Below are 139058 nucleotides of genomic sequence, written 5' to 3'. Positions count from 1 at the left end.
AGTGTGGCAGGAGCTCCAGGTGCCCATCCCTTTATCCTTGGATAAAGGCTAAGCCCTGGGAGAGGTGACCCCAGGGACTGTGGTTGAGGACCAGCCAGTCAATGCGGGAGAACGCTTGTGGCCCCAGTGGCCCCTGGTTGATAATTGAAACAGGAATATGCCGATGGAGGCATGCAGCTTGGGAGTGGGTGATCAGGGCTGAGAGAGAGGCCTAGGAGATGACATGCTGGCCAGAGACAAAGGGAATGACGTTGAGACGAGGCCATAAAGTGCGTGGCTATGGACAGGTGTCTGATTGGCATAATGGTTTGGGTGAGGAGGTGGAGTAGATGGGAAAGCCTCCTGTTGAACTTGCAGCCATCGGCAAATTGAAATCAAATGGATCAACATTTCATCACCATGAAAACATTACTAGTTTTTGTTTGTTTGTGACAGTCTCGCTCTGGAATGCAGTGGTGTGATCTCAGCTCACTGCAACCTTGACCTTCCGGGCTCAAGTGATCATCCTGCCTCAGCCTCCGGAGTAGCTGGGACTGCAGGTGTGCACCACCATGCTTGGCTAATTTTTGTGTTTTGTAGAGACAAGATTTTGCTATGTAGCCCAGGCTGGTCTAGAACTCCTAGGCTCTAGTGATTCTCTCACCTCAGCCACCCCAAGTGCTGGGATTACAGGCATGAGCCACTGTGCCCAGCCATCATGAGGGTTTTGAGGTATGAAAGAAGAGAAAGAAGGAAAGAGAGAGAGAAAGAAAGAAAGAAAAAGAAAGAAAGAAGAGAAAGAAAAGAGAAAGGAAAGAAAGGAAGAAAGAAAGGAAAGAAAGAAAGAATCCAACGCAACCTGGCTTAAGCAAAGAAAATAATTTGCTGGCCCATGTTGCTTAAACAGCCGGACTTGGCTTTAGGCCCAGTGAGGTATCCCAGCTCAAACAGTAGCCATCAGGCCTCAGTCTCTCTCCATCTGCCAGTTCAGCTCTGTCTTTGGGGTGGCAAGGATCTCTCAATGTCCCATCCTCTCAGCAACCCCCCAAGAAGACAATTTCTCCCCACGGCTTCAAACAACGTCCCAGCACCAAGCTTCATCAGCCTGGCCCAGCTCATCTGTCTTTGAGGCCAGAGGAACGGAATGACTGGGCTGGCCTGAAGTGGGAAGTCAGCAGTCAGTTCTAGCCAGTTCCACTGGGATTAAGAATGGGGCACAGATGGCTGCCCACTGCCCAGCAGGACGGATGTAGGAAGGCAGAACAGTCGATGTCCATTACAGGTCATCCTGTCTGGGACATTGGGCCTGGCACAGGAACAGCTGGGCTCCTGGAAGACTTAGGAGCCAGTCACCCACTGGTGATTTTGGAATAGTCTCTCCTGCTCTGAAGCTCCAGGGGCAGGTTTGTGAGGGGTCAGAGGTGGAGTGTGGGTTGTTGATGAGGTCCTGCCCAGAGACCAGTGGACCTCACCTTTCCCATCTGGGGGCCCTGTTCCTTCAGTCTTGGACTCTGGCTCCCATGGCTGTAGGTTATGGTCCATGGGTCATGGAGTCATGGCATAGACAAGCTCTGTCCTTCGCTTCCTTCTTCTCTCCTGCATACATTCAAGGGATGAAGCCACATCACCCACCTCAAAAGCATCAGAGACCCTGGTCTTTTCCAGCAGCCTGAGAGGCCTGAGACTTCCCCAACTGGTTCTCTGAGCAGAGGAGCTCCTGGGAGCTGTTGGCCCCAGCCACTTCCCCTCTTCAGGCCATCTCTAAGGTTCAACCCTATCTGAAACCCTCCCTGGAAATGCCAGGGCTGAGCGTTCCAGAGATGGGGGTGGCGAGACTACCCTCCGGGCTAAAAGCAGCACACACCACGACATGGAAGACAGCACGCCTTTATTTCAGCCCCCTCCCAGGACCCAAATACCACGGCACATGGCCTGGTGTCCACGGTGCAAGGTCCAGAAGAGCCTGGGGAACACAGCCCAGCAATGCAGTGTCACAAATCCCTGCCAAGGAGCAGTTCACCCCACCTCGTCAAAGGTGGGTGCCTGGGGTCCACTGCAGATGGGACAGGGAGCAGGGCCCAGACCCTGAGGAGCAGCACAAAAAAAAAAAAAAAAAAAAAGGCGCCGGGTGAGCCCCGGGACACGCTGTAGAGTCTCTGCTGTGGAATTGAAGCAGCAGCTATGAGAGGTCCCTGCTTTGGCCATCACTGCTCTGCCAGCTACAGAGCCATCTCCAAGGCAAGGACAACCCCAAGTGTGGTCTCCTGGCGCAGGCCAGCTGGCAGAGGTAGTGTAAACACATCTGAAGGTGGGGGATGCCCAGTGACCAAGCCAGGCCCCGGTGCTCTCATGCACTGGGAGTTGCCCAGGCCCCAGGAACAGGGTGGGGAGGATTTGAGTCAGCAGAGCCCTGAGACTGGATAACTGACTGGGTCCAGGAAATAAGATTTCCAGAGAAATAGTGGAAACTGCAGAGGAAGGCAGAGACTCCTAGGCAGAAAGGGGACTGGGGGGGACACAAAGAGAGGAGAATAGAGCAGAGAGGGAGGCAGGAACAGAGAAAGGAGAGGCTGAGGCACAGAGAGGAGGCTGAGGCTTCATCTTTTCCCTTCTGTTCTCCCACTAGATCTGTGAACTCTGGGGCGGGGGTTCCCCAAGTTCTTTTAGCTGGGGAGGGGTCAGGGCTCTTCTATCACATCTGGTCACTTGAGCTCGAGGCCAGCCTGGGAAGGAGGCTGAGTGAAGCTGGGAAGGAACCGGCTCAGCTCTGCCCACTTCACTTCTACCTCAAACCGGGTCTGCCCTCTGGCTCATCCTCCTCTGCTTCCGGGAGGAGCCCTGCCCAAGCCTGTCCCAGCTAATCCCTCTGCACCTAATCCTGGACTCTTCCTTGAGGCCGCTGAAATCACACACCATTAACTACTCCAGGCCCTTGCATGCAGGGAGAGAGGGAAGGAAGGGGAAGGGCTGCAGGGTCGGGTACGGGAGGGAAGAGACAGGAGACTGAGAGCTCTGTCCACACAGTCAGGTCCAAGGCCAGAGATGTGAATCTGCGCTTCAATCCCTGGGACCTAAGCACAGAGAAAATCTTAAGGAAAATCTTCAAGAATGTAAATAACTTTTAAAAATGTGTGTGTGTGCATGTCCGGGTTTTGTTTTGTTTTTAATCTTTAATTCATCATATTTAAACTCAATTTAAAATGTTTTTAAAATTGCACTAAATTGCTCTCCGTAGCAACATCACCTTCGGTAACCAGAACTTACAAGTGCTGGAATCTCGATGTTTGATACATTTCCTTTACCTTTAGGAAGGAGGGGAACACCACTAAGCTTGTGGAAGTCATGAATCCATTAAAAAAAAAAGAGAGAGACAAAGTCCCCTCCAGGAGCCCCTATAATCCTAATCAGCAGGTCCTTAGGACCTGCTGAGGAGTCCTAAGCTCAATGTCTACAGGCACCAGGCAGGAATATAAAGGAATATTCAGAATCTTGGTGTCTTGGAGTCTGTGGGGAGTGGCGACATCTGGATAAAGGGGACTGTTGCTTTTTAGCTGCAGCAGAATGTGGTTAAGTGGTGACACAAGCACCATGCGGGGCTTCTGATTTCAAGAGAAGGGGGAAATCTGCTATACATTTTTAAAATGTGGAGCTGTTGATTTTTCAATGTTAGCTCAAAACAAAACACGCTATGGGCCAAACAAAAGAAATTTGGTGGCCAGTTTGTAGCCTGGCTTTATGAGATCTTAGAGATTCTAAGATTTAAAGATCTTAGGGTGACTTAGTTCTATGATTCAGAAACTTTAATGAGCGTGTCAATATTTTGTAGGAACTTGTTAAAATGCAGATCCGGACTCAGCAGGTCTGGGGTGGGGCCCTGAGATCCTTCATTTCTAACGAGCTCACAGGCAGTGCCGACCCTGGCCCACCAACCACACTTGGCGTAGTGAAGGTTTAGTTTCGGAATTCCCTCTCACTGTCGTATCCCTGGTCAATGATGTCTCCGGTTCTGCCTTCACACCTCCAGGGACTGGACACTCACTACCTCTGGTGGCAGCCTAGGTGGTTTCCTAGCCTGCTGCAAACTTCTTCCAGGGTCTGTAGCAACGGTGACAGACACCAAGAGTCAAATGTGCCAAGGCCCAGACTCTAGAAGGTCAGAGTTTCACAAAGGCAACTTCAACTGGGGACTTGCTGGGACAGGGCATTGATAATTGCTGCAAAGGTCAGGCGTGGTGTCTCACACCTGTAATCCCAGCACTTTGGGAGGCCAAGGTGGGCAGATCACTTGAGATCAGTTCAAGACCACCCTGGGCAAGATGGTGAAACCCCGTCTCTACTAAAATCACACACAAAAATTACCCGGGCATGGTGGCGGGTGCCCGTAATCCCAGCTACTCGGCAGGCTGAGGTAGGAGAATCACTTGAACCTGAGAAGGGGAGGTTGCAGTGAGTCGAGATTGTGTCACTGCACTGCACTCCAGCCTGGGTGACAAAGTGAGACTCAAAAAAAAAAATTCTAAGCAGAGAGGATGTTCTGTCCAACTGCTTGCTCAGCAGCTCCCAGTTAAACAGAGAATGCTGCTCTTCTTTGGATGTTCTGGTTAGTCAAGGTGTGGCACAATTTCCTTTCCTTAAAGCCTTGAAGCAAGCTTTTCTCAGCACTTGGGCAAGTTCCCTGATTATGCCCACAGGAGAAGCAGCCAGTTTCTGACTGGTGGGAGATGGAGATAGGAATGAAGCTTGAGGCTAAACAGGAGCCCTTGCCCCCTCAGGCCATGTGACAAACCCTGCTCTGGTGGAACAGAACTCCACTTCCTCTGGGGTCGGGGCATCAATCCCAGATCTTCCTTCCTGGGTCCCTGAGAGACAGTGGGAAGCGGAGAATCCCTGACCCTCACATCCCCTGCTGGACTCAGGGCTCCTGGGGCTGAGAGCCACAAGCCACCCAGCTGTCAGGTGCACAGGGGCCTTGGGAACCACTTAGGCCACCCCTCATTTTGCCACTGAGGGGATCACAGCAGAGAGTGCGTGACACTTTCCCGAGGTCACATGGCTGGTTTTGCAACCAGCTCTTGTAAAAGGCCCAAAATCCTTTGAGGCAGAGCTGGGCAGAGTCCACCAGCATTAGACAGACTTCCAGTCACCTATAGCAGCAACTTTCAGGAAAAGGACCTTCCAGAACAATCCTGAAGAAAAGAGGGGTATCTCAGAGCAGAGTCGAGGAAAGGGGTCATGGGGGTTCACCTAGGAAGGAGCGGGTCACGGGTCAGTTTCTTGCAGGAGGGGAGTGGGCACGGCTTCTGCTTTCACATTGTCCTCTGGTGACTGCTGCCCCCTGGAGTTGTCTCTTGTGCAGTGCACAGCCTGTGAGGCTTCTGGGGAAGCCAGGTTTATGCGCTGGGGATGAGATAGGGCCAGAGGAGGGGGCCTTCTTTGATTGCGGAGTTTCCTAAGCCTGGATTCCCAAACCACTCCAGATCTACTGAGCCAAAATTCCTGCAGCGGGTGCTTCCCTCCCAGGGGAAGCCCCGGGGGTTAGGAACCAGCCTGGGCTCTCTAAGTCAGAAAGGGATCGGGACACCTGGCTTGGGTAGGACGTTCTGCAGGCAGCAGAGGGGACGCGGCAGCTGGGGTGGGGGCTGAGGGGGCAGCACCTGTCCGGGGCCGGGCCTCACTTCTCAAGAGAACTGGCCCGGTCGCGCCTTCTCCAGCTTCCGTCGCCGCTCGGGTGGGATCTCCTGCAGGCTGATGCCGTGGTTGCTGGACCTGCAAGGAGGGGGCGGTGGACTCAGGGAAGGGGAATGGGGTGTGGGAGGGCAGGGCCCACGTCATCGCTGCCTCGCGCGGGGGTTCAGACACAGAGCAGGAAGCAGGGGTCCCTCGTCCCTCGCCCTGCTGCGGAGGCCGGCCCCTCACCCCGGTTGCAGGTCAGGCGGTTTGGGGATGGGCTTGTTGAAGCCGCGTCTGCCCACTAGCCAGAAAGTGTCCTCGGCGCCCTTGCCCTGGGGAGACATGGGAGAGGGAAGGACTTAGGCGGACTGGGGTGAGGGCTGGGGGATCTCGAGGTCTGCATGGAACTGGGAGACCAGGTCAGGAAGGGTGAACTGAGGTTTGCAGCCGCGGCCCGGGATGGGCGGTGCCTCAGGACAGGGCGGGGCCTCCGGGAGGGGGCGGGGCCCTGCCTCACCTTCAGCTCCGTGCGGCCTCGAAGCTCCACCTGGTAGCCCGAGTCCAGAGCACGGAGAATCCCCACGGTGCTCAAGTTCACGTGGATGCGGTAAGCTGTGGCGGTGGGGGACGCCATGAACTCGGGACTCACCTCCCGTGTCCCCCTCCCACCTCCCCGTCTTGTCCCCGTCACACTCACGCAGCCCGGTGGACTCCATGCGCGAGGCGGTGTTGACCGTGTCCCCAAACAGGCAGTACCGCGGCATGGTGAGGCCCACCACGCCTGCCACGCATGGACCTGTGGAGATGCTGGGCGTCGGCGGGGCTAGCAGGGCCGGCAGCTGGGCTGCACCTAGGTAGGGCCTTGGGGGATCTTCGCACCCATTATCTCCACCAGCTCCCCAAATAAGCCTTGTTAAGTGCATCCTCTTCAAGGTAAGCCCCACTCCCCGCTCCATGAGTTGCCTCCTCTACAGGAAATCTGGAGCCAGGCCCTAAAGAGGGAGATGGGCTGGAGCCTGCCTGGGAAGACCCGGGAGTTACCCGAGTGCAGGCCTATGCGGATGCGCACGGGAACCTCAGGCATATGGCGCATGCGGAAAGTGCCCACGGCACTGAGGATGTCCAGTGACATGTTGGCGATCTCTGCCGCGTGTCGCTGCCCATTCCGCTGGGGCAGCCCCGAGGCCACCATATAGGCGTCCCCTATTGTCTCCACCTGGGGGAAGAAGGAGTTGTGTGAATTTTCTTTTGAGCATTCCTCCCCCAGTACGCGAAGCGATTGCCTCTTGTCACCGGGCCCACCTGGGGTTAGTGCAGAACCAGGTTGCTAGTGGAAGGACTGAGCTGGGGACTGGAGGAATAAATAAGGGACAGGAGGTCTGGGAAAGAAGATTGATTGGGCAGGTAGGCTAGGGGCTGCGCAGGAAGGGCTGTGTTGGAGGCTGGTGAAGCTGAATTGAAGGTCAGGAGGGCTTGTCCCCTACACACTTCACCTTGTAGACATCGTGGGAACCAATGATGGCATCAAAGAGTGTGTAGAGATCGTTGAGCAGGTCCACAACCTCAATGGGCTCACTCATGGCAGAGATGGTAGTGAAGCCCACAATGTCACTGAAGTACAGTGTCACTTGTTCAAAGTACTCGGGCTCCACTGGTGTCCCCGTCTTCAAGGCCTCAGCCACGGACCTAGGGATGGCAGGCAGTGAGGTCACCTGGGGGCCTCTCTGCCTGGCTGGGCTCCAGCTGCCCTCCCAGCCCACCCCTTCCCACTGGCACCCACGGAGGCAGCATCTGTGTAAGCAGCCGGTCTGTCTTCTGCTTTTCCAGCTCCAGCTCCTCCGTGCGCTCCCGGATCAGATCCTCCAGGTTACTAGAGTACTGCTCCAGCATCCGAAGCATCGAGTCAATAATGTTGGTCTTCCGGCCCTTGTTGATGTTCTTGAACTAGCAGTAGAAGGAAGCTGGTAAAGCTGCTGAAGACCTGGGTTGCCATGCCCTCTTCATGCCCCCTCATGGGCCCTCTCATGGGGCTGTTCACTCTGAACCCCCTCCCCGCAACCATTCATCTACTATTCGTCAAGCACCCCTGGGGTGCTGGGCACTGTGTTTTCAGACATGATTAGGAGGCACGTGGGAAATGAGGGTTCCCAGAGGTCAGTTGTTCTCAGCTAGTAATTGACAGGGCACTGGAGCCAGCCTAGTCGTTGGACTCCCAGGCCAAGGGTCTTTCTGTCACAGCAGGCCAAGCACATACTTGGTTCTCAATCAGTGTTATTTGAATTGAATTGAATATTCCTCCCACCCAGACAGAACTCTATCTCCCACTCCAAAAGCCTCCACAGCCCCCATTCTAATTCTGCCCCCCACCAAACCCCGAGTCTTCAGGCTACTCCTTAGGAGGTAGCTTGGAAGGCCAGAGGTCCTGCCAGCCTGCCTGCCTGCACCTGTCTCAGGTTGCTGACAAGCATCTGGGATCCCAGAGGCCAGCCCAGTCCTTGCCCACTCCCAGCCCCTGACCAGGTCGAAGGTGTGGTCCATGGAGGGCCGAAGTTCCGGCTGCTCTGCCCAGCACTGCTTCATCAGGTGGATACACTCAACAGGTGCCTGGTCCATGGAGACCAAGGGCCGACACAGTGGAGGGGGGCTCCGCACCCTCTGCACCACTTCTGGAGGCATGAGGGGACAGTGAGGGGGAGTGCCCCAGAACACAAAAGCTGCCTCCGACCCTGGCCTGACTGTTGAAGACCAAGATGTGGGAGGGGGTGCCTGGCAGGGGTTTATTTACATCAGAGCTTCAGTGCGTGTGTGTGGAGGGAGAGTATAGTGTGGAAGGAGGTTGCTAGGAGGAACAAGAGGACCTCGAACTCTGGGGGTCAGTAAGAGGTCACATAGGCAAAGAAACTAACATATTGTATGTAAGACAAGTGAGGGATAGGTGATCAAGTAGTTTGCTCAGAGTCCTGTGGAGAAGGGATGCATCCACTCCCCCTCCCCTGCTCCTCCCAGGGACCCCTGAGAACAGAGAGGAGCCTGTTCTGTCAGTTGTGGAAGCAGTTTGGGTCCAGCATCAAGAAAGAGGTAGGTGTTGTGGTCTGGGACCTAATGAACCACCCTCCCCACCCTGGCCATGCACGGCTTTCTGCACCCAGACCTGCAGACGCCAGCTTTAAGGGGGCCTCGGTATAATTGAGTTTCATCACTGGGCTTTGCTTTAGAGGAAAGAGTGAGGCTGGCTCTGTTCTAACTGCAGGGTGCCCCTGTGGCCCGAACTCCACGCACAGGGCAGCCTTACCCTCGGGAGTGAGCTCCAGCATGGCGTAAGGGGCACTGCGGCACACTACTTCTTGCATGATGATGGCCAAGCTGAAGACGTCGCCGGCCAGCGTTCCCCGGCGCTCCAGGGCTGGGTCCCTAAGCAGCTCCGGGGCTGTCCACAGCTGGTCTGGGGATGGGGAAGGGGCTGAGGGGCCGCTCGGGAAAGACTCCCACCCTCACCAGAAAGCCCGGGTTGGCACCCAGACACCACCAACCCTGCAGCCTGAGACCAGTCTGAGACCCCGCAACCCGAGACCAGCCCTACAACTATCTCTAGGAGCCATCTCAGACAAAGCCTGGCCCTCACAAATAGGCCTTGCCCTTCAGACAAGGTGGTGCCCAGGGAAGGCTCCATCTCTTGGGCACGAGCCCCACCCTCAGGCAAACTTCCAATGAGAGCAAACCCGGCTGCAGGCAGCTCAGGCACAAATCCCGCCCCCAGCAGCCCCATCTCCGCAGTCACAGAGCCCACCCTCTCTGAGGCCACAAGATCTTTTCTGTAGCAGGACTTGTGTCTGGTGGATGTGGGATGGAGACAGTGCGAGGGCAGAGGTAGGGAGGAAGCGGGGGAGAAGCCCTTGAAATAATGGGGATCCCGGTGGATGCTCGCCTGCGCAGAGGACTCTCACCCTCCGCTCTGGGAGGCTCCGGTAGCACCTTCTGCGCTTCCAGCAGTCTCCCGTGGCCATGGTCAGTGATCTTGAGTACGAACCTGCCGTCCACTATGCAGTTCCGTGACTTCAGCCGCCCGTGAGCTACGCCTCGATGGTGCAGATACCTTATTCCCTTGGAACGGGTAGGGTAAGAGGCAGCCTCAGCCTGCTTAGTTCCCTTGTTCCCCATCCCTGCCCCCAGGACGTCACCCCACCACCCCCGACACACACCTTGATAAGGTCCAGCAGGAGGGAGGACTTGAACATCCAGTCCAGCTTTATTTCTCTCTGAGAGAGGAGGTCCTGGAGAGAGCCCCGCGTGCAGTGCTCTGAGACCACAGCCAGGTTGCCCTCCCAGAGGGCCGCAGGGCCTTCTGCTCCCCGAGCCAGGAAGAGCCCTAGGTAGAGGGCCACATTCTCATGCCGGAGCTCCTGGAGCTGAGAGGGGGAAAGTTGATTGGCATTTTCTGCCCGGGGCAATGTGGGGAAGGGGCCTGTTAATCAAGATCTGTTTTTGAGTATCCAGACTCAGAAGATGAGATTTTTACAAATGGTGGATGAAATGGTTGATAGGGTATGTAGGGGGGCTCTCTTCTACACATAGTTCTATTTTTGGAAAAAACAATATAGTCAAAGGCCACTGTTCGGATACTGAGTATGGTTTAGCTTAATGCTGTGAATGAAAAGACAACTTTGTATTGGTGATCAGGACCCAGGCAGGTTTGGATTTATTGATCATAAGCCTTTTTTTTTTTTAGACACGAGTTCTCACTCTGTTGCCCAGACTGGAGTGCAGTGGCACAATCATAAATCACTGCTACCTTTCATTCCTGGGTTCAAGTGATCTTCCTACCTCAGCCTCCTGAATAGCTGGGACTACAGGCTTGTGCCACCATGCCTAGATAACATTTAAAAATTTTTTTCTGTAGCGATGGGGGCCTTGCTATATTGCCCAGGCTGGTCTTGAACTCCTGGCTTCAAATGATCCTCCCACTTCAGCCTCCCAAAGTGCTGGGATTATAGGCCTGAGCCACCACACCTGGCCCCAGCCATAAAACTCTGAACTGCCTGGGTCTTAAGGGAAATAGCTCATGAAGGAGAAGCTCCTGGAACCACCAACCTCTCCTTCTGATTTAACAGCCTTTGCTGGGAGAGCCAGGGAGGAGCGGTGCCGCTTTCTTTCTTTTTTTTTGTTTATGTATTTTTTTTTTTTTTTTTGACAGATTCTTACTCTGTCACCCAGGCTGGATTGCAGTCGTGCAATCTCGGGTCACTGCAACCTCCGCATCCTGAGCTCAAGCGATTCTCCCGTCTCAGCCTCCTGAATAGCTGGAATTACAGGTGTGTGCCATCATGCCTGGCTAATTTTTGTATCTTTAGTAGAGATGGGGTTGTGCTATGTTGGCCAGTCTGGTCTTGAACTCCTGACCTCAGGTGGTCCACCCACCTCAGCCTCCCAAAGTGCTGAGATTACAGGTGTGAGCCACCGTGCCCGGCCTGAAGCTGCGCCACTTTCAAAGGACACCAGAAATGGCGTGTGCCTGCAACCTGGCCAGGGGCTGCTCTGCTTGGCGTTACATCATTGTGTCAGTCAGGTCTGAGACTCCCACCCTCCCTCAGTTAGAGAAGACAGGACTGACTGCTCTGCAGGACATTGCCCTCACAATCGGGGCATGCTAGAAAAAAAGGTGGCTTAGCTGGCTGACTGGTGCCCTTTCTAGCTTTTCCCTCCACATGCCCAATAAGGGGATACTTTTCTTTTCTTTCCTTTTTTTTTTTTTTTTTTTTTTTTGAGACAGAATCTTGCTCTGTTGCCTAGGCTGAAGTGCAGTGGTGGGATCTTGGCTCACTGCAAGCTCCGCCTCCCAGGTTCACACCATTCTCCTGCCTCAGCCTCCCACAGTAGCTGGGACTACAGGCGCCCGCCACCACACCTGGCTAATTTTTTTTGAATTTTTAGTAGAGACGGGGTTTCACCGTGTTAGCCAGGATGGTCTCGATCTCCAGACCTCGTGATCCACCCGCCTTGGCCTCCCAAAGTGCTGGGATTACAGGCGTGAGCCACCACGCCCAGACACTTTTCATTTTAAACACCTGGTGTTAAATGGTGATCAGGTTCGTTAATCCCCATACACATAGTCCACTTAAGTCACTGCATCTGTGACCTAGAGCTCCTGTAGAGGAATCAGGGAAGGAGGCCAGGCCCAGGCTGCATGGCGTGGAGATAAAGGGAGACATTAAGGTTGTAAGGACCAGAATAAGCCATTTACACCCTCCTTGCCAACTTTCCACTTCATTCAGAACGTCTACGGCTATTCTGCACGAGTGGCCTGACAGAACCGGAAACTCATTTTTTATTTTCTATTATTAGCTCAACAAACATTCGCTGGGTCTCTCTAATGTTCCAGACACTGTGTTGGGTGCTGTATTACAATGGAGGGGAGTGAGGAGGCCCTCACTCAGCTTACAGTCCAGTGAGAGAGGCAGAAACAAGCAGGCAGACAGATGAACATACAATTGCACATTGCAACAAGATCAAAGGAAAGAACTAGTGGTGTGGCAGAGAATAATGAAAGCCTCCTCCAGGGTGGAGGAAACACTTTTTTTTTTTTCTTAATTTTGACAGGGTCTTGCTCTGTCACCCAGGCTGGAGTGCAGTAGTATGATCACAGCCCACGGTAACCCCCAACTCCCAGGCTCAAACAATCCTCCCTCCTCACCCTCTGAAGAGTAGCTGGGACTACAGGCATGTGATGCCACACCCAGCTAATTTTTAAATTTTTGGAGAGATAGGGTTTCTTTATGTTGCCCAGGCTGGTCTTGAACTCCTGGCCTCAGGTGATCCTCCCTTACATCTGCCTCTCAAAGTGCCAGGTACATGTATGAGCCACCACACTCAGCCAGAGGGGACATTTAACTGAGACCTACCTCTGTACCCAGCTGCAAAGAGAAGGCAAGAAGGGAGAAAACAATGGCCACCTAGGCCCCATCACAGGCCCAAGTCTCACCTTGGAGAAGGCCGTCTTGGTTGCTGGGCGGATAGCTATGTGCTGATCCCCTGGGAATTTCTTCAGCCAAACCCTGTCTCCCTGTAGCAAAGAGGATGGGGGTAGGGAACTCAGTCTCTTAAAATCCCACGATGGGGAGCCCTAGAACCCCTCCCCCTCCATTTCCATTGGCTCACTGTCCCAGAATGCATCTTCCACGTGACAAAACGCATTGAAGCAAGGGGTTTGATGTATGCCCATCCACTTCACAGCCAGCTGGGAGAGGGCCCACCCCTGGATGACAGAGATTCAGAAGCCATGGATGGCTGTCCTCACCACTCCAGCTGTGCCCACCAATAGTCCTATTAAGTGCATTAATACAATCACAAGTGTCACCGACATCACAACCCTCATCACCATCCACTGCCATGGGAGAGCATGTTCTGGGAGTAAAAAATCTGGGTACATCAGGCTTTATTGAAAACTAACTGAACTATAGACAGCTCCCCTCCGGATGCTGGACCTCATCCTCAACTGTTGGCAAGGCTGGTTCATGGGCATGGGACCTGTGCAGTCACACAGGGCCTCGTGCTTTGAAGGGCTCGAGCTTGATTCAGTGACCTCCTGCCATCATCATGAATGAACGAGGAGCCCCTCATTTCTATCTTGCCCTGGATCTCGCTAATTATGCAGGTGGCCCTGTCTGTTTATAAGGGATTTGGACTAGAAGGGAATTTAGAAGGGAACTGGGGTTTAGAACTGACCCCTAAGGAGCATTTGGAAATAAATGTGGGGAAATTTTTAAACTGTCACAAAAACTAGGAGCTACATTTAGTGGACAGGGCCAGAGACAAGAAACACTAAACATTCTTCAAGGCACAGAGTAGTCCCATACAATTTAGGACAACCTGCCCCAAATGACAATAGTGCCTCCTCTGAGAATTGGCTGTGATGATCTCTAGGTGACATGATAGGAGCCTCTGCATTCCTTCCCATGACCTGAAGCCCAGGAGCTCTAAATTTCTACTCTCTTGATTTGCTCAGCACTCTCAGCTCTCTCTGAATCTGTTCTCATTATCTCCTCTCCACTTGACCACATTCAGATTTACCAGCCCCAAAGTTAATGTCCTAATACTTTTTTGTGACTTTCTTCTCCCCCTCTAGGGGTTGCTATTCCTGAGTCTGGTCTGGATTGGGTGGAAATGCTGAGGGGCAGGGCCAGAGGCTCTGACCAGGCCGGAGATGGTCTCAGTGGCCACACCAGGTTACATGCTGGTCCCAGCATGCTCCCTGGCAGCTCCAGCCTCCAGTCTCTGGGTCACTGTGATTAGCTTTTGAGGAGCCCTTACCCAGATAGTGGCTAGAGAAAAACCCTTGGGGAGGGAAGATTCCTAGGTGCTTCCCTTTGAGGGATCCATGACCTTTCCCTAGATCCTGTCTCGGCTCCCATCCCCCATCTCCTGGAGCCTGCAGGATTTGACATGACTGCATGTCCTCTTGAGAGTGCGCCTCCCCTCTGCCCAGGGCCTGAGCATTCTTCCCCCACTGTCTCTCTGTCTAGCTGGGGTCAGGCTCACCTCATAGACACCAACGTTGGGGCTGTCCAAGGGTTGGCTGGGGCCACTGCGAATGTCTGACATACTGCGGGCAGCCAGACTTGATCGGCTCCCCTGGGCCACCTAGCAGGTAGAGGTCAATGCAAGAGGTCAAAATATATTCTGGGGTCAGAGTCCTGGGTTGAGGTCAGGCTGAGTTTTGGGGATTTAAAGATGAGAGGCGAAGGAATCTCAATGAGGGAAGGTGATAATGACATTACTCCGTAAGGGCACGCTTTACAGTTTACAAAGCAACATTCATTTTCTTGTTGGAGCTTCACCTCCCCACCAGGAAAGTAGTCAGGACAGGTACTGTTACCCTCATTGCACAGATGAGGGTGCTGATCCCTAGACTTCAGACTTGGGACAGAGCTGGGGTAGAAATCAGGCTTCCCAGGTAGGGAGCTGGGGTCGGGACTCGCCCAGGGAAGGAACCAAATTTACAGAATGAAGACAACTGGCTCCTGCTTCTCTGCCTCCCCCACCTTTCGAGAGGTGCCCCCATGTGGGTGGAGAAATGTGATGTCGTTCACGGTCAGGATGATCTTGTTGGGGCCGGAGACCATTTGAATGTGAAGTAGCCGGTGCCTGGTGGAGAAAGAGGTCACCTCCACCAAGGGCACCGAGGTCCGTGAGAAGAGACCAGCAGGGGATGGGGTGGAGGGATAATGTTGGCTCAGGGGAGGGGTCCTGGAGGGCAGCCATCCCCAAACCAGACATCCCCTGGGACTCTACCAGCCCACCAGAACACCCTCACCCCAAGAAAAATCTCCTCTTCTACTCTTGAGTGAACCCAGCCTGCTGTTTTTGCTGCAGACTTCCATTTCTGGCACAAGCTCACTTCCTACTTACCTCCTTCCACTACTCACCTCACGTAATGGGCCAGGAAGGCCCCAGCCAGCCCCATCCCAACCACCAGGAGGAAGCCAAGAAAGACGAGGCCCGGCTCCAGTCCTGAAGGGACAGTGACAGGAGGTATACTGAGGAGCGATGCCAGGGGAGGCCTCTTCTCTAGGGAGGCATGGAGTCATGCCAAATGCTGGCCCCTCCAGGAAAGGGGGATGGGGGCCCAGAGAGGCTCTAGGGGGAGGTCATAGATTCCTCAAAGGGGAGAGTCTGGGAATGATAGAAAATTTTCAAGAGGGCTTTCTTTGGAGCTCAGCAAGAGAGGGGTCCTGTGCAAGCCGGGGGCTGGGAGAGGGCCTAGAAGGGCATCGAAGATGGATTACAGGATAGGAGTCCACTCTCTTTCATCACTTTGTGGATGGTCCATGGCGATTGTCTCAGTGGGGGCTGGGGTGCTCTCCCTCACCTCCACCGCAGATGTTGTTTGGATCGAACCAGCACGAGGGGTCAGGCCCGGGTGCTGATCCCCCACGCGGGAAGTGCATCCGGGTACCGGCGGAGAGGAAGGAGCCCCGGGCAGGATCCAGCATGTATGTGGCAAAAAGCCGGTCTCCCGCCGCGTCCGTGTCTAGCAGCACGAATGGGGGCTCCCCGTCTCCTCCTAGGTCCCCGCAGAAGCCAGGGACCTGCGCATCCCGGATGTGGCGGGCCACAGCTGCTCCGGACACCCATCTGCCACCCGCGGCAGCCCGCGCTTCTGCCACGCCCCTTGCCAGCAAAAAGACCGCGTCGTAGATGGTGCCAAAGAGTGGGGAGACCTGGAGAAGGAGAGTAGGGGCTCAGAGGTCGGGGTCACAGCCCACAGACAGACCAGAATTCCCTGGCTGCGCCAGTTCTTTCAATGCCTGTCAAGCCCAGGGTATCCACTGTTGCCACCTTCCAGTTAGTTGTTCCCAGGATCCCTCCCCATTGGCTATCTCTTCCTCCCTCCCCTATTGGCTGTCACACCTGCTCTCCCCACTAACTGGTTCCTCTTTTCAGGACTCAGCCTCCTCTCTGACCATTGGTTGATTCTAATTCTCCATCACCTGTAGATCCTCTTTTCTTCCTGTTCGTTGCCCAGCATATAGTTTTAATCTCATCACCTACCATTCACCTAAAAGCCTTCTCACCTATCTTTTGGTTGGCTTCTATTTTCTGTTTTTCCTTAAAAAGAAAAAAACTAAACTAAACTAAACAAAAACAAAACAAACAAAAAACCTTCTCCATTGTTACCACCCGATCTTATCAGGCCTCTCTAATATTCCCAGTCGCCATCTCTCAGAGAGCCAGGCACTGTGCAGAGCACTAAAGATGTATCACTGTACAAGACAGACCCTGTCTCAAGGAACCTTTCTTCTTGCCAAAGAGACAGGGGTGTTCAGGCAGTGCAATGAGTAAAAGTAGGGGAAACTGAGGGAGCTGCAGAGACAGGAATGGGTGTCCCCAACCTAGGCTGTGGACAGAGAAGGAGCTGTTAGAAGTGACCATCCTTCAGGGGATGAGTCAGAATTATCCAGGGGAGGCAGGGACAAGAGAGAGGAAACAGCACACTCAGAAGCTCAGAGGCAAAAGAGAAGGACACATTCAGAGAACCCAGAGTAGCTTGGTCTGGCTGAAGTTCATGGGAAGTGGAAGAGAGAGAAAGACAGGAGACCCGGTAAGCCATGTGGAGAGGACTGCATCTATCCAGGGCAACAGAAGCCACTGTGAGGCTTCGAACAGGGGCATGACAGGGTGAGATCTGTCAGATTTCTGAAGCTTGATCTGGAGAAAGGTGTTGGGCAGGTGAGTGTTGAAGCGGAGACCATCTGGGAGATTCTGTTTTGGGATTTGGGCTGGGGGTGCTGTGGCCTGACTTAGGGCAGTGACAGTAAAGATGGAGAAAGCGGATGAATTCAAACGATCTTTAGGAAGTAACAGTAACAGGGCTTGATGCCTGGAAGTGGGGGCGAAGAATTCAAGGAATCAAGGGTGACTCACACGCTCAGAGGCTTGGGCAGTTTGGGCAGTGGAGAGGACAGCTGTGGTACTTACTGAGAGCTGAAGGGCTTTTCTCTCTCTACTTTCTCAACCTCCCTCTCTCCACTGACTGACCCTCCCTCCATCCCATCTCACTATGATTCCTAACTTGTATTCTCTTCTGACTATTCCCATCACTGCACCCCTCCTCCCTCCATTGGCCACCTGCAATCCTCTTGGAAGAATCTAAGGGCATTGGTGGGAAATTGCAACCCCTACGACCCTTCTCTCATGCAGCTGCCTGTGAGTTGGGCCTTTGTGGTGGTTAATTCACTGCCCATTGACATCTAAATTCCCTTCTCATAGTGGTTTGTAGTCCTCCTCTGTGGCTGGAGTAAAGTTAGATGATCTGAACTGGGATTCCGGGGACTTGGGGATCCCCAGGTATTAGCTGGATGTTGGAAATACACTATGGATCTGTTTAGGATTGCCCCTGGATCCACCCAGGGAACTTTCTGCTTCTTGCAAGGTGTCTAGGCCCTTGAAAAGCTAAGACCACCAGATGAGGCCCCAGAGGAAATACCTCTGAACTAGGGATGAAGGTTGGATTGGCATCCTCCGTCCTTCCTGCTTTCAAGAACACCAAGTATTTATTTTAGACAGCTGGGAGTATGTGGTGGTGGAAACGGGTTTATTTTGAAGCCAATTGCAAAAGGTTTTGCAGTTTACAGTTCATTAGAGTTTACTGCTTGATGTTGGACTTGAGAGGTCTCATTGCCTACTCTCTGGAGGCAATCCTCCTACACTGAGAGACCCCCAGCGGAGCCAGAGCCTCTACATTACCCAGGAAACTCCAAACAGCTAGAGCGGCCAGTGGTTCTTTCTCCATTGGCTGCATCCTCCTCTCCCCGCTTTGGCTGTCCTCTCCCCTCTCCCTTGCCTTCTTCCCTCCTCCCGGGACCGTCTACCTGCTGCAGATTGAGGTCAGAGGGCAGCTCGCGGCGCTCTTGAGCCCTGCGCAGGCTGTCCAGCACGCTGCCTTCAGAGGGACAGTGGCGCGTGAGGGTGAGCACGGCATCATGGGCCCTGCGAAGCTGGGAGCTGTTGGCGAGTGCGGCCAAGGCCTCCGGGCCTGGGGACAAGGCGTAGTGGATCGTGTCGAAGGGCAGGAAGACCAGGGAGCCATCGGTCAGGCCCAGCTCCTCTGCGGCCTCCAGGAGGTAGCGCTGCTCCTCGCCACCCAGCAGCACCGAGTGCATCACCATGATCACTGCTGCGGACAGAGGCTTGGCTCGCGGCGCCGTCCGGCTGCCGGCAGGACCCGCCGACCTCGCACCCTGCAAGGGAGCCTACCTGTGACCCTGGGCCCGTCCCGAACCTTCCTCAGGGCCTCCCGGGCTCCAGACAGGTCCAAGGGCTCCATGGAAGTCACGGAGGCGACGGGCAGGCCCCGGGCCCTGAGTGCCGTGGATAGTGAGCGTCCCGCCTCCACCCACAGGTCCTGGGGAGCGGTGACCAGGGCCACGCGCGCCCAGCCGAATGCGCGAAGCAGGGCGTAGAGGGCATCCGCGGCGGGGGTCACGGCAGGGGCCGTGGTGCCCTCCGCCTGCGTCCAGGGGCAGCCCCAGGGCACCAGCGCGATCCCGGCTTCTTCGGCGAGCAGCTCGGCTGGCCGGCAGGCCGCAGGGTTCACCGGACCCACGAGGCCCGACACGCGGGCCAGCGCGGAGGACACGGCCCCCAGCGAGCCCGGCGTCCGGCACGGCTCGGGCAGCAGCGCGACCTCGAAGCGGGGACCGCCTGCCAGGCCGGGGTCGCGGTTCAGGCGGGCGGCGGCCAGGCGGGCGGCCAGGTCCGGGCGAGCCCGGGAGAAGATGGGGTCGCAAGCCCAGGGGCCCAGGACCCCCACCGTGAACACGGCGGAGAGGGCGGGGGGCTGCAGCAGGAGCAGGAGCAGCAGGAGCGGGAGCCGGGGCAGGGCCCGGGGGAGGCGGGGCAGGGACGGAGCCCACCGCGCGGGGCCGCAGAGCCCGGGGTCCGGAAGCCCACCCGCTCGGCGGGCGCAGGCGGTCATTGCCGGCTTCTGCGAACACAGACGGAGCAGGCTGAGCGACTGAGACCCCGGCCTCCCCTAGGGCTCTCCCCGTAACCCCGAGTTTCTCCAAGCCCGAGTAACCCATGGGATGATTCTGCTGCTACCGCCCCCTCCGGAGGCTGGGAAGACTAACTGGGGCCAAGGACACCGCCCCGAAGCCCCCTTCTGCCGCCCCCGCTTCCCGCTCCCACCCGGCCTGCCCCTCCCCCCGTCGGAGGCGTCAGGGGTCATCAGGGACTCGCCCGCGCCCTCAGAGCAACCCTATCCCAGCGGAGGGGCCTCTGACACTTACAGGGAAGTCCGGGGCTCGGGCCCACGGCCCCGGTGAGGGGTCACAGGGCCGGTCCCCCTTTTGACGCCCGCCCACTGGTCTTCCTTGCCAGCCCAGGCCAGGGCGGGGGCGTGGGTACAGCCAGCCAGAGCCCTTAATCTCCCCAAGCTGATTAGGGTCCTTAATTAGGCAGGGAGGGGCGGGCTATAGTGGAGGATGAGAGCCCCTACTGCGTCTTTCTGGGGTGGGATCCAGGTAGTCAGCCAGATCCTTTCCCCTCCATGCCTTCCAGCCCCCCACATCACCCTCATCACCATCACCCCTGCACAAAAGCAGACGCAGCTTCCCCTTTCAGCCGTCGGCCACACTGCCCTGCTCAGCCAGAAAGTAACAAGTGCCTGCCCATGGACAGCTGTGGGTAATCCGTCCTGGAGAAGAAACTCTGATCCCAGTCCCTTTCCTTACAATCTTCTGTTTCCAGTTCTGCCAGCTAAGTTCAAGCTCCATCCTTTGGCTGGCAAAGTCTATATCCCAGAGACCAAACCTACACCAAGCTGACACCTGCCTTTCTTCTTTCACTTCTCTTCTCTCTCTCACCACACTTGATTCCCTGACCTCTGCTTCTCCATGCCTAGAAAACCACCCCTTTGGCAGGACCTCAGGAAGTAATGAAAAGAGCTTTGGCCTCCGACAGACCTGGGTTCCAAGTCCCTCTTGCTGATTTTTGGACTTTGGGCAATTGCTTAATCTGATGGTTGTTGTGAAAATGAATATAATTGCCCAGATGGCAAGAATAGCTAACAATTTTAGAGAAGAGTATAATGGAAGATGCCCTATAAGATATACAAATTTATTATAAAGCAATAGCAATTATGTATTTATGTAAATATATAATATATAAAACATAGCAATTATATATCTACATAAATATATAATATATAAAACATAGAAATTATATATTTATATAATTATATAATATATAAAACAGCAATTATATATATTATAAAGCTATAGCAATTATATATTATATATTTATATAAATCCACATTATGTAGTGACAGCAATTATATATTTATATAAATATATATTATAAAGCTATGGCAATAAAGGCTTCATAGTTTTGGCACAAGGATAAACAAATGGACCAATGAAATAGAATATACAGTACTGAAACAAACACAGCAAATGTGTGAAGAAGTGGACATTTCTTACCAAATGAGAAAGAATGAACTTCAACAAATGGAGCTGATTAGCCATCTGGGGGGAAAATAGAATTCAATCCCTATCTCACACCACACACAAAATCTATTCCAGGTCAAAGACCTATATGTGAAAAATAAAACTTAAAAACTTTTAAATGAATCATTTTCAGACATGGTGGCAAAGATTGGATCAGGTAAGAATCATCAGTGGATTCTAAGGCTGGGGGAAATGTTGGATGAGGAGCAGGACTTTTGCAGGGTCTGAAAGTATCTCCCTCCAGATTGCCATGGGTTGGAAGGGAGGCGGTAATAAAATAAAAAGCAGTCATTGTACAGTAGAGAAATAGGGCAATACTTTAAGCAAGTGATCAAAATTAACCATGAGGGGCAGAGAGACATTCTGTGCCTCCAGATGTGATACCCTGAGAAGGATGTAATACTACATCTATGCAGTGCTGCACAATACATCTCTGCAATGTTCCAGCATTATTCCAAATCTAATCACAAGGAAACATAAGATAAACACTAAATGAGAAACGTTCTATTTAAAAAGGTGGGGAGGACTGCATTCTTCAAAAATGTCAATGTCATAGAAGGCAAACAGAGGTTGAGGAACTGTTTCAGATTAAAGGAACCTAAAAAGACATGACAATTACATGCAACACCTGCCCTTAGTTTGGATTCTGTATCATTGGACTTTTTAAAAGTGCTATAAGGTTATAGGGCTTGAGGCTGGGCGCCATGGCTCATGCCTATAATCCCAGCACTTTGGGAGGCCGAGGCAGGCGGATCACTTGAGTTCAGGAGTTTGAGACCAGCCTGGCCAACATGGTGAAGTCCCGTCTCTACTAGAAATACAAAAATTAGCCAGGTGTGGTGGAGTGCACCTGCATTCCCAGCTGCTCAGGAGGCTGAGGCAAGAGAATCACCTGAACCTGGGAAGCGGAGGTTGCAGTGAGCCAATATTGTGCCACTGCACTCCAGCCTAAGCAACAAAGTGAGACTCCATCTCAAAAAAAACAAAAAAAGAAAAGAAAAATGGTTATAGGGCTCATGGGGTTATAAAAATGCTATAAAGAACATCAACATTAACAAAAAATTGGCGGTTGACAAAGTTGGAATATCACAGGAGATTCAAAGCAGTGTAAAGTTATAGAGTTAATAACGGTAGTGTAGTTGTGTTAGACTATCCCTGTTCATAAGAAATACACACTGAAGTATTTAGTGGTAAAGCATCATGTATGTAACTGACCCTCAAGCGGTCAAGAAAAAATATATATTAGATATGATATATGGTATGTTGTACATATTATCCATTTCAAATGATAAACAAATGGGGTAAAATGCTAACAGTAGGTGAATCTGGGTAAAGAGCCTGTGAGTGTTCTTTGCATATTTTTTATTTTTGCAACATTTTTAAGTTTGAAATTATTTCCAAATAAAAAGTTAATTAAAAATTTTAGATTATAGAATTCAAAGAAAGTAGATCTGCTCTGAAGAAAGAACAAAGAAAAGAAAAAAATAAATAAGAAAATAGAAAAATTAAAAAAGAGCAGAAATTTTCAAGAGAAAAAAAGACATAGATTGAAAAGACATCTTTATCAATTCAGGGTAAGAATAGATTTATTAAACAAGACACATAGGCCAGGCACGGTGCCTCATGCCTGTAATCCCAGCACTTTGGGAGGCAGAGGCTGGCAGATCACATATATATATGGCAAAATATTAACATCTGTTAGTTTTTGGTGGTAAACAATCACTATATGTAGGGATTTTCTGTATGCTTGAAATGTTTTCTAATTTAAATTTTAAAAAGTTGTAAACAAAAAGTGTAGATGTCTGACCTGTAGCAGAGTTCCAAAATCCAGTAGGCATCAATATTCGTTTCTATAGTGCTGTGCTTCTTACCTTCCATAAGAGTTACCTCCCCACATCTCCTGTCTTCTGACTCAACATCTCTACATGAAATTGTGGAAACTCCAGCCAACTCTTTCATTTCACACATAATGAGAATGAGGTCCAGAGACCAATTTGGTTAAATCAACAATCTCCCAATTTTCCTCTAGGGTCCCTGGACTGATGGGTAATACAGATGAAGATGAAGGGGGGATTTTTTTCACCTTTTTTGTCATAAAATATACTTAACATAAAATTTACCACTTTAACTTTTTTTTTTGAGACAGAGTCTTGCTCAGCCGCCCAGGCTGGAGTGCAGTGGTGTCATCTTGGCTCACTGCAACCTCTGCCCCCCGGGTTCAAGCGATTCTCCTGCCTCAGCCTCCCGAGTAGCTGGGATTACAGGCACCCGTCACCATGCCCAGCTAATTTTTGTATTTTTAGTGGAGACGGGGTTTCACCTTGTTGGCCAGGATGGTCTCGATCTCTTGACCTTGTGATCCGCCTGCCTCAGCCTCCCAAAGTGCTGGGATTACAGGCATGAACCACCGCGCCCGGTCTCCCCATTTTAACATTTTTTAAGTGTACAATTCAGTGGCGTTAAGTACATTCATATTGTTGTGCAACCATCACCACTGTCCATCTCCAGAACTTTCGCATCTTACCCAATTGAAACTCTGTACCCATTAAATACTAGCTCCCCATTTCCCCTCCCTCCAGCCCCCAGAAACCACTGTTCTTTTTTTTATTATTATTTTTATTTTTTAGAGACCGGGTCTTGCACTGTTGCCCAAGCTGGAGTACAATGGCATGATCTCAGCTCACTACAGCCTCAACCTCCTGGGCTCAAGCAATCCTCCCACCTCAGCCTCCCAAGCAGCTGGGATCATAGGCGTGGGCCACTGTGCCTGGTTAATTTTTTGAAATTTGGCAGAGATGAGGGTCTCACTATGTTGCCCAGGCTGGTCTCCAACTCCTGGGCTCAAGTAATCCTCCCACCTCAGCCTCCCAATGTGCTGGGATTACAGGTGTGAGCCATTGCCCCCGGCCCATCATTCTTTCTGTGTCTATGAATTTGACTACTTTAGCTACCTCACATAAGTAGGATCATACAGTATTTGTCCTTTTGTGTCTGTTTATTTCACTTAGCACGATGTTTTCAAGGTTTATCCTATGCTGTAACGTATCAGAGGTTCATTCTTTTTTTTTTTTTTTTTGAGACAGAGTTTCGCTCTGTCACCCCAGGCTGCAGTGCAGTGGGGCAATCTCAGTTCACTGCAACCTCAGCCTCCTGGGTTCAAAGCAATTCTCGTGCCTCAGCCGCCCGAGTAGCTGGGATTACAGACGTGCATCACCATGCCTGGCTAATTTTTGTATTTTTAGTATAAACGGGGTTTCACCATCTTGGCCAGGCTGGTCTCAAACCCCTGACCTCAGGTGATCCTCTTGCCTTGGCCTCCCAAAGTGCTGGGATTACAGGTGTGAGCCACCAAGCCCCACCTCACTCCTTTTTAAGGTTAAATAATATTCCATTTTATGTACAGTATATACCACATTTTATTTATCCATTCATTCTTCAGTGGACACTTGGCTTGCTTCCACCTGTTGGTCTCTGAGTCCCTTCCTTCAGTTGTTTTGGGTATATACCTAGAAGTGGGATTGCTGGATCATACAATTCTTTTTTTAAATAAATATTTTATTTTATTTTATTTTTGTGGCAGGGTTTCACTCTGTCACCCAGGCTGGAAGGCAGTGGCTTGACCTCGGCTCACTGCAGCCTCCATCTTCCAGGTCCACGTGATTCTCCTGCCTCAGCCTCCCGAGTAGCTGGGACTACAGGCAGGCGCCACCACACCAGGCTAATTTTTGTATTTTTGGTAGAGACGGGGTTTCACCATGTTGGCCAGGCTGGTCTCGAACCCCTGACCTCAAGCAATCCACTCACCTTGGCCTCCCAAAGTGCTGAGATTGCAGGCGTGAGCCACCGCGCCTGGCCTGGATCATATAATTTTATGCTTGATTGTTTAAGGAACTGACACACTGTTTTCCACAGAGCCTGTACCATTTTATATTCAAGGAGCAGACTATTTTAAATCCATTCTAGTCCTCACGCCAAGGTTGCACAGCCAGCCTCCTGCCACCACACTGCTTCTCACTTCCAGTGGCCCACACCAGAGCTTGTTTGTTGCTTACTGCTAAATTTCGATTCCATCTGTAAGGTACTGAAACAAAACATGCCCTCTTACATAAAGGGCGGGGCCAAATCTTAAAGTAGCAGTTGGCTGGAGTTACCAGAGGACAGAATTATATTTAAATCCAACTCCTGTACTATAAATAGCCTCAGCTGCAGGTGGCGCTCCCTCTCTGGAAGGTCTTGGTTTCGCTCTGTCTAGAGGCAAAGGGTATAAAGCTCTTTCTTCTGAGATTTTTAGTACCTTCCCTGCCTCCCATAAGTCACGAAATTTGGAAGAGTTGACAGAAGGAATTAGAAGTTTCTGTTTGTGGAATCACTGCAGCAGCAGATAAGGAAAAACTATTCCTTGAAGCAAAACAACTTTTGAAACCAATTTGGCCTGAATCTCATAATAGGAAACAAGTCCTGGGGATCTGATCAAAAAAAAAAAAAAAAAAAACAGAAAAACTTCAAGTTAGAAACACTGAATCCAAACTAGAGTGTAAAAGTCAGGATTCCATTAAACTACAGTTTGTAATAGTTAAAGAATAGTGTGGAGGAAACAGAAATATATCATTTTTTCACTATTAAATGTTAAAACAGGGGTCGGGCACAGAGGCTTACATCTGTAATAATTAAAGTATACAAAAATGTGCAAGCAAAAATAAAAGACTTTTGAAGATAACCACTGTAAATAGCTTTTAAAAATGCATATATGAGAAAATAGATAACTTTTTTTTTTTTTTAAGGCACAGTCTCACTGTGTCACCAGGCTGTAGTGCAGTGGTGCGATCTTGGCTCACTGCAACCTCCACCTCCCGGGTTCAAGCAATTCTCCCGCCTCAGCCTCTCGAGTAGCTGGAACTACAGGTGTGCGCCACCACGCCCAGCTAATTTTTTTTGTATTTTTAGTAGAGACAGGGTTTCACCATGTTGGCCAGGATGGTCTCGATCTCTTGACCTTGTGATCCACCTGCCTCAGCCTCCTAAAGTGCTGGTATTACAGGTGTGAGCCACCACACCCAGCCAAAAATAGATAATTTTATGTACTATTTTACAATTTGCTTCCCTCCTTAAAATATTTTATATTTGTTTTATGAACATATAATACATTTACATCGTTCAAAAATAAAATAAACAAAAAAGAATATACAGTGAAAAGGCTCCCTACCACCCGTGTCCCCTGTCAGCCCACTTCCCCCAAAGGGAGAGCCACGGGTAGATTCTCATATGTTTTGTGGAGCTCCTTGCGCATATGCAAGCAATAAGAATCTATTTTCTTCTAGTCCCCTTTTTACATAAAAGGTAACACTGTTCTATACCTTGCTATTTTATTTTAACAATATCTTGGAGGTCTTGTTTCTTGTTTCATAGAGAGCTGATCATAGCTGCATAGATTCCATTGAGTCGCAGTACTGTAACCTGGTTAATCAGTTACTCTTTGCTATTGCTGCTCCGATGAATAACCTTGTACAAGCCTCATTTTGCATATATCCAAGTACATCTACAGGCAAATTGCCCGGGTAAATGCACTGTAATTTGGAGAGGTGTTGCCAAATTGTCCCCTCTAGGGATTACGCCAATTTACACTAGTACAAGCAATGACTTAGAGTGTCTTGTTGCCCACAGCCTGGATTCAGAGTGTGTTTTTAATTTCTCCAATTTGATATTTGAAAAAGAAAAATGGCATCCAAGGGAAAAAAAGTATCATGGTGTAGTTTAAATTTGTGTTTCTCTTCTGAGTGAGGCTGAACATATTTTCACGTTTACAGGCCTTTTGCATATATTTTTTGAGAACTGTCTGTTTATATCTTTTGCTCACTTTTCTATTGGGTTATTGGTCTTTTTCTTATAATTTTTTAGATCTCTTTCTATGTTAGGAGAATACACATTTGTGATATGATTTGAAAAAAAAAAATCCCAGCTGATGTGTCTACTCTTTGCTTATAATGTGAGTGTGTTTTTGCCAAGTACATTTTCAAATGCAGTCTTTTAAAATTTTTAAATGCTGTTTGGATTTTAAATCACTATCAGAAAAGCAAAGGCTACAAACACATTCTCCAATGTTTTCTTCATTCTTCAAGGACTTACAGTTTCATTTTTACATTTAAATCTGTGACCCCTTTGGAATTTATCCTGATGTGAGGAGTCAGGTGTGGATCCAATTTTATTTTCTTCTGCCTGGCTCCCAGCTGTCCCATTACCATTCACTGAATAATTCATTTCTCCTCATATCATCATAAAGAACAATCCTGAATGTATCTGCATGTATTTCTGGATTTTCTGTTCTGTTCCCTTGGTCAGTCTGTCTAATATGAACCACTACTATACTATTTTCATTACTGAAGTATTATAATATTTTTAATTAATATACAGGGCTACTCCCCATCCTCTCCCTCATTGCTCCTCCTTTCCAGAATTTTCCTGGTAATTCTTATGCATTAATTTTTTATATTGTCTTTTTAATCATCTTCCTAATTTTTAAAAAGTCATTGGCACTTTCTTTGTTATTGTGTTAAACTTATAAATTAATTTATGGAAAATTTACATTTTAGGATGTTGAGTCTTTCTGTGCAACACTACTATTTGTTGAAGCCTACTTTTGTACCCTTCTGTAGTGTTTTTACCTTTTCTTTAAGTGAGTTTGATGTATTTCTTGTTACTTTTTTCTTTTTTCATTGTATTTTTCTTTTCTTTTTTTTTCCTTTTTTTATTTCCAAATCCCCAAAACCTGTGAATTGTGTTAAGTTTATTAAGAAGCATTTTATCTTTTACATTGCTCTTGTAGGTCCTTTTCTTCTATTATATCTTCTAACTGGTTGTTGAGTATTAGTTTCTATTTTTCCCTTTATTACATGTCTTGGACGTTTTCTATGTTCTTAGATATAGATTTACTTCCTTTTATTCAATAATGTTTCGCCATTTGAATGTAAGGATCTTGAGATGGAAAGATTATCCTGGATTATCTGGGTGGGCCCTCAATGTAATCACAAGCGTCCTTATAAGAGGGAGATTCGACACACAAAGCAAAGCAACACTGAAGCAGGATGCTGCGGTGCTGGAGGACAGGTGCCAAAGGACGCAAGAAATGTGACTCCGGGAGCTGGAAATGGATGGGAAATGGATTCTCCAGAGACAGCAAGGCCCCGCCAACAACCGGATTTGGGCCCAGTGAAACTGAATTCGGACTTCTGACTTCCAGAACTGTAAGAGAATAAACGTGTGTTGTTTTAAGCCACTAAGTTTGTGGTAATCCGTTACAGCAGTCAGGGCAAATGGATACGCGGGTCTTTCTTCCCTTTTGTGTATGCTGCATGGTACACCTAAAAACGCAGACTCGGCTGGGCGGGGAGGCTCATGCCTATAATCCCAGCACTTGAGAGGCCGAGGCAGGCGGATCACGAGGTGAGGAGATCGAGACCATCCTGGCTAACACGGTGAAATCACGTCTCTACTAAAAATACAAACAATTAGCCGGGCGTGGTGGCACGTGTCTGTAGTCCCAGCTACTGGGGAGGCTGAGGCAGGAGAATCCCTTGAACCCAGGAAGCAGAGGTTGCAGTGAGCTGACATCGTGCCACTGCACTCCAGCCTGGGCAACAAGAGCAAAACTCCATCTCAAAACAAAGACAAAACAAACAAAAAAACACAGACTCGGGACTGATGGGAGAGTGGGAACCACAGACTATCAGGAAGGTTCTCTTCCCAAAGAGGGTAAATATGTCATCAAATGTATTTAATATAAAGTCCCCAATAATACAGTACATTTTAGGCTCAATTTCCGATTATGCATTCCCAGGATTTTGTGTATTTTGTTTCTTTCCTTAACAACTAGAACGCAGTCTGCCAGGTCCTTTAGCTTAAAGCCAGTGAACACCCTGTTGTAGGTAAATCTTTTCTATTTGTCTCAATTATATGAAGTCTTAATAGTTATGCTTTCAGTATTCCCATTTCTCATAATATAAATATTCCAAAAAAATGGTGAGAAGCCTTGCTCTACAGATGAGGATGTAACCACAATGGAAAGTGAGGCTGGCTGACAGGACCACTGTGTGATCCCTCCAAATATGTGTTTATCAGCATATGTTCAAAAACCTGAAGTCACCATGGAATGTAGCTATGAGATTTTAAAGTTGAATGTGGTAAAGTTAAGGAACCTGAAGAAGGTTCCACGATTAGGGATGACATCCAAGTAGCGGTGATATAGGAGGCAGGACTTGACTCCAGAGGTGGGGCTTGGACTCCAGACCAGATTGAAGACTAGCTGAAACAGGGAAGAGGTAAGAACACCACTCCATAAGACACGCCCACCAGTGCCATGTCAGTTTACCATTGCCATGGCAACACCCAGAAGTTACTACCCCTTTCCATGGCAGCAACTCAACAATCCAGAAGTTACCAACCTTTTTCTAGAAATTTTTGCATATCCACCCCTTGCCACCAGCTTGCCCTTGAATTCTTTCCTGGGTGAAGCCAAGAACCCTCCCTGGCTAAGCCTCAATTTTGGGGCTCACCTGCCCTGCATCAGTGAAACCAGTGACAGTCACAGAGGAAAGGCTACACCAAAGCTTGCATTGGCAAATTCTGGGTCTTTCCTGTTCATCCAGGTTTTCCATGGCTCCACACAGTGCTGGGCATGTAAGGTGCTCAGGGAGTGCTAGTGGAATGTTACGATGCCACATTCCAGGGAAGCTCTTGACCACCCCACAGAGCTGGGATGATCTCATTTTTAATCCAGAACAGGTACCCTGAGAACTGCAGAAAGTTCGTGAATCACCTGTGGAGACTCAGCTGCATCTGGACCCAACTTGGATGCAGAAATGCTAGACTTTGAGTTGATGCCATAATGGGAAGAGCCTCGTGTTTTCATGTGGTTGGAATGTGAATTGTGGTCGGAGGGCAGGCTGTAGCGTATTGTATTTTCTAAAGATGGCCATGACAAGCTGTGCATGGTGGCTCACACTTGTAATCCCAGCACTTTGGGAGGCCGAAGTGGGTGGATCATGAGGTCAGGAGATCGAGACAATCCTGGCCAACATGGTGAAATCCCATTTCTACTAAAATACAAAAAATTAGCCAGGCGTGGTGGCGTGCGCCTGTAGTCCCAGCTACAGTCCTTGTCATCTAGGTTAAACTGGCTATATACCCTCAGCCTGGTGTGAGCCAGGCCCTGCCAATCCATCACCTTGCCTGGTGACTGAGATGGGCTCGGGAGTGGACATCCGACCAAAGGCAGGCCAGTTAGTCAAGAGACTCAACTGTTGGCCGGGCGTGGTGGTTCATGCCTGTAATCCCAGCACTTTGGGAGGCTGAGGTGGGTGGATCACCTGAGGCCAGAAGTTCAAGACCAGCCTGGTCAACATGGTGAAACTCCGTCTCTACTAAAAATACAAAAAATCAGCCGGGCGTGGTGGCGGGCGCCTGTAGTCCCAGCTACTCGGGAGGCTGAGGCAGGAGAATCCCTTGAACCTGGGAGGCGGAGATTGCAGTGAGCCAAGATTGTGCCATTGCACTCCAGCCTGGACAACAGGAGTGAAACTCCGTCTCAAAAAATAAATAAATAAAAAGAGACTCAATTCTTGGATTTTTGTGGAAGCCATTAGGTAAGTGGGGTCTTTGCTGGTTGGATTTAAGTCTGGGAGGATGAAGGCCAGCACTGTTGCAGCCATGTTGCCACAATGATGGGAGGGCCTTTGGAAGGATAAAGCGGAGCACAGAAGAGAGCAAAGCCTGAGACCCACAGGGCGTCTATGCCTGAATCCAGCTGTGCCTGAAGGCAGCGCTGTAGCTCAGGTGTCCAGTTAGAAGAACCCATTCAACCTTTCTGCCTTAGCCTGGTTAGTATTGTGGTCCTACTGAACGTACCATTCAGGAGAATCATGTTTAAAAGTGGCACAAGACAAAGACATGAATCTGAATACCCTCAGACTGGGATTACAGGCATGTGACACCAAGCCCGGCTAATTTTTGTATTTTTAGTAGAGACGGGGTTTCGCCATGTTGGCCAGGCTGGTCTCCAACTCCTGACCTCAGGTGATCCACCCGCCTTGGCCTCCCAAAGTGCTGGGATTACAGGCGTGAGCCACCACGCCCGGCCTCATTTTAGCCATTTTTAAGTGTACAGTTTAGTGGCATTAAGTACAGCCAAATTTTTGTGTAACCATCACCACTACACCTGAAACTCTTCATCATCTCCAACAAAACCTCTGTGTCCATTAAACAATGACGTCCCCTCTATTCTACTTTCCCCTCTATGAATTTACCTATTCTAAGTACCTCGTATAGGTGGAATCATACAGGATTTGTCCTTCCGTATTTGGCTTATTTCACTCGGGGTAATGTTTTCAGGGTCCACCCACATTATAGCACGTGTAAGAATTTCATTCCTGTTAGAGGCTGAATAATACTCCATTGCATGGATGTACCACATTTTGGACACCAGGTTGTTTATTGTGAATGCAAGATTCTGGCATTAATGTTATTGAGGGTATTAATTTGAATATTTTAAGTACATTCTTGTACTTACAATTCGTGTACTCCATTCTTTAGCGGATTACCCTTCTTTATCCACCTTTTTCAGGAGGCGGATGGGCCTTACTTAGGGGTGATTGTCCGTTGGCTGTTCACCCTGGGTAGTGCAGCTGGAGGCTGACGCGCTTGGAGGCTGGTGTGGGCTCCCTGGTCGTCCGCATGGGTCATCTTTTGCTGCCTCCCCGCTCCTCTCCCGCCGACCCCCTCAGCTACCCCTTCTTGGTGCTAAGTGGATGCAGATGAGACAACGGGCACATTTCCCTGCAGGGACCGGAATAGCCGCCAGGGGGAGCCCCAAGGATAAAGCGCGAAGCGGCCAGGGCTCAGGTTGCGCAGGCACCGAGGGCACCTGGGCTCCTCCGCCACCTGCTCTGTGAAGGCCAGGGTGCGGCAGGGCCACTATCCCCGGAGTTTCTCTTCTTCTGGCCGCAGCGGGTGGACCGCAGAGTGGTCCGGGTGCAGCGGCGCCCGGGCAGCTGCGGCAGTGGCTGGGTTAGGGTGGCCGCTGGAGCGCCATGCGCGTTCCCTCTCCCGCTTCCGCACCCGCTTCTGCACCAGCCTCGGGCAGTCAGTCCCCCGGTGGTTTAGTGATGGAGGAAGCGAGGCGCGATTGGGCGGCGCTGGACATTCCTCAGCCCTGAAACCCTGATGCCTGGGGCGCGCTGCTCAGAGCTGGGGCTGGGCGGAGCTCTATTGGGGAGACCTTTCCATCTTCCTTTAGGGAGCCCCTCCTTTGCGCTGGGTGCTCAGCTCAGCACTGCGTGACTTTGCTCTCAACGAAAAACACATTTCCTCAAATTCCTCAGATTTTCAGTTATGTTAGTGACATTCTCTCCAGCTTTATCATTTGCTGGAACAGATTTTTTTTTTTTTTTTTTTTTCGAGACCGAGTTTCGCTCTTGTTGCCCAGGCTGGAGTGCAATAGCGCGATTTCGGCTCACTGCAACCTCCGCCATGCGCTACCATGCCCGGCTAATTTTTTTTTTTTTTTTTTTTTTTTCAGTAGAGACGAGATTTCACCATGTTGGTCAGGCTGGTCTCGAACTCATGACCTCAGGTGATCCAACCACCTCGGCCTCCCAAAGTGCTGGGATTACAGGCGTGAGCCACCACGCCAGGTCAGAACAGTTCATTTTTTTAAACTGTCATACAGTTACTTCTTTCTGATCATTTCCATGAGATGTGGGGAGAAAAGACAATTGTGGGGTACAATCCTTGAAACCAGAAATCAATGAAGTTATACTTGACCAGATTTTAACATTCTTCCGCATTATGGTTTTGTGTTTCCTCCTTTCTTCTTATCTCTTTTTTGATAATTACAAACATTGATTCCTGTCTGGGCACAGTGGTTCCTGCCTATAATCCCCAGCATTTTGGGAGGCCAAGGCGGGAGGATCATTGAACCCAGGAGGTCGAGACGGCAATGAGCCTGATCACACCACTGCACTCCAGCCTGAGCGATAGAGCGAGACCCTATCTCAAAAAGAAAAAGAAAAAAAAAAAAGAGTCCTAATGATCTAGCACATTCTACATTCACTGCATGATTCTGGGACATGTTTCGTTGGGGATTATAGTTCTGAATTACAAAGTATTACCGGAATGGGCTGTGATCAGGATTATAAATAGCAGCAATTACATGCTTTTTGAACTAGAAAAGATGTTCTAAATTGACCTAGATATATACAGACTATTGGGACACGTGGTGGATAAAAATTAAGGCCTAGTGGCCGGACTCTAAAAAAACACAATATTTTCCACCAGGGGGCGCTGTAGACTATGTCTGAAGGTATTCAGATTCATGTCTTTGTCTTGTGCCACTTTTAAACGTGATTCTCCTGAATGGTACGTTCAGTAGGACCACAATACTAACCAGGCTAAGGCAGAAAGGTTGAATGGGTTCTTGTAACTGGACACCTGAGCTACAGCGCTGCCTTCAGGCACAGCTGGATTCAGGCATAGACGCCCTGCAGGTCTCAGGCTTTGCTCTCTTCTGTGCTCCGCTTTATCCTTCCAAAGGCCCTCCCATCATTGTGGCAACATGGCTGCAACAGTGCTGGCCTTCATCCTCCCAGACTTAAATCCAACCAGCAAAGACCCCACTTACCTAATGGCTTCCACAAAAATCCAAGAATTGAGTCTCTTTTTATTTATTTATTTTTTGAGACGGAGTTTCACTCCTGTTGTCCAGGCTGGAGTGCAATGGCACGATCTTGGCTCACTGCAACCTCCGCCTCCCAGGTTCAAGGGATTCTCCTGCCTCAGCCTCCCGAGTAGCTGGGACTACAGGCGCCCGCCACCAAGCCCGGCTGATTTTTTGTATTTTTAGTAGAGACGGAGTTTCACCATGTTGACCAGGCTGGTCTTGAACTTCTGGCCTCAGGTGATCCACCCACCTCAGCCTCCCAAAGTGCTGGGATTACAGGCATGAGCCACCACGCCCGGCCAACAATTGAGTCTCTTGACCAACTGGCCTGCCTTTGGTCAGATGTCCACTTCCGAGTCCATCTCAGTCACCAGGCAAGGTGATGGATTGGCAGGGCCTGGCTCACACCAGGCTGAGGGTGTAGCCAGTTTAACCTAGATGACAAGAACTGAGGGGGACAGGGAGAGGTCTAGAGGCAAAATCAGGCTCTGCTGCTGGAAGTGGGTGAATGGGTGCTGGTGCTGCCCTCAGAAAACATACGGAGAAGGAGGCCAGGTGTGGAGGCTCACACCTGTAATCTCAGCACTTTGGGAGGCCGAGGTGGGCAGATCACCTGAGGTCGGGAGTTTGAGATCAGCCTGGACAACATGGTGAAACCCCATCTCTACTAAAAATACAAAATTAGCCGGGTGTGGTGCAGGCACCTGTAATCCCAGCTACCCAGGAGGCTGAGGCAGGAGAATTGCTTGAACCTGGGAGGCGGAGGTTGCAGTGAGCTGAGATCGTGCCATTGTACTCCAGCCTGAGTGACAGAGTGAGACTGTCTCAAAATAAAATAAACCATACAGAGAAGGAGAAGGTGACAACGTAAGGCAGATGGAATGCACCATCAGGAGGTGGGGGCGCGACAAGGGATGCAGAGCATAGACTGCGGGATCAGCTCCACACAGGAGAAGAGACCTCTTAGCTGGCCATTGTGCTGAGTAGGCAGCCTGAATTAGTGACTTCAGAGGGGAGGCAGCTCTGGGAGATGACACAGTGGGGGTTTGGTCCTGTGACATCATGGCTGAAGGAGGTAGAGGAGAAGCATGTGACACGAGGGGTTCGGGGCGCTCAGAAGCCAAGCTGATGGCTGGATCGATCATGGGGATGGTGAAGTCACCAGAATGAGAAGACTGGGAGCTGACGGAGAACAGGGTGTGCCCACTCCTCAGTGAATAATGGCGTTCACCAGGGATGGGGGTGGGGTGGAAGAGGTGAGTGGCATGGCCCTCAAGGAACCACTGGGAATGAGGAGGACACTGACCCCAAACCTCTCAACTCTGGGGTGTGTGGTGTCTGGGAGGAGCCTGTGAGCAGAGCCAGATCTTGAGTAAAGAAGGAGGTGGAGGGAAAATCCTGTGAATATGTTAAGAATGCAGGAGAAACTGAATTAAACAGGACAGATTAAGCAGATCTATTTATCTCTTCACCCTCCCAAAACCCCACTAAAATTACAATAAAGGGATAAAAAAGGCATAAACCCACAAGGACAAGAAGAACGGGGGAGGAAATGAGCACAGACAGGAGAACTCAGCATTCTGGAAAGCGGGGGGAGAGTGGAGAGTGATGACTGACTTGGCAGAGCAGAGGGAGCTCAAATCCAAGCGCTGGCGGGTGGGGGTGGACATCAAAAACCAGCAGAATCCTGGAAGCCTGAGGGATTGGAAATATCGGGTGTTTTGTCTATTTACTGGTAGAAAATAAAGTACCCCCCATGGCTTGAAGCAATGCCAGTTGTAACTTCATGATTCTGCGGACCCACTGGCTTCACCAGGCAGCCCTGCTCCATGTGATGCTGGCCGGGGTATCGGGCTGGTAGCTGGTGTTGCTATCCTCCAGCAAGTCGGTGAGGGCTGTGAGTTGAGGACCTCTGTACTTCTCTATGTAGCGATTCCATGGCTTGGGCTTCTCAGAGCATGGTAGCATAGAAATTAGCTTTGGTTAGTTAAATCCAGTTCTTCCTTAGGGCCATTTTCCCAATACATTTGATCATCAATATCATTATTATCACATGACCTGTTTATGTAAGATAGTTGAATCTTAGCAACAAGGTGAGTGTTAACGCTATATCACAATATGGCTGTAGATATAGCCTGAAAAATAATAGTCAAAAGATACTGGCATATTACTAGATTCTTAGTCATTAACAGGGAGTCCCATCCGTCTGGAGTAATCATAGCATATGACCAGAATGTCTCCCAGAGCAATGCCACTAGGGCTTGCAGACTTCCGTTTGGCTTTGTCAGGTTTCAAAAGCAGGAGTTATCTTGGCATCAGATGGCTTCACCCTTTCAGACGTCCTGTATAATTTCTTTTTTTTTTGAGATGGAGTTTTGATTCTCCTGCCTCAGCCTCCCGAGTAGCTGGGATTACAGGCACCCGCCACCATGCCCATCTAATTTTTGTATTTTCAGTAGAGACAGGGTTTCACTATGTTGTCCAGGCTGATCTGGAACTCCTGACCTCAGGTGATCCACCTGCCTTGGCCTTCCAAAGTGCTGGGATTACAGGCATGAGCCACCACGCCTGGCCCATCCTGTATAATTAAGCTAAGGGAAAATATAATCTCTTGCTCTGAGCCCCTCTCAAGGCATCAATGTAATATTGATGTAATATGTGATGTCCCCTCGTTGTAACCCATTCATTCATTTCTTTATACTCAGCTACCATTTCTCCTTCCCTTCAGTTATATCTAAACTTTCCACTTATTTATTTATTTATTTTTTGAGACATGGTCTCACTCTGTCACCCAGGCTGGAGTGCAGCGATACAATCACAGCTCACTGTAGCCTCAACTTCCCAGGCTCAAGCCATCCTCCTGCCTTTCAGCCTCTCAAGTAGATAGGACTATGGGTGCATGCCACCATATCCAGCTGGTTTTAAAAGTTTTTTTGTTGATGTTTTTGGTAGAGACAAGGTCTCAAGGTGGGGTCATCTATCTAGTGGGGGCCCTTCCTTGACTCCCTCATGTTGAGTGTAAACATGAAGGCATGTAAGCCAGCCTTTTATTCCTTTATCTCCCCTAATTTTGAACAGCAAATGTTTCAATTGTCTGTTCCAGTTCCTATCAAACCATGATTTGAGGTTTGAAATGTATTCCTTGGATGAAACACATTTCTCTGAGGATGAAAATGTGTTTCTTGGTCTGAAGAAATGTGACTCAACAGTCCAAATTGGTGCAGTATTTTCTGTTTCAATTCTTTCATAGTATTTTGAGCGTTTGCACCTACTGCTGGGAATGCAAAGCCTAGTCCCAGAGTGTCTGTTCCTTTTAGGAACCATTTGTAGCCCCCCAGGGCTGGCAGCATCAGTCCAATTTGCCAGCTATATGTGGGACCTTCTCCGTGGAGACCTTCATAGTTATCTGCAGTCTCTGTCTCTCTTGTTGACAGATAGTATGACTCTCATAGGCATTTTATGCCTGAGAGGGTGCAAGAGGAACATGTCTAGATCCAGCTTGTCTGCATGGCTATGGGTCCCCCGTGTCCATTCATTTAATGGAACCAGGTGGCCACCTCAAACAAGGATATTGCAGATTCCAATCTCCTTCCAGTCCTAGAAGGGGCTACTTCTGAGGATCATTGTCATGTCCGATTTTAATACATCCCTTAAATTCCCATGGTGGTTTCCATGGGCCCATGCCCCATATGAGGATCCCTTTGATAGTCCAGTCACCATTGTTCTACCGGATGCCATGGCCTGGCCATTGGCTATACTCATGAACTGGTAAAAACCCAAACAGGGGCCAGGCGTGGTGGCTCACCCAGCACTTTGGGGGCCGAGGTGGGCAGATCACCTGAGGTTGGGAGTTCGAGACCAGCCTGACCAACATGGAGAAACCCCGTCTCTACTAAAAATACAAAATTAGCCAGGTGTGGCGGTGCATGCCTCTAGTCCCAGCTCCTCGGGAGGCTGAGGCAGGAGAATCACTTGAACCTGGAGGCGGAGGTTGAGCTGAGATCACGCCACTGCACTCCAGCCTGGGTGACAGAGCGAGACTCCATCTCAAAACAAAAACAAAAACAACAAAAAAACACACACCAAACAGGGAGTCAAACAGCATGCACTTCAGCCCACACAGCTGATTTGTTTTTACCTTCTTTAATTAGAGTGGTGATCTTCCAAACAGGATGCTATCTGTTCACCTGGGAACTGCCATCCACAAATCAAGAAGCTCTTTGTTGGTCAATAGATAGCTGTTCCTAGGGCATTGCGTAAGTGACCCAAGTGGCTATAGCACCCAGCAGCATCTCAGGAGGTTCCAAAGTGGATTCTGAAACCGCCATTGCAAAATTGTAACTGAGGCCAGGTGCGGTGGCTCATGCCTGTAATCCCAGCACTTTAGGAGGGCCAAGGCAGACAGGTCATTTGAGGTCAGGAGTTTGAGACCAGCCTGACCAACATGGTGAAACCCCGTCTCTACTAAAAATACAAAAACATTAGCCGGGCATGGTGACGCATGCCAGCTACTCAGGAGGCTGAGGCAGGACAGTCGCTTGAACCCAGGAGGCAGAGGTTGCACTGAGCCAAGATCGCTCCACTGCACTCCAGCCTGGGTGATAGAGTGAGATTGAAAAAATATATATATATAACTGAGACAGTGAAAGAGATCTGACCTAACCAACTCCATCTTGCTTCTAACCTCCAACCTGTGCTTGTTCATTCCAGGGCAGAGGCCAAACTAACTCTGGAAGGAACTTATTTTTTAGTTCATAGTTTAAAACAAAGATGATAACAGCCCTTTCCCAAAATAAACCCCCTTCTTGCCTGGGGACTAGACTGCCTTTGTAAGACTAACAAATTAGCCAAAAGGTCAGAAATTATGGTTTAGGAGTAATTCAGCTGGTGGCTATAAGATTCTGACCCTCCCCAAATTGCTCCTGGGGATAACATCACCATTGTAAAACCTATGATCAGTGCTTGAGCTATCTCGGTAAACTAGCTCATCTAATCTTACGGTCCCCACCAAAGAACTGACTCAGCACAAGAGAACAGCTTGTACTCCCTACGATTTCATCCCCCATCCAACAAATCAGCATTCTTGACCCGCGGGCCCCACACCCACCAAATTATCCTTAAAAACTGATTCCCGAATGCTCGGGGAGACTGATTTGAGTAATAATAAAACTCCAGTCTCCCACACAGCCAGCTCTGCAAAAATTCCTCTTTCTCTATTACAATTCTCTTGTCTTGATAAATCAGCTCTGTCTAGGCAAGGGCAAGGTGAACCCGTTGGGCAGCTACAATTCTAGGGGTAAAGAGACTACCCGCTCATGAGTAATCCTCGCATCTCCCTGGTAGCATATTCCTGTGTACACCATTTCCATTTGTTATGGAGCTCTTCTGGGCACTTTCCGCTCCATTACAGTGTTTCTTCAATTTTGTTTATTTATTTTTTTAGAGGGAGTCTCGCTCTGTTGCCAGGCTGGAGTGCAATGGCGCCATCTTGGCTCACTGCAACCTCCGCCTCCCAGGTTCAAGTGATTCTCCTGCCTCAGCCTCCTGAGTAGCTGGGATTACAGGCGCCCGCCACTACAGCCTACTTATTTTTATTTTTATTTTTTTGTATTTTTAGTAGAGACACGGTTTCTCCATGTTGGCCAGGCTGGTCTCGAACTCCTGACCTCAAGTGATTCTGCCCACCTCGGCCTCCCAAAGTGCTGGGATTACAGGCGTGAGCCACCACGCCCGGCCGTGTGTCTCCAAAATTGCCCAAGACATTATGGCTCTGTCAGGTTTCAAGATTATTTTATGTCTTTAGTCATAGTGGCCATTTCAATTAATGTTCAATAGCAAGCTAGTTAATTGTCTCTCAAGTGGAAATTTTTTGGTTCAAAATCCCAGTGGTCATTGCTGGGTGGCGCTTTTGCTACAGCCCAAGTCTGCATTCCACACAGGGCTATTGTACAGAGACTCTGTCTACACCAACACGCCAGCTCCTGACAGGGCATTAATTAAAGTGTTAATCTGTCTGTGTCCATCAAGTATTCTACACTGTTTCAAATCCACAACCTCTGTGGGCTGAGGCCATTTTATTGGTCAAGCCACTTAGCACGATCAATCAATATTGGCAGAAGGGCAGATTTACATGCCTTCTGTTTTACTAGGCACTTTGTAGGACTAGCAAATTAGCCAAAAGATTAGAAATCATGGTTTAGGAGGCCACAAGATTCTGACCCTCCCCAAACTGCTCCTGGGAATAACATCACTATTGTAAAGCCTAAGATCAGTGCTTAAGATATTTTGCAGACCCTGCACTCAAAGGATCAGCTGGCACCACCTAGATCGATAAACTGGCTTATCTGATCCTATGGCCCCCACCCTGGAACTGACTCAGCATAAGACAGCTTCCACTTCCTATGATTTCATCTCTGACCCAACTAATCAGCACTCGTGACTCACTGGCTGCCCCCTACCCACCAAATTGTCCTTAAAAACTCTGATCCCCAAAGGCATGGAGACTGATATGAGTGAATAATAAAACTTGGGTCTCCCGCACAGCCCACTCTGAGTGAATTACTCTTTCTCTATTACAATTCCTGGTCTTGATAAATTGGCTGTGTCTAGGCAGCGGGCAAGGTGAACCCACTGGGCAGTTACAACATGGCTGACCTTCAGTGTCCAGCCCTTCTGGAGATCAGGCTGATACCTGGAGTCTCTAGTTCCTCCAGTGGCAGAACTAATACCACCACCTCCACCACAAGCCCCCATCCTAAATTACATTGTGAGACTGCTTCTTCATTATGGAGGTAGGCAAAATATTCATAAACAGAACAACAAAGAAAAGCATGAGCCATTTAGAAAAAAATCTGGTAAAATGTACTTTATCAAAATGAAAAACTTCTGTTCTTCAAAAGACACCATTAAGAAAATGCAAGCATGGTGGCTAGCAGCTATAATCCTAGCATTTTGAGAGACTGAGGAGGATCACTTGAGCCCAGGAGTTTGAGACTAGCCTGGCCAACATGGCAAAACCCCCATTTCTACCAAAAATACAAAAATTAGCTGGGTGTGGTAGCAGGAACCTGTAGTCTGAGGTGACAGAATCACCTAAACCTCGGAAGACTGAGGCTATAGTGAGCCATGATTGTGCCACTGCACCCCAGCCTGGGTAACAGAGTAAGAACCTGTCACAAAAAAAAAAAAAAAAAAAAAAAAAAAAGAAAAAGAAAATGAAAAGACAAGCCAGGAACAGGGAGAAAATATAAAATATTACTAATTTTTTTATTCTTTGAGACGAGGTCTCACTTTGTCACCCAGACTGGAGTGCAGTGGTGTGATCACAGCTCACTGCAGCCTTGAACTCCTGGTCTCAAGTTATCCTCCCATCTCAGCCTCTGGAGTAGCTGGGACTACAGCCACGCGCTGCCATGTCTGGGTAATTTTTTGGGGATTTTTAGTGGAGACGAGGTTTCACCATGTTTCCTAGGCTGGTCTTGAACTCCTCAGCTCAAGAAATCTGCCTGCCTGAGGCCTCCCAAAGTGCTGGGATTATAGACGTGAGCCACTGTGCCCCACCAGAAAATATTTTTATATGTATATTTAACAAAGGCTTGTATCCACAATATATAAAGAACTCTTACAACTCAATAATAAGGCAAACAGCCCAAATAAACAATTGGCAAAACATTTGAACAGACTGTTTCCTCACAAAAGAAGATATGAATGGTCAACAACCACACAAAAAAATGTTCAACATCATTAGTCAACAGGGAAATGCAAAATCAAACCACACGCAGATAATAACACTATACCTATCACAATAGCTAAAATTTAAAAGTCTGACAAAACCAAGTGTTAGAAAGGATATGGAGCAACTGGAATTCTCATACATTGCTTGTAGGAAAATAAAATGGCCCAACCAGTTTGGCAAACAGTTTGACAGCTTCTTTAAAAGTTAAACAGGCTATGGCTGGGTCATACCTATAATCTCAGCACTTTGGGAGGCCGAGGTGGGAGAATCACTGGAGGTCAGGAGTTAGAGACCAGCCTGGCCAACATGGTGAAACCCTGCCTCTACTAAAAATACAAAACTTGGCTGGGCATGGTGGCACACTCCTGTAATCCCAGCTACTTAGGAGGCTGAGGTAGGTGAATCACTTGAACCCGGGAGGCGGGGGTTGCAGTGAGCCGAGATTGTGCCACTGCACTCCAGCCTGGGTGACAAGGCGAGACTCCATCTCAAAAAAAAAAAAAATTAAACAGATTGGATGCGGTGGCTCACGCCTGTAATCCAGCCCTTTGGGAGGCCGAGGAGGGTGGATCACTTGAGCCTGGGAGGTTGAGACCAGCCATGGGCAACATGGTGAAACCCCATCTCTGCAAAGAATACAAAAATTAGCTAGTGTGGTGGCTTGTGCCTGTAGTCCCAGCTACTAGAGAGGCTGAGGTGGGAGGATCGCTTGAGCCGGAGTGGTCGAGGCTGCTGTTAGCTATGATTGCACCGCTGTACCCCAGCCTGAGCCACAGAGCGAGACCCTGTCTCAAAAAAACAACAAAAAAAGTTAAACATATTAGACATACAGCTACCATTAATTCAACAGTTTTACTCTTGGGTATTTATCCAAGAGAAAAGAAAATATATGTCCATACAAAGACGTCAAAGGACATAATAGCTTTCTCTGCACAAAGAATGTTCATAGCAGTTTTACTTGTAATAGATCAAACTGGAAACAATCCAATGTTTAAATACATGAATGGATAAATAAACTGTGGTGTATCTATATATACTGGACTGGAGTGCTACTTGGCAATAAAAAAGAATGAACTATTGATACATGTAACAACATTAACGAATCTCAGAATAATTATACTGAGTAATGGTGATAGGTTCATGGGCAGGTATATATGTCAAAATTTATCAAATGGTACACTTTGATTATGTGCAGTTTATTGTATGTCAATTATACCTCAACAAAGCTGTTGTTAAAAATGAATGAATTATTGATACATATAACAATATGGATTAATCTCAGAAACGTTATGCTGAGTGAAAGAAGCCAGACTCAAAAGACTGCTGTGTGATTTCATTTAGATAAAACCCTAGAAAAGACTAATCTTATCTAATCTCTAGTAACAAAAAACAGAAAGGTTGTCTGGAGCTGGGGATGGAGTAGAGGTGAAGATTGATTGGGGTAGAGCCCTGATTTTTTTGGAGCAATGGAAAAGTCCCATATCTTCATTGTGGTGATTGTTACTAAGGGGCATAAAATTTATCAAAACCCAGCCAGGCGAGGTGGCTCACCCCTGTAATCCCAGCACTTTGGGAGGCCGAGGTGGGCGGATCACAAGGTCAGGAGATCGAGACCATCCTGGCTAATACGGTGAAACCCTATCTCTACTAAAAATAAAAACAATTAGCCGGGCGTGGGGGCGGGCGCCTGTAGTCCCAGCTACTTGGGAGACTGAGGCAGGAGAATGGCATGAACCCGGGAGGCAGAGCTTGCAGTGAGCCAAGATCACGCCACTGCACTCCAGCCTAGGCGATAGTGTGAGACTCTATCTCAAAAAAAAAAAAAAAAATTATCAAAACCTGTAAAAATTTACACTTAAAATGGGTGCATCTTACAGTGGGTAAATTATACTTCAATAAAATGATTTTTTTTTTATAGTGATGGGGTTTTGCCATGTTGCCCAGGCTGGTCTTGAACTCCTGCACTCAAGCAATCTGCCTGCCTTGGCTTCCCAAAGTCCTGGGATTACAGGCATGAGTCACCACATCTGGCCAATAAAATGATTTTTAATAATTATCTACAAATACTGTTTCCCAGGTAGCTAGTGGAGAATGTGCCCTACCAAAACCAGAGATTAAACCAAGAAAGAAGAAGATGCGAATTTAAGAAACAGGCAATCCAATCCAGAAGCTAAAGGAATTTCTGCAATGATGGTGAAAAGAAATCCTAAAATAATATGTGTACAAAAGACCTAGACAACAGAAACTTTCAGATTGGAGCATGATGACAGAGAACTCCAGAAAACAGGTATTTTTTTTAAAGAGACAGGGATCTTGCTTTGTCGCTCAGGCTGGACTACAGTGGTGCCCAGGCTGGAGTGCAGTGGCACAATCATAGCTCACTGCAACCTCAAACTGCTGGGCTTAAGCTAACCTCCCACCTCAGCCTCCCAAGTAGCTGGGACTACAGGTGTGCACCACCACGCTTGGCTAATTTTTTTTTTTCTTTGAGACAGAGTCTCGCTCTGTCGCCCTGGCTGGAGTGCAGTGGCACGATCTTGGCTCACTGCAAGCTCCGCCTCCCGGGTTCACGCCATTCTCCTGCCTCAACCTCCCAAATAGCTGGGAGTTCAGGTGCCCACCACCATGCCCGACCAATTTTTTTGTATTTTTAGTAGACACGGGGTTTCACCATGTTAGCCAGGATGGTCTTGTTCTCCTAACCTTGTGATCCGCCCACCTCGGCCTCCCAAAGTGCTGGGATTACAGGCCTGAGCCACTGTGCCCAGCCCCACGCTTGGCTAATTTAAAAAATTTTTTGTAGAGACAAGGTCTTGCTATATTGCCCAGGCTGGCCTGGAACTTCTGGACTCAAGAGATCTTCCCAGGTAGCTGGGACTACAAGCATGTGCCACTTTGCCCAGCCAGAATACAATTTATTATTTGATGTGTTTTACCATGTGGAAAATTATAATGAGAGGTTGTAGGAGGATGTGGGAAAGAACTAATGATAGGTACATAGACAACCAAGCAAACTAAGCAAATTGCCTAGTAATTACTAAGCAATTACTAACTCCTAGAAACTAAAAATGATGAAAAACAAAAGAAACACAACCACAGAACACGTAACTACTGAATATGAAAACACGATAGTAGAAATGGTGTAAGCATGTAATATTGACTTACCTGAAAATTTAAACTGGGAGAAAAAGGAGAGGGAAATCTGTGTTGTGTACACGTGTGCTTGCTTGCATGTGTGTGTATAAGATATTGCCCGTGTCATGTTAGGAAGTCAACAGATCATTTTTAAAATGGACAAATAAAAAATAGCAGTTCTTGCATATTATTTAAAATTCAAAAAACAGGCGGGGCCTGATGGCTCACGCTTGTAATCCCATCACTTTGGGAGGCTGAAGCAGGTGTATCTCCTGAGGTCAGGAGTTCAAGACCAGCCTGACCAATGTGACCAAACCCTGTCTCTACTAAAAATACAAAAATTAGCTGGGAGTGCTGGTGCATGCCTGTAATCCCAACTACTTGGGAGGCTGAGGCAGGAGAGTCGCTTGAAGCCAGGAGGCGGAGGTTGCAGTGAGCCAAGATTGCGCCACTGCACTCCATCCTGGTGACAGGGCAAGACTCTGTCTCAAAAACAAAACACGAACAAACAAACAAACAAGAAAAGAAACAGCAAATACCAGAAGTAGCAACTAAAAGAGACTTCCCTGTGCAAGGTGGGCTGGTGCTGGAGGTTGTGGTGTGGTAGAGCTGCTGGCTTCACCTTGAACCTTTAAGTACAATTTGTGAATGCTTCACTTGGCTAAATATAGAATTAATGTTTTACTATATGTGGAGAACTTTGTTCGCCTTGGGCAGGATTCCAGAGGCCACAGCATAAAAGCTGGGAAGAGACGGGTGTAGTGGCGGGGAGCTTGGGGGCAAGTAGTATGAGGAGAGTGGGAGAGAGGAGCCTGAAATGAATGGGGCTTGCATCTGCTCTGAGCCCGCCGTGAGGTCAGCAATGAATCCTAATCAAGGGAAATGGAGAGGACCGTGGAGTCTGAGACTCAGAAAAACCCTCAAAGAACAGTAGGTTTTACACAGAGGAGGGGCTTTCTCACTCTTGAAATCCTCAATGAGACTCAGGCGTTGCCAGCCCACAGGGATGGCAGCTGAAAGAGAGGACAGACAGGCTCTCAAAGCAAATGCAAGACCTTAGAAAGAAGAGCAATCTATTAGTGTGAGGGGCAAAGGCCTTACCTTCCTCCTGCAGGAGTCCCTGGAGACTGTCGCCTGTGCCACAGTCCTGGAAATTTATTTTTATAACGATGGCACCAAGTCACTGAGAAAGTTAAATTACGTTCAGTGGACTCTGCTTTGGAAGGAAGGCTGTTAGAAATATTTTTATTAAGAGTGGTTTAATGGCCGGGCACGGTGGCTCACGCCTGTAATCCTAGCACTTTGGGAGGCCAAGGCAGGCAGATCACAAGATCAGGAGATCCAGACCATCCTAGCCAACATGGTGAAACCCCGCCTCTACTAAAATGCAAAAAATTAGCCGGGCGTGGTGGTGCACACCTGTAGCTCCAGCTTCTCGGGAGGCTGAGGCAGGGGAATCGTTTGAACCCGGGAGGCAGAGATTGCAGTGAGCTGAGATCGCGCCACTGCACTTCAGCCTGGTGACAGAGCGAGACTCTGTTTCAAAAAAAAAAAAAAAAAAAAAAAACAGGTTTAAATTATTTAAAATGCGTAGCCCTTGGTTACCTTGCCAGTCTTGCTTCTTCCCCTACTTCCCTGAGGAGTGCTCTCTTCCCCCTTTTCCCTCAGTGGATGAACTGTCTTCTCTGGCTCCATAGGCCTCCCCAGCCTTTCTGGGACTGGAAGGATCACCTCAGTGTTATGGGCCATTCAGTAATGACCACTCACTGGCCCCGCGAGTCCTAAATGACCAAGGTGCTGGAGCTAAATCTCATGCAGAACCTGTAACCCACACAGCTACAGGGTGATCAGCTGTCCAGAGGGCACGAGGCTTCTGGACGGCTATAATCACAAAAAGTAACCACTTCCCTCACCAAAACTGTGCTGCCTCTTCAGAAATAAAGACGTACTTCGGAAGAGCTACTTTTCTTAGAAATTGAGGAAATCTGGGATCCAGAGATTATTTTCACACTATTCACTATAAGTCCTTAGGCAAGGGAATTAATTCTCCACTCCCATCTTAGTTTCCCTCAACTATGTAAAAAATGAAAATACAGAACTGGATTTTTTTTTTTTTTTTTTTTTTTTGAGATACAGTCTTGCTCTGTCACCCAGGCTGGAGTGCATTGGTGCAATCTTGGCTCACTGCAACCTCTGCTTCCCAGGTTCAAGCAATTCTCATGCCTCAGCCTCCAGAGTAGCTGGGATTATAGGTGTGCACCACCACGCTTGGCTAATTTTTGTATTTCTTTTTAAATAGAGATGTGGTTTCACCATGTTAACCAAGCTGGTCTCGAACTCCTGACCTTAAGTGATCCATCTGCCTCAGCCTCCCAAAGTGCTGGGATTACTGGCGTGAGCCACCACTCTCAGCCAAAACTGGATAATTTTTAGGGTCACTTTCTTCTCTAATATTGCCAGGCTCTACTATCCCAAGCATGGATCCCTGAGTTCCTGCACATGTCTACCTTCCCAAAGGACAGGTGACAAGCTCCATTCTGCCCTTCTCTGTGGAGCATCTCTAAGTCTTGGGAATTCTTTTAAGGTGGGAAATAAACTTATAGGATTAAGAGTCACAACTATACAAAAAGGCATTGAAACTGGCCCAGCTGTCCCTTAGAACTGATGTTTATGGTTTCATTGAATAAACATAAAAATGATCCTCCCAGTCATAAAACTTGAGAAAGTTACATTTATCTTACCTGAGTTCCTTTCTTAGGAAACCAACCATCAGGCCTCCCAGATAGTATCAAGGAGCTGAACCTTACCAGATCATGGCATCTGGACAATGAGATGCCAGACTCCTCACCCATCATGGTTGCCTAACAGACCACCTGCTTCTTATTGACCAGCTTCCCTTCCTAACCCCTTTCTAATTCCTGTTTTCCCACACATGGTTACATTTCTTCCCTATTATATAAGTTCCTAATTTTAGCCAGCCAGGGAGATAGATTTGAGACTGATCTCCCATCTCCTTGGTGGCAGTGCCTGATTATAACCTTCTTCTCTGGCAATACTCGTTGTCTCAGTGATTGGCTTTCTGTGCAGTAAACTGATCCCCTGACATTTCAGCAACGGCATTACAGAGAAACCTCATTTCCACCCTTGCCTCCTTCACTTTTCCCCTCTCTCCTTCCGCCTGAGGTAACATTTTTACAGAGATGTATTCTGACCACTTTTTCTTCCCTAAGAGGCAGCATATGCTTTACTGTTCTGAAAAGTGCTTTCTTCACTTAGCAATAATAAATCAGGAACCTTTTCTACATAAGTTCATAGAAATCTTCCTCTTTCTTTCTTATAGCCAATGTTATATTTAGTCCATTATGTGGCTGGACCATAATTATTCAATAAGTCCCCATTACTAGACACTTGAATTGTTTCCACTCTTTTGCTATCGCAGTGTCTCAATTAATACCCTTGTGCTATGTCATTTCATTTTTATGCATGGATTAGTATTTCATGCACATATCTTATATTTGTGTCCCATAAGCTGGGTTAAAGGGTAAATGCAGAGTGTCTGTTCCCTTAAAGCTTCACCAGGCCGGGTGTGGTGGCTCACGCCTGTAATCCCAGCACTTTGGGAGGCCGAGGCAGGTGGATCACGAGGTCAGGAGATCGAGACCATCCTGGCTAACATGGTGAAACCCCGTCTCTACTAAAAATACAAAAAATTAGCCAGGCGTGGTGGTGGGCACCTATAGTCCCAGCTACTCGGGAGGCTGAGGCAGGAGAATGGCCTGAATCTGGGAGGCGGAGCTTGCAGTGAGCCCAGATCGTACCACTGCACTCCAGCCTGGGCAAGAGAGCGAGACTCCGTCTCAAAAAAAAAGGCTTCACCAACAGAGTACATTGTCCAACTTTAGGATTTGGGGATTTTTACCAATCTGTTTGGTAGAAAAAAATGGTGTCTCACTATAGTTTTAATTTGCATTTGTTTTATGAGAAAGGTTGAACTTCTTTTCATGAATTTAAAGACTTTTTATATTTTTGGTGTGTAAACTATCTCTTTATGTCCTTTGCTCTTTTTGTTTTGGATTGGTGGTGTGTGTAGTTTTCTTTTCTTTTTTTTTTTTAGATGGAGTTTTGCTCTTGTTGCCCAGGCTGGAGTAGAATGGTGCAATCTTGGCTCACCACAACCTCTGCTTCCTGGGTTCAAGCAATTCTCCTGCCTCAGCCTCCTGAGTAGCTGGGATTACAGGCACACGCCACCATGCCTGGCTAATTTTGTATTTTTAGTAGAGATGGGGTTTCTCCATGTTGGCCAGGCTGGTCTTGAACTCCTGACCTCAGGTGATCCTCCCACCTCGGCCTCCCAAAGTGCTGGGATTACAGACGTGAGCCACCGCGCCCAGCAGTGTGTGTGTGTTTTTTAAACTGCATTGGTGGCCTTTTTCTTCTCAATTTCTAGAAGCTCTTTGTAAATTACAGCGTTAGCCCTTGGTCTTTTGTTTGTTTGTTTGTTTGTTTGTTTGTTTGTTTTTGAGACACAGTCTCACTCTATCCCACAGGCTGGAGTGCAGTGGTGCAATCTTGGCTCACTGCAACCTTCGCCTCCTGGGTTCAAGTGATTCTCATGCCTCAGCCTCCCCTGAGCAGCTGAGATTACAGGCGTCTGCCACCACACTCAGCTAATTTTTGCATTTTTAGTAGAGACGGGGTTTCACCATGTTGGCCAGGCTGGTCTCGAACTGACCTCAGGTGATCTGCCTGGCTCGGCCTCCCAAAGTGCTGGGATTACAGGTGAGAGCCACCACACCCAGCCAGCCCTTGGTCTTTGATATGAGTTGCAAGTACTTATTCCAGCTCTTTTTATGTATTTTGCCTTTTATTTTATAACTTTATCTATCTATCTATCTATCTATCTATCTATCTATCTATCTATCGTCTATTTTGAGATGATGTCTCGCTCTGTTGCTCAGGCTGGATTGCAATGGCATGATCTCAGCTCACTGCAACCTCTGCCTCTCGAGTTCCAGCGATTCTCCTGCCTCAGCCTCCCCAGTAGCCGGGATTACAGGGAACACCACCACATCCAGCTATTTTTTTTTTTTTTTTTTTTTTTTTTTTAGTAGAGACAGGGTTTCTCCATGTTGGCCAGGCTGGTCTCAAACTCCTAACCTCGAGTGATCCGCCCACCTCAGCCTCCCGAATTGCTGGGATTAGAGGTATGAGCCACCGCACCTAGCCTTTATATATAAATTTAATGAAACATCTTATTTTGAGATAAATACAGATTCACATACAGTGGTTAAAAAAAAATATGGAGCCATCTCATATATCCTTAGCCCTGTGTCCCCAATGGTAACATATTACAAAACTGTAGTACAATATAGTTATAATTTTTTTTGCCATACAAAAGCTTTTTCTTGTTGTTTTTAACATAGTGGAATACACCAGTCTTTTTATGGCTTCTGGGTCTTGACTCTAAGACTCTCTTGCAATATTTGTGTCACTGCTAGAGGGATCGGTTACTTCCATGACTCTCTTAGACTTAGTTCCGCAGGGAAAAGGAGTTCCTGGAGAGTTGCCTCTTGGCCCCCACCATGACTTCTGCTCTCCCTACAGAGCCTACTGCCCCACCCTCTGGCCTTGGCCTGGGTAGTGCAGTTCCCGGCCACACAGACAATTCAACTTAGCTGGAGATGCTGGTGCTGGAGTCTCCTACTGAGTCTTGAAGGTTCTACACATGAGCCCTTCTGGCTGGTGAGTCACCACCGTCAGGTCGGGTACCTGGGTTGGTGGAGGTGGCAGTGCCATTTCTGGTGCCCTGTCTGTCCAGTGCCCCCTTGGCCTGGGGCAAACCTCTTGATGGTTGGTTCTTCAACTCCAGGAGCCTCTTCCTCTCGACAACTCTCCTGCCTTTTCTTCCCACTACAGATTCAGGGGCTTTGAAGTCAAACCCATCCCCAGGCTGCTATCGACTACCTGTCATTTCTACTGCTTAAGCCACAATTACAGGGCTTCCTACACTTGACCTGTAATTGAATTTCCTTGGGAACTCAATGACAAGATTGATTCAGCCTAATTGAGTCAATGATCAACTCTCCCTGCCTTTTATCTAGTCCTTGTTTCTGCCTGGGGCTGCCTGGGCTGAGGCTACGAGACTTTCACAGTTTTTGTTTAAAGAGTTAAAAGCCAGCTGATGCCTTTTTTATTTTTTCCCACCTATTTGCATTTTGACAACTGATACCTCTTAAACACCATTTATTTAAAAGATCCTGCAGAACATAGCCTTTCTTCACCTTTCCTCTGTCTAAGCCAGCTGAGGTCAGAGGAAATGCCTGTTTTTAAACTTGCGTGTGTTCTCCTCATATGAATGTTAAAATGCAATTCTAAGAAATAAAAAAGGCCAGGTATAGTGGTATGCACCTGTAATCCCAGCACTTTGGGAGCCTAATCCAGGAGGATTACTTTTTTGAGCCCAGGAGTTTGAGGCTGCAGTGAGCTGTGATGGTCCCTTTACACCCCAGCCTGGGTGCCACAGCGAGACCCTGTCTCCAAAGTAAAAATTTTAAAAAGGAAGCAATTAAAAAGTCCAGCCTCAAAAGCAGGTTTGGAAATGAATGAAAAGTCAGCTTTCGGGTGGTTCTGAAAAAATTTTTTTTTAATTTATTTTGAGACAAAGTCTCACTCTGTTGCCCAGACTGGAGTGCGGTGGCGTGATTTCAGCTCACTGCAACCTCAACCTCCCGGGTTCAAACAATTAGCATGCCTCTGCTTCCCAAGTAGCTGGGATTACAGGCGTATGCCACCATATCCGACTAATTTTTTTTTTGTATTTTTAGTAGAGACAGGGTTTTGCCATGTTGGCCAGGCTGATCTCAAACTCCTGACCTCAAGTGATCTGCTCGTCTTAGTCTCCCAAGGTGCTGGGATTACAAGCATGAGCCACTGCAACCCGCCATTTAAAAAAGTTTCTTGATATGACTCAATAATAAAAACGCAACCCAATTTTAAAATGAACAAAGGATCTGAATAGAAATTTTTCTAAAGAAGGTATAAAAACAGCCGGCCAGGCGCAGTGGCTCACACCTGTAATCCCAGCACTTTGGGAGGCCGAGGCAGGTGGATAACGAGGTCAGGAGATCGAGACCGTCCTGGCTAACACAGTGAAACCCTGTCTCTACTAAAAATACAAAAAATTAGCCGGGCGTGGTGGCACCGCCTGTAGTCCCAGCTACTCGGGAGGCTGAGGCAGGAGAATGGTGCGAACCTGGGAGGTGGAGATTGCAGTGAGCTGAGATCATGCCACTGCACTCCAGCCTGGGTGACAGAGCAAGACTCTGTCTCAGAAAAAAATAAAATAAAATAAAAATAAAAAAAAAATTTTAAAAAAGCCAATAAGCATATGAAAAGATGTTCAACATTATTAGCCATCAGGGAAATGCAAATTAAAACCACAATGAGATAACACATAACACCCACTAAGATGGCCATGATCATAAAGATAGATAATAGCAGGTGTTAGTGAGGTTGTGAGAAGCTGGAACACTCATATGCTGCTGGTGGGAATGCAAAATGGTGCAGCCACTTTACAAACAATCTGGCAGTTCCTCAAAAGGTTAAACATAGAGTTACCATGTGACCCAGCAATTCTACTCCAGGTTTATACACAAGAGAAATGAAAACACATGTCCACACAAAAACTTACATACAAATATTAATGGCAGCAGTATTCATAATAGCCAAAAAGTAGAAACAACCCAAATGTCCATCAACTGATGAATGGATAAACAAAATGTGGTCTATCCATACAATGGAATATTACTCAGCCATAAAAGGTAATGAAGTACTAATCCATGCTACAACACAGATGAACCTTTTTTTTGAGACAGAATTTTGCTCTTGTTGCTCTGGCTGCAGTGTAAGGGCATGATCTCCACTCACTGCAACCTCCGCCTCCCAGGTTCAAGCAATTCTCCTGCCTCAGCCTCCCAGGTAGCTGGGATTACAGGCGTGTGCCACCACACCTGGCTAGTTTTTGTATTTTTAGTAGAGATGGGGTTTCATCATGTTGGTCAGGCTGGTCTTGAACTCCTGACCTCAAGTGATCCATCTGCCTTGGCCTCTCAAAGTGCTGGGATTATAGGTGTGAGCCACCGCACCCGGCCCGGCACAGATGAACCTTGAAAGCATTATGTTAAGTGAAAGACGCCAGTCACAAAAGACTGCATATTGTATGATTCAATTTAGATGAAGTGTCCAGAATAGGCAAACCTGTAGAAAAAGAAAGTAGATTGTTGTGGTTGCTCAAGGCAGGGAAGGATGGGGAGGTGGCGGGTTGATGGCAAAATGGTGCAGGATTTCTTCTTGGGGTGATGAAAATGTTCTACAGTTGATTGTGGTGATGATGGTGCAACTCTATGAATATACTAAAAATCATTGAATTGTACACTTTTATTTGTATAGTATGTGACTTATATCTCGATCGGACTGTTAGAAGAATGGTTAGTGCCAGGAGGGGAACTTCTCTATGCAAAGCCTTTAAAAGGTGGGGAAAAAAGGTGAATAGCAGTATGGGCATCATCTGGGAACTCAGAAATGAAGAATCTCAGGGGTTTCTCAGTTTTTGTTTAAATAGTCAAGAACTGACTGAGGATGGTTTCCCAGATCCACTGAATCAGAATCTGCATTTGAACAAGATCCGCAGGCAATTTGTATTCACAGAGGCCTGCGAAGCACTGGACTAGACAACATTGTACACTGCAAATAAAAAACTATCCAGGCTGGGCGCGGTGGCTCACGCCTATAATCCCAGCACTTTGGGAGGTCAAGGCAGGTGGATCACCTGAGGTCAGGAGTTCAAGACCAGCATGGCCAACATGGTGAAACCCCGTCTCTACTAAAAATACAAAAATTAGCAGGGCATGGTGGTGGACACTTGTAATTCCAGCTACTCTGGAGGCTGAAGCAGGAGAATCGTTTGAACCCGGGAGGCGGAGGTTGCAGTGAGCTGAGATCTTGCCACTGCACTCCAGCCTGGGCGACAGAGCGAGACTCCGTCTCCAAAAAAAAAAGCCTGTAATCCCAGCACTTTGGGAGGCCAAGGGGAGAAGATCGCTTGAATTCAGGACTTCGAGACCAGCCTGGGCAATATACTGAGACCCCCAACTATACAAAAAATTGTAAAAATTAGCCGGGCATGGTGATGCACACCTGTTGTCCCGGCTATGGGGGAATTTGGGGGGAGCTGAGACAGAAGGATAGCTTGAGCCGGGAGGTTGAGGCTGGAGTGATCCATGAACTGCACTCCAGCCTGGGCAACAGAATGAGACTCTGTTTCAAGAAAAAAAGAAAAAATAATAAACAAGTAAATAAATAAAAACTATTGGGCCAGGCGCACTGGCTCACGCCTGTAATCCCAGCACTTTGGGAGGCAGAAGCAAGCAGATCACCTGAGGTCGGGAGTTCGAGACCACTGACCAACATGGAGAAACCCCATCTCCATCAATAATACAAAAATTAGCCTCGCGTGGTGGCGCATGCCTGTAATCCCAGCTACTCGGGAAGCTGAGGCAGGAGAATCGCTTGAACACAGGAGGTGGAGGTTGTGGTGAGCCGAGATCACATCATTGCACTCCAGCCTGGGCAACAAGAGGGAAACTCCATCTCAAAACAAAACAAAACAAACAAACAAAAAAACAACTATCCCTCGTTGGCCTGGTTCTGTCTCAAGTATTTTTGCAACTCATATAAGTGCAGCAGATAGTCTCCAAAGGTGGCTACTATTTGAGATAGGAAATATCAACACTTATGATGCTTCTGACACCAAAATGTGTGTGTGTGTGTGTGTGTGTGTGTGTGTTGGAGTGAGAGGTCCCCACACATCAAGCAGTTCTGCAGCAGACACTAGCTGGGTGTCAATAATTCAATTTAATTCTGACACTACCCATTTGAAGACAGCATCAGATCCCAGACTGTCCAGCGGAGTTGAGGCTTCAGATTGGCTGACACTGCAAATCCTGAGTGAGAATTATCAGGTAAGTCCAGCAACCCACAGAACCATGAGCAACAATCACATATTTTTGTTGAAGCCACGAAGTTTTGGGGTGGTTTGTTACATAGCAATACATAGAGCAATGTGTTATCCTGAGGCCAGTCACCTGACAACTGCCTGAAAGCAGAGGTAATGGTTAGCAAAAAATTCTGTAACCAAATCTAGTGCTGTATACCAGGAACTAGTGATTTGTTTTATTACCTAAATTTAAAACACCTTAATATGCCTCCCAGTTACCGGGTTCAAGACACCAGAAAAGAAAATGAGAGGCGGGGCCGGGTGCGGTGGCTCACGCCTGTAATCCCAGCACTTTGGGAGGCCGAGGCGGGTGGATCAAGAGGTCAGGATTTTGAGACCAGCCTGACCAACATAGTGAAACCCCGTCTCTACTAAAAATACAAAAAAATTTAACCGGGCATGGTGGCAGGCACTTATAGTCGCAGCTACTGGGGAGGCTGAGGCAGGAGAATGGTGTGAACCCGGGAGGCGGAGGTTGCAGTGAGCCAAGTCGTGCCACTGCACTCCAGCCTGGGCGACAGACTGAGACTCCGTCTCAAAGAAAAAAAAAAAAAAAGAAAAAGAAAATGAGGGGAGGAGAAGAACAATGGAAAAACGGGAACAGGCCAGGCCCAGTGGCTCACACCTGTAGTCCCAGCACTTTAAGAGGCCGAGGCAGGTGGATCACCTGAGGTCAGGAGTTAGAGACCACCCTGGCCAATATGGCAAAACCCCGTCTCTACTAAGCATACAAAAATTAGCCTGGCATGGTGGCGCATGCCTGTAATCCCAGCTACTCAGGAGGCTGAGGCAGGAGAATCGCTTGAACCCAGGAGGCAGAGGTTGCAGTGAGCCAAGATTGCACCACTGCACTCCAGTCTGGGCAACAGAGCAAGACTCTGTCTCAAAAAAGCAAAACAAAACAAAACAAAAACAGAAGAAGAAGAGTAGGAACAGCATAACAACATGAAAGCCCGAAAAATAAATACCTAAGCTTTCTTAAACAATACTTTACATCTACACTTACGTGATGTACCTCTATCATTAGTCATTGTGAACGACTGATGTTTATAAGTGACAGAAAAACAGAAATGAAAGACAATTCCAGATGACTTCAAATGTTATAATTAGATTACAAAAGAAATGCCTTTTTTTTTTTTCTTTTTTTTGAGACAGAGTCGAGTCTGTCTCTGTCGCTCAGGCTAGAGTGCCATGGCATGATCTTGGATCACTGCTACCTCTGCCTCCTGGGTTCAAGTGATTTTCCTGCCTCAGCCTCCCAAGTAGCTGGGATTACAGGTGTGTGCCACCACGCCCAGCTAATTTTTGTATTTTTAGTGGAGACAGGGCTTCACCATGTTGGCCAGGCTCGTCTTGAACTCCTGACATCAGGTGATCCAACCTGAGGAGGCCTCAGCCTCACAAAGTGCTAGGATTACAGGCATGAGAGACCATGCCTGGCCAAAATGCCTTATTTTAAACATTTAAGAAAAATAAAGTACATGTAATGTCAAAAAAAATTCCATTTATAAAAGCGATTAAAAAATCTTTAAAATACCTGAGAAAAGATTAACACAAAATGTTCAGGACTTATAAATTGTAAAATCATAAAGCTTTAAGAATAAAAACAGAAAGGGATGCGTGGAAAGAAAGAACAAAAATGAGAAATGCACTATTGTCAAGAGGAAAATTGTCCTAAATTAATTTGTATTCTATCTTGTTTCTTTGATGCCTTCATTTATTATCTCTAGTAATTTTGAGGTGCTTTTCATTTCATTTGCATAACATGATCATTTTATTTCTTCCTTTTCTTTATGCATATCTTTCTTTCTCTTCTCAAATAGCTTTGTCAGAATTTTTAGAGCTATGTTGAATAGCAGTAATAATATATCCTTGTCTTGTTCCTATTTTAAAGAGGAATAATTCATGTTCTCCATTAAGTGTAATTTTGACTTTTGGTTTTCAATAGAGCCTTTTTGTCATGTTAAAGAGGCAACCTTTTATTGCTTTTAGGGAGAGTTTCCATGAAGAATTCCCTTTGGCATTTGTGGAAATAATTATATGAATTTTTTCCAATAATATTATTGGTTATGTGGACAATTGAGCTTTAGTGGGGGATGTTTATAAGTGACAGAAAAACAAAAATGAAAGACCATTTCAAATAAGTTCAAAAACAGAACTGGTTAAAAAGTATATGTTCTTTTTTTCTTCTTCTTTTTTGAGACAGGGTCTTACTCTGTCACCCAGGCTGGAGTGCAATGGCATGATGTTAGCACTGACCTCAATCTCCCGAGCTCAAGCGATCTTCCCGCCTCAGTTTCCAGAGTAGCTGGGACTATTTTTAGTACAGACGAGGTCTGCTGTGTTGCCCAGGTATGGAACTCCCGAGCTCAATCGATTCTTGTGCCTCAGCCTCCCACAGTGCTGGAATTACAGGTGTGAGCTACCACACCTTTAAAATTCCTTTAAGGCCGGGCGCGGTGGCTCACGCCTGTAATCCCAGCACTTTGGGAGGCCGAGATGGGCGGATCACGAGGTCAGGAGATCGAGACCATCCTGGCTAACATGTTGAAGCCCCGTCTCTACTAAAAATACAAAAAATTAGCCGGGCCTGGTGGCGGGCGCCTATAGTCCCAGCTACTCGGGAGGCTGAGGCAGGAGAATGGCGTGAACCCGGGAGGCGGAGCTTGCAGTGAGCCGAGATCGCGCCACTGCACTCCAGCTTGGGCGACAGAGCGAGACTCCGTCTTGAAAAAAAAAAAAAAAAAATTCCTTTAAAAATTATACTTTATTAAAATTTATACTATATTCTGATTGCTAAAATTTTATTTAGGATGTTTGCATATCTGCTAACTTATGAGATTACCATGTAAACTATTTTTGATGCTGTTTCATTAGGTGTGATGATCAAAATCTGTTTCATCAAAGGAAATGAGACAATTTATTTAAAAGGTAATATAGGCCAGGTGTGGTGTCTCACGCCTGTAATCCCAGCACTTTGGGAGGCCAAGGCGGGCAGATCATGAGGTCAGGAGTTCGAGACCAGCCTGACCAACATGGTGAAACCCCGTCTCTACTAAAAATACAAAAATTAACCCGGTATGGTGGTGCATGCCTGTAATCCCAGCTACTCAGGAGGCTGAGTCAGGAGAATTGCTTGAACCCAGGAGGCGGTGGTTGCAGTCAGCCAAGATCGCGCTATTGCACTCCAGCCTGGGTGACAGAGTGAGACTCCATCTCAAAATAAATAAAATAAAATATAAACAGCAATAAAATTAAAAAAAATTTTTTTTAAACTCACTACGTTGCCCAGGCTGGTCTCAAACTCCTGGCCTCAAGCAAGCCTGCCTCAGCCTCCCGAAATGCTGTGATTACAGGTATGAGCTACCACGCACGCCCAGCCTTTAAAAAAAAAAAAAAATATATATATATATATATATATATATATATATATATATATATAAAATGCCAGGCACGGTGGTTCACACCTGTAATCCCAGCACTTTGGGAGGCTGAGGCAAATCACAAGGTCAGGAGTTCAAGACCAGCCTGGCCAACATGGTGAAACCCCAACTCTACTAAAAAAATACAAAAAATTATCCAGGCCCGGTGGCACGTGCCTGTAATCCCAGCTACTCGGGAGGCTGAGACACGAGAATCACTTGAACCCAGGAGGCAGAGGTTGCGGTGAGCACAGATCTCACCATTGTACTCCAGCTTGGGTAACAAGAGTGAAACTCCGTCTCAAGAAAACAACAACAATAAAAATATATATGTATATAATATATATAATAAATAAAAAATATGTAATACATTTGATATACATTGCTCTGTCACCCAGGCTAGAGTGCTGTGGTGCAATCATAGTTCACTGCAGCCTTGAACTCCTGGGCTCAAGCAATTCTCCTGCCTCAGCCTCCCCAGTACCTAGGACTTCAGGTGCACACTACCACACCTGGCAAAATTTTTTAAAGTCCAATTTCAATAGAAATAAAAGAAATAATAAATAAAACCATAAGGAGATACCAAAATTGACAACTTTTAAAATAATCCCAGTTCAGGATAAAAAAGGGATACATGGATGCTGGGAGTATAAATCAGTACAACCTTAACATTGTACATAAATACTCCAATCCCATGGAGCTTGGTGGAGGGGAGAGGATGATAGGGTACAAATGATATTTAGTTTATTCTTTCTTGCACTTTTAAAATTTTCTTTTCTTTTTCATTTCTTTTTTTTTTTTTTTGAGACAGAGTTTCACTCTTGTTGTCCAGGCTAGAGTGCAATGGCATGATCTCGGCTCACCGCAACCTCTGCCTCCCAGGTTCAAGCAATTCTCCTGCCTCAGCCTCCCGAGTAGCTGGGATTACAGGCACCTGCCACCACGCCTGGCTAATTTTGTATTTTTAGTAGAGACGGGGTTTCTCCATGTTGGTCAGGCTGGTCTCGAACTCCGGACCTCAGGTGATCCACCCACCTTGCCCTCCTAAAGTGCTGGGATTATAGGCGTTAGCTACCACTCCTGGACTAAATTTTCTACATATATAAAAATATATTACTTTCATAATAAAATATGCATATCCAAATTGAAACCACAGTGCGATACCACTGCACATCCACCAGAATGGCTAAGATGGGAAGCAACAACCATACTGAATGTTGGTGGGAATGGGGAGTAACTGGAACCCTCATGCATTACTGGGAGGTGTATAAATTGGTTCAACCACTTTGGAAAAGCAAAGCTAAATCTAGAGCCACCAGCAATTTCACTCCTAGGTATATACCCAACAGAAACAAGAGCACATGTCCATCAAAAAACCTATACAAGAAGGCCAGACGCAGTGGCTCACGCCTGTAATCCCAGCACTTTGGGAGGCTGAGGCAGAAGGGTCTCCTGAGCTCAGGAGTGTAAGGCTAGCCTAGGCAACATGGCGAAACCCCATCTCTACAAAAAATACAAAAACTAGCCGGGCATGGTGGTGTGCACCTGTAGTCCCAGCTACTTATGCGGCTGAGGAAAGAGAAGCGCTTGAGCCTGGGAGGTTGAAGCAATAGTGAGCCATGATCACACCACTGTACTCCGGCCTGGGTGACAGAACGAGACCCTATATTGAAAAAGAACAAAATAAAACAAACAAACAAACAAAAAAACTGCACAAGAATGTTCATTGAAGTTTTAGTTGTAATATCTTCAAACTAGAATGCCTATTTTTTAGAACTCAAATGTCTATTTCGTTTTTTTTGAGATGGAGTTTCACTCTTGTGGCCCAGGCTGGAGTGCAGTGGTGCGATCTTGACTCACTGCAACCTCCACCTCCCGGGTTCAAGCGACTCTCCTGCCTCAGCCTCCCGAGTAGTTGGGATTACAGGCGCCCACTGCCACATCCGGCTAATTTTTGCATTTTTAGTAGAGACAGGGTTTCACCATGTTGGCCAGGTTGATCTCAAACTCCTGACCTCAGGTGATCCTCCTGCCTTGGAAGGAAGGAAGGCAGGCAGGCAGTCCCTGCGTAGTGGCTCACGCCCATAATCCCAGCACTTGGGAGACTGAGGCAGGTGGATTACCTGAGGTCAGGAGTTCAAGACCAGCCTGGTCAACATGGTGAAACCCTGTCTCTACTAAAAATATACAAAAATTAGCCATGCATGGTGGCACATGCCTGTAGTCCCAGCTACTCGGGAGGCTGAAGCAGGAGAATTGCTTGAGCCTGGGAGACGGAGGTTGCAGTGAGCCAAGATCATGCCATTGCACTCCAGCCTGGGTGACAGAGTGAGACTCTGCCTCAGAAAGAAAAGAAAAGAAAATGCTTAATGTCCTGAAAAATGTTCATCTTCACAATATAAATATATATTTAATAAATAGTATAAGCTAAAGGTGCAAAACAGTATAAAGTGTGAGTCCAAAAATGTAGAAAAGTGTATAAGCGTAGGCAAAAAAAAAAAAAAAAAACTGTAAGAAGCAGACATACTACTGTATTGGTTTTGGCCCTGGAAATACAGGATATACATGGAAATGATTTCCACTAGTGTCCTCTTTTAGAAATTGAATTGAGACCTGGGTTGAGCTTACCTCAATGCTCTCTGAAACCTTAGGCTTTCTTTGTGACTTGTCTTCCGCAGCTTCAAGCAAACAAGCTCATACCGAGAAAATCATTATGAAGTATGATTGAAACGGTCCTACTGCAGTGGGTTGTCTAAGACTGGAATCCTCCTGCGGGAACTAGAGTACCTAAATTCTACCTAAAATATCAAGAAGACTCTAAAGTGATTGCTTGCGTCAGGGAGGAAAAATGTCTTCTCCACCCTCTTAGATGCTGTTCTTGGGGGGCTGTGAATTAAACTGACAAAAGACAGATTAACAAAAGAAAAGACAAAGTTTATTCACATACTAGGAACCCACAAAGAAAATGGCTTTATCCATAACTAAAGACGGGGATTTACAAGCCTACCTTAATAAGGGTAAGGGAGCAGGGAGGAAAAGGCTTCTACTGGAAGAACAAATGGGTTTATTTAGGAAAGACAAATGTATTTTTAGGAGAACAAAGCAGGAGACAAGATGGTTCGTCATCACATTTTTTTGTGGCCTTCTTCATCTTCATCTTCTTCACGGCCATGAAACTCCTCCAGAGAGGGGGCTAGTGGCAGTCTCGCTCCCAGAAGTTTCTGCTTTTAGTCAAATAAGGGAGTATTCAGACAAAGCCTCTTTCTGTTGATTCTCAAATGTCTTCAGCTCAAAATAATTGTTATGCTACTGTGGTATAATTTGGATCCCTTCCCTTGTATAGAAAGGTAATATTTTGAAATATTACTCACTTTTTCCCCCATTTTTCCTGTTAAAGCTTAACCCTTCCTCATTTACCTTTCCAAGTATTCTGAATTCACTGCCTCAGGGAAAATGTGGTACATCTGGAGGTATAAGAATAATTCCCTCTCTCTTTCTCTTTTTTTTTTTAGAGACAGGGTCTCATTCTGTCACTCAGGCTGGAGTGCAGTGGTGCAATCACGGCTCACTACAGTCTCTACCTCCCAGGCTGAAACGATCCTCCCACCCCTACCTCCCAGAGGTGTGCACCACCACACCTGGCTAATTTTTGTATTTTGTTTTTAAAATTGGGGTGGGGGGTTCACTGTGTTGCCCAAGCTGGTCTCGAACGCCTGTCTTGGCCTCCCAAAATGCTGAAATTACAGGCGCGAGCCATAGAGCCCAGGAAAAATTAAGTCTTCTGCTGGCTTTTAAACTTCCAAGGTCTAGGTCTGGTGGGACACAGGAAGGAGCCTGGCAAATAGGATGTGAGGGCTGGCTCTTGGCTCCCAAGACAGAAGACTGAGAGAAAGGGGGTGAATGTGTGTGGAATGCTCTCAACCCCACCCCCAGCATCGGCTGAACCTCAAGGTCGGGGCACAGAATCAGACACCGCTAAGTTTGGGGATCCTTGGGGTGGACCCCAAGATGGAAAAAGACCCCAAAGCAGAAACGGCAGAGTGGTGATGGGGCAGAGGCCTCCCAGGGTCGGCCTGGCCCAGCCTGGACAGAGCAACAAAGGTCTTGGGAGTCCCACGGGGTTTCCCTGAGCCCAGAGGACCACAGGAACAGCAGATGGAACTTCTGGGCCCCAGAGAAGGACATGGGGATTTCAAGGAGGATCACCTGCCCCGGAGAGGCCACTGGGATGAGAACACAGGAAAAACAGCAGCAATAGCCTGGAGCTCTGGATGGGATGAAGCACACGCAACCACAGCATGACGCTGGGGAGAGGCAGGGGCCCTGCGGACTGTGCTCAGATTTGGGAGGGTTCCATGAAGGTGAGCATAGATGTGTGTTTTATTTTGTTTTTTATTTTTATTTATCTTTTATTAAAGACATGCTATTTTGACAAATAGATTTGCTATTTATTTATTTATTTATTTTTGCGACGGAGTTTCGCTCTTGATGCCCAGGCTGGAGTGCAATGGTGTGATCTCAGCTCACTGCAACCTCTGCCTCCGGGGTTCAAGTGATTCTCCTGCCTCAGCCTCCCAAGTAGCTGGGATTACAGGCGTGCAACACCACGCCTAGCTAATTTTTGTATTTTTGGTAGAGACGGGGTTTCACCATGTTGGTCAGGCTGGTCTCAAACTCCTGACCTCAGGTGATCTGCCCACTTCAGCCTCCTAAAGTGCTGGGATTACAGGTGTGAGTCACCGCGCCTGGCCGGTTTTCATTTTAGAAAGATCACACCAAGTGGGAACTCTTGGAGAGAGCCAGGAAAGGACAGAGGGAGACCAAGAGTGAAGTGGTCACAATAACCCAGGAGAGAATAAGAGCGGGATGGGAGAAGTGAGGAGAAATTTCACACAGGAAGAATCAGCAGGTCATGGCGACAAACTGGATGTGAGTGGTGACAGAGACAGAGAAAGGGTCTTTGCTGAGATAGAGAAAGCAGAAAAATAGCAGGTTTAGGAAAGGAATCCAGTGAGTTCAGTTTGGGATACACTGATCTTTGTCTATGGGACAATCTAACCGTTAGCTATCAAGTAGGTAGTTCTCATAAACTAACAGTGCCCACAACCATTGCACAAGGCTGCCCAGGAACATTCCATAATAGCAAACACTCCATATTGCTCTTAAGTTGGTGTGCATGTATGTCTAGATATAGCAGAGATGAAGTAGGATGCTGGTTTTTCATACTGGCAACTGTTGATATTGAATGCTAGAACCACAAATACTTTTGTGAAGATGATTTAATAAATTTTCAAAAATTTAAATATTTCAGCTTTATTAGAATGATTTGGCTTAAATGTTTAATATTTATTAGTTATAACTTGCATTTTTCATCTTTCTTTTTTTTTTTGAGATGGAGTCTTGCTTTATTGCCCAGGCTGGAGTGCAGTGCCGCGATCTCAGCTCACTGCAACCTCTGCCTCCCAGGTTCAAGCGATTCTACTGTCTCAGCCTCCCAAGTGGCTGGGACTACAGGCACGTGCCACCACACCGGCTAATTTTTGTATTTTTTTTAGTAGAGAAGGGGTTTCACCATGTTGGCCAGGCGGGTCTTGAACTCCTGACCTCAAGTGATCCGCCCACCTTGGCCTCCCAAAGTGCTGGGATTACAGGCATGAGCCACCACACCCGGCCGTATTTTTTATCTTAATAGTTTAAAATATTTTCAGAAGATAAAGATTTTTAAAATACTAGAAGAAAAATCACTTCTAAAACATGACAATTTAAAATTAAAAGATTCTACATTTCCTTAATTTGCATATTTTGATGTAAATTTATTGAAAATTTGTATATTTTTATTTATTTTTGATTTTTCTTTTTGGGTTTTTGGAGTTTTTTTGAGACAGGGTCTTGCTCTGTCACCCAGGCTGGACTGCAGTTACATGAACACAGCTCACTGTAGCCTCAACCTCCTGAGATCAAGCCTCCTGAGTAACGGGGACTACAGGCGCATGTCACTACTCCTGACTAATTTTAAATTTTTTGTAGAGGCGGGGGTCTCACTTTGCTGTCCAGGAGGGTCTTGAACTACTGGACTCAGGTGATCCTCTTGACTCGGCCTCCCAAAGTGCTGGGATTACAAGCTTGAGCCACCATGCCTGGCCATGTACATTTCAAAAATAATTACCATAGCCGGCCACGGTGGCTCATGCCTGTAATCCCAGCACTTTGGGAGGCCGAGGCAGGCGGATCATGAGGTCAGGAGATTGAGACCATCCTGGCTAACACACTGAAACCCCATCTCTCCTAAAAATACAAAAAATTAGCCGGGCGTGGTGGTGGGCACCTGTAGTCCCAGCTACTCGGGAGGCTGAGGCAGGAGAATGGCCTGAACCCAGGAGGTGGAGCTTGCAGTGAGCTGAGATCGCACCACTGCACTCCAGCCTGGGTGACAGAGAGAGACTCTGTCTCAAAAAAAAAATTACCATTTAGTTTTTAATTCTGTAGGTCATTACCGTTACTAGAATATAAATCATGTGAAAATCTTGATTGTAACAATATAATTAGTGGTTTTGCTAATATGAAGGCAAGAAAAATTAGTTTTAGGAAATAAATACATAACAATTTATGAACTACGTGTGTCTTTATTGTATTACTCATTCAAACATCATCAACTCATCAACAGAGGGCCCAGAAATGAAGAAGAATAACAAAATTTTTCTTTGATGTTTTGATATTATACTTTTAAAAATATGTTATGAAGGTATATTTGTCAAAGTAGAAGGGGAGAACTTAAAAAATATTTTGTTAAATTGATTTATAACTTTCCAGACACTTACACTTTTTTTAAAAATAGAGACAGGGTCTTGCTATGTTGCCCAGGCTGGTCTTGAACTCCTGAGCTCAAGTGACTCTCCTACCTCAGCCTCCAAAGTGCTAGGATTACAGGTGCAAGTCACCACACCCGGCCAGACTTATACTCTTGACCTACCAAGGGCAGGCCTGGCTTCACGTGCCCTATACACTATTGGCCAGATGGAGAAGTCACTGTGCAGATAGCTTGTACATGGATATTTCCCAAGGTGAGCATTTCCAGAAGCCATTTGTGTGAACATGGGAGTTGCTCCCCGACTCGTACCTGAGATGGTCAAAGATTGTTCCATTCCCCTTTCCTGTCTTTGTTCCAGCATGGGTACATGGCTATGAACAAGGGGCTTCTGGGAAGCTTCCTCACACCTGAGAGAAAGCCATAGAAGGAGATTCTTTTTCTCCTCTGGACATTGCCAAGGCCACCGTGTTGTCCAGCTCCAGGAGTTACCATTCCATGGGCGCTTTTGTGTGTCTGTATGTACATGCACAGCCTGTGTAGCCATGGGCTTTGTTACATCTGGATAGAGCCCTGAAACGCCTGCAGCCAGTCTGAAGAGGAAGCCAGTGTTGAGGAGGGAAGGAAGACACGAAAAGAACCTGAGTTCCTGGCAGGGCGTGGCAGTTCAGCCTGTAATCCCAGCACTTTGGGAGGCCGAGGCGGGTGGCTCACGAGGTCAGGAGTTCCAGACCAGCCCGACCAAGATGGTGAAACCCCATCTCTACTAAAAATACAAAAATTAACCAGGCATGGTGGCGAGCACCTGTAATCCCAGCTACTTGGAAGGCTGAGGCAGGAGAATCACTTGAACATGGGCGGTGGAGGTTGCAGTGAGCCAAGATTATGCCACTACACTCCAACCTGGGCGACGAGGGAAACTCCGTCTCAAAAAAAGAACCTGAGTTCCTGACTTCATTGTGCCATTAACCTTACCACACACGGAGCCCACCCTGTTTCTGTGTCCTTCTTGCTAAAGACAATGTGAGTCAGGGTTTCAATTACATGTCACCAAAATCATCGTAACGCATACATCATCCAAAAAATGCCTTGCAGGACACTGACAAATCTATGCCCTGAAGGCAACCTGTCCAGGTCATATGCACACACAGGTTGCTCTGTAAGTTCATTTCAAGCAAATAAGGGCAAGGCATTCTAGCATGGGAAATGACACTGCAGGGTGTCCTCAGTGAGTATTATTTGTACTTTTACTACACATCTGGTGGAAGTGTAAACTGGTGTGATCTTTTTGAAAAACAATTTGGCATTATGTTTTAAGGATCTTAAAAATGTTCAGACTGTTTGAACCAGTAATTCCACTTCTAGAAAACAGAGACACCAAGGTGTACACATAAGAATATTCATTCATCATTATTTATAACAGCAAAGAATGGTAAATATTTATTTAGTCCAATGAATGGGGACTTGTCATATAAATTATGGTATACCTTGAGGACATAAAATTAAACAGCAGTTGAAAATTGTTTTAAAATAATATGTAATGAGATGAGATTAAGAGAAAAAAAGTTGATGAGAACTATATGTACAATGTAATTCCATTTATGTATGTGTGTGAGTGTAATTAAAAAAAGAAAATGATTCTCTGGGTGACAGAAATTCAGTTGATTTCTATTTTCTTATTTATAATTTTGCTTGTTTTCTAATCTTCTGTAATGAACAAGCTTTATAGGAGAAAATAAAGGTTTAAAATTCCAGTTAAGGCTGGGCGCTGTGGCTCCCGCCTGTAATCCCAGCACTTTGGAAGGCCAAGGCGGGCAGATCATGAGGTCAGGAGATCGAGACCATCCTGGCTAACACGGTGAAACCCCGTCTCAACTAAAAATACAAACAATTAGCTGGGCGTGGTGGTGGGCACCTGTAGTCCCAGCTACTCGGGAGACTGAGGCAGGAGAATGGCGTGAACCTGGGAGGCGGAGCTCACAGTGAGCCATGATCACGCTACTGCACTCCAGCCTGGGCGACAGAGCGAGACTCCGCAAAAAAAAGAACGAGATCATGTCTTCTGTGGGAACGCGGATGGAGCTGGAGGCCATTATCCTCAGCAAACTAAAGCAGGAACAGAAAACCAAATTCCACATATTCTCAATTATAAGTGGGAGCTAAATACTTATGAATACCAAGAGAGGAACAACAAACAGTGCTGCCTACTTGAGGCTGGAGGGTGGGAGGACGGAGCGGGGCAGAAAAGATAACTCTTGGGCACTGGGCTTAATACCTGGGTATTGAAATAAGCTGTACAACAAACCCTCAAGACATGAATTTACCTATGTAACAAACCTTCACATGTACTCCCGAACCTAAAATAAAAGTTAAAAAAAAAATACACACACACTTTAAGATGCTGCTAGTGAGAGAATTTGGAGATTTATAGAGAATGTGAGTTACAGAGCATTCCAGTTGCTTCTCGCTTGCCAGGCATCTTCCTCTTCTCCTTTCTGAGGCCTGCCTTCTCACTTTGCTGTCAGCAGCTCTCTTGGCTCTTGCCCAGCCCCAGCTCTCAGAGTATTTCCTGTAGGTCCACAGCAGCAACTTTCCACAGAGCTGGAATACTCCTTTGTTTTCTTACTATTTTCCCTTGTCAGCAACTCAGTACAATTTGACATACGCATTACATGAATTTGGATGTTTTGTTTTTCTGAGGGATTTTCTTTTTTCTTTTTTTGGTGGGAGGTGGGGGGGAGATGAGGTTTTGCCGTGTTGCCCAGGCTTGTGTTGAACTCGTGGCCTCAAGCTATCCTCCTGCCTCAGCCTCCCAAAGTGTTGGGATTACAGGCATGAGCCACTGGGCCCAGCTCGGTGCTGATTTTTCAGCTTTACATAAACAGTATATGTACATTTTCTTCTGCAATCTGCTTTTCCCACTCAATATGACTTGTGAAATTCATGCGTATGGGTTGCATGTAACTGTAGTTCATCCATTTGTACTGGTGTGTGATATTTTATTATATGAAACTACCATTGGCAACAGACATTCGATTGCTTGCAGGTTTTTGCTATGACATTCTTGTCTCCTGGTGAACACGTGGGCAAGAGTTTTTCTGGGGCACTTCCCTGGGGTGGATTTAGTGTGTCATAGGGATGTGTGCATCATCACATTTACTAAGTAATGATAAAATGTTTCCCGAAGTGGCCTACTTATCCTTTGCGGTTCTCTCACCAGCAGAGCCTAAGTTTAGTTTCTATTGCTCCACATCCTCAGTGACACTTGATACACTCGGACCTTATAAATGTTGCCTCGCTGATGATGTGAAGCGATAGATCACTTTGATTTCAGTGTGCACTGCCCTCCTTCCTAACGAGGCTGAGCCTCTTTACCAGTGTTTACCCCTCCAGGTGGAGCAGTCTGGCATTTCCATTGAACTCAGGTACCTTTCTCTTTGGCTTCCTTCTTTTTCTGACCATTTTCCCTCATGCTTTTCAGGAAGTAGTCTTGGCTCTTAGAGGTGTTTAACATGCCCAATACGCACATTAATTCTCTTGGCAAGAATCTTGCCCTTAACTTGTTTGTTTACAACAATGCCAACAGCATGCTGGGGGACACTGTAGACTCTTCCAGGTTAGCCATGGTGACACTTGTGGGGCATTCCTTTTTGAACAGTACCCATTCCCTTGATGTCTACAATATTGTCTTTTTTTTTTTTCTTGAGACAGGGTCTGTGTCACCCAGGCTGGAGTGCTGTGGTGCGATCTCTACTCACTGCAACTTCCACCTCCCAAGCTCAAGTGAACTTCCCACCTCAGCCTCCCGAGTAGCTGGGGCCACAGGTGTGTACCACCACACCGGGTTAATTTTTTTATTTTTGGTAGAGATGGGGTGGGTAGAGACAGGGTTTCGCCATGTTGCCCAGGCTGGTCTCGAACTCCTGGACTCAAGCAATCCGCCCACCTCAGCCTCCCAAAGTTCTGGGATTATAGGCTGAGCCACTGCGCCTGGCCTACAATACCGCCTTTCTTATAGATTCGCATGTAGGTGGCCAAAGGAACAGCTCCACGTTTTCTAAAAGGCCCGGAGAACATAGAGTGTGGCCCTCCTCTATCTATCCTTTTGTGTTTGTCATTTTGGTGAATTACTGGAAGATGACGCCTCCGGCTGATAAAAAGCAATTTCAATGTGTCACTTAAACTTTATGTTCCCACTTTTATTTTTGCCATATTTCTTTCTTGCCAGCCCATCAATGCATTTAAGATTTTTTAAAAATACATTTTATCTAACATTTTTTAGGTATTTCAGTAGGAAGGTCAGCCAGGTTATCTAGGTCCACTTCATACTAAAAATACAAGTTCAACTTCCTTTACTTTTTAGCAACCCACTAATGCATTAAAAAGTGTTTGCCGAACAAGGCAGGCAGCAAATAAAACAAAATTTTTAAAATGATTTTAAAAATTACTGTCATACCACTGGGATCTAGTTATGATTCAGCAGGAGTCGAGTTATCTATTCAACCATACTTTCAGAATCAGAATTTTCTATTATTTTTTAAATGATTACTGTATTTTCTCCTAGATATTTGTTCTGGATCCATTTTTTTTTATTGTTTCTTTCATAATTTACATATTTTCTCCCTTTTGTAAACTTGGAGATTTCCTCAAATTTTTCTTCTAGTTAATATGCATGATTTCTAGTAGAGTCAATTCTGCTTTTTGGTGTTTTTTAACCCCAAATTCTTGTTCTATGGCTGCATCTTTTTCACACTATCTTTCATTTTCCAATAATAATGCTGACTGGAATTGAAGTTCTTTCCTTTTTCCAGCATTAACTGTTTTGTAGGAGCTAATTAGCTCAATTGTGTAGCTTGGACTAACTTACATATGTCCAATGCGTCTTTTCATTATCTGCATATTCACTACTAATTATTGGCATGGGTTGTCTCGGCAATTATTAGTTTTCAATTTCTCTAAGGGAGGTCCTATCCTGTGTAGGGCAGACTGCTAGTTGTCTATCAAAATCCATTCTCTCCTTCCTCCTGAGTTCCTGCATAATAACAGTCATAGCTGCATACATGGCAGCCCAGCTAGGCTACGTTTCTAAGTCTCTTGCAGTCGGGTGTGAACATATGATCAAAGCCTTGCCAATGAAATATGAGCAAAACTGATACGTGGCATTTCCAGGTATGGGTCTTAAGACATTGGTCATAGCTCTTTCCCCTGCTTGCCAGCTGGGAGTCCTAAATGACAATGATCTTGCTTCAGCCACACAAATACCAACAGTGCTCTAGGGCAGGCGTCCCCAGCCCCTGGCCACCAATCAGTAGCGGTCTGTGGACTGTTTGGAATCGGACTGCAAAGCACGAGGTGAGCGGCAGTCGAGCGAGCAAAGCTTCATCTGTATTTACAGCCGCTCCCCATTGCTCACATGCATTACCACCTGACCTCCGCCTCCTGTCAGATCAGCGGCGGCCTTAGATTCTCATAGGAGTGTGAACCCTATTGTGAACTGCCCATGCGAGGGATCTGGGTTGCACGCTCCTTATGAGAATCTAATGCCTGATGATCTGTCACTGTCTCCCATCATCCCCAGATGGGACCATCTAGTCGCAGGAAAACAAGCTCAGGGCTCCCACTGATTCTACATTATGACGAGTTGTATAATTGCTTAATTACAATGTAATAATAATAGAAATAAAGTGCACAATAAATGTAATGTGCTTGAATCATCCCCAAACCATCCGCACCCCCCTCTGTGGAAAAATTGTCTTCCACAAAGCCCGTCCCTGCTTCCAAAAAGGTTGGGGACCACTGCTCTAGGGGACAGCAGAGCAATGAGATGGAAGGGATCTGAGACTCTAAGTGACCACATAGAGCAGGACTGACTCCACTGCTCTGGACCATAACCAGGGAAATGAACTTTGTCTAAAAGTCAGTCTATCACTGGGTTTGTTATTAGCCTTCACCCTAACAAACTCCACTTCCAGGACCTTCCCCACTCCTAACCACAACAGCTCTGAGAGTTCTTAGGAGACAAAGTCCCAGGTCAACCCCCCATCTACACCCTGTGAAACCTGAGCTTCAAGAAGGCTACACCCACTTTCTCTGCAAGTGAGTTTTTATGAACTCTTAAAATCTTTCATTCTCCCGCCCCCAGCATATTCCCACGATGATCCTGGGGGAAAAAAGTGGGGACTGCTTGACTGTGGGTTTTCTCTTCCTCCCCAGTCTCCTTGGTGGTCTTCAGATTTTAATGTGGATATAATATATACAGTTTTATTTTGTATTTATTTATTTTTTGAGATGGAGTCTTGCTCCGTCGCCCAGGCTGGAGTGCAGTGGCGCGATCTCAGCTCACTGCAACCTCCACCTCCCAGGTTCAAGGGATTCTCCTGCCTCAGCCTCCCGAGTAGCTTAGATTACAGGCATGTGCCACCACACCTGGCTAATTTTCTGTATTTTTAGTAGAGATGGGATCTTGCCATGTTGGCCAGGCTGGTCTCAAACTTCTGATCTCAGGTGATCCATCTGCCTCGGCCTCCCAAAGTGCTGGGATTACAGGCATGAGCCACCGAGCCCAGCCAATATATACAGTTTTAAAAATCAACGTTGTTTTACTCACCTCATAACATGGTTAAGTCAGCATGATGCCTTTTTCGGATTGCGTTTAAAGAGCTGTTTCAGGAACTATTCTCCAGGCTGTGCTTCACGTCAAGAAAAAGGTAGGGCATACTGACTGATGGTGGTAGGCGGGAGTCCAGGAGAATGAGGAGAATGAACTGGGTGTTCACTTCACCGGCTATTAAAAACAGTAGCAAACCATCACCTACCAATGATGATAGTGTGCCATGAATCTGAGAGTTTGGTCAAACCAATGTTACGTATTTAAGGTAAAAAATAGAAAAGCAAACATTTCCATACGTGGGTAAACAGACGGCTGGAAAAGCCCTCAAGCCTGGGGCTGCTCCTGCGCCAGTGCGCCTCCGGTTTCTCCGCTGGTGCATGCCAGAGAGAGGTCCTGTGCGGGGCTGAGGATCAAGCCATCCTGACGCAGCTGAGCAGGGCAACGCACATGTCTGGTCATTCATCTTCATCTTTTCTTCCTTTGCCCGTCCCCTGGGGACTAGAAAGTTACTTAGGTGGAAGTAAAATGCAAACATTAGTACGAAACACCCTATGAATGCACATCCTATCATGTCTATAACTCAGGGTCATATAGAAGGGCCCTGCCTTCTTCTCAGAATCTGGTAAACTCTGTCCCTCAAACACCCACCTCGTACCTGCCAACACCACTTTCAGAATTGTGCCTGCCATCACCACTACCCTGCACCGTGTGCCAGAGCTGAGAGCTGCGTGTGAGTCTCAAGGTAGGATATCCTCTTCCAGTTTGAGTTTGACTGAGTGCTTTTCAGTGTTTGTACCATGAATTCGGGGCCTTTTTAAATTTCATGTCTATGTTATTTTCTTCCCTAGTATTGTTTTTCTTTGTCCATTTTAGTGAGCATTTAAATGGAAGTTTTATAAACATGGTTTAATTTTCTTGCCAGCAGTCTATTTTTTTTCAATTTCAACTCTGTTTTTTTGTTTTTGTTTTTGTTTTTTTTCTTTTTTTTCCAGGCAGCCTTGCTCTGTCACCCAGTCTGGAGTGCAGTGGCACAATCTTGGCTCACTGCAACCTCTGCCTCCCAAGTTCAAGTGATTCTCCTTCCTCAGCCTCCCAAGTAGCTAGGATTACAGGTGCCCGCCACCATGCCTGGCTAATGTTTTGTATTTTTTAGTAGAGACAGTGTTTCACCAAGTTGGCCGGGCTGGTCTCAAACTCTTGGCCTCAAGTGATCTGCCTGCCTCGGCCTTCCAAAGTGCTGGGATTACAGTGTGAGTCACCGCACCCGGCCTCAATTTCAACTTTTATTTTAGATACAGGGCATGCATGTGCAGGCTTGTTACGTGGGTATATTGCACCTAGGTAGTGAGCATAGTACCATTAGGTAGTTTTTCAACCCGCGACCCCCTCCCCGCTCTGGGAGTCTGCAGTATCTGTTGTTCCCAAGTCTATGTTCACATGTGCTCAATGTTTACTCCCACTTAGGAGAACGTGTAGTACGAGGTTTTCTGTTCCTGCACAAATGTGCTTAAGATTATAGCCTTCGGCTCCATCCATGTTGCTACAAAGGACATTATTTCATTCTTTTTCATGGCTGTGTGGTATTCCATGGTATATGTGTACATTTTCTTTATCCAATCCATCTCTGATGGGCATCTAGGTTGATTCTATGTCTTTGCTGTTAAGAACAGTGTGGTAATGAACATATAAATGCATGTATCTTGTTGGAATAATGACCTCTTTTCCTTTGGGTATATATCCAGTGATGTGATCACTGGGTGAAATGGTAACTCTGTTTTAAGTTTTATGAGAAATCTCTAAACTGCTTTCCACAGTGGCTGAACTTAATTCCCAATGACAGCTATATAAGCATTCCCTTTTCTCTGCAGCCTTGCCAGCATGTTGTTTTTTGACTTTTTAATAATAGTCATTCTGATAGGTATGAGATGGTATCTCATTGTTGGGTTTTGCATTAAATTGATTTGCATTTCTCTGATGATTATTAACAAGCATTTTTTCAAATGTTTGTTGGCTGCTTGCATGTCTTCTTTTGAGAAGTGTCTGTTCATGTCCTCTGCCCATTTTTTAATGTAGGTATTTGTTTTTTGTTTGTTGATTTAAGTTCCTAATAGAGTCTGGATGTTAGACCTTTGTCAAATGCATAGTTTGAGAATATTTTCTCCCATTCCGTAGGTTGTCTGTTTACTCTGTCGACAGTCTCTTTTGCTGTGCAGAAACTCTTTAGTTTAATTAGGACCCAGCACTCTTGTCTTTTACATGTTTTAAAGCTGTAAGCATGAAGACTATAGCAACAATATGTCTGCTGGCTGGAGTAGAATCTGCCAATCTGAATCCTACAAATGCAACCTGAAAGAATTATTTTCCCTTAAGAGAGAAAACTTTCTCCCCAACAACCAAATTTTAACTCAAACTCTTTATACAATAATTTACTCTTATTAAAGTTTGGGTCTTTTCTGATTATTAAAGTAATATATACTTGTTTTAGAAAATTTGGAAAATACAGAAATGTATTAAAAAACTAAGAATCACCGATAATTCCACTACCACCCGGAGTTCATTGCTCTGCAGGTTTTAGCTTTGTCCACTGAATCTTAGCCGCTCCAACTTTCTAAATCTTGTCATTGACCGTCTTCCAAAGCATTCATGTCTTTTCCCACAGGAAATGACATATAAACACGTAATATATAAAAAAAGTACTCAAACCAAATGTGGTTTCTTTACAAAGTGATTTCCTACAAAACCTCTATTTTCCAAATTCCTATGAGCCAGAGACTCTGATACAGACTATTGAGCATTTATTAAAATAACAACAACGAGAGAACAAAGAAGAGGAGAGAGGGTAGGGGAGCTCATCTCCAGACTCCTCCCCGGCTCCTCATGCTACTTGGGGCAGGGTGCCCACTTTTCTTCCGTGCGGGAGGTTTTTCAATCTTGGGGGCTGTAGCAAGGCGGCGAGGGACAGCCTGGGAGGGAATCTGAGAGTTGAGGGAAGAGAGAGGAAGAAATCAGCGTCAGATCCTCTTAATTCCCCACTGCACTGAGGAAATGCACGTGGAGAGGCCAGATTAGTCTGCAGGGAGGAAACGCCATGCTACAGAACGCGGGGGTGGAATGGAGGGGCCAGCCAGGAGTGTGCAGAGGTGAAGGAACTGGTCAGTGAGAGCCCTTTTCTCCCCTGGTCCCTGCCTGACTTTCCCTCACCTCTTTCCGGGGGATCTCACCCAAGCGGGAGTCTGTGTTCCTTCTGGGGACATTATCCCCTCGGCCATCAGTCCTGCCACACAAATCAAAGGTATGAGGATGGGGATCTCCGTCCCCGCAGTTACCCAATACTGGATGGAAGAACCACTCCCCAATTCTGTCTCTTAAGAATAAGATCAAACTCGATAGACCCGGGCATCAACTGGGAGGAGACATTAGTGGAAGTAAATAATGAGTTACACTAGCTAGCCAAAATTCTAGGATTCTGAGTTTTGAGCTGAGGGGTAAAGAGGAAAAAAACGAAGGTAGAGAGACCTGGGGAAAATATTTTTTTGTTTAGAAGAAAAAAGCAAAAGAAAGGAAGAGAGAAAAGAAAGTTGTGGGGCAGTAAGAGAAGAAGATCTGTGGATCCACCTCTCATCCTTCACTTTCCTCCCCAGAAAAGGACAACGATTCAATTCAGTGTAAAACACACCCACTCCACTCCTCATAATCCAGCTTCCACCCTGCGAATCCTTCCTCCTTCCTCCCAGGCTTGTACCCGCTGTGTTCCAGCCTCTTCAGGTAGAGCAGGAGATCCTCAGCAGGCAGAGGCCCCCAGCCCCGAGCCTGGTAAAGTCGCAACAGTTGAGACACCTCCATCAGCTGCCTTGGGAATGTGAGCCCATCTCCACCTGACAGACATAGCAATAATCACAGGCGTCATCCTAGGGCCTGTCTCCCCAGCCCTCAGCCCATTTCCCCAGGAATTCAGAAGGACTGTAGGTACCTGTACTGGATCCACACTCAGGACTGTCCCTCCTTTTTTCCCTGGTAAACCAGAACATGCTCACCTCTCAGGACTGTCCCTCCTTTTTTCCCTGGTAAACCAGAACATGCTCACCTCTCAGGACTGTCCCTCCTTTTTTCCCTGGTAAACCAGAACATGCTCACCTCTCAGGACTGTCCCTCCTTTTTTCCCTGGTAAACCAGAACATGCTCACCTCTCAGGACTGTCCCTCCTTTTTTCCCTGGTAAACCAGAACATGCTCACCTCTCAGGACTGTCCCTCCTTTTTTCCCTGGTAAACCAGAACATGCTCACCTCTCTCTGCGGAACCACTGCTGGGACCACTGCCTTGTGAATGGGAGAGGGGAAGCTCATGGACCCGGAAAAGACTGGACGCCATGGCTAAGGGAACTTTGGTTTTGTGGACAGGCGGTGGAATACGTGGTACTTGAGGGGCTTCCTCCCAAGATGGGACCGTCAGAGGACCTAGCGAAAGGAAAGAAAGCCAAGAATCAGGAAATGGGGCAAAGAACCAAGGAAGTCCCACCACCCAGCATTTATAAGGCTTTATTGCCTTTGCCAGCTCCTAAAAATTCATCCTAGATAACCAACTCCGATCTTTCCTAGGCCCCAGCCCCAACCTTCTTCAGAGTTGGAACTCACCAGACTTAGGGGGCAACAGGTCGACAGAAGGGTTCTCATTGTTCTGGGGCACTGTCTCCAGCAACTGTGGGTGAATAAGATAGTCAAGTTCCCTAGGGACTGATAGAGAAAAAGGCCTAGGGATCTGAGAGAAGAAGCTGGGACAAAGAGTTAGTCATAAACAGGGAATGAGGCCAGAGTCCTGGATTCCCAGAGCAGAAAGAGGAAAGGAGAAAGGGAAGAAGAAAATGAGCTAGTCTGGATGGAATCTCTCTTACCTGGTGCAAAAAATTCTTGAGGCCTTCCAGCTGAGCAGGTGGCAGCCCTTGCTTTAGGAGGCCCTCCCCGTCAGGTCCAGGATCTTCCTCAGGGAATGGCCTTTCTGCCCTATGATCGGGATGGAAGGCCCCAAGTGCAGAGAAGGCCCCAGCTATAAAGTGAAACAGGTGTGGGTGGGTGCAAGTATGTTCAGGGGGGAAGGGGCTCCTCCACAAACCAACTCACCTAATACTCAGAAGAAAGGGGCCTATTAAATGTAAGAGGAACATCACAGCTAAGAGAAGATGAAGATGGAGGTTTAAAGTAGCTGGAGAGGGAAGGGTTGGAGGTGACTGGGAGATGGCACAGCTGAATTCTAAGACAGAAATATAGACAGAAGAAAGCTGTGGTACTCAAACTCTAAACAAATAAATACCCTCACAAACTCCCTGAAGAATGGAAATGAGTAACACACATGTTCTGACCTCTTCCCCAGAATATGCCCCATTCTTTTATTATTCTCACATAATTAAAAAATTTTTAATTGTGCTACAACTAATCTCTTTTTTTTTTTTTTTTTTTTTGAGACGGAGTCTTGCTCTGTCGCCCAGGCTGAAGTGCAGTGGTGTGATCTCGGCTCACTGCAAGCTCCACCTCCCGGGTTCTGGGTTCACACCATTCTCCTGCCTCAGCCTCCTGAGTAGCTAGGACTACAGGCACCTGCCAACATGCCTGGCTAATTTTTTGTATTTTTAGTAGAGATGGGGTTTCACTGTGTTAGCCAGGATGGTCTCGATCTCCTGACCTTGTGATCCGCCCGCCTTGGCTTCCCAAAGTACTGGGATTACAGGCGTGAGCTGTAATCCCAGCACTTTGTCTCTTTTTTTTTTTTAAGAGACAGAGTCTTGCTGTGTTGCCCAGGCTGGAGTACAATGGCACCTTCTTAGCTCACTGTAGCCCCAAACTCCTTGGCTTGAACAATCCTTCTGTCTCAGCCTCCCTGGGTAGCTGGAAATCTGGGTGTGTGCCACCACATCCAGCTAGTTTTTTATTTTGCGTAGAGATGAGGTCTCACTATATCGGTCAGACTGGTCTGGAACTCCTGGCATCAAGCCATCCTCCCACCTCAGCCTCCCAAAGTGCTAGGATTACAGGTGTGAGCCACCATGCCTGGCCCCATCCCTCATTTTTAATTCGACCTAGGTTGTCATGTTTGTACCACACAGAACACCCCCATCCACTCAAATCACAGCTGACATTAAACTACGGGTGGACACCACACCCACGGTCAGCCAATCCAATCAGATGGCCTCTTTAAACTAGACCTAAAAAACTGAGACACCGATGTCTCTATAAATGTCTAGAGGCTCAGCTAGAGTCAGTATCACAGCTGGTCAAACCCATGTGTAAACTGAAGTTATGAGGGGCGAGAACCTTGAATGCTGGTCTAGCAAGAAAAAAGAGCAGAGATGCAGGAGAGGTGGACCCAGGAGACTATGCAGGCCCACAGAAAAGGGTCAGCTAGCTGCCTCAGTTCCTGATAGTGCCCCGTTCCCAACTCCAGTTCTCATTAAGTCCAGCGATGTCACATTTCCACGAAATCTCAATCCCTTTATTTGGACCAATGTGAGCAGATTTCTGCTCCTTGCAACTTGTGATCACTAAAGGCATCTGGGAAACTAAATGCTCAAGTATCAGACAGAAAGCAAGGTACAAAAGAGGGAGCCAATTCATGCACAGAAGGGGAACCCCAGTGACTTCTGCCCCCAGTTACCTGTGGATGAAGTGAGGTCTGGTTTGGGCTCCAGGGGCTGGAAAGAATGCTGGCTCTGAAAAGAGGGGCCCAACAGGAGGCTAAGATCTGAGGAGGAACTGCAAAGAACAGGAGGTGCTCCAGGTAGCTCGTCCCTTGCTTCCCGGCTCTGCTGCAATACAGGCTTCAGGGCCACGGCCACAGGAGGCATAGTCCAGACCCTCCTCTCCTCCTTCTCCGGCTCCTGAGGCCCGGGGCTGGAGGGTCCAGCAGGAGGAGCCTGACCAGGAGACAGGCAGAAAGAAAGGTCAAAGCACAGTAGGTTTAAAGAGATAAGACATGGTACAAACACTTTAATAAGATTATAAATTTCTGGGTGCAGTGGCTCACACCTGTAATCCCAACACTTTGGGAGGACAGTTTGAGGCTGGGAGTTTGAACCAGGCTTGGCAACATAGAGAGATGCCATCGCTACAAAAAATTTAAAAATTAGCTGGGGGCAATGGCATGTGTGTGTAGTCCCAGCTACTCGGGAAGCTGAGGAGGGAGGATTGCTTGAGTGCTCTGGGCAACAGAGTGAGACCTTGTCTCAAATAAATAAATGATAAATATATAAATAAATCAAATTAAAATTAAAATATCCTAATTTTTTCTTCTTTTTCTTTTTTTGAGATGAGGTCTCACTATGTTGCCTAGGCTAGTCTTGAACTCCTGAGCTCAAGTGATCCTTCTGCTTTAGCCTCCCTGAGATTACAGACGCACCACCACACCTGCTAGAATTTCATAATTAAAAGAAGGAAGTGGGAAGTACCAACGTATGAAGGGCTAGGAAGTGAGACTCCCTACTCTACTCTGGGGCAGGACTTGGCAACAATTTTTTGCCCTTTCCCTCATAATTAATTCAGCTATCCCTCCACAAAACCAGTACCATGTATCATTTGTCCCCTCTTGGGACTGGGAGACTAGAGTTATGCCCAGTGGAATGGGGCCAGTTTGAGTGAGCTATGGCCATGGAGAAAGGATTTATTTTGCTGAGCAGTTATTATTTGTAAAGTCCACCAGTTTTTCTCCCCTGATGTAGGCCTTAGGAGCTGAACTTAGTACTTCCCTTGGGAGGGAGCTAGATTTCCAAAGAAGGAATCTAGAACACAGTTCTTGCTGGGCATGGTAGCTTATGCCTGGAATCCCAGCACTTTGGGAGTTAGAGGTGGGAGGATCACTTGAGACCGGAGTTCGAGGCTGCAGTGAGCTATGTTCGCACCAGTACGCTCCAGCCTGAGCAAGAGTGAGACCCTGTCTCAAAAATAAAAATAAAAATAAAAATAGAACACAACGGAGAAGCTTAGCTCAAGGGGTAAGGCGTACTGGAGGGTTGGGCGGCGGGAGAGTGGTGCTGAGCAGCTGGTTGGCCTCATCCCAGTGGGCCTGCAGCATGGCCTGCAGTCTTTCCACCAGCTCCACCCGCTGCTCCTCCAGCTGCTGGTTCCCACTCTGCAGTTCGCGCACTCGCGCTTGCTCCCGGGCCAGTCTGAAACAAAGAGAGAAGAAGTGACTCAGGGCCTTTAAGGAAGCAGATACTTGGGAGCTAAAAAGAGCCAGAAGGGAATGTTGGACATCTGACATTCTGAAAGGAGCTGGGGCCCATGTAAAGGATGACAGATCAATCAAGGGAGCAGCTCTTCACCGTTCCCAGTTTGGGCTCTACCCATGGGAAAGGGGCTGGGGCCTGAAAGGGGCACTCTGGGGACCAGGACCTGAGCTCGTAGTCCTCAGCCACCTGCTGTTGCCGCTCCTCTCGTTCTGCCATTTCCACCTTGAACTGAGCTAGCTGACTGGCCAGCTCCTGCTGGTGCTGTCCACTCAGGTCCTGCAGCTGCTTCCTACAGGGCACAGGTAGGAGAAGAGGCCTGAGACTGCAGACAGAAGAAGTGACCAACTGAGAAAAAGACATCATGTGTGCACGTGACAGTGATCCAGATAGCCAGTCAGCTAGCCTGGCCATGGCACAGGAAGCGGCAAGGACAAAGCTGGGGTCTTAGGATGGGTTCCTCAGAAGCAGAGACTTAAATAAATTTATTTCGGGAGCATTTCCAGAAAATCTCGGCAGCAGAATGGGGGTGAGGAGAAGTGAGGCCAGGCTGGGAGGAGGCTCAGTCTGACAGAGCAGCCCTGGAGACAGCGCAGGTCATACCTCAGCACTGTCCCAGCGAGGGAGCTGGACCATCTATCATTCTGCACCCATCAGTTCTTGGTTAAGGGCTACTCCCTATGGGATGAAAATTCCCAGGCACTTCTGGCTCTCCATGAACGCGTGAAGGCAGCCCTCCCGAGAGAGACTCAGGTCCCAGCTGATGGGAGTAAGTGCACCCTGGGAGTCACAGTGCTGGACCATGGCAAAGGGATTGAAGGGAACACGGGCCTGGCACTAACGATACGTGCTGTGGCTGAGAGAAGTGACACCTAGTGAGTCCCACGTACCTGTGATGTTCCCTGAGGGAGGCTGCTTGCCGTAGGCTGCTCTCCTGAGCCTGTGCCAGCCGCTCTGTCACCCGCTGCTCCAGCTGCACAGCCAGCTCCGACTCCAGCTGGATCCTCTGGCTTTCATACCGGGCCTGGGAGTGAAGGAAGGTGGGATAACGGCCCAAATCTGTTTGGGCTTAGAAGAGGATGGAGGATATAATGTAGACAAAATCCAGTACCAACTTTCCCCTCATATGAGATGAAGAACAAGAATTTTGCCTCAAGGAGTGAAAGAGGTTCCCTTTCCTTATTAAGATAGTCACACTTTAAACATACATCAAAGTGAAAATGACTATGGGTGAAAGACATAAATTTCTTAGCTAAAATAAATGTTCGATAGAGCAATCAAATCCATTCTATGTGTCTGAGATAACATACCCTGAGTAGAGTACCTGAAAGCCAGTAGACATTCAATAAATGGCAGTGCCTCTTCCTCCTTAAGCAGTCAACCTATAAGTGTCTCCATTTTCTCAGCCACAGTCCTTCAACTCACTAAAATCTGATTTCTACGTACAGTATTTTACTATAAAGAAAACTCAATCTCTTTTCTTTCTTTTTTTTTTTTGAGACGGAGTACCACTCTGTCACCCAGGCTGGAGTGCAGTGGTGCGATCTCGGCTCACTGCAACCTCTGCCTCCCGGGTTCAAGCAATTCTCCTGCCTCAGCCTCCCAAGTAGCTGCAACTACTACAGGTGCGTGCCACCAGGCCCGGCTAATTTTTTGTATTTTTAGTAGAGACGGGGTTTCGCCATATTGGCCAGGATGGTCTCAATCTCCTGACCTCGTGATCCACCCGCCTCGGCCTCCCAAAGTGCTGAGATTACAGGTGTGAGCCACTGCGCATGGCCCAAAGAACTCAATTTCTAAATCCAAATAGTGGTTATTTCTCAGCCCCTACTTCTGAGACAGTCTTGCTCTGTTGCTCAGCCTAAAGTGCAGTGGTGTGATCATGGCTCACTGCAGTCTCGACCTCCCAGACTCAAGCGATCCTCCCACCTCATCCTCCAGAGTAGCTGGGACTACAAGCTGGTGCCACCACACCCAGCTAATCTTTTTATTTTTTGTAGAGATGGGGGTCTCACTATGTTGCCCAGACTGGTCTCAAACTCTTGGACTCAAGCAATCCTCCCACTTCAGCCTCCCAAAGTGCTGGGATTACAGGCGTAAGCCACCACACGTGGCCCTTTCTGTCTTTTTTTTTAAGACTCGGTCTCACTCCTGTCACCCAGGCTGGAGTGCAGTGGTGCGATCACGGCTCACTGCAGCCTCTACTTCTAGGGATCAGTTGATCCTCCCACCTCAGCCTCCCGAGTAGCTGGGACTACAGGTGCATGCCACTATACCCGGCTAAGTTTTTGTATTTTTAGCAGAGTTTAGGTACTGCCATATTGCACCCAGGTTGGTCTTGAACTCCTGGGCTTAAGCAATCTGCCCGCTTCGGCCTCCCAAAGTGCTGGGATTCCAGGTGTGAGCCACCACACCCGGATGCTTTCTTAGTCTTTATCGTATGTGATCTCATTGTAACACCTGATGCCCTAGGTCAATTCTTTTTTTTTTTTTTTTTTTTTGAGATGGAGTCTCACTCTGTTACCCAGGCTGGAGCACACTGGTGCAATCTGGGCTCACTGCAACCTCCAACTCCTGGGTTCAAGCAATTCTCCTGCCTCAGCCTTCTTAGTAGCCAGGACTACAGGTGCGCACCACACACCTGGCTAATTTTTGTATTTTTAGTAGAGATGGGGTTTCACCATGTTGGCCAGGCTGGTCTCAAATTCCTGGGCTCAAGTGATCCACCCGCCTTGGCCTCCCACAGTGCTGGGATTACAGGCGTGAGCCACCACACCGGGCCAAAGGATTGTGGTTGTCAAATGCTGGCCTCACTGGTACCTCCTTAAGTTAACCATTTATAAGGAACATAGCCTCTCAGACTGGCTTGCACCTAGAAAATTCATCAATTTGTCCTTAACACACATTTTATACATAAAAACAGAGGCCCATAAAGGTCAAAATTCTAGCTAGAAGTAGACGTAAGTGCCTTAAGTCCTAATGCAATACTCTTTCCTCTTCAACGCTGTGTCTCCACCATGGGCCAGAACACAGCTGTCTCCATTCCTTTCCTCTATTCTGGAGATCGGCAAACTACAGCCCAATTCGGCCCTCCATTGCCTGTTTAGATAAGTTGTACTAGAACACAGCTGTGCCCATTTGTTTACGTACAGTTTATAGCTACTTCAGTGGTATAACAGCAGAGTTGGGTAGTTGCAACTGAGACCATACAACCCACAAAGCTAAAAATATTTACAGTCTGGCCCTTTACAGAAAAAGTTCACCAACTCCTGCTCTATTTCACGGCAAGAATCCGACTAGTTTGAATTTAAAATTCAGTGTGTTAGCTAGATGGAAAGTGTTTTTCAAAGTGTAATTATATCTGACAAACAATTTTTGAGTACAATTCTGTGCCAGGCCATGTGCTGTTATGGAAGTTTCATAAGTAAATTAAAAAATCATTGCCCTCCTGGGTCCCTGACCTACTCAGAGAGATTAATACAAGTTATTCAAGTAATGAGAATTACAAAGCATACTGTTATGATTGGAATCAAGTCTCTGACAAAAGCTTTCACCTGCTCTGTCAACCCACTAAGTGTGGTGTCATCTCTTAAAATAACATAAGGTATCTTTAATAGATTTAAATCTATTTAATCCTAAAAGTAACACTAGGTCAGTCTGACATATTGTGGGAAATGGTCACTCAGTGAGAAATGGCTCTGAGTTTAGGATAGAAAACTACCTATACTGCATAGAAACTGTTAATGGAATTAAACCCCAAACACCTGAACTGGGAGTGTCTGCCACAACTCCTGAGAGGTCCCTCTGCCTCAGATCTACTTCTCTCAGAACAAAACCTCAAGAACTCTCTGTCTTCTGACCTGCACCAAGCTCATTTCCAGCTGCAGGGCATCTCTCTCTCTCCGAGCTGTATCCAGCTCTCCTTCCAGCCGCCGCACCTCAGACTGCACCAATGCCAACTGGTGCTGGGCCTCCCAGGTGGCCTGGGCTTCCCTCTGGCTCTTCTCCTATGAAAGACAAATCAAATATATATACATACCTCATTTCTTATCTCCTGGTTACCTCCATTCCCCAGTTCATCCTCCCAAACCCTAAAATCCAAGCTTCCCCCAGCTCCTCCCATTTGTCTTATTTCCCCATCCCTGTTGAATTTCAGTCTTTGACCTTTCATGTGTTCATTACCCCCAGCCCTTCCTGCTGGCCCTATACTGTCAACCTTGTCTCCCACACATGGCTCTCTACTCTCCATTCCTGCCTAGATATATCCCCCATATTCTAACATTCCATCCCATTCAATTATTTTGCCCTTCATCTACTCCCTAGTTCCTCAGCTCTTCCAACCGCCACTTTTACCTTCTCCCTTTCCAACTGAGCCTGGCTCTCCTCCTGCAGCGCCTGGTAGTGTTCCTTAAGCTGGTGCTCTTGCTGGGCCCAGGTCTGCCGTTCTTCTTCTAGGGCAGCCCGAAGAGTCTCCAACTCTTGATGCTCACTCAGTTGCCCAGCCCGGGCTGTATCCCGCTCTTCCTGCAGGGCACAGCACCGCTGCTGTTCTGCCTCCAAGCTCAGGGTCAGAGCTTGCCTTTCCTCCTCCTACAGCCGCAGAAGAAAACCAGGCTCCTTAGTAGGCTCTTCAGAGACCAGCGATCTGCCCTCTGACCCTCATACAAGGTGCCTGCTGAGAATTATGCTCATTAAAAACACAATAATTAGGCCGGGTGCGGTGGCTCACACCTGTAATCCCAGCATTTTGGGAGGCCAAGGCAGGCAGATTACCTAAGGTCAGGAGTTTGAGACCAGCCTGGTCCAACATGGCGAAACCCCATCTCTACCAAAGGTACAAAAATTAGCCAGGCGTGGTGGTGGGTGCCTGTAATTCCAGCTACTTGGGAGGCAAAGGCAGGAGAATCGCTCTAACCTGGGAGGTAGAGGTTGCAGTGAGCTGGGATCACAAAACTGCACTCCAGCCTAGGCAACAGAGCAAGACTCCATCTCAAATAAAACCAAAAAAAACCCCACAATAGTTGACAGGCGCAGTGGCTCATGCCTGTAATCCCAGCACTTTGGGAGGCTGAGGCAGGCAGGTCATCTGAGGTCAGGAGTTTGGGACCAGCCTGGCCAACATGGTGAAACCATGTCTCCATTAAAAATATAAAAATTAGCTGGGCATGGTGGTGCACACCTGTATTCCCAGCTACTTGGGAGGCTGAGGCAGGAGAATTGCTTGAACCTGGGAGGCGAAGGTTGCAGTAAGCCAAGATTGTGCCACTAAACTCTAGCCTGGGCAACAGAGCGAGACTCCATCTCAAAACAAACAAACAAAACACAATAGTTGACAAGCTCATAGGATTATAATATAGTAGATAAGAGTTCCTGTTCCAGAGCCAGGTAGACCTGGGTTCAAGTCTCAGGTTTGAATCCTGGTTCTGGAATTTACTATGTGTTCTTAGGCATACATCCTTATCTGTAAACTGGAGATCATAACAGGGTGTGCCTTCTGAGCATTAAAGTAAAAAGCATATGTAAGGCTAATTTAGCACAGCATCAGGCACATAGTAAGTACTCAATACACAATAGTTACCACCATCATCGTCAAAAGAAATTCCACTAAGACTGGAATATCCAGCCTACAATCGTGAACCATCACCCATCATCAGGACTGTCAGATATAGCCTGTTAAGACTACAAGTACCAGCATGCATATAGCAAGCATGCGTTATGCGTGCATCAAGTTCCAATCCCGGCTACTAATTCATATGGCTAATCACCTTATCATTTCAGCTCTAAGAGACTTGAGTGAAGTGGCTGGGTATGGTGGCTTATGCCTGTAATCTCAGCACTTTGGGAAGCCAAGGCGGGCAGATCACTTGAGGTCAGGAGTTTGAGACCAGCGTGGTGAAACCCCATCTCTACCAAAAAAATACAAAAATTAGCTAGGCGTGGTGGCATACGCCTGTAGTCCCAGCTACTTGGGAGGCTAAGGTGGGAGAATCACTTGAATCCAGGGGGCAGAGGCTGCAGTGAGCTGAGACTGCACCACTGCACTCCAGCCTGGACAACAGAGTGAGACCCTGTCTCAAAAAAAAAAAAAAAAAAAGAAAAGAAAAGAAACTTGAGTTAGTTAGTCAATTCCATACCTTTTTTGGCCATGCCCTACACCAGAGGTCCCAAACCAGACTGAAAAAAATCACCCAGGAAATTTCTGAAAAGATTTGAGTTCCACCATATATCTACTGAATCAAAACCTCTGCAGGTGAGTCCCAGAAATCTTATATTTTATTTTATTTTTTATTTTTATTTTTTGAGATGGAGTCTCACTCTGTCGCCCAGGCTGGAGTGCAGTGGCGTGATCTCAGCTCACTGCAACCTCTGCCTGCTGGGTTCAAGCAATTCTCCTGCCTCAGCCTCCCAAGTAGCTGGGACTACAGGCATACACCACCATGCCCAGCTAGTTTTTTGATTTTTAGTAGAGACGGGGTTTTACCATGCTGGCCAGGCTGGTCTCAAACTCCTGACCTCATGATCCGCCTGCTTTGGCCTCCCAAAGTGCTGGGATTACAGGGGTGAGCCACCGTGCCCAGCCTATATTTTAAAATAATTCCTCAGATGACACTAATGTTCTAATGAGGATACAATTTGCAGAGTTTCTCAAACCGACTTGGTAGCAGAGCCTTTTTTTAATAGAATATCTAGCTGAATTACTGTTCTGAGGAGCACACTTTGGGAAACAGTGCTCTGGTGTAACTCAAATTATAATCTCCCACAATCCACCAATAGCTCACAGCTCTCTAGAAGTAATTAACAGCTTCCAGTGGAATTAACCCAGTCCAGTCTTCTCACCAGTGTCTCTCTTTCCCGTTGCTGCAGTCTGGCACTTTCCTGCTCACGATTCAGGGCCTCCATGGCCTCAGAAAGGCTTTGTTCCAGGCGGGTTACTGTCTTCCAGGAAGAGAGGAATACAGGGCAGAGGAACTGTGGGAAATCTGTGTGTGCTATATTTTATAAAGCATTGACAATGTAAACTTGAAACTTCACAGTTAAGTAAATGACTAAGGGGCCAGACAGAAGACTACATGGTGTGGGAAAAATTAAGAAGACATTGATGATGCAAGTTGGACAGCAGAAACGGTTAAAGGAGAAGAAAGGAGGGATGAGAAGAAATGTCAGGACAGCTACTACAAGACTGAGGTCAATCTGTTGGAAACCCTAATTCCAGAGCTATTTCTGCCCCTTTCCATCTGGAGATCTGTGACTCAGCTTCTAATGCCATATGCTCCAGGGCGCTCACCTCCTGCTGCTTGCTTCTGGCGAGCTCTGCTGCCTGGCGTTCCTCTTGAAGTCCCCTGAGAACCTCTGTCCGCTCAGCCTCATGCCGGTTCCAGCCCTCCACCACACGGGCGAGGGTCTTAGGTAGGGCAAGTAAGATGAAATTTCAAAATAACTTTTTTGCCTCTTTCTACCCACAGAGGCGGGGTCAACAGCCATCTTCTCCCAACAGTCAGCAAACCAACCCCTTGCCCAGCTCTCAGCATGCACCAAGAAACATTGGTTGGCCACTCACTTATTTATTATTCCTTAATGCTCTTCGTGGAGAGACCCACCCACATTTTGCTACCCTGGTACCTTGTCCAGTTGTTCAATCATGGTATCTTTCTTGCGGTCGGCAGCCACAGCCACGGCTAATTGTTGCTGCAGCTCTAACACTCGGGTCTGCAGGCTCTGAATATGGCGCTCACAATGCTGGGGAAAAGGGTGAGGAGTCTGGGTGTTGCCCATCTTTGGTATGACCACAGCACCAAACTTTCCAGCTCCTCTAGTGGAGGAGTGGGCTGGAGCCAAGAAGCCTGGGTCCTAAGAACAGAATAGGTCTGGAGAGGGAGAATCAGGAAAATTCTGAAGCAAGCACCTTGAGGCTCAAGATCTCCAACATGTTTCTGTACCTTTTCAGGAGATAAGTGCTTAGATTCCAGGCTCCTCCTTTTCCTGGATCTCCTGAGTAAAAATCCTATAAACCTTTTGGCAGAGGTGCAGCAGCCCACACAGCAAAATGTGCAAAGTTACTCCTACCTTCAGAAGCTCATTGGACACAATGAGTAAACACAGCAAGGATAAAGGGGAAAGCCTTTCATTCATGCCAAGAGGTTTAACATGGAGAAAGAGAGGCTTCCAAAAATGGCAACCAGTGATTTTGACTTTTCCTCTGCTTTGTCTATTTCTCTGTCCCCTTCAGACATTAAGGCAGAGGCTCACAGAGATAAAGCTCAGTATATCACCAGTAGCTGTAAATCCTGTGCACAATCTAGCAGAGTTTGTGTCCATTCAACAAACACAGAGTGTTTCTGTGTTATGTATATTCTAGACCTTAGGCAGCCAGTACTAAGACAAACAAGATACGGACCCTCAAATTTTAGAGAGGAGAAAAAAACAAGATATATCAGAACGATAAGCTACATGAAGGAAATAAGAAGGCAATTTGACTGACTACTTGGAATGGAGGTGGTGCCATATTAGATGGAATGGTCAAAAAAGCCCTCCTCAGAAAAATACTTAAGTCCCAGCTTTCAGGCTCTTAACTCTCAGCCCTTTTGTTTTTTGTTTTTTGTTTTTTGAGATGGAGTCTTGCTCTGTCGCCCAGGCTGGAGTGCAGTGGCGCGATCTCGGCTCACTGCAAGCTCCGCTTCCCAGGTTCACACCATTCTCCTGCCTCAGCCTCCCGAGTAGCTGGGACTACAGGTGCCCACCACCATGCCCGGCTAATTTTTTCTATTTTTAGTAGAGACGGGTTTCACCATGTTAGCCAGGATGGTCTCGATCTCCTGACCTCGTGATCCGCCTGCCTCGGCCTCCTAAAGTGCTGTGATTACAGGCGTGAGCCACCGCGCCTGGCCCCCTCAGCCCTTTTCAACACTTGGGTCCCCTCTTTCTAATCTTTGCTGCTTTCGAAAGGAAGCCTTTGCATCTTACCTTGCGGCGGGTATGCTCTGAATCCAATGCATCTCTCAGCCCCTGACAATCTGGGGGATTGAGTGGAGGCCCTGGCCGAAGGCTGGTGTAGCGGGGAAACAGCTCCTCCAGGGCTTGGGCTGAGCTAGACGGAGACAAGTCTTGCAGGGGCCGGGTGCTGAGCAAATCAGGTAGAGAATGTTAGAGCTGGGAAGGCTTTTGGAATCCACTTGTCCAACTGTGATATTCTACAAATGAGGAAACTGAGACCCAGAGAGGGCAAGAGACTTGTCCAAAGTCGTAAAGCTATATAACCATAGTGCTATAAATAACACACAGGTCTGTGATTCACTTAAAGGTTTCAGCAGAAACAAGCTAACTCTTTAGAGGGGAAGAATGACTGGAGGTTAAGAGAAAACCGGGTACTAGGCAGCAGATACCTGTGTTTCTGAAGGAGCAAAGCGGGCAGGAGACAGTAGAAAAAGATGAAAACTGAAAGGCAAGTGATAAGCCTCTTGGGTTCTTAAGAGGTACAAAAGCAATAAAGGGAGAAATAAGGAACAAAACGCTTGGATTTCCAAGAAAGCAAACAAGCTAGGAGAACCCCAAGGAGAACTCACTTGAGCAAGGTGGCTGTGCTATCACTGTCAAAGGAGTCCTCTTCCCGTCTCTCTGAGCCAGCGCCAGGAATGAGAGGATCCCCTGCAGGCAGCCAGAGGGACCCCAAAGCCAGATTCAGGTAATGACAAAAACAGGGGCCACTTGAAGAAGAGAAAAGGCCTTCCTTTCCAGTTCCCTCACTCCTTCACCCCCTCTCCCAAAGAACGGGAGACTTTTCTTCTGAAATCTCTTGCTCAGAGGTTTTCCTACCTGCTTCCTCTGTCCACTTTCTCCCACCCTTTACATCTAGGTTCTCCTTCATAGTTCTAGGGAAGGGGCTTACTCACGATAGGCTGTATCACGTGAGGTTTGGAGCATGGTCTGGAGCTGACCCCGAACACTTTCCATCTCAAAGATATGCTTAGAACCATCCTAGAAAAAAGCCACATGGAAATCAGATGCAATTTGCGTTATCTGTCTCCTACCTATTCCCAGGGTAGAATTTTCACTCCAGCACTTTGGAAAACAAGAAAAAACAGACGGATCCAATGAGGGATGTCCTAAACTTGAATCAGAAATTCAAATACTACAAAAGCCAGAAAGAGAGTGTAAATAAAATAATTGAGGAGGTATAAGACAAGAGTTGTGGAGATTCTTGCCAATTCAAGAACAAATGTAAGGACTGTATGGCTTATGGCTATCATTTTCAAACTCTGGAAGACCTAACCAGTCTGCAAATTGACTCTGACACCTTTTCTATAAAATACTAATAACTATCTTCTCTGTAACATGTTGTAGTTGACTAAACTATGTCTTAATGATGTACATGCCAAAGTTGGAATCATACTATCAAAATAGTGTTGAGCTGGAAGGATCTGAGCTGCTATCCTAAGTCCCTAGTTCCCTCTTGGGATCAAGAAACCTCACCCATTCCCAGTGCACGGGAAATAGCTCACCAACCTATCCCATAGGTTTGCTCTATCTACTCGGAGCAGAGATGTCTCTCACAAAAAACACTAGGAAGTTTCATAATTTTCAAATTATGGTGTCCCAGGTCACTCCCTCCCTCATAAGCATGACTGCCTATGCAGTTAAAAGGAATATGAAATCCAACAGGAAGAGTTCAAATCTCATCAAAGCTTTTTATTTTTACCAACCCCAATCCCAAGACTCTCTGGTGTCTAGTGCCACAGTGGTCTCCAAGACACACTTCCCTCACCTTTTTCTTCAAGTTGTTTTCCAATCCGACTGACAAGCTTCGACTCAATTCTTGGGCTAAGCCTTCTAACCCTTCTTGAGGCGGGGAGGTGGTGGGTAAATACAGCTGGGCTCGGGCTGTGGCCTCTGCCTGCCGGCTGAGGCGCAAAGAAGCATAGAGCTGGGAAGTCACTTCAGACGACACTTGGTTGAGCCCAGGGGGTTCTGATGAATCACTCAGGAGATCCTCCGCCCCGAGGGGTGAACTGGGGCTGTCAGCTGATGTTGCCATGAATACAGGGAAGAGAGAACCGGAGACAGCAAAGAGCTGGGAGGTTCTGCTTTAGCGAAGTCCAGGAGGAAAAGTTCACGGAGAAAGATTTGGGAGAAGGGAGGAAGACTCCACGCCAAGGATCCTTGGTGAATTAAGGGTATCGAGGCTTTCTGGTTAGAGGAAAGGTTTCCACCAGTTCCAGGGGCCATGGGAGTGGGCGAAAGCATCCCTTTCCCCAGCTCCTAGGAACAGTGTTAAGAGGGTGCAGCGCAGAGCGGGTGCGGACAAAAGACCTACTGTGGGACAACAGCGCTGCTGAAGCTCCTCTTCCCAACTACGAGTGCTGGAAGCTGCAGATCAACTCCGGCACAGGCTGTCCCCGGTCAACTGAGCTCTTAAGTTCTCACACGCAAAACGTCCCAACGGAAACGGACCCAAATCCACTAGGATCCCAATTTCTGTCCCCCTGCCCTACTAGTCCCTCAATTGGCTCCAGTCTCAAGAGAGGGAGGAACCTCACGCTCCCCCACCCCTTCACCCGTTCTACCCAGGGTCAGCTCCCTTGTACTTTCCCTTCGACCCCTCCTGGAAAGAAAGCCATGGCGAGCTTCCTTGCTCCCTAGAATCTCTCCCTCCCGACCACCCCAAAAGAAACCTTGTGAACCCTCAGTCACGCCCTAAGTTGTCCCTAAAAAGCACGCCGCCCTCAAGCCTAGCCCGAGATCCTCTGCCCCGACGACCACCTGGTTCCGCCTACTGTCCACCCTTCCAGTCCTCAGTCCCCAGTTTGCCAAAGAGGGGGGCAAGCCATTGGCCTTCTCCCCCGAGATCCCCCTCTCACGCCTGCCTCTACGCTCAAAACCGTTGGCAGCCTCCCGCCCACTGTCCACGGCTCCGCCCCTCTCGCCTCGATGACGTCACCCGCCCGCGAGACCACGCTCGCAGACACACCACTTCTGTATCCCGAGCACCTGGACGCGCGTGCGCGGCTCCGGTGGCCACAGATTGGCTGAGGGAAGGAGGCGGAGTCTGACGAGCGGCATTGGAGCGGAGTTAATGCCCAGCCGCGGGCGGGTGAGAACCCCCTAAGGGGAGGAGCTCCGTGGAAACCGGAAGTAGCTCTAGACTTGCACTCGGAGCAGTTCCGGTGAGTCCGGGGGTGGGATCCCCACCTGGTTGGGAGGCTGTGGGTCCGGGAACCCGAGCCCACGGAGTGGGGGCGGTCCCGGAGCGAGGCTCACACTCCCTGCCCTGCAGATGACTGTCCACAACCTGTACCTGTTTGATCGGAATGGAGTGTGTCTGCACTACAGCGAATGGCACCGCAAGAAGCAAGCAGGGATTCCCAAGGAGGAGGTGACGAGAGGGCCCCGGTGCAGCCTGGGCGACCTCTCATCTCCAAACACCTATAGTCCCAACCCAGCCCCTCCTCTCCAAACCCTTGCTCGTTCCCAACCCCCACCCCGTCTCCTTCATCAACCGAGAGCTAACTCTGCCCCTCTCCCTCCAGGAGTATAAGCTGATGTACGGGATGCTCTTCTCTATCCGCTCGTTTGTCAGCAAGATGTCCCCGCTAGACATGTACGCCGAGTCAGAAAAGATGTTGGGAGGAGGGCTAGCTTTGGGAATTTGGGGATGGGGGAAACTTTCTGAAGTGGAAGGAGCATTGGGTTCCAGAGGGGGAAAGGGTACTTAAGAGAGGCTGAGTCCGGAGCGAGAGTGCTGGAGCTGGCAGGAGTGGGGGTGGGGAGGGTCTGAAAGTAGAGAGGTTGGTGGGGGCTAAATTGAGGGGTGAGGATGGGTGATGTCTTTACTCAACCAGGCTTCTACAAAGGATATGTTTAGCTGAAGAGGGAGTCGACCTTTGAGGGGATCAAAAGTATCTCTTTGGGAGAGATTCTGCTCCCGTTCTTTAACACCCTCCTCATCTCTGCAGGAAGGATGGCTTCCTGGCCTTCCAAACTAGCCGTTACAAACTCCATTACTACGAGACGCCCACTGGGATCAAAGTTGTCATGAATACTGACTTGGGCGTGGGACCCATCCGAGATGTGCTACACCACATCTACAGTGCGGTCAGTGCCAGCCCCGGGGACCCATCCCCCAGAGCTCTTCAGAACCCCAAGACTCCCTCATCCCCTGCCCCAATCCTACTATATGTTTGCTAAACTCAAGAGTTTTCTCAGGGGCCCTTAGGTTCTTAACTCCCACCACCACTTTCTCCTCAGAGAAGGCTTGCCTTCCAGCCCTTGTTCCTTGTGCATTCACACACCCCTGAGGTTATACAAGATTTGGGGCTAAAAACCAGAAGTATCCAAAGCCTGACTCTAACATCTTCCCTTTCCATAGCTGTATGTGGAACTGGTGGTGAAGAATCCCCTGTGCCCACTGGGCCAAACTGTGCAAAGTGAGCTCTTTCGCTCCCGACTGGACTCCTATGTTCGCTCTCTGCCCTTCTTCTCCGCCCGGGCTGGCTGAAGCAACCTACCTCAAGTCTCAGGAGAATTCATGTCTGCCTGGGGCCCTTCCGAACCTGTGCCAACTAAGGGCCCCCACTGTAAGCCCCCGCACCCCCACCCCCTGCCCAGAGCAACAGCCTAAAGGCCTGCCCTGATGCTCTCCTCCTACCAGAATGAAGCCCACAGAGTCCCTCCGCCTCCACACCAGGCGCTCTCTCCAGTTTTATCCCCTGCCTAATGCTGCAAGAAGCACAGAATAAACTTTTTGTCACTCTCTGCGGCCTGAGCGTGTTAGTTTGAGGGCCCTCTCAGTCCTGCCCCACGCATGAAGGTGGAAAGTAGGGCAGCCACACCCCCTGGAGGGCCACGAAGTGGCTTTGCGGATGGGTTTCTCAACCGTGGGAATATTGATGCTTTGAGCTGGATAATTCTTTGAGCTGGACCGTCCTGTGCTTTGTAGAATTTTAGCAGCATCCCTGGCCAGCACCCACTAGATGCTGATAGCACAGGCATGAAATCAAAAATATCTCCAAACCTTGCCAAAAGTCGGGGAGACACACTCCCTCCCGACTGAGAATCACTGGGCCGGGGGAAGCCTGACAGCCCTCGGGTCCCAGAGGGTGCAGGAGCCATCCTCCCCAATTCCGCTCAGAAAATATTCAAGCTGCAGAGCCTTCAGCAGGCGGGGCTTATGCAGATGAGCGGCAGGTTTGGCTGGGAGGGGGGCGGCTCTATGCAGATGAGGAGGCGGTGCCTGCATGCTGATGAGCTGGGCCCGCTGCCGACGCGGCTGGGAGCCCAGCGGGTCCCGCAGCGGTTCGCGCTGAAGTGGCATCTCTCTCCCGCCCCGCTTCCCCCTGGGTCCTTATCCTCCGAGACCTTTACCTCATCCTCGACCTTTACCCTCATCCATTTCCCCCTCCTACTCCTTGCACCTGTGTCCCCCGTAACTGAATATCTCCACTCCTGGCGCCCCCTGCGTTTCTTCCCTCCCGCCGCAAACCTCGCGACCTCCAGCAGCCCGCCCCCGCGGGCCCGATCCTGCCTGGCGGCTCCCCCCGCAGCCTCCTCAGCCTTCCCGCTCTGCCGGGGTTCGCCCCACTACGCCCCCGGTCGTCCGCCCTCGGGCTTCCCTGCTCCCCCCTCCCGCCCCCTCGGAGCCCCCTCCCCCGCCCCGGCCAGCCGGCATGCAAGTGTCTATCGCGTGTACCGAGCAGAACCTTCGCAGCCGGAGCAGTGAGGACCGTCTGTGTGGACCCCGGCCGGGCCCCGGGGGCGGTAATGGCGGGCCGGCCGGCGGGGGGCACGGGAATCCTCCGGGGGGTGGAGGGTCTGGCCCCAAGGCCCGAGCTGCACTGGTTCCCCGACCCCCAGCGCCCGCTGGGGCCCTCCGAGAGAGCACCGGCCGAGGCACTGGCATGAAATACAGGTATGGGGGTGGCCGGGCAGCCCACCCCTTCCGCTTTCCTTTCGGGAGCCCTGAGGCTTCTTGAGATGGCCGCCAAGACCCCTTCAAACTTCACTAAGTAGGTCCCCCTTCTTTCCATCTCTTCTTCCTGTCTCTGGCACTCCCTCACTTTGTTCCTCTCTTGGTTTCTGTCGATACCCCTGACTATGAGAGAATCAAGTTTACCAAGGTTGACTGGGTCCTGTCACACCCAGGGGATGCCCCTGAGCTTCCCTCCTTACCCCTGGGAAGGTCAGGGATGCACGGATCTCCAGGCTATGCCTCCTCCAGTGGAGTGTCCTTGGGTCCGTGTCCTGGGGAGTGGAGGGAGGGAATCGGCTTCTCACTCTGGCCTGCTCGGGGTGCCTGACCCAGATACTGCCCCTGCCTGCCCCAAAGGCTAGGTCTCCTGCGACCTTTCTTGGGTGCAAGGGGAGTGGGGCCTGTGGGAAGGATGGACCACATTTTTCATCTCCATGCTGAGGGACAGGGTCTGGGTAGACTGAAATGTAACTGACTTTATCTCAGAGGACTGCCAGACCAGAGGCTCAGAACTTGAAGTAGGGGGTAGAGGAGGGGCTCCTGCTTGGGAGTGACATGAGGTCACTGATCTGAGCTGCTTTGTCACCTGAGGAATCTGATCCCCTCTATATGGTGGCCCTGATTGGAAAGCTGAGCCGACACCTGGGTTGGGGGCTTTGGGAGGATGAGGGGGCTCACTGGTTCAGAGATAGTCTTCACAAGTCAATAGGAACAGAGGGAGTAGAGAGGGAGAACTAGGCTTTTCTGTCTTACTCTCCCCCCTCCCCCCAGGTCCTCAATCTGCCTTTCCTCCAGGCCCATCTGCCTAGCCTAGCCAGGGACCCCTGCCTGTCTGAATGCCTGAACTTGACTTGGTTTACCTCTTCCAACCTGGCATCTACCATTTGGCACAGCACTCTGCCTGAGGGCCTGGTCTCACAAACTCACCACAATCAAACAAAATTCCTCCCAGCCCCTCACTGCACACAACCCACAGATGACTCAAACACAGACAAGACCCCAGAAGAAGGACAAACCAGACTGCACGTCTTCAATGTGATAAGAGAGAGTGGAGACTCTGGACAGTGGCTCCAGAGGAACAGTCACATATGGTTCACTTGTCCTTTTGAGAAAATTCCTAGGACCTCTGCTCTGGAGATAGCACTTGCCCAATCTTATAGGCCCACTGGGTCTAGTTTCTTTGGACTGAGACACCTGAGGGCTTCTCAGTCTGGAGGAGAGGAGCTGGGGGCTGATAATCTAAGTCCATAATGGAGGCTCCACCCCTTCCCGCTGCTTCTGTATCTTGCAGGAACCTAGGGAAGTCTGGTCTTCGGGTATCCTGTCTTGGCCTAGGTGAGTCAGAATAGGGATTAAGGAAAGGGGGGCATTCTTTCATGGTCTGCCCCCTGCAGTTCTCATGTGCCTGGCTTCTCTCTTGCAGGTACCTGGGTCACATTTGGTTCTCAGATCTCAGATGAGGTATAAGTTATCGGACTTAGAATCAGGGTGGTGGGGGTGAGGGAACCTGAAAAAAGGGAAGTGAACCTGGATAGGGGTTTGGACAACAAGCACAGGGAATGAAGGACCTAAGGCTGGAGGATGGGGAGAGGGGAGAGACTAGAGAACCCAGGGCTGAGATGTGATGGGTTAGAGTACAGTGAGGGAGGTAACTGAGGAGCAGTAGTTGATCTTTACCTCTTTCACCTCCCTAGACAGCAGAGGATGTGCTGACTGTAGCCTATGAGCATGGTGTAAACCTGTTTGACACCGCCGAAGTGTACGCAGCAGGAAAGTAAGGACTGGGGTGAAAGAGCTAAGCTCCATTTGGAAGGCTGAGAGGACCCCAGGGATTATCTTCTCGTTTTCCCTCTAAAGAACCCTGGGACTTCTGAGAACGTGAAGTTCCAACCCTTTGACGGAGGGACCCTAAAGCGTTGTAGGAGTTACAGTCCCAACATTAGTCCCTCTCTGGCTTAGAAGTCAATGGGCATACTGTGCAGTTACATTAAATAAAGCCAACAAATACATCTGAGGCATTAGTTATGTGCAGCTACATGAGGATTACAGAGATGAATTTTCAAACACATCATGCTGTATCACACATTGATGGAGTCACACTAGGAGCAGGGAAAACCTAGGATGACCTACCTTGCCTCTTCCCCATCTAGCAAACACTTCTGCTCATCTTCAAGACTTGACCCAAGTGTCCGCTCTGTCAAGAATTTTGCCCAACTCCCCGGAGTTGGTCACCCCCTCCCCCACCATGAGCTCCGAAAGCACTGTGGACTGCCTTCTGACACGCAATTCGTGGTTTATGCAGCTATATTAGCTGCTCAAGTCAGAGGCCTCCTTCCATGGAACTTGTTTGCTCTTCCCCAAGTACCCACACAGAGCCTAGCACAGAGCAGGTGCTGCTTCTGGGAAGAATCAACATGTCTGCGAAAGTGCACACAGTCTAAGTGGTTAAAGGAACAAAAAAGGGCAATAGGAAAGATTAAACAATGGTAAAACATTTCAGTAACAGTCCACCATGACAACTTAAGACTTGTCATAAGTGAGCTCATAATTTTATGCTAAATTATGTAGCCAATTCTATGGAAGCTGACAAGAAGCCTGGACCATAGATTGTGGCACTCAGAGAACACATTATGGATGAGGCAGAATTTGAGCTGAGCTTTGGAGGAAGGGTGAGATTTTGCAGAGGCTCAAAGAAGGGGGAGGGCAACCCAGATAGTTGAAGCCAGACAAGGCAGTGTCCTTCCTGGCTCCACCATAGTTGGCCCCTCTCCCTTCATCCTATTCTATCTTTTTGGCACCCACAGCAGGGCTTGGTACACAGCTAATGCACAACAGTTATTTGTTGAATACGTGATGGAAACCATACAACGACACCCCTAGTTCCAACAGACCTCTTATTTTGTCCAGGATGGGGCTGTGAGCTGAAATGGACTCCTGGTTTATATCCTACTTTGCAAGAGAGGAAAAGGTGGGGAGGAGAGGAAGGAATTGATTGGCCTAGGAGGGATCAGTGGCTCTGCCTTATGTTTCTTTTAGGGCTGAAAGAACCCTAGGCAACATCCTTAAGAGCAAAGGTTGGAGGTGAGACTGTTTTGGGGGGTTGCTGGGGACGTGATCACCCAAAAATCCTTTTCTTACTGGTTCTCCTATTTCTATTCTTCCAGGAGATCAAGCTATGTCATCACTACCAAGATTTTTTGGGGAGGACAGTAAGTGGCTGCCCCACTGCGATTGTGGAGAAGGCCTACAAAGAATGTGTGAAGGTGTATGGGGTGGGGGTGGGGACAGCCATCCTGCACCAGGTCCGCACCGTGCCTGTGAAGACTCGTGCAATCCCATTTCCTTATTGCTCCAAGCCAGCCCTGGTCCCCTATCTTTGTCACATCTCATCTTTGACTTACCTTTTCCTACAGGGCAGAAACCGAGCGAGGTTTAAGCCGAAAGCACATCATTGAGGGTGAGAGTTAGGGGCTGGGAACCCAAAGTGAGGGGATATGGAAGCCAGAGGAGTAGGGAACAACATTCTCTGAACTTCTGGAGGCTTTGAATAGGGATTGAGGTGGCCATGGCAAGGGGGCAAGGTCTGAATTCTTTTTTTTTTTTTTTTTTGAGACGTAGTTTCACTCTTGTTGTCCAGGCTGGAGTGTAATGGCACGATCTCCGCTCACTGCAACCTCCTCCTCCCGGGTTCAAGGGATTCTCCTACCTCAGTGTCTTGAGTAACTGGGATTACAGGCGCACGCCACCACGCCTGGCTAATTTTTTGTATTTTTAGTAGAAACAGGGTTTCACCACGTTAGCCAGGCTGGTCTCAAACTCCTGACCTCAGGTGATCCGCCCACCTCAGCCTCCCAAAGTGCTGGGATTACAGGCATGAGCCACCGCACCTGGTGGCCTGAATTCTTAGTACACTGAAGCTGAGGTGCTTATCTTCTTCTCCCTACCCCACCTCCAGGCTTGCGAGGATCCCTGGAACGCCTCCAGCTGGGATACGTGGACATTGTCTTTGCCAATCGCTCAGACCCCAACTGTCCTATGGAGGGTAAAAGCAGCACCCCCAAACCTTACAGTCCTTCAAAACTGAGTACTTCCTCACTGGGTGCGGTGGCTCATTCCTGTAATCCCAAGACGTTGGGAGGCAAAGGCAGGAGGATCACTTGGGGCCTGGAGTTCGAGAACAGCCTGGGCAACATAGCAAGACCCCGTCTCTACAAAAAATGTTTTAAAATTAGCTGGCTGTGGTGGTGTGTGCCTTGTACTCCCAGCTATTCAGAAGGCTGAGGCAGGAGGATCATTCAAGCCCAGGAGTTTGAGGCCACAGTGAGCTATGATTGCACCACTACACTACATCCTGAGTGACAGAGTGAGACCCTGTCTCAAAAAATCTAAAATACAAAAATTGAGCACTTCCTCAAACCCTCAGCAGGAAGCCAGCCCCTGCTCAGAAGGCCTCCAAAACTCCACAGCGGGGGCTGAGACTCCAGGATGTGGACAGGAAGGGAGGCAAAAAATAAATATTAACTTTCATGACTCCACAGAGTTGCCTGGGGCCTTGGTGGGGCAGGTGGAGGTCTGCAAATCTGGAGTCTTAGATTCCAGGGGTCTGACAGTAAGGCTTTCCCTCTCCTGTGTACCTAGAGATTGTGCGAGCCATGACTTATGTCATCAACCAGGGCCTGGCCCTATACTGGGGGACATCCCAATGGGGGGCTGCAGAAATCATGGTGAGTGTGTGACCCCACCTTGCCCCTGTCCCACAACTGATTCCCACTTTTCACGTGGTTACTCCAAAGTCCACTGCACTGGGGGAGAAGGCAGAGAAGAAAACGGAAGTAGTGCTCTGACCACTTTCTTTTCCCCAACCCCAACCCAGGAGGCCTACTCCATGGCCAGACAGTTCAATCTGATTCCTCCAGTGTGTGAACAAGCGGAGCACCATCTGTTTCAGAGGGAGAAGGTGGAGATGCAGCTGCCAGAGCTCTACCACAAGATTGGTTTGCAGCCCTCATCCCTGCCTTTACCTTAGCCTCATCCATGGCTAGGTCCTTTTCCTGACACCCAGTGTTCTTCCCTTAGGAGTTGGATCAGTCACTTGGTACCCTCTAGCCTGTGGTCTCATTACTAGCAAGTATGATGGGCGAGTCCCAGATACCTGCAGGGCCTCCATCAAGGTGAGATCTGGGGGCTCTCGATGGCAGGACTGGGCTGTATGGGCTGCTTTGGGGCGAGTTACGGGGGGCTGCTATGTGAGTGTGGTGGTGGTGGTGGTGATGGCGGGGTCTTCTGCTGATTCTTCTTGGCCTCCAGGGCTACCAGTGGCTCAAGGACAAAGTGCAGAGTGAAGATGGCAAGAAGCAACAAGCCAAAGTCATGGACCTTCTTCCTGTCGCTCACCAGCTGGGCTGCACCGTGGCCCAGCTTGCTATTGGTGAGACATTGCACCCTGCAGGGGCCCTGTCTCCTCCTGACATGTTCCCAAGCCCATCCTAAAACTGGTTTGTCCCTAGGGAGGACGCTTGTCTTCAGAGACGCTTCTGAAATCTATGTGGTCACTGTTCCCCATCAGTTCTCTTTTTTCCTCCTCTGGCCCCAGCGTGGTGTCTCCGTAGTGAGGGTGTCAGCTCTGTCTTGCTGGGGGTGTCGAGTGCGGAGCAGTTGATAGAACACCTGGGCGCGCTACAGGTGAGCCGGGGACTCAGAGGCAGAGCCTCTCTGTCCCCCTCCCCAGGAGTCAAAGCCACGCTATGCAACTCAGGATGGCTCTATAAGGTCACACACTACAAAGTCCTCACTTGCAGGTGAGAGGTCCCAGGGCCGGAAAGCGAGGCACTGGCACAGCTGCGGCTCTTGCCTTGCCACTTGACCCCACTGTGGTGCTTCCCTGGGTACTGGAACCCCATGCCCTTTCTCAGTGACCCAGCATGGGCTGCCGTCGCCACCATCCCACTCTCCTCCAGGTGCTGAGCCAGCTGACCCCGCAGACGGTGATGGAAATAGACGGGCTCCTGGGAAACAAGCCACATTCCAAGAAGTAGTCTGTCGCGGGCGCAGGGACCCAACCCGGTGTCGCTGCACCCACCCGAGACCTGATCCCCGCAGCCGCCTCTCCCGCTCCGGATTCCTTCACGCAGCTGCCGGAGCCAGACTAGCCCCGCCCACCAACGAGTCCCGGCTTCGAGTAGTGATACGCATGAACAAAGCCATATCCTTTTGCAGTGGGGTCGAGAGAGAAATTAGTACGCCCGCCCCCCTGCTGCGTCTTTCTAGGCCCTTCTTGCAAATCCCAGGCATGAGCTACTCGCCGTCGGCTCTCTGCCACTTGGTCTCGCCCCCTACTCTCCTCCCCTTATTCCCGAGGCCCAGAAAAGAAAACAAAAACAAAAACCCAGCACATAGAGAGGAAACATGCAGAGTACCTCAAAAGGGGCCCTTGAAATGTCATCAAAGGGTAATAACTTAGTGAATGAGTTGTGATGTCATCTGGAACATAGGAAATGGGACTCTTAGGGTATTCGGTACGAAGGAAGCCAGGCTGGTCCTGGCAGGAAGTAAATGATAATCTTTGGGAAACCAGGACCCTGCCTCCCAGCCCAGAGGTGGAGGAGGGCGGTCAGGGTGGGGCCTACAGTGGCACAGCACTGACAAAGGTAGAGGGAAATTTAATAGCACATCTACACTGCAGTCTGGTGAAAGTGGCCGGGGTGGCCCTTGGAAAACAATTGGGCTGTTCTTGGCAGGAATTAGTGACAGCCTTTCCGTCACGGGCAGGGACAAGGGGCTGACATAAAACGTCTGGGTATAGACTACTGAGCCTTGAGCAGGGCCTCCTACCTGGCAGTGGGGAACTGCAGTCTTCCTCCTGGCAACAACCCGAAAGCAATAATGATGGCCTCTTCTCTGTAAGACTTCCCAGGGAACTGTAAATAAACCTCAGCTTGATCTTCACAGTGTCTAAAGTTGCAGGGGCTTGGGAGGTTAGGGTCACAGTCTCACCTGTCTGGCCCTCTCGCCCCCTGACATTAGAAATCTCCTAGCATTAGCTTTCTCTCCATTGCTCATTCACCTTGGCGACCCAGGCATCGGGCTCCTAGTCACTGTTCTCATCAAGGACCAAGACACCAGATACCCCAGGCCCCAGTTTTCTTCCTTCAGCTACCACATTCCTTAGAACCCAGAAATCTGGCTTCGTAATTTTGTTCCTCCTCTTTCTATGAAAGACTTAGCTATCTGCCCTTATTTGTTTGTATTTAAAGTAATATTAGCCATACTTGTTCCTTGTACTTCTCATTTCTCTCTCGCCGGATACCCACACATATGCCAAGGAACTTGGGGCTGAGTGGGAGATGCTGTTCTGAGGTTGAGGCTTTGTGATTTGGTGGAGAGGTAAAGTGAAGAATGGTCTGAGGTTGAGGGAATACAGAGAGAAGGAAAGATGTTATCATTTTACTGGGACAGAATTGGGTGGAAAGTTACAACCTTAAAGATCACAAGGTAGAGGAGGATGAGCTCTGCCTTCCTTAAAACAACCTGCCCATCTCCCTTCTACCCATCTTCATCCCGCCTTGATCCAAAAGCTGGGCGAGCAGAGTAAAACCAATTTCCAAAAGAGAAAAGTCAGCAGCATGCCATTTACTGGATTAGCAGCCAACTGCATCAACTAATACTTATATCCACCCCATCATCTCCCACTCATTTTGCAAGACTGTGGAGGAAACAAGGAAGTAAAATATATGACTAAACTATGATTAGTTATTCTGTAACATATGAGAATTTATCAATCCCAAATAGGATTCTCCTTAAATAGTTATCTTAGAGGGTTATGCACTTATTTTAATGAACCCTGTCCCATTGCTCAAAATATTAAAAACAAACAAACAAACACCACTCCTCCTAGAATTACCTTCAGAGACAGTTTGGAAACGCCTTGATTAAAAAAAAAAAAAAAAAACCACCTTCCTTTATTGTCACAACTCCTTTGTATATAGACATTTGCCATATTTATCACCCACCTCATTCATTAATTTAGCAAGTATTTGTCTATTGAGTCCTATTATGGTGTGGCACAGGGATACAAGGGTGAACAAAACCAGACTCAGAAACTTCATATATCTTGCTGAGGAGAGAGACAATCACAGAACCACCAAATAAAAACAAACTTCTTGTCCAAAGTCCAGAGGAAAGCACATGGTATTACTGAGTCTATAGTGGTTATTTGACGTGGTGAGGTTACGCTGACAGCTGAAGCATGAATAGGTGTTAATAAGGGTTAAGCAAGAGGGTTAAGAGCATATGCTAAGGCCTGTGGCAGAAAAGAACATACGAGCCAAAAGTACCCAAAGCCAGAGTGTCTAGAGAGGAACGGAACAGAAAGTGAGACATGGGTAATGGCCGGGTGCAGTGGCTCACGCCTGTAATCCCAGTACTTTGGGAGGCTGAGGCTGGTGGATCACTTGAGGTCAGGAGTTTGAGATCAGCCTGGCCAACATGGTGAAAACCTATCTCTACTAAAAATACAAAAAAAAAAAAATTAGCTGGGCATGGTGACACCCACCTGTAGTCCCAGCTACTCAGAAGGCTGAGGCAGGAGAATCGCTTGAGCCTGGGAGGCAGAGGTTGCAGTGAGTTGAGATTGCGCCACTGCACTCCAGCCTGGGCGACGGAGCAAGACTCTGTCTGGAAGGAAGGAAGGAAGGAGTAAGTTCAGAACACACAGGGACTTGCAGGGCACCTTAGAATGTTATATTTATCTAGGCCGGGTGCAGTGGCTCACACCTGTAATCCAAGCACTTTGGGAGGCCAAGGCATGTGGATCACTTGAGCCCAGGGGTTCAAGACCAGCCTGGACAACATGGGGAGACCCCATCTCTATAAAAATACAAGAATTACCTGGGCATGGTAGCTCATACCTGTGTAGTCCCAGCTACGCGGAGCCTGAGGTGGGTAGGTGGCTTGAGTCTGGGAGATCAAGGCTGTAGTGAGCCAAGATTATGCCACTACACTCCAGCCTAATGGTCACAGCAAGCTCCTGTCTCAAAAAATATTATATTTATCATACTGGGGAAAAAAACAGTAGGAAGCCCTCTATATCAGTTATCTATTGATACACAACAAATCACCACCAAAGTTAATGGCCTTAGATAACTTTTTATTTATTTTTATTTTATTTTATTTGAGATGGAGTCTCACTCCGTCACTCAGGCTGGAGTACAGTTGCGTGATCTCAGCTCACTGCAACCTTCACCTCCCGGGTTCAAGCTATTCTCCTGCCTCACCCTCCTGAGTAGCTGAGACTACAGGCGAATGCCACCATGCCCAGCTAATTTTTTGTATTTTTGGTAGAGACAGGGTTTCACCATCTTGGCCAGGCTGGTCTTGAACTCCTGATCTGGTGATCCACCCACCTCGGCCTCCCAAAGTGCTGGGATTACAGGCGTGAGCCACCACATCCAGCCACTATTGATTTATTTATTTATTTAGAGATGGAGTCTCGCTCTGTCGCCAGACTGGAGTGCAGTGGCGCGATCTCAGCTCACTGCAACCTCTGCCTCCTGGGTTCAAGCAATTCTCCCACCTCAGCCTCCCCAGTAGCTGGGATTACAGATACGTGCCACCACGCCCAGCTAATTTTTGTATTTTTAGTAGAGACGGGATTTCACCTTATTGTCCAGGAGGGTCTTGATCTCCTGATCTCGTGATCTGCCTGCCTCCGCCTCCCAAAGTGCTGGGATTACAGGCATAAGCCACCGCGCCCAGCCACTTTTTATTTATTTTTAAGAGGCGGGGGTCTCACTCTGTCACCCAGGCTGGAGTGCACTGACATGATCACGGCTCAGTGCAGCTTCGAACTCCTGAGGCTCAAGTGATCCTCCCACCTCAGCCTACTGAGTAGCTGGGACGATGTGCACCACTGAGCCTGGCTTTTTTCTTTTTTCTTTTCTTTTTTTTTTTTTTGTAATGATGGGGTCTCACCACAATTCCCAGGCTGATCTCAAATTCCCGAGCTCAAGTTATCCTTCCATCTTGGCCTCCCAAAGTGCTAGGATTACAGGTGTGAGCCACCACACTCAGTAGAAATAACTTTTAAAAACTTTTTTTTTTCACGATTCTGTGGGCTTGCTGGGAGTTCCTTTGCTGTTTTCACCTAGGCTCACTCACGTGGCTGCACTCAAATGGCAGGTCAGCTGAGCAGGAAAATGTAAAATGGCCTCACCAGCATGTCTGGTTGTTGGCTGGTGCTCCTCGGTGTGGCCTCATCCTCATATGGTGGTCTCAGGGAGTATTCCAAGGGGACAAAGGCAGAAGCTACAAGGCCTCTGAAGGACTAGGTTCCAGAACCCACACATCACTTCTGCCACATCTATTGGTCAAAACTAGTTACAAGACCAGCCCAGATTCAAGGGATAGAGAAAGAGACCCCAATTCTTGACGTGAGATGCAGCGAAGTCACATTGCAAAGGAATTTGGGGCCATCATTAATCTACCACCAGATTAAAAGGTTTTTTTTTTTTTTTGAGATAAGAGTCTCACCCTGTCGCCCAGGCTGGAGTACACGGGCGCGATCTCAGCTCACTGCAACCTCTGCCTCCTGGGTTCAAGCAATTCTCCCACCTCAGCCTCCTGAGTAGCTGGGACTACAGGTGCACGCCGCCATGCCCGGCTAATTTTTTGTATTTTAGGAGAGACAGGGTTTCCCTGTGTTGCCCAGGCTGGTCGTGAACTCCTAAGCTCAGGCAATCTGCCCGTCTCGGCCTCCCAAAGTGCTGGGATTATAGGTGTGAGCCACCACACTTGGCCCATCATGTATTTATTAACAATAGATACCTACCAGTCCCCCCTCCCTTTTTTTTTTTTTTTTTTTTGAGACCAAGTCTCACTCTGTTGCCCAGACTGGAGTGCAGTGGCATGATCTTGGCTCACTGCAACCTCCACCTCCCAGGTTCAAGCAAGTCTCGTGCCTCAGCCTCCCGAATAGCTGGGACTACAGGTGTGAGCCACCATCCCCGGTGAATTTTTGTATTTTTAGTAGAGATGGGGTTTCACCATTTGGCCAGGCTGGTCTTGAACTCCTGACCTCAAGTGATCCACCCACCTCGGCCTCCCAAAATGCTGGAATTACAGGCAAGAGCCACCATGCCTGGCCCTACCAGTCCCTTTTTAAGACCAAAAAGTTTTGAATTGTGACAGCATCACTGTAATAAGTAGACAGCTTCTCCCATGATCACAGACAATACCATTCAGAAGTTCTGAAATGTTTGCTTAAAAATGATGGTATACCTCCTCAAAAGAGATTACCCTCTAGGTTTTAACAATTTAGGTTAAAAAACCAGCTCTGCATTGCCTGTGATAGCTGGTAAATGCCATGGGTGTGGAGAAGCTCATCTTGCACATATTGGTCAAGAGGGATGGGAGTTGAAAATGTTGGGTACTGGCCAGGCGCGGTGGCTCACGCCTGTAATCCCAGCACTTTGGGAGGCTGAGGCGGGCAGATCACCAGGTCAGGAGATCGAGACCATCCTGGCTAACACAGTGAAACCCCGTCTCTACTAAAAATACAAAAAATTAGCTGGGCGTGGTGGTGGGCGCCTGTAGTCCCAACTACTTGGGAGGCTGAGGCAGGAGAATGGCATGAACCCAGGAGGTGGAGCTTGCAGTGAGCCGAGATGGTACCACTGCACTCCAGCCTGGGCAACAGAGCGAGACTCCGTCTCAAAAAAAAAAAAAGAAAAAAAAGAAAATGTTGGGTACTCAGAAGTTAAGGTGAATTCAGTATAGGCTGGGGGCACAGGATAAGAATAGTAGCTAATATAGTACTTACCTGGTGTTTCACTGTGTACTGGACACCATTTGAAGCACCTTACACATATAAGTTCGTTCAGTCCTCATTATTATTATCCACATTTTTAAAACTAGGAAACCAAGGCCCGGAGAAATTAAGCAACTTGCTCAAAGTGTCACAACTAGTAAGAGGTGGAAGCTAGGATCTGAACTCAAGCCAGCTGGCTCTAGACTGTGTTATCACCCTCCACAACAGAACCTGGGCTGCAGGTCCAGGAGAGGAGGGTGAGGAGACAGCTGTGTGTAGGTGTGGCACCATGAAGGGAATGTGGGTTGTGAGTACCATGTCCTGTTTACCAGTGGGAGAAGTCAGAACCCTGAGTCAGAACTTATGCTGGGGAGCTTTGCTGGGGCCATCACGATGTGTGGGTGTCCAGGCCTCCGGAAGGAAAGGATTCCCAGCATTCCTAAAGCCACGGTCCTGGAATCTAGGTCCCTCCTTAGGCTGAGATACCAGCTGAGAGTTAAAGCAGTTTGGGGAGAATGAAGCTTAGGAAGCCAGCCTTACAAACAACACAGAGAGGTCATCTATAATGAGAATTGAGGGCAAAATCGATTCAAAGGCCCAGGGACCACTAAAGGTTGGGCAGTGTTTGGAAACTGTTTGGGTGGGATTGTGAAACTCCCTGCGAGCAACTAAATAGGCCGAGGGGGCTTTAGAGACTTGTGCCAATGACTGAGGGCTCAGGCGCAGGGAGGGACCCGGGGATTTGCACATGGTAGAATTAAGGAGCGCTGGCGTTGCGTTGGGGGAAGAAGAAAAGCCCCACCCCGCTCCCCCGAGAGTAGGGAGGAATGGGTGCTTTGGCCTCAGGGCTCCGGTCCTGGCACCGCCTGGGCCGCCTCCCCGACTCCATCATCGCTGTCATTCCCGGCCTCAAGCTTCCACCGCCCCCACACGTGCCGCCACAGGGAGCGGCCCGATCGAGGCGTGACGCTTCGAAGGGTGGGGCCGCACTTATTCCCCTATTTAAAGGGGAAAGAGGCCGCGGCGCCGGCCCCAGAAGAGTCTGCTCGTTCTGTTCACGGAGCCGGCCGCGTTAGCGACGTCCTCGAGTCCGCAGCGGGCACGATGCAGCTCTTGGTGAGGGTACCCTCTCTTCCGGAGCGGGGCGAGCTGGACTGCAACATCTGCTACCGTCCTTTCAACCTCGGGGGCCGCGCGCCCCGCCGCCTGCCCGGAACGGCGCGCGCCCGCTGCGGCCACACGCTCTGCACCGCCTGCCTCCGCGAGCTGGCGGCGCGCGGGGACGGCGGCGGGGCGGCCGCGCGCGTGGTGCGCCTGCGCCGCGTGGTCACGTGCCCCTTCTGCCGCGCGCACTCGCAGCTCCCTCACGGCGGCGTCACGGAGATGGCTCTTGACTCGGACTTGTGGTCGCGATTGGAGGAAAAAGCGCGGGCCAAGTGCGAACGAGATGAGGCTGGGAACCCGGCCAAGGAAAGCAGCGACGCTGACGGAGAGGCGGAGGAGGAAGGGGAGAGCGAGAAGGGGGCGGGGCCTAGGAGTGCTGGGTGGCGCGCGCTCCGGCGGCTCTGGGACAGGGTCCTGGCGCCTGCGCGGCGCTGGAGGCGTCCGCTGCCTAGCAACGGTGAGGGGCTGCCCGGGGAGGATGCAGGGGAGAGAGCGCCGAGAAATACCGAGGTTCGTTGGCTTGCTCCTGCTGCCACTAACCCTTCTTCTTTCCCCCAGTGCTCTACTGTCCGGAGATCAAGGACATTGCCCACCTGACCCGTTGCACGTTGTAACCGAGGAACTCGGAAGCTACAGCCAAAGGAAGGTGGGAGCTGCAGCCTCGCGGGGGCTGATGTCAAGACTACTCTCTCTGAGATCCCAGGATTGGCATGTGATGAGAGAGATGAGCCAAAGGCAGGAGGGAACGCCCTGGGAGGTGTTGATGCAGAGTTGGGGAGGCTCCTAGACGAACTCGCCCCCATCTACTGACTGTGCCAGTCTTACATTTTCAGGATGGAGTGGCCAAGGGATGATATAAACAAAGCCTACGTTACCGTGGGAAGAAGACAGACTGTTTTCTTAGCTGGGACTTTGGCTTTTGTCCAGGGTGGCTCTGGTGTGTGGGAGCAACAGGTCCCATTTTAGCAATTCTTTGTCAATGGTTTGAATTTTTTTTTTTTAAGATGGAACGGGAGAGAAGAGGCTAATTTTCGCGTCATGTTAATCTCCCTTCTCTGGCATGTAAGGGTGCTGGTATGCCTGCTGTCTCCCCACTCCCAGTTCTGTGTTCCAAAAATTGAGATGGCTCCCTGCCTGTGACTGTGATTAGGAGCCTTGCTTCATTTCAGAATCTCCCTTCAACCTGCTAGGGCAGGTATCAGAAATTCCAAAGGGCATTTATGTGAGGCACCTAATTAGAGCGTATCAAAGTAGGAAGGGAGAGCCATTTGAAAGGCATCATATTTCAAGCTTTTGCTATTATCTGTGTTATCTTTACAGTCACGAGAACACACTGGCGATACTGAAAAGATACTTATACAATTTTAAGTGTCTTTAAAATTTGTGTCCCATAATGGGACATCACCTATTGTATATATGCCATGTATTCTATTTTAGAATCCTGTAACTATCTTATGACCATATAGTCATATTCAAGGACCAGCAGTGTTGGTATACTGTCAACGGAAGTGCACAATCTCACTCCAGACTTCCTGAATCAGACTCTGGCAGGGTTTTTTGTTTTTTTTTGTTTTGAGCCAGAGTCTCACTGTCGCCCAGGCTGGAGTGCAGTGGCGTGATCTCGGCTCACTGAAGCCTCCGCCTCCCAGGTTCAAGCGATTCTCCTGCCTCACCCTCCGGAGTAGCTGGGATTACAGGCGCCTGCCACCACACCTGGCTAATTTTTGTATTTTTAGTAGAGATGGGGTTTCCCCTTGTTGGTCAGGCTGGTCTCAAACTCCTGACCTCAGGTGATGCGCCCACCTCGGCCTCCAAAATGCTGGGATTATAGGAGTGAGCCACCGCGCCGGGCCAGACTCTGGATTTTAACAATCCCAGGTGATTTGTGTGCCTGTGAAAATTTAAGTACCATTGGTCTAGATCCTACACTCTTTAGAATATCACCATCTGTAGGTAGAATATTTAAAGCATAATAGGTATGACTGATAGATTATTTTATCCAAAGTTGTTTTTTTTTTTTGAGATGGAGTCTTGCTCTGTCACCCAGACTGGAGTGCAGTGGCGTGATCTCAGCTCACTGCAAGCTCTGCCTCCTGGGTTCACGCCATTCTCCTGCCTCAGCCTCCCAAGTAGCTGGGACTACAGGCACCCGCCACCACGCCTGGCTAATTTTTTTGTTATTTTTAGTAGAGATGGGGTTTCACCGTGTTAGCCAGGATGGTCTTGATCTCGTGACCTCATGATCCACCTGCCTCGGCCTCCCAAAGTGTTGGGATTACAGGCGTGAGCCACCACGCCCGGCCCCAAAATTCTAAAGTAACATTCTATTGCTAAAGAAATCCTAACCTATTATGTCACATTTTCCTGTTAGTTACAAATGTGAACTTATTAAGTATTAACCTCAATTTTTTAGAGGCCTCCAATCTTTTTAAAATATATTTTTGATTGACAAATCATAGTTATGCACTTATGGGGTATAAACCTCAATTTTTGTAACCCTATTTTGGCATTTTCATGTCCTTACATCTCAGCTTAAATGCTCCCTCTTTTGGGAGGCCTTTTTCTGCCTTCAACATAGTAGAGCCTTTTCCTCCACCCGTCTGTAACATAATGCCGTTTTATTTTTACTGCTTTTATTTTCATGCTTTGTGGGTGTCCCCACAGGAGTGTAAGCCCCATGGGAGCAAGGGCTGACCTGTGACTGTTTTATCTCCAGGGCCAACAGCAGTGTTACCGTATAGTATGTACTCAATAAATATTTGTTGGCTTTATCTCTTACGTTTTAATATAATAGCCTTGTGAACTAAGTGTCTGGCCTCTTTCAATCTCTGAGAGGCTCTGTTTAGTGAACAATAAACATCAAGGAAGTGCCTAGCAGTTCAAATCTTTGGTAAGCTAGACAGATCTGACCCTCAACGCCTTAAAAAAAAAAAAGTGTGCCTTTGCTTCATACTGGAGCTGAACCTGTGGAGCTGTAGTGACCTCTACTGACTCTTAGGGGAACTAAGCAACTTGAAGGTGGAAAGGATGATCAAAAGGATGGCTGGAAGGCAGTTTTGAATCTTGCTAGGCGCTCCTCCCACTACATTTCTGTCCAGTAAGTCCCACTCTCTCTGAAGTCAACCTGAGGCCACGTAGGTATCTGCTGCTCACCCTCCTTCTCTACAGAGCCCATGACATAGTTGGGGCTGGAAGAACCTCAGTTTTAGTGAATAATCCAAGAGATAAAAATGAGGAAAAGGAAAAAGTTGTTAAGATTTTTTAAAAAAGAAAAGGCAGAAAGCAACCTTTCTTATCCCTCCCCCCAAAAACTGCCCCCCCATAAAAAATAACAGAGCACACAGAAAGGAAAGTATAATTTATATGTACAACCAATAAACCTGATACAGAAGAGGGGATCAGGACAGACCAGGAGTGGGTGTGAAGAGAGACTGGGAAAGGGGCAGCAAGAAAGTGAAGGGGCAGCAAAGAGGAAGTGGGGGGTTCGCCATGCAAACTGCCACTCTCCCCGGCCCCTCCTGGGAGGGGGGATGTGCCCACATTTCCCTAGCCTGCCCTCCACTATTTTGCTCTGGTCCCAACGACAAGGTAGCTCCCAAGACCCTGACTAGGTCCCCTGCCTGACTTACACAAATTTAGTCTGTATCCAGGCCTTGAGGAGGGAGGGCAGTAGAAGTCTTCCAGGAACCTGAGCCCCAGAGCTGGGCTTCCTCCACATCTGGCCCATTGTATTCTCTCCCACCCTTCTAAGGTTACCTGGGTCCCTAGAACAGGTTGGGGAGCTCCTCTTTGGCTTGAGGGAGTATCACCCAACCATGACTCTTTTTGTAGGGGGTGGTCCTTGGTCCCTAGGGAGGGGGGAACATTCCCAACACAAGATGCCGGTACACAGGAGGTAACTGAGCCAGTGAACGGCGCCTTTATTCTGAGGCTGAACAGCAATTGACTTCCTCCCTCATAACTGCTCCACCCTCCACGTGGGGAGAGGTAGGGGACAGTAACATGCAGCCACCCCTCCTCATCCCTTCCTCCCTCCCAGGGCTCATTTTCATCCCTCTCTAAAAGTCCCCCTCCTCTCTTCAAAGCTCTCTTCCCCACAAAAGTTCCTAAAGGCCAGGCAAGGCTGATTCTCCACTTCTGCATGAGATGGAGCTGATTCTGCAGGGAAACGGCTGGGGAGGCTCCACCTCTTTCCTCCCCACAACCATTTACTGGGAAGTTGTGTATACTTGGCAGTGGGGGAGGAAGGTACTTGGAAGACCCTGCCAGCCATCTCCCACCCAGACCTCTTCTCACCAGCAGAGTCTTCAAGGCTTGGTGGGAAAGGTGCGCGGGAGTGGAGAAAGACAAAGGGCCCTTCTTGAAGAGAGGAGCTGCAGAGAGGGGCAAAGGGGTTCCTAGCCCAGTGATGGCCCAAGGGGTGGGGAAGGTGGAGGGCTGGCAGCAGGCCCCAGTGCTTGAGCTGGGGGTCGGCCTCGGGTACGGGGCCTGGGTGAAGGGCAGGCCTGGGATCCAGTCAGTCGTCTATACAGATCACCTCCCCGGCTCGGGGCTCCTTCCGATCCAGCCCGTCTGACACCAGTGCCCCCACCATTTCCTTCTCCTTCTTCACCAGCACTGGAGGGCCGTTGGTGGCGGCTGTTTGGGAAAGGGGTAAGGAAACATCAATCTCCACAACACTCCCAAACGTCACTTCATGACAATGGTGAATTCTCACTTCTAGGTCACCTCCTGCCACTTCCCGTTGCCCCAGGTAAGGGAGGGAAGACCAGGGCAAACCCCTTTCCCTGAGATTCCACTTTGTGCTACATGATTGAACACATGTTCCCACTCTCTACCCCCTCGGGTTTCATATTCACTTTCCCTTGAAGGAACCCGGAGGGAGGTGGCTCGGGTAGAAAACACCAAGCCAGATCTACTAAAACTCTGGTTTTTGATAAAGGGGATTGAAGAAGGATTATGAAAGGGATGGGTGGGGGGACAGCCTAGAACAACTCCATCCCATAAAACACCGGATACCACCAAGGAAATGAGAGGGACTAGAGCAGTTAAAGGGCAGCTGAGCAGAAATAAAGTTTGGCAAAGGAGGAGTGTGAGTAGCAGGGGGTAGGAAAACACCAGCTGACCTGTGATGAAGGACCCTGCAGGCATCTGGCTGTAATTGGCGCCTGCGGCGGCCAGGGCCCCTACGGGTGCGGCGCTGAAGGCTGCCCCGTACCCCGGAGGTGTAGCGTAAGGACCCGGGGGGAAGGCCTGGAACAGAGAGTAAGCAGAAGTTGGAGTTAGTTCATAGTCTGTGAGAGGAAAGAAGCTGTAGGGGAGACATGATGAGCCACACTCCACAACTACTAAGGGTAGGATACACAGGCAGGGAGACTCACTCAAGGGTGATGACTGTGTTCTAGCAAGTTGTTTTTCCATATTGTATAGGATTCTGATGAAAGTGTTTGTATGTGTGCAGGAGGAACACAAACAGGGAAAACTGGAGCTAGGGGGAAAGAGGGTTACCGGTGTGGGGTGAGGCTCCGTGCCCTTGCTGGCCAGCCGGCTGAGGATGCTGCGCTCGGACATCTGAAGGCGGGCTGCGATGGGGGGTATTCGGGACAGTGTGGCTGGCAGGCGGGTCACGTCCGCCTTCATGTCGCTCAGCAACTCCTCCAGCTGGTTCAGAACTGGGGCCCGGGCCAGAGAGAGAGAAGGGCAAGAGAAAGACAGGGAAATACAGAGATGGAGCCAGGAAAAGAGAGGCATCAGATGGACAGATACAGGCGGAAAAAGAGCAAGAAAGGAGAACACAGATGTCAAAGAATCAGAGATCAAGAAAGTAAAAGTAGTAGACAGAAAACAAGCAACTCAGGGGAAAAGAAAAAGTGTCAGGAAAAGAGACAGAGAGACCAGATTACCACAGAAGACAGATGGAGAGAAAGAAGAAAGAAAAAGGGAGCATGGAGGAAAGGAAGATGGGGGGACATTGGAAGACATGGGGGCGGGGAGTTGTCAGAACATCTCATACTGGAAGAGCAAGGTTTGGGGTTGGGGATGATGGGGAGGAAATAGTCAGGAGGCATGGGAGGTGGTAAGTGTCAAAGCTTTAAGGAATCAAGGTTTTAATATGTAAGGGGAGAGGGAGGTTAGGAGGTCAGTATTACAGATTCAAGGAATTAGAACAGGGATCAAAGGGGCCAGGAGTCAGTGACTACATCAGGCAGGGTTAGATGGTTAGAGGGCTTTGGGATATAATCTCTATCATTGGCAAGGTGAGAAGGGGTAGGAGGAAAGGTCGAAGGTCAAAGGGAAGTTTCATGGGGTAGGGTCAGAGGGTCGGATGGGTGGTAGTTTCTGCCTCGTGGGTGAAACAGATGTGAAGGAATGTGATTTGTTTGATCACAGCCAGGGATCTGTATGGTGCATTCACAGTCCAAGGCCCCTAACTGGATGATGTTAGTAGTATGGCAGGCATGCAGTTCCACTGCCAGTGAAGAGGCCCCACTGCCAGTGAAGAGGCCCCACTGTGTGGAGGGGACACAGGGGCTGGGGCAGTTCCCTCTATTGGGCACGGATGTGAATGCTGTCAGACATGGATGAGGGTTGGCTTGCACAAGTCCTAGAGGCTAAAATCCAAGGGGGTGCCAGGTCGGTAGCGGGGGTGGTTAGAGGTCAGAGGGGGGTGGTTCAGCGGGTAGAGGGGTCAGAGGGGTGGGAAGATTTTGAGGGGTGCGGGGTGAAGACTTACGCAGCGTTGTGGGCCCTCCCCCGCGCGGGGCCGCCGCGGCCCTTACCCTTGTGCAGGACGGCGTTGGCCGGCTTGTTCCCCGCCAGCGACTCCTTGGAGAGGTGCTGGTGGCTCTCGGCCAGGCACTCGGCCTCGGCGAAGCGGGCGTGGAGGGCCATGGCGGGGTGCGCCGGCTCCTGCGACAGGTTCAGGTAGGCCGCCCGCCGCAGCTGCTCCTCAATCACCAGCGCCTGCTCCAGGAGCTGAGGGCACAGAGTTGGGAGGTGAAGGTAGGGCTCTGCCAGCAGTGGATGAGGCGGGGGCCGGATATAGCAGGAGAGCCACCCTGCCCTCACTGCTGGCCCAGAGCACTCCTAGCTCCAAACCGACTGCGAACCTAGCATCAACCCTGATCCAGACCACACTCCCAAGCACAAGGTTACACTTTGGTCTTGGCCCCAAGTATCACCTCAGCCCTGAAGGTGTTAACCTTCCCTAGGTTCTAACTAGATCTGGTCTCACTTCTGACCCAAGCCCGTCTATAACCCGTTCCTTTCCTCCCTCATTCCCACCTTGAACCTCCGGGCCAGGAACTTATTTTTCATCTCCAGAAAGTTCCCCTTATTGGCTTCAGTTTTAAATGGCTCGTTGATAATGGCAAATTGAGCATCATTCTGGATGTCCTGCCACCGTGCATAGCCATGGCTACCAATGAAGGAAAGGGAACCATCAAGGAATTTAACAGGAATGAGCTTGGCTTTGAACACTTCTTCCTTTTGGCTTGACTCCCCAAAGTGTGGCACTACTAGCCCTGTCCCTGGGTGTGAAATCATCATCCTTTTTTTTTTGCCAGCTTGAGAGAACCTTTTCCTTCTTGCATGTGTATCAAAGGATACAGGACAATCCCAGCCAGAAGCCAATAGTCATGTCTTCTGTGCCAGATCTCATTGAGTTTCCCCGAGGAAATAGCTGCCCGTTCCTCATTCTGCCACAGTGTGTGAAGCTCTGCAAAGAAGGCAGCAGACAGAAGAGGCAACAGGGTTTTGCAGACTGCACTCAGTCGAACAGACAGGTAGAGATGGAGAAACTGAATAATGAAAGGGAACTAAGGGCTCCTGAAGAGGAATGGGTAAAGGTTAGGTTTGGAACAAACTCAGTTCTAACCAGGTTCAAGTTAGAATTAAGAATAAAGGTGGGATTAGAGCTAGCTTTGGAGTTAAGAGGGATACTTAAGAAAGATTTAGAGCAAGGATCGGAGTCAGCATGCAACATACTTCATTGGAAGTTACTTGGAATTAAAGGTAGCAGGAAGCCTCAGGCAAAACGAGAAACCCCATGAGGATGAGCAGATCCCCTTGAGAAGCAGAAAGCAGCGAGAGTCTCCCCAACCTGTGAAGCCACCATCTGCGATATTGAACATGAACCGGGGCTTCTCTGTCTTTTCCTCTCGTCGCCCATTGGACCGTGGCTCATCTCGAGGCCCTGGTCGAAGCTCCCGGTCACCTTTTGCATCTTCTGCTAGGACAGACAGGGCAAAGCTCACACCTCAGGACACCCTCCTCCCACGTCCCAAGACTACTATCTGTACTGTACTGTACTGGCCTTTCAAACAGCTACCCGCCCAGGACCCAAGCATTCGGTTCCCCAGACTCCACCTCCCCTGATGCCCTCCGGGACGCAGGTGTCCAGTCCTTCCACCCATTACCTCTCTTGCCCAAATCCCCTGTTTCCCCCTCCGGCCTCTCCCTGTGTTCCTGTCCATCCAACGGCTTCTCCTCCCCCCTTTCTCCTGGCGTCGACTCTGTGGCTGTGGGAGGGGGTAGGGGATAGGAAGGGAGGATGTTACCCTCATCCCCTGACCCCAGAAGAGGGAAATCCCAAATTCTAATCCCCCATCACTCCTAAGGCCATGCACCCACCTGACTTCTCTCTGTCCCCACGGTACCCAGGTTCAGGCTCCATCTCTCCAGGCACCCCTGGCACCTCATCCTCTAGAGGAATCTTCCTTGGCTCCAGCCGCTCCCCGAGTGATGGGGCTGGGCTGGGGGCATCAGCCTGGAAGAAGACAATGGGGTCAGGATGAGCCAGAGGGCTCCCAGGTACCTGGCCTCCAAGCCCCCTCCCCTCCCGCTCCGCAGGGGAATCCAGGGAGCCACACACCTCTGTCTCCATCTTCTCCCCAATTCTGCTGTTCTTCTCTGGCTTTTCCTCCTGGTTTTCAGCTTCCTCCTTCTCAAGAGGTGTCCTTATGCCTTCTCCTTTCTCACTTGGAGCTGGAGTAGCTGCAGGGGAAGGCACAGTGATCAAGACAGAGGTTCTCCCGCCCTGACTCCTGGCTCCCTTTCTGTCTCCCCCGCCATCCTGACTTCTGATTACCAGGTTTAGAGGTGCAGGGACTGTTGGCAGCAGAAGCCTCAGGAGTGGTGGGAGACGTTTTGGTAGGAGAGGAGGCTCTGGAGGAGCGCTTAGAGTCGGCGCTGGGGTCAGGCATCAGTTCCGGCATTGACCAACGCCCATTGATGTGCTCAAACTCCTGCACCTGGGGTGGCAGGGTGGGAGGGACAGGTGTCAGCTCTGGGCACTTACAGACAGGAAGCTCCAGTCTCCTCCGTCTCACACCAGCGCAAGCTTACAACTCAGGGACGGAGGCAGAGGAAGGACAGAGACTAGGCAGCCAGCTTGATTCTTTGGGTGACAGGAAGACTGATACCTTCTTTTTGACGAGAGACATGACTCCAATGCGGGTCAACACCTGCTGGCGACTCAGTCCCTCCCGAGGGACCCCATCGGCAAAGGTTTCAGAGCCGTCTGCCCCAGGCTCACACAGATGGCGCATGAACAAAGACACATAGGCCCTAAGGAGCATGGGAGTGGGAAGAGGGTCAGGGGAGCTACAGAAGGGGTATAGGGCAGTGAGGGAGGCACAAGGATGACTGAGGACCCTCAAACCCCCAAATCCCCAGGTGCTCCAGGGCTCCTCCCCTGGGCCTCTCACTCTCACCATTACCAGCCCTCCAAGTCCTAACTGTCCCCCTGCACCCCACCCCTGGTTCTTTCCCTTTGGCCTTGGTACTTAATTCCTGGGCCCCATCAGTCAGCTCTTCATCCTTTCCACCAGCTCCTCCTGCCAGGTTATTGTGGCCAAGTAAACGTGAGGCTAGGACAACCCAGGAGAGGCTCTTTGCTTCAACGCCTCTCCCCTGGGGAGAATGACTGGCCCCTCTACTCTAGGCTCGGCTGAGGGGAGGTGGAGTGGGCTGAGACCACCACCCAGGAAATCGAGCCAGGAAGTATTGCATGACAGGGAGGGTGATAATCAGTTGAGTAAGGTCACATCATATGGCGGCCCCAAGGAAGAAAGGAACACCCAAAGCTCTTCCCCTTGCGTCCACCTCAGCCCTGTATCACCCACACTCACTTAAACTCCTTCTCAGTCTTGCCCCTCAGGTCCCGCACCAGCCACTGCGTGGTGAAGGCATCCTGTGGTGGCATCCCCCAGCGCATCACAGCATTGAGGAAAGCCTTCCGCTGACGGGTGTTGAAGCCCAGCACCTGAGGGTGGGAGCAAGGAGGCAATGGCGACAAATGTCCAGGGTTCTTAGGTCTTGTCCTTTCTACCCTCAGTGATCCAGGCACCAATTTCCAACCCCCTGCCCTCATGCCCTCTTGGAGAACTCAGGAACACTGGGCCCAGCTCTCACCTCAATGTTGCCCCCGACTCGGGCCAGCAGTGGAGGCAGTGGCTTATCTTTCTCATTCCGGAGCTGCCTCTTTGACTGTCTACGCCCTGAGGGTGGGGATGACATCAGTTAGCTGATCCACCACCTCCTCTAAGCCTCAGTCCTCCTTAGCACCCCATTCCCACAAGATACAGAACACAGGAACATTCCTGTCATGTTTGAGGTGCTCCCAATTCTCTCCCAAGCACTTCAGAACTACTAACCCACTAAGTCTAAAAGAACCAGTCGTATTTTAAAATTAACAGCTGATATCTGACAAAGGCCCAGATTACCAGTGGGAATGGAAAATGATACGGCCTTTCTGGATCTAGCCTATGTGGTCACACACACCGAAGTTTACTAGCGGAGAGACTATGAGTATTTCTTCCTTTCTGCTCATCTGCAATTGAGTTTTTCCACACACACACAAAGACTTTTTTACTTGTATAAAAACAGTGGGCTTAAAGCAAACTGGAAAATAAAATGGGAAGAGGTGAGGTAGAATCAGGAACACAGATGCCACCTTCAGGACGTTCATCGAAGTCTTCATCCTCCTCCTCTGAACCCACCGAGTATTCTGACTGGTTGTCTGTGGGGGTGGAAAGGGCCCAGTGGTCAGGGAGGGCTCTTGGGATAGGCCCATGCTGAGGCCCTTTCTGGCTGGATTCCTCCCTGCCAAGACTTGTCTACCTTTATTCTGGCCTTGGTCCTTCTGGGAACACCGGATCACTGCCCAAAGTCTGACTTGGGAGCTGCATATCCTACACCATCTCCATTCACCGCCCACCTTCGGTCTCTGAGCCCCTCTGCTTCTCCTGCCAAACCTACTCTAAGCAATGGCCCTGGGTGTCCATAGGATGCCTGTGCAACCACCAAAGAGTTTATATCTCCTGCAAACCCACCTGGCCTCTGGGTAGTTCCTAATGACTCTACCTTATGTCTTTCCCTTTTAGCGGGGGAAGGCTCTGACTTCTAGGCTTCTCTCGTTCCCTCTAAATAGCCCCAGCCTTCAAGTACCTACTCATCATCACTTCCCCCCCTTTTACTGCCTGCATCTGGGGCAGTCCTCACCTTGGTCTTCCTGAGCAGCATCATTGTAGTTAACTTGCTTGCGAACCCGCTTGCCCTTGCCTAGATTCCGGGCTAGGTCTTCCTGCTGTTGCTCATAGTGATGCCTCAGCAGCTTCTCCCAGTAGTCAGGATCTACATTCTCCTCCTGCTTGATGATCTCTCGCTCAATTTCCTCAATCTGAAGGGCAGCAGAATGAATGAACACTGGGGGTCTCCTTCTTTGCTAATCCTTCCACTGCAAGGAAATCCCTACTCTGCTGCGTCAGCCCAATCCGGTCTCCCCACTCCTGGAGCTTCGTGGCTCTGCATACATTTTCTGGACATTGCGCATGTTCCATGCCATCTCTTACCTGCAATGTGCTCTCCTCATGTTTTCTAAATCTCTCCTCTAATCCCTCTGACAGTGTTTCTCCTGCACTGTCTCAGAAGGTACCCTTCTGTGTTTACCAGTACTGTCTGTGCCTACGTTTCTCTCTGAAGTCCAGTCTCACCTATTAGACGAAGAAGTTGTTTGAGGTCCACTACTGTTTTAAGGGGGACGGACCCTCCTACTTCAAGGCCGAGTAAAGGATACTGCCTTTTGGAGATGGCCTGGGATAGATAATGTCTGGCCCCCAAAGCCTCTCACCTTGTCTTCCTCCCGCACGACGTACTGTGCCACCTTGAAGGAGCTGAGATATTCATTCATGTTCTGCACGTCAGTGTCCTCAGTTGCATCCTGGTTCCGGTCCAACAGCCGAGCGATGGCCTCATTGTCATAATGAATCACACTGCTGTCCTCCTCCTTGTTCTCCCCTGGTGAGAGGGAAAACAAAAGGGAACTTTGGGTTCCAAAGTTTAGAAAGGCTGATGGGAAAGCTTCTACTCTGCGTCCTTTTCACAGGAGCCCTAGAGAAGGCTCTTTCCCTGGGAGCCAATGTTGAAAGGTTTTTGTTTTGTTTGTTTTAACCCTACAGGCAAAGAAAGAGGCCAATCTTCCTCCAAGGGCTACTAAAAGAAGGCTCTCCTTCCTTCAAAGGCTGCAGAGAAGAGTTGTTTTTCTCTCCCCAGGAGGCTGATAAGTACTCCTGAGAGAGCAGGGGCCTGCTTTCACAGAGCTGCAGAAAAGGTTCTCACCCTCGTTTTCATCCTTGAACAGCTCTTCAGTGCCAAATTTGAGAATGTCGTCAAGCTCCTGCTTGGACATGGAGCCTGCCTTGGAGCCCAGCCCAGGCCGCACAACCAGGTGTGTCAGCATCATCTTTCTCTTGGCCACTTGTGTGATTCGCTCTTCCACTGACGCACGAGTCACAAACCGGTAAATCATCACTTTGTTGGCCTGGCCAATCCGATGAGCCCGGCTGAAGGCCTGCAGGGGCAAGAGAAAGCGGCGGGTGGGTCAGGGGAGTGGCCGGGAAGAAGCTGCCCACATGCTCAGGAAAGAAGGCTGCTGAAGAAGGGCCTTCTCTCCTCCCAGAAGAGATTTATTTCTGACCCCGGAACATGACACCCTCCTCCATGAACCCACATCTCCTTGCTAAATGGTGCAGGGGCTCCAGGATGCGAGTTCCCACCTGGATGTCATTATGGGGGTTCCAGTCAGAATCAAAGATGATGACAGTGTCAGCAGTGGCCAGATTGATGCCCAGGCCCCCAGCTCGGGTGGACAGGAGGAAGCAGAATTGTTGGGCCCCAGGAGCTAGGAGGTGAGAGTTGGATCAGGTTTTTCTTGTACCCGGTAGTTCTGTCCACCTGCTCCTAGACGTTCTCTGACGACAAACAACCATGCCCCCAACTCAAAGCCTAAGTTTCCAGTGTCCCCCAAGCCAGTCCCCCTCCCATCCCAGGGACCTATCACAGGTTTCTCAGGCCTCCCACACCCACCAGGGACCAGTGTATCTCCCTCACCATTAAACCGATCGATGGCCTCCTGCCTCAGGGCACCCGTGATACCACCATCGATGCGCTCATACTTGTAGCCTTCATAGTCTAAGAAGTCCTCAAGCAAGTCTAACATTTTGGTCATCTAGAGCAAGAGAAAAGGATGGAGTCTGGAATAATGAGGTGGTGGGATGGCTTGCTTATTCTAACTACTCCTTTACACAAACTCAACCCTAATCCTTACACCTGAACCCTTGCCCTGTCTTAAGCTCCTCATTATTCCACATTCTTGTCACACTCTCTTATTTTTATTTATTTTTATTTTTTTTGAGATGGAGTCTCATTCTGTTGCCCAAGCTGGAGTGCAGTGGAGCCATCTTGGCTCACTGCAACCTCCACTCCTGGGTTCAAGTGATCCTACAGCCTCAGCCTCCCTAGTAGCTGGGACTACAGGTGTGTGCCACCACGCCCAGCTAATTTTTGTATTCTAAGTAGAAACGGGGTTTCATCATGTTGGCCAGGCTGGTCTTGAAACTCCTGACCTCAAGTGATCTTCCTGCCTTGGCCTCCCAAAGTGCTGGGATTACAGGTGTGAGCCACCACGTCTGACCCTCTTGTCACACTCTCTTGATTTAAGGTTGTTTCTCCTAAGGCAGAGGTTCTCTGAGACCCATGAAAAGGTTTCAGGGAAATCCAGGAACCCTCTGAAAATCCGTACAAAATTGTGTCATTGTATGTACAGTTGTCTGGAGAGTGGACCCAGAGCTTTCATCACATTTCCAAAGGGTCTGTGCCCTTCACCCTCACCTGCCAATAAGATGAAGAAATAATACCAGTCCCTAAGGAGGCAGATGGCTCACCCTCACCCTTCCCCCATGCAGCTGAAAAGGAACTAGAGCTGGACCTCAACTTCCAGCAACCTTAAGAACAGGCATCAGAGGCCAAGAATGAACTTGCTATACAGTAATCCCAGCACTTTGGGAGACCGAGGCGGGCAGATCACCTGAGGTCAGGAGATCGAGACCATCCTGACCAACATGGTGAAACCCCGTCTCTACTAAAAATACCAAAAATTAGCCGGGTGTGGAGGTGGACGCCTGTAATCCCAGCTACTCGGGAGGCTGAGGCAGGAGAATCACTTGAACCCAGGAGGCGGAGGTTGCAGTGAGCCGAGATCGCGCCACTGCACTCCAGCCTGGGCAATAAGAGCAAAACTCTGTCTCAAAAAAAAAAAAAAAAAAACTCTTACAGGAGGAATCTCCTCATTTGTCACACCAGAGCAGCTACAGGAAGACGGTAAGAAATTAAAGTCTGGAGGATGAGGAGAGGGAAGAGGAAGCAGATGTAAAGACAGCTAAGGGCACAGGTCACCTGCGAGAAGATGAGCACTCGGTGTCCTTGCTCCTTCAGCTTTCGCAGCATCTTCTGGAGCAGCATGAGCTTCCCAGACGACTTAATAAGTGCCCCACCCTCATAAGCCCCACTGGGGAGTTTGGGGGACTCCTGAAAAGGGAGGAGAGAGGAGGAGGAGGGGATCAGTTGGAAACATGCCCCCATATTCTTACTATGCCTAGAAGGCCAGATGCCCGGATCCAGCTTCCACATGTTCCCAATTCCTACTGCTCTCAGAGACCGAGTCCCTGGCCTTCCAGCCCAGCTCCACCCCTGTGGCTCAATACCCACCTCCCCACTACTCCCCACCCATGTTTTCTGAGAATGGGTGTTCGATCAGCTCCCTGTTCTGTGTATCTACCATAGCAGCCACGGGAAAAAGGTATGGATGGTTGCAGCACTTCTTAAGATCCATCATGATATTAAGCAGTGACACCTGGTTCCCACCACCTCGTGAATTCAAGGCCTCAAAATTTCGAGTCAGGATGTATTTGTAGTATTTCCTAAAGGCCAGGAAAGGGGTGTAAAAGAAACATAAATAAAGGAAGCAATTATGATATTGCACTTGGAACGCTCCCATCAATCCCCAAGCCCTACTCCAGGCAGCTCGTCTTGCATCCTACTTCTGCATGGGGCTTAGCTCCACCCGAACGATGAGCTCTGTCTTGGCTGGCATGTTCTTAAAGACATCTGCCTTGAGTCTCCGCAGCATGTGTGGCCCCAGCAAATCATGCAGTTTCTTGATCTGGTCCTCTTTGGATATGTCAGCAAACTCCTCCAGGAAGCCCTCCAAGTTGCTAAGAGCCAGAAGAGAAGAAAATTAACAGGTCGGCAAGTTCCTTGCCCCTGATCTCAGGCTTACCACCTCAGATTAATCCTCTACCAGCTCATTTTATCTGCTCCACCTCTTATCTCTGCCAACTACCCTTAGGGAACCACTTACTTAAATCTCTCTGGGGTGAGGAAGTTCAGGAGATGGAAGAGCTCCTCCAGATTATTCTGCAATGGGGTTCCTGTCAGCAGCAACTTATGATCTATCTTGTAACCATTGAGAACCCTGAAAAACTAAAAGATGGGGCAAGGCAAGGCAGGAGAATGGGCTTATTAGTGACAAGTGACCGACCCACAGCATCAGCCTTTCCCTGCCCCAGCTCCCATTTCACTCAGGATCAGAGGCCCCAAATCTCTGGCCCTCTCCCTCTTCCAACCTGGATGTCCTCCCAGACTACAGAAAATCCCCAGAACTTTTGTTGTTTTTTAGGACCAGGGCAAGTGGGAAGTCCACAGCTTCAAGTTTTTAAGTCTGGAAACCTCACTCACCTTGGACTGGTTGTTCTTGAGTCGATGGGCCTCATCTACCACGAGACAGGCCCAGCGGATGGAACCAAGTGCTGCCTGATCAATGGTGATCAGCTCATACGATGTCAGGAGAACATGGAACTTCACTTGTGCCTCCCTCTGCCAACATAATTATTGCCCATTCAGCTGCCACCTGACAACCATGCACCTACACCTCCAGAACCAGACACCTTGTCCTGACCGTGGCTCCCAACAGGAGCCATTACTCTGTTCTCCAAGCAGGGATTACAGACCATGGCCCCTAAACCTCTGCCCACATTTCCAGTACCGACAGATCCATGTATGCCCCTGGGAGTACCTGGCACATCTCTAGGATGGTAGTGCAGAGACACGAGGACAGGTGGAGGAAGAGGAGAAAGGTGAGGAGGGGAATAGAGAAACTGAATTCCTGGCTGAGAAAAAGAAGTGACAGATTTGAGGGTCTCAGAGGATATGAGGTAGAGGGGCTTACCTTCATCTTAAAAGCTTTCTTGCCCCCTTTGATGGCGTTGTCCTCAAAGGAGAATTCATTCTCACGAATGATGGCCCGGCTGTCTTTGTCACCCGTGTATGTCACCACATAGAATTTGGGTGCCCACATCTGGAACTCCCGCTCCCAGTTAATGATGGTAGAGAGTGGGGCACTCACCAGGAAGGGACCTTTTGTGTGGCCCTGGGAGTCAAGAATGGGGGTGGCATAAGTCTAGGCTAGAGGCTATATACCCCAGTCCTCTGCCAGCTACACCCCTCCATCTTCCCCCTCCCCACTTCTCCAGTCCAGGCGGTCCCCTTCAAGGTCCTAGAATCCAGCACCTCCTTGTAGAGTGAGTAGAGGAAGACGATGGTTTGTATGGTTTTGCCCAGCCCCATCTCATCAGCTAGAATGGTGTCAGTGCCCTGGGCCCAGGAGAAGCGTAGCCAGTTCAGCCCTTCCAGCTGATACATGTGCAGGGTGCCTCCAGTGGCTGTGATAAACCGTGGCTGAGTCTCATATTTCACGGTAGGCTACAGAGACAAGAAGTCAGAAAGCTCAAGGAAATAGTCGGCGGCTCCTCCAGTCTTAGTCTCCTCCTCCCTGGCATGGATACCAAGTTGGATTACAATTCCCTCTACTATGGCCTGAGTTTACAAAAGTTCTCACATCTAGTCTTCAGCCCCTCCCCCTCATTCCTTAAGGCAATATCCAGTAGCACCATGGGGAAGGGCCAGCTGGTGACAGAGCCACAAGTGGGCTATCTCTAGTGGCTCCTGCCCTTTCAGGCCAAAATTCTTAGCCACTCTTGGGGCAAGGCTGGATGCTGAAGGAATAGCTACTGTTCACAGAGGTTACTGAATCTCTGGGAAGTTCCATCAGTAGCCCTTGGAAAATCTTCGATCACCATGGCTCCAGAAACAAGAAATGACAACCGAGAGGACTCACATCATTAGTGGGAGAACTGGGAGGCCCATCACCCTGTAGCTCCTTCTTCTTTTTCTTATACTTGCGGGGCTGGGCAGGGTCTTCCCCCATAATTAGTTCTCTGGAAAAAGAGTGGGTCTGAATGAGGCCTCATCCTTGGGAGTCCTACGCTTTCTTTTCTGAACCCATTCCAGACCTACTTCCCACTGTCCATGACCTAGATTTTCCCATATTTCCTTTTTCCCAGGCTCTTTACCCTTACCCTTTGGATTTCACCTCAAGAGCCAGCCCTCCCCACTCTTGAACATCCTCTTCTCCACTACTCAGCCAGATCTTGTTTCTGTTCCTACCTCTTTAGCAAGCGCATCTCAAACAACCCAGCCCAGGTGGCCATTGCCCTGAACTCCAGGTTGAATCAGTCCCTACTGTACCCTCATTTTATGCTGGAGTTTTGGCTTTCATGCCCTCATCGTCAGAATCCCTCAAATCCACAAGCTCATTCCCTCACCGGTGTCTCCAGTAGCTTTGCTTATGTTCTTCATATTCAGGGATATTCATTTCATCTTCCTCCCACGTGGACTGGTCATATGGTAAGTCCCTCCATTTTACTAGATAGTGGTAATTCCCCTTTTTATCCACACTGTGGGGCAGGAGGCCATGGGGAGGAGCAGGAGGAAAATATTGCACAGATCACAAACAGAAAGAAGGCCTGAGAAACGCAATTATCAGCAAACACACAAAATTTGTCACCCAAACTTCAACAGGGGGCTGCTGGAAGGGAGATTAGAATAGCTGACCCAGCAGCCTAACCTTCTCAGGATGGTATCCTAAAAATCAACTATCACAAAACATTCCTGGAGATCCCTCCTTACATCATTTGTTCACTTAATCACTAAGTATTTTCCTCATGGAACTCAGAGTCTCATGGGGAAGGCAGCATTGAAATAACTAAATACATACCGTAAGTTTAGGCAGTAATAAGTACTACGAAGAAGAAATATTCAAAACACTGGTCTGGATGAATTATGTCTCTCATGTTTTGCTTTCATGCCCTTATCCCCAGACTCATGTGCTATGTCTTATGCCACTGGAGATGACAGGAGGCAAAGGACAAAAGAGGCACTGCCTGGCCGGACTTTCCTCCTGTTTTCTCCCATTCCCCTGGAGGAAACAAGGCCAGAAAGGCTGGAGCTACAGCAGAGGTTATCAAGGTTAGATCAATTACCTGGTTAATCAGCAAATACTAACATGGTGCCATCACCATGGCAAGACTAATGTCATATACCAGGTCTGACTTCTCAGGGACCAAGGATTCACCTGTGGTTGATGATACGGTGGACGGTCATCCACTCTGGCTTGATGCCAAAACGATAGTACTTCTCCTCCATCTCAGCATAGTGTGGGTCTTTCACTTTACGCTTGTCACTCTTCCCATCATCCTCGCCGGAGCCATAGTCCAGGGGTGGGGGCTCATCCATGTCATTCTTCCGCTGGTAGTTTCGATACATAACCAAATGGAAGATTTCCAGCTAACAGGGCACAGAAAAAAGGGGAAGAGATAGTCCTGACACTCACAGAGGACAACAGGACACCGGGAAGAGGCCGGCAGGAGGAATGAGACAGGGAAAGGGAGCTATGAAAAAGGATGGATTGGCTGGGCACGGTGGCTCATGCCTGTAATCCCAGCACTTCAGGAGGCTCAGGCGGGCGCATCACCTGAGGTCAGGACTTCAAGACCAGCCTGGCCAACATGGTGAAACCCCGTCTCTACTAAAAATACAGAAATTAGCCAGGTGTGGCGGCGCACGCCTGTAATCCCAGATACTCAGGAGGCTGAGGCAGGAGAATCGCTGGAACCCATGAGGTGGAGGTTGCAGCGAGCCAAGATCGCACCACTGCACTCCAGCCTGGGCAATAAGAGAATAACAGGCGCGTCCCAGCACTTTGGGAGGCAGAGGCAGGTGGATCACCTGAGGTTGGGAGTTCGAGACCAGCCTGATCAACGTGGAAAAATCCCGTCTCTACTAAAAATACAAAATTAGCCAAGCGTGGTGGCACATGCCTATAATCCCAGCTACTTGGGAGGCTGAGGCAGGAGAATCGCTTGAACCCGGGAGGCAGAGGTTGCAGTAAGCCAAGATCGTGCCACTGCACTCCAGCCTAGGCAATAAGAGCGAAACTCCATCTAAAAAAAAAAAAAATAGAAAAAAAAGAAAAAGGATGGATTAGAGATAAATGAGTCAAAGCCAAGACAGGAGAATAAATAAAATGAAACAGATGTAACAGTTTCAGAAGACAAGGCCTGGGTGGGGCTGTTATGAGCAAGAGATAGGGAATGGGATTATAAACATTGAGAATTTTTTTTTTTTTGAGATGGAGTCTCGCTCTGTTGCCATGGGGCTGAAGTGCAGGGACGCGATCTTGGCTCACTGCAAGCTCTACCGCCCGGGTTCACGCCATTCTCCTGCCTCAGCCTCCCGAGTAGCTGGGACTACAGGTGCCTGCCACCATGCCCAGCTAATTTTTTTGTATTTTTAGTAGAGACGGGGTTTCACAGTTTTAGCCAGGATAGTCTCGATCTCCTGACCTCAGGTGATCCGCCCACCTCGGCCTCCCAAAGTACTGGGATTACAGGCGTGAGCCACTGCACCCGGCTGAGAATTTTTTTTTAAACGGAGATGGGGTTTCACTATGTTGCCCAGGCTGGTCTCAAGCAATCCTCCTGCCTTGGCCTCCCAAAGTGCTAGGATTATAGGTGTGGGCCACCATGCCCAGCCAGGAATATTATAAAACATGGAAAAAGACAGATAAGGAAGGACATGAAGTTAAGAAAGGCTATGCTACATCTGAGGGAGGAAAGCTAATGGAGACTGAGAGAAAGAGGACTGTAGACCAAAAGAACGACGTATGGAAACTAAGCAAGTAGGGTATGAAGGCCAGAGGCCTGAAATGAGAGAAAACAAAGAGTATGGGAACCCAGCAAACAGAGGAGTAAGAGAGGGAGAGGATGGCAGGAAATGAGGTCATGGGGGAGACGGAAAGAAAAGGTCCTAGTACCTGAAGCTCCTTGGCCCAGGAGCAGTGCCAGTAGGATAGTCCTACCCACTTGACAAAGAACTCTCGCTCCGATCTGCCTTGAAGAGGACGGGGGGGTGGGACATCTGGATTTCCATCTGCCTGTTGAGGGGCTGGCACTGCTACAGGTGGCTCCCCCCACCGCCAATGTAGGATCTTCTGCACTCGACCCTTCAGCACGGGGCACTTTGGGAGGAAGTACAGCACGTACAAGGAGGAAGAAAGAAAGAGACAGAAAAAACCCATCGTTAGATGAGAGGATAGGGGTCCCACAAGGGTGGGGGAGTACAGAGAAAGGAAAAGCTGGACATGTGGGCCCCAGGGATGGGGGAAGGGATCAGGCCTGACAGTAAATACAGAGGGGAGATGTTTCCACTCACTGTGCATCGGGGACACAGCCATTCACCATTGGGAATGTCAGGCAGGGGAGGGTTTAGACAATGAATGTGGTAGGAGGAGATGCACGCATCACAGCACAGGAGCTCCCCGCCGTCCTTGCATACGCGGCAGTACTCCATGTGATCATCCTCCTCCTCCTTCTCCCCTTCTTCCTCTCCCTCCTCTTCGTATTCTTCTTCTTCCTCCTTGGCCTCCCACTGGACCCCCTCCTTCTCCTGGGGGGCCAAGGATAGACACAGACAGATGGAAGAGATTAAGGAATGAAACTGGAAGATACAGGCAAAGACAGGACACTTGAATCCTAGAAGTGCAGAGAAGACTGGTGGGAACTAAAGAAAAGGACACTCCAGTTTCAGAAATGTTGATTCTGGGAGCAAAGGTGTGGGAGAAAGGAATACATTAGGATCCTAGACACTTGGACATCTGTTACTAAGAAGTCCAGCCATCTGGGGGTAGGAAGAGGGTAAAGTGAAACCAAGGGGGAAAGAGACGGGTGGGTTCCTCAGGGCCATCAGATGCTGGCATTAGGTACTCACACAGTGAGGGCAGCTCCATTTGCCCTCTGGAGCCCGGTCAAGCTCAGGATCAAGGCAGACGAGGTGGTAGGCACGAGGGCAGGTGTCACACAGAATAATTTCCCCACCCTGCTGGCACACCTCACAGTAATCCTGGTGATCCGTCTCGTAGCCATCAACCTCCTCCTCCCCGGCCACTGCAGGACAGCCCAGGACTGTCATATACCCCGGTGGAGGGATAAGGAAGCAGGGCAGGGGGAGATGGAGAGAGAGAGGGAGAAGGGTTGAAGAGAGAAGTCAAAATTGAAAATAAGAATGAGAGGACGGCCCACTGACAGGATCACACACAGTCAACACTCCTCACCCTTCTTCTTCTTCCTTCCTGGACGGCCTCTCTTTAGTTTCTTGGTGCGGACAGGACCATCAGGCCGGCCTGAGGCACTGTGGACACTGCCACTGTCCAGGTCTGATTCTTCAGCCTCTGGTTCAGGACCTTCGTCGCTCTGAAAAACATACTGCCCATAGCCCCGTGGCCGTCAGTGAGGCAGACTTCATTCTACGCCCTCCCCAGGCCTTTGGCTTCCTGCTCCGCCATCCCTCACGGATCCCTGTCTCTGGATCCTTGGCCCTCACGGATTCTTGTCTCTGGATCCTTGGCCCTCACGGATCCCTGTCTCTGGATCCTTGGCCCCCAGGTGTTTAGTAGACAGGGACGGGTCACTCACCGAGCCTCCTTTCTTCCTCTTGCCACCCAACAGCCCTAGTTTTATTTTGAGTGGTGCCATTTTCTTTCCCCGAAGCTTCTTGCGTCCATCAGGCACTCGGGGGCTCTTACTCCGCCTCTTATGGCCTGGACCTGAATGAGGAGTCGGGGTGAGAAGAGGAAAAAGGAGAGGTCATGACATCCTGGAATAATGGAGGTCACAGGGGCCTCTGGATTCCTCTGTGGGCTGTGGTTTCACTAAGCCCCACTTCCTGGAAAGCATCTCCCCTCCAGCAGTCAGGGCTGGGAAGGCGAGAGTTCCAAACTCTAATGTGAAGACATGCAGTTTGGAAGGTGAGATGACAGTTGTTGGAAGAGAGTTCCCTACCTTTGCCCTCTTTGGTTTTGGCTCTTCGGATGGGTGGGGGCTGGATATCAGCAGCAGGGGGTGGTGGAAGGGCGGGGGGTCCGGAGGGTGCTATGGGGGTGGCCGACGAGACAGCAGCTGACACCTGCTCAGCTACAGCTGCTGCTGCCGCTGCCGCTGCCGCCGCCACAGCAGCTGCTGACCCCTTGAAGGGGTTGTTGGCGCTGAACTCTCTCCATTTGGCCCCAAGGATGGTCATCATCTTGGACATTGGGATCTTAGGATTCTTCTTAGCAATTAGGGGCCTGTAAATATAGAAGCAGAAAACTCGGACCCTTCACAGATGGTCTGGGAACACTGCCATCGCTCCTCATCAATTAAATCTATGTACATGCTAGGATTCCTGGGTGGTGAGAATATGTCCTATTAGGAAAAACAGCCATTTAAAAAAATAAACAAAAAGAAGTTTAAAAAAAGCGGGGAAAGAACAGGTTTAAAAAAGCATTAAAAAAGAAATACAGGCCAGGCACGGTGGCTCATGCCTGTAATCCCAGGCTGAAGCAGGAGGATCGCTTGAGCCCAGGGCTGTGAGATGAGCCTGGGCAACAAAGCGAGATCCTGTCTCTACAAAAAATTAAAATAAAAAAAAATAATTAGCTGGGTGTGGCGGCACCTGAGGCTGAGGCAGGAGGGTGGCTTGAGCCCAGGAGTTGGAGGATATAGTGAGCTATGATCACACCACTGCAATGCAGCCTGGGTGACAGAATGAGATCCTGTCTTTAAAAAAGGGGAAATAGGCTGGGCGCGGTGGCTCACGCCTGTAATCCCAGTACTTTGGGAGGCCAAGGTGGGCGGATCACGAGGTCAAGAGATGGAGACCATCCTGGCCAACATGGTGAAACCCCGTCTCTACTAAAAATACAAAAATTAGCTGGGCGTGGTGGCGCGCACCTGTAGTCTCAGCTACTCGGGAGGCTGAGGCAGAAGAATTGCTTGAACCTGGGAGGCAGAGGTTGCAGTGAGCCGAGATTGCGCCACTACACTCCAGCCTGGCGACAGAGTGAGATTCCATTTCAAAAAAAAAAGGGGAAATAAAAAACAGCAAAATAAAAGCATAAAAGGTTAAAATAAAATTAACAAAAATGCTTTACTTTTGTATACTAGTTTACAGTTCATAAAACCCTTTCACATACATTACACCTTATCTTGTCCTCACAATAATACTCTTGAGTTGCTATGATTCTCTGCATTTTACTAGTAAGTTCCATGGGCCCTGAAGATGGGCTTCCGTAGGACGGAGTGTGAAGGAGTCAGACCACGCTGGTTCTGCTCTGGGGTGGGATGCTAAACTCTTGTGTGGACATGGGTGATCCATGGTGCTGAGAAAAGCCCCATGTTCAGCAGTAAGGTAGGTGAGACAACATTACTAATGACAGTCACCAGTTACTGAATGCTCCCTAGAAGCCAGGCACTGACGGTACTGTGCTTTCCATTCATTATCTCACCAAACTCACAGATTCCTATGAGGTATATATTATTATTCCCGTTTATAGAAGAGGAAATTGAGGATTGAAGAAGTTAAGTTACTTGCCCAAAATGTAACCAGATCTGAACCTCAGCAGCTGCCTCCAGAGCACTGAATTGATATGTTAAAGTGCCTCCTCCCCAAAACAAAATACATCTGCACTGTTTTCTTTTCGTGTTTTTTTTTTTGTTTTTTGTTTTTTTTTTTGAGACGGAGTTTCGCTTGTTGCCCAGGCTAGAGCACAGTGGCGTGATCTCGGCTCACTACAACCTTCCCCTCCCGGGTTCAAGAGATTCTCCTGCCTTAGCCTCCCGAGTAGCTGGGATTACAGGCATGTGCCACCATGCCCAGCTAATTTTTTTATATTTAGTAGAGATGGGGTTTCACCATGTTGGACGGGCTGGTCTTGAACTCCTGACCTCAGGTGATCCACCTGCCTTGGCCTCCCAAAGTGCTTGGATTACAGGCATGAGCCACTGCACCCGGACCATCTCTGCTATTTTCTACTCTACTATTCTCTACCCTTCTTCAGGAGCCACTGAAGCTCAGGTCCCACTGCCAGCAGTGGACCCTCCATTATTACCAGGGCCTAAGGAAGGGGCACAGGACCTGCTAAGTGAGCAAAGGAAGTTCAGGAACACTGATGGTATCTCTCAGGTCCAGTCTAGACAGAAGTCACAGAGCAGAAGATGGAGCTGTTGGGGCAGGGGAGGGCTCACTATATTCTGTTCTTACTTTATTCTGTTGCTAAAGAGTTCTCTAACCCAGCACTGGAATCATGATGGCCCTTCCACCCCTTGCCCCTCAGTGACGAGTTCTCAACTGGGGTTCTTGGATCCTTACGAGTCTAGGAGTTCCCTGAAATGACGTGTAGAATTTGGTGTGTATATGCTGTGAATTCTCTGGAGAGCAGTTTCATAGCTTTCATCAGATTCCAAGGGATCCAGGGCCTCCCTCAAATTAAAAGTGTCTATTAGCGAGGATTCCCCAGTCTTACCGCACCTCATGAATTGGCTGAAGGCTTTGTAGTTGGTGAGTGTGTGGTAATCCTCCTCAGAGAACACATGCTCCACATCCTCCAGGCCCCAGGTCAGAAGCAGAGTTGCTGATGACTTCTGTTCCACTTGCTGCGGGAGAGGGGCTTTGGTGAAGTAGGTGCTCCTCCAGCCCCTATTCTAGGCCCCACACATGCATGTCTACCTACCCACTAGCTTCCCTGGGCTTTCTTGCTTCTTGTCCCATTCTCCAGTCCAGTCTCCATCCCTCCCCTCCTCATGCCCGTCTTTAATGTGGGATTTCTCACTCTCATTCCCTAATTCTACTCACCTTTTGCCCCCCATCTCCCTCCCCCTTTTTCCGCCGCTTTGTCTTCTTCTCCTTTTTTTCTCGGTGCTTCCTTCTTCGTTTCCGACCCGGTCCGGTTCCATATTCACTGCCCCCACTCTCTGACTTCTCCCGGTACTCATCTCGCTCAGAACCAAATTCCTCCTCACTGTCCTAAGAAAAAGAAATAAAAATAACATTTATTCATCCCTACCATTGCCAGAAACTGTTCTCAGCACATACCATATCTTATCTCTTTTAATCTTCAAAACAATCCGATGTGATAGTAACTAATTTTTTATCTCCTTTTTTTTGGAGACGGAGTCTTGCTCTGTCACCCATGCTGAAGTGCAGTGGTGTGATCTCGGCTCACTGCAACCTCCACCTCCCGGGTTCAAGCGATTCTCCTGCCTCAGCCTCCTGTGTAGCTGGGATTACAGATATGTACCACCGCGCCCGGCTAATTTTTGTATTTTTAGTAGAGACAGAGTTTCACCACGTTGGCCAGGCTGGTCTCGAACTCTTGACCTTAAATGACCTACCCGGCTCAGCCTCCCAAAGTGCTGGGATTACAGGCGTGAGCCACTGCTCCCGGCCTTTATCTACTTTTTACAGATGAGGGAACTAAGGCACAGAGAGACAAATAAACGGCCTGGTATCCTAGACAGAGGAATGCTGGACTCTTGAATTCATACAGTCTTCTTCCGGAGCTTGTGCTTTTAACTGCTTCTCTTTGCTGCTGAGGCAAGTCACACTGACAACGAGGCTCTTCACTAGGTTGCAGTGAATGAAGTTAGGGTCCCAGATCCTTGAGATACATGCCAACAGTGGCAGGGAATTGGGGGGCCCGGGGGATCAAGCCTCCCTGGCTTCAGAACCCCACCCCCACACCAGTAATCAGGAGCAGAGAAAATGTAGGCCTCTGAGAATGGGTCTCTTGAGCCTTGCCGCAGTTAGGAATTCTTGACACTTACACGCTTCTTGCGTTTTCGGGGTTTTCCTGGCTTGTTCTCCTTCTGCTTCTTGGGTCCTCGTTTTCTCTTCTTCACACCCAATGCTGAAGGCAGCAGCCGAATGTCATCCTTATCTTTGAAGCAAAAAGCATCAGAAAACCTAAGCCTCTAGGTTTCCAGCCTCTGAGGCCCCTCAACTTGCCCCTTCCCTACCTCGGCAGTTCCCACTCTCTAGGAAGCATTAACTCCTCCAAGCCCTACCTCCCTTCGCTGGATGCAAACAGAAAGTGTTTCGAGTACTCTGGGATGCTCTGGTTCTGAATGGGAGGTCAGGGGTCAGAAGAGAAGAGCAGCCAAACCACTCCCCTCCCTCCCCTCCTACTAACAAGGGACCAGGCTCCAGGCCATGGGCTCTGACTGTGGCAGGTCCTTTCAGTCACCGCCAGGGCTCCTCCTGCCTTCCCCCTCACTTCGCCAGCTGGCATCCTGCCCAGGAACTGGGGAAGCCATGCCCAGCTGCTGGCCTGGCCTGACCCCAGCACTTGGAGTGGGGAGACACAAGCTGGCAGCTCCCTAAGCCAGATGCTGGGGAGGGAGAGCCAAAGGTGGACACCTGGGTTCTCACACTAACACCCTGGGGCCCTGACATCCTTTTGCCAAGAGGGAGGCCTCTATTTACATTTCCTCGGATAATTACCAGGCATCCTGTCACCCCAACACAGTCCTGGAGGAAAAGAAATCCTCAGCTGGTCATTTTTACTTCTTGCCCACAGAATCACAGTGTCTGCCTCCTTCATCACACCCTAATTCGACAGGATAAAGTCTCCACAATTACCTAAACACTCCTCCTCCCAAAGTAGCCTAAAACCTACCTTCAATTCCATTCCCATCTCCCTGCTCCCTTTGGGAACTAGGGGGCCATACCCTTTGTTTCCCGATCTCACCCTTCACCTCCATATTTTGTTCCAGATATTCTGACCAATTCATCTATACGCAGTATGGGAGACCCAAACAAAGATATAGGCACAGACAGACACACCCAGCATATGCCTTCTCAAAAGCACGCGCGCGCACGCGCGCACCCACACCCACACACACTCTCAGGCCCACAAATCCAGAGGACGGCCTGTACCTGCTTCAGCAGGGATAAGTCCCTGGCTTTCTCCCCAGATGTCTCTGTCAGAGGGCCCCAGGCCCCCCCACCCCATTATCTGTGAAGGTGTCACTCTGTGAAGGCTTGGGGAACGGAGAGTTACCTCACATAAAGGAAGACAGGATGCCCCACAGACCTGGGGCCCTGGGGCTCTGGTTCACCTCCCTCCCCTACCAAGCACTAGACTAACCAGCCAGACCTGTCTAGTACAGAGAGAGGAAGCCGATGCAGGACGGGAAAGCCTGGGCTTGGCCCAGCCCCTAGCTCTAGGACACACAATCCTTTCTCCTTCCCTCAACAGCCAACGGAAAATTAGCCACAATTAACACCAGAGGCCTCCGTTTCCACTGCCTCAGAGTCGCTGCCTCGCCTTCCTTCAGTGCCACCTTTCCTGCTAACTCCAGCATCCTGTGTCCCCTTGTACAGGAAGACACTCTAGGACTGTGTGCGTGTGTGCAGGGGGGTGGCTGCCAGAGCCCGGGTGTGAAACGGAATGGGGACTGTAATAGGAAGTCAGCAAGGAAGGCGCCATGCCCCAGCAGCCAGCTCCCCCTGGCCCCAGGGACTTCGGTTGACTTGAACATGGAAACGGAGGCTGCCCGGGCAGTGGCAAGGGCAGGCCAACTGGCTAAGGTTCAGGGACACGGCCTCGGCCACCACCAGCCAGGGGTGGTGCACAAGCCGGTTCACTCTACTCCCCACCCCAGCGGGAGGTTCCCGAACTTGGGCAGACGTCGGTGGCGGGAGAAGCAAAGCGAGAATGGCGAGGAAAAGCAAAGAAGGGTAATAAAGCAAATCTAAGTCCCAACCTCGGTCTCAGCAGCCACTCAATGCTGGCCTGGAGCCCAGACTCTCCCACATCCCCAGCTCGGATCTCAGGGAGGCAGGGAGGAGAGAGGCGGGGGCCGGAGGGCGCAGGGCGGAGCCTGGCCGCCCGAGCAAGCGGGAGGAGTCTCGGCCGAAGCCTCGCCTCCCGCCCGCCCCTCTCTTCTTCTAATCTCACCATCAATCTCTCACACATATATTTATTTTTTCTCAAATTCCCCTCCCTCCCCCACAACGCACCACCATAATAGGTCTGCTGCACATGCGTACTGCAGGCAGGGGGTGGGTTTGTATTTTCAGACCTTTTGCAAAGAAACTACCAGAATTTTCCGCACCACCCACAATCATTCCCCACCCCCACCCCCAAGGAATCACATCTATATATTATGTTATATTATTTCTCTCGACTTGCCAGAAGGGGGAGGGAGAAGAAATGAGTTTTTGGCTTCCTGCTCCCTTCCCCCACCAACACGACTGCTATTATTTTAAACGTTTAACAATGTAAGGAGACTGGAGAGAGGGGGAAGGGATAAAATTGGTCTTGAGTAAGAATGTAAAACAAAATGGTGAGAATCAAAGCAGTCGGAATGGAAAACAATGGAAACCTCTCCTGTGCACAAATGCATACTCTAGACGAGGAAGAGCGAGGGCAGCCTGAACAAATTTCCTTAGAGGAGGGTTATTTTCCCCACACTTAGGTAGACAGAAATAATGAGTGGGCTAAAAATATTTTCCCGAAGTTTTACCTCCGAAAGTCATCTGAGGGGGTGTATCTGGGTCACTCATTCGACTTGGAGGGCTGAAAGGGAGATAAAAATTGCCCAGGGGGAGAGGGGAGGTGGGTTTTCGTTTCAGATGTAAAATGTAAGCAGCCTCTGACGTTCCTTCTGGTCTATTCAGAAAGCCGAGGGAAAGGGGAGGCCGGGTTGACACAAAGACCCATCTCAACCTCGGATCCTTTCACGCTTCTCTCCCCAACGTACCCAGATGCGGGACCCACACCACCCCACCCCAGATTCCAAGTCCCAATACAAATAGGTGAGCGCTGCCAAGCCCCTGGCAGGACCTGGCGGCCTTTCTTTCCCCTCTTTTCAGCGCCTCTGCCGGAGGCAACCCCAAAGGCACCCTCTCGCCACAACTCCTCATTCCTCCCCTCCTGCCAAGGCAGGGGGCTCTCTGGGAGAACTTTTTCAAAACTTTTCCCTTTTTCAGACAAGCTTGGGGGGCGGGGAGACTTTATCCAGTTTCCAGGAGACACACATCCCTCCCCGACCCACAAGAAAGCACCCCCAAAGGTCGTCTCGGCTAGACAGGAACGTTTGCCACAGAAGCCACACGGATCAATATGACAGTTTTACAAAGAGCCCGGTGTTGGCCGTTTTGAAGTTTGGTGCATTTGTGCCGCATGGCAGCCAGAGGCCCGGGGGTGCGGAGGTCCCCCTGCCGTTCCCCAAGCAGGGGGTGTGGACACCCAGATGCTCACCTATCCCAAAGAAGACTAGAAATCACTCCACTAGGAGGGTGGTCTGAGGGGGACACCGCTGGGAGCCTGACGCGGCGCAGCGGTCTGGAGAGCGCCGCCCAGAGAGTGCCGCCGGGTGACTTGTCACCTCGGGGGACGGGTGCTGAGTGATGGTCAAGCTGCAGAACAGCTGGGTGGGCAGTTCACGCCCCCCAACGTGCTCAGGGAGTGGGTGGTTTCAGCGAGAGTGAGTGACAGTGAATGGCAGCCACGTGAGAGTCACAGCTGGGCAGCTTGGCCACCCCAGACTGACGGGGGTCAAGAGGGGGACCCCCCCGCCGCACTTGACACAAAAAAGCCCAGAGCACCGGCGAGATGAAGGGGGTGGAGCTGGGGGCATCTGGTTCCCCAGACACTCTCCTCTCCGCTCCCCAATCCTAAGGGACTGCTGTCCCCTGCACAGGCTGGGGGAGCGAGGGGACGAGCTCCAGTCTTATTCCAGGAAGTGGTCTGCGTGGACTGTGGCCACCACCTGCCCCTACTCATCAACAGCCCACAAACATTCACAAGACCCCTCCCTCGCGTGCCACCGCATGCCCCTCAGTTGGCGGGCACCTAAGTCTCCGCGGGTGGAGGGGGGTCCGATGGACACCGTCCCCACTCTGCCTGCCCAAGTCCTGAGCGGAGGGGGCAGGCCCGTCGGCTGCTCCGTGCGGGGAAACCCCACTCTCCCTCGGTCCAACCCCACCGGGGCCCGAGCCCGAGGGGCGCTCGCGCGGCCGCCCCTCCCCCACGCGCCCCTCCCCCACGCCGCCGTCCGGCCGCCAGGGTCTCCGCGGTCCCTCGCTCGGCCAGGGAGGGGGCCCTGGCTTCGCCTTGGCCGTTTCCTGCCTACCCCCTCCCCGCCGAGGGTAAAAAAAAAACCTCCTCCTCCTCCTCCCCCGAAAGCCGCGACCGAGTGGCCCGGTCCGCGCGCGCAGCTCGCGCCCAGCGCTCTCCAGCCGGGGTGGCGGCGGCGGCGGCGGCAGCGGCGGCGGCGGCAGCGGCGGCGGCAGCGGGGGAGGGGTGCGGCGGGGGAGGGGAGGAGGCCTGGCCCCACGGTCGCAGCCGCCACCGCCCGCCCCGACCTCCCGGACCGCCGCGGGGCCACGGGCCCGAGCCCCGGATTCGCGCTCCGGATTCGCCTCGGCTCGGCCGCGCGGTGGGTGCCTCGCCCCCGCCCGGCTTCGCGCGCCCGCGGCTCCCACTCGGGCTTGGGGGGGAGTTGGGGCGGCCGCTTACCTGGCGGCGGGGGCGGCGGCGGCGGGGGCAGCGGTGGCGGCGGCGGCGGCGGCGGCGGCGGGAAGAGGTGGCAGCCGGGGGGGCTGTGGCGGTCGCGGCCCCGGTCGTGGCCCGGCCCGCGCCCGAGTAGTCCCTCGTCGTCGTCCTCCTCATCGTCCTCGTCGGCCGCCTCCACCTCCTCCTCCTCCTCGTCGCCCTCTTCTTCCTCCTCTTCTTCCTCCTCCGACACCACCATCTCCTCCTCCTCCTCCTCCTCGTCCCTCAGAGGGGAAGCCATCCTGTGGCTCTGGCCCCCCCACCACCCCCCCACCCACCGCCCGCCCGCCTCCCCCACCGCTACCACCACCACCTCCTCCTCCTCCTCCTCCTCCTCCTCCTCCTCGGCGGCGGCGTCCTCCTCCTCCTCACCGCCTCCCCCAGCCCCCCAAACCCCCGGGCCACCCCCCTCCGAAACCCCCACCCTCGGGGCCGCCGTCTGAGGAGGGGGGCCAAACCACCCCCAAAAATTGTCTTGGAAAAAATTGAGGAAAGACTTTTTTTCCTTCTCTCTTTCCTCCCAAGAGAACAAGAAAGGGGGATTTAAAATATATATATATATATATATGTATATATATAAAAGTTTTCGACTTCTCTCTGCCCCCCTCTCCGTTGCTTTAAATATATTTAAATTCTGAGGGGGGCGCTCAGAAATATTTCTCAGAGCTGAGGCACTAAGATGGCCGCCTTGAAATT

The 139058-nt window shown here is 49.2% G+C and overlaps 6 protein-coding genes and 1 non-coding gene across 41 annotated transcripts; 3 read left to right on the top strand and 4 right to left on the bottom strand.

Moving 5' to 3' along the window:
* Window positions 1-1850: 1850 nt before the first annotated feature.
* GUCY2D (guanylate cyclase 2D, retinal) lies at window positions 1851-19551 on the bottom strand. The gene is made up of 20 exons (XM_054456732.2): window positions 19434-19551; window positions 18400-19129; window positions 18015-18319; window positions 15512-15863; window positions 15069-15153; window positions 14685-14787; window positions 14182-14283; window positions 12626-12706; window positions 9849-10055; window positions 9594-9750; window positions 8942-9091; window positions 8167-8315; window positions 7430-7593; window positions 7143-7335; window positions 6691-6865; window positions 6347-6445; window positions 6167-6261; window positions 5896-5981; window positions 5634-5745; window positions 1851-2064 (listed from the first exon to the last, which is right to left on the bottom strand). The coding sequence occupies exons 2-19, from the start codon at window positions 19118-19120 to the stop codon at window positions 5658-5660; spliced, it is 3312 nt and encodes a 1103-aa protein (XP_054312707.1). The 5' UTR covers window positions 19121-19129; window positions 19434-19551; the 3' UTR covers window positions 1851-2064; window positions 5634-5657.
* A 54345-nt stretch (window positions 19552-73896) lies between these two features.
* Window positions 73897-91229, bottom strand: CNTROB (centrobin, centriole duplication and spindle assembly protein). 9 transcript variants are annotated; one of them, XM_063656278.1, is made up of 20 exons: window positions 90637-91223; window positions 90088-90509; window positions 89216-89300; window positions 88889-88970; window positions 88290-88446; window positions 86949-87065; window positions 86614-86730; window positions 86166-86264; window positions 83682-83918; window positions 83189-83335; window positions 80219-80352; window positions 79495-79620; window positions 79106-79268; window positions 77762-78020; window positions 76008-76159; window positions 75751-75814; window positions 75403-75573; window positions 74861-74993; window positions 74320-74392; window positions 73897-74093 (listed from the first exon to the last, which is right to left on the bottom strand). In XM_063656278.1, the coding sequence occupies exons 2-20, from the start codon at window positions 90355-90357 to the stop codon at window positions 73968-73970; spliced, it is 2712 nt and encodes a 903-aa protein (XP_063512348.1). In that variant the 5' UTR covers window positions 90358-90509; window positions 90637-91223; the 3' UTR covers window positions 73897-73967. The 9 variants fall into 9 exon arrangements, with proteins under 9 accessions (XP_063512348.1, XP_063512345.1, XP_063512349.1 ...); XM_063656275.1 differs by having other exon boundaries at window positions 74795-74993; window positions 90637-90773; XM_063656279.1 differs by having other exon boundaries at window positions 74340-74392; window positions 74795-74993; window positions 90637-90773.
* Window positions 91230-91308: 79 nt separating this feature from the next.
* TRAPPC1 (trafficking protein particle complex subunit 1) lies at window positions 91309-93074 on the top strand. Its single transcript, XM_054456627.2, has 5 exons — window positions 91309-91486; window positions 91597-91695; window positions 91850-91920; window positions 92276-92414; window positions 92689-93074. Exons 2-5 carry the CDS (start codon window positions 91597-91599, stop codon window positions 92815-92817), a joined length of 438 nt encoding a protein of 145 aa, XP_054312602.1. The 5' UTR covers window positions 91309-91486; the 3' UTR covers window positions 92818-93074.
* Window positions 93075-93965: 891 nt separating this feature from the next.
* On the top strand, window positions 93966-102346 carry KCNAB3 (potassium voltage-gated channel subfamily A regulatory beta subunit 3). Of its 7 annotated transcripts, none has more exons than XM_063656287.1 (14): window positions 93966-94227; window positions 95579-95622; window positions 95711-95748; window positions 95982-96061; window positions 97324-97368; window positions 97452-97496; window positions 97701-97744; window positions 98243-98329; window positions 98926-99011; window positions 99161-99281; window positions 99364-99458; window positions 99595-99715; window positions 99881-100085; window positions 100245-102344. In XM_063656287.1, exons 1-14 carry the CDS (start codon window positions 93986-93988, stop codon window positions 100249-100251), a joined length of 1260 nt encoding a protein of 419 aa, XP_063512357.1. In that variant the 5' UTR covers window positions 93966-93985; the 3' UTR covers window positions 100252-102344. The 7 variants fall into 7 exon arrangements, with proteins under 7 accessions (XP_063512357.1, XP_054314270.1, XP_063512358.1 ...); XM_054458295.2 differs by having other exon boundaries at window positions 99881-99969; window positions 100245-102343; XM_063656288.1 differs by lacking the exon at window positions 98243-98329 and having other exon boundaries at window positions 100245-102345.
* Window positions 102347-106924: 4578 nt separating this feature from the next.
* RNF227 (ring finger protein 227) lies at window positions 106925-110061 on the top strand. Its single transcript, XM_054458293.2, has 2 exons — window positions 106925-107711; window positions 107813-110061. Exons 1-2 carry the CDS (start codon window positions 107195-107197, stop codon window positions 107866-107868), a joined length of 573 nt encoding a protein of 190 aa, XP_054314268.2. The 5' UTR covers window positions 106925-107194; the 3' UTR covers window positions 107869-110061.
* A 1089-nt stretch (window positions 110062-111150) lies between these two features.
* Window positions 111151-138635, bottom strand: CHD3 (chromodomain helicase DNA binding protein 3). 21 transcript variants are annotated; one of them, XM_054455801.2, is made up of 40 exons: window positions 138327-138635; window positions 133627-133739; window positions 132656-132826; window positions 132332-132456; window positions 129826-130109; window positions 129460-129590; window positions 129099-129249; window positions 128756-128949; window positions 128201-128434; window positions 127803-128006; window positions 126063-126274; window positions 125254-125385; window positions 124767-124866; window positions 124160-124351; window positions 123819-124019; window positions 123329-123466; window positions 122952-123073; window positions 122632-122805; window positions 122370-122511; window positions 121988-122119; window positions 120644-120761; window positions 120310-120434; window positions 119873-120104; window positions 119385-119551; window positions 118757-118934; window positions 118209-118274; window positions 117668-117753; window positions 117385-117518; window positions 116677-116821; window positions 116343-116505; window positions 116127-116248; window positions 115886-116021; window positions 115672-115773; window positions 115356-115484; window positions 114863-114971; window positions 114539-114671; window positions 113988-114229; window positions 112763-112926; window positions 112381-112507; window positions 111151-111892 (listed from the first exon to the last, which is right to left on the bottom strand). In XM_054455801.2, exons 1-40 carry the CDS (start codon window positions 138601-138603, stop codon window positions 111652-111654), a joined length of 6348 nt encoding a protein of 2115 aa, XP_054311776.2. In that variant the 5' UTR covers window positions 138604-138635; the 3' UTR covers window positions 111151-111651. The 21 variants fall into 21 exon arrangements, with proteins under 21 accessions (XP_054311776.2, XP_054311781.2, XP_054311778.2 ...); XM_054455806.2 differs by having other exon boundaries at window positions 114034-114229; window positions 138327-138622; XM_054455803.2 differs by having other exon boundaries at window positions 115356-115481; window positions 138327-138622.
* LOC129018523 (small Cajal body-specific RNA 21) lies at window positions 117114-117252 on the bottom strand. Its single transcript, XR_008495342.2, has one exon. It is a non-coding gene; the product is annotated as a small Cajal body-specific RNA 21 (non-coding RNA).
* Window positions 138636-139058: the final 423 nt, after the last annotated feature.

Source organism: Pongo pygmaeus, chromosome 19 (genome assembly GCF_028885625.2).
Source record: "Pongo pygmaeus isolate AG05252 chromosome 19, NHGRI_mPonPyg2-v2.0_pri, whole genome shotgun sequence".
Classification (NCBI taxonomy): domain Eukaryota; kingdom Metazoa; phylum Chordata; class Mammalia; order Primates; family Hominidae; genus Pongo; species Pongo pygmaeus.
This window is presented reverse-complemented; position numbering and strand designations above follow the sequence as displayed.

Coding starts and splice junctions, on each gene's coding strand:
- GUCY2D (XM_054456732.2), bottom strand. CDS start 19,120: ATGACCGCCTGCGCCCGCCGAGCGGGTGGGCTTCCGGACCCCGGGCTC. Junction 5,982..6,166: donor GAGGCCGCACGGAGCTGAAG/GTGAGGCAGGGC, acceptor ATGTCTCCCCAG/GGCAAGGGCGCCGAGGACAC. Junction 5,746..5,895: donor CCGCCTGACCTGCAACCGGG/GTGAGGGGCCGG, acceptor CCCTCCTTGCAG/GTCCAGCAACCACGGCATCA.
- CNTROB (XM_063656275.1), bottom strand. CDS start 90,357: ATGGCAACATCAGCTGACAGCCCCAGTTCACCCCTCGGGGCGGAGGAT. Junction 83,336..83,681: donor CTCAGTTGGAAAGGGAGAAG/GTAAAAGTGGCG, acceptor TGTCTTTCATAG/GAGAAGAGCCAGAGGGAAGC. Junction 76,160..77,761: donor AGACCTCACTTCATCCACAG/GTAACTGGGGGC, acceptor TTCACTTTATAG/CTGGGGCCTTCTCTGCACTT.
- TRAPPC1 (XM_054456627.2), top strand. CDS start 91,597: ATGACTGTCCACAACCTGTACCTGTTTGATCGGAATGGAGTGTGTCTG. Junction 91,921..92,275: donor AAGATGTCCCCGCTAGACAT/GTACGCCGAGTC, acceptor TCATCTCTGCAG/GAAGGATGGCTTCCTGGCCT. Junction 92,415..92,688: donor TACACCACATCTACAGTGCG/GTCAGTGCCAGC, acceptor CCCTTTCCATAG/CTGTATGTGGAACTGGTGGT.
- KCNAB3 (XM_063656285.1), top strand. CDS start 93,986: ATGCAAGTGTCTATCGCGTGTACCGAGCAGAACCTTCGCAGCCGGAGC. Junction 95,749..95,981: donor GTTCTCAGATCTCAGATGAG/GTATAAGTTATC, acceptor TCACCTCCCTAG/ACAGCAGAGGATGTGCTGAC. Junction 99,459..99,594: donor CCTGCAGGGCCTCCATCAAG/GTGAGATCTGGG, acceptor CTTGGCCTCCAG/GGCTACCAGTGGCTCAAGGA.
- RNF227 (XM_054458293.2), top strand. CDS start 107,195: ATGCAGCTCTTGGTGAGGGTACCCTCTCTTCCGGAGCGGGGCGAGCTG. Junction 107,712..107,812: donor GCGTCCGCTGCCTAGCAACG/GTGAGGGGCTGC, acceptor TCTTTCCCCCAG/TGCTCTACTGTCCGGAGATC.
- CHD3 (XM_054455801.2), bottom strand. CDS start 138,603: ATGGCTTCCCCTCTGAGGGACGAGGAGGAGGAGGAGGAGGAGATGGTG. Junction 118,935..119,384: donor TCGTGCGGGAGGAAGACAAG/GTGAGAGGCTTT, acceptor GCTGCCCTTCAG/ATTGAGGAAATTGAGCGAGA. Junction 114,672..114,862: donor CTTCTGGCTGGGATTGTCCT/GTATCCTTTGAT, acceptor CTTCATTGGTAG/CCATGGCTATGCACGGTGGC.